The sequence below is a fragment of the Equus asinus genome, chromosome 24 (assembly GCF_041296235.1).
Source record: "Equus asinus isolate D_3611 breed Donkey chromosome 24, EquAss-T2T_v2, whole genome shotgun sequence".
In the NCBI taxonomy this organism is placed as follows: Eukaryota; Metazoa; Chordata; class Mammalia; order Perissodactyla; family Equidae; genus Equus; species Equus asinus.
Window position 1 is genome coordinate 25,924,868 of NC_091813.1, and position 144,179 is coordinate 26,069,046.

The window sequence follows — 144,179 nt, forward strand, 5'->3', positions numbered from 1 at the left end:
TTCACTAGTGACTAATATGTCTCCAGTGCCCACCCAAGGCCTATCTCCTCCGTGAATCTTGTTTTGTTCCACTCTGAATTTTTCCTTTCTCGGACTCTTAAAACATGTGTTGTGTGGGCTGTACATTAACTTCCTCAAGAGTTCTCTAAGGTGGTCATATGTAACATTCAATAAATATTTGATTGATTCATTGATATTCTTTATAAGTAGATCTAGTCCATTAATTATGGATCTGTTATGTATAGTTTTAAAAAAGAGAGAGGGAGCAGGAGAGAGAGCAAGTTGTGTGTAATTGGACTTCTTCCTAGAAGCCTCTTTATTGGTTCTACCACCCAGAGCATCTTGTCTGATCGGAAGGACTACCTGGCCGAAAGCAGGATGCCAGACACACTCACTCTTGGAGGTCCACATTTATCAGGAGAGTTCATCAACATTATCCCTCTCCCAACCCAGAGTCCTGATTGGAGAGGTGAACACCTCCTGTCAAGGGACCACTTGCTAATACCTAACTATTGTTTTCTTTCTGATGTTCTCTTCCTCTCGTAGTGCAGGATGAAGTTTGTTGTTGTTTTCAATTTGCTGTCAGGTAGAAATGAAGGGAGGTAGGGGCAGAGTGGAACTCACTTATCAAGTATTTTTTCCAATCTTTCTGCTTAATCTTTGGTGCTGGAGATTCAAACTTAAAAAGCAAACAAAAACAGGAAGTTTCTGCTTTGGCTCTCTGCTTCTATTGTCCTTGGGGCAAGGGTGGCCTCACATCCAGCAGCACTGCTGGGGAAATTTAGAGGAACGAAAGAAAACAGAGGGGACTACATCCATTAATATTCTGAAACATCATCCAGCTGCTGATTACGGCAATTTGGTTCAATGCCAAAGGTAGTCTAATAATCAGTGAAGGACTTATTAAACTAACACTTTTGAGAAACAGGATTTAGTAATAAATTTAAATAATTATTTTTAAATGAATCATAAAATTAAGTTTGTCCTAGGTCCCTTCATGTTTCCCCAATTCTCAGCTCAAGCAACAACTCACCCTATCAACAAGTTTTTTCCTATGAAAATCGTTAACAATTTATATCTGTAAAGTGAAATTTTGCTATTTGATTGCTGTGAAAAACAGTGACTTGCTTCAGCAAAGGTAACATTTTGCCCCTAATCACGTAAAAGAATAGATGTGTGAGGAGCTGTTATCTTGGTGTTAAAACATGGAGACTGTGCATCCCTGAAAAAGAATGTATTTGCAACTCATTGATCTCAGGGGAGATTCAGAGGAGGAAGTTAATACATCTTTTTGTTGTTTTTAAATTCTCTATCACCACAACGCTATGAGTTAATTGTAAATAATGCAAAGGTTTGTATGAGTGAAAATTATCTATATACAAAGAGCTATAGGAAAGTAAATTTAGCTGCTGAAGATATACATTATAAGGCTTTTTATTAAGAAGTGGCTAACATTACATTCTCCTCCCAGTATTTTCTATGTCCTTATTACTGTTATTCAACTATGTTACAAGAGGAGTTTATTACATTTATTGCATTCCTATTAATCTTTTTAAAAACTAATATTATACTGCCTTTCATTTTATCATTTCACAGCTACTATTTTTCCACTACACAATGATTTTTACCATAAGGCTGAAATCAATAGAAATTTAACAAGTAATATATAGGTTTACCATCAATCAAACACCCCAAGGACCTAACACAGCCCTTACTAAAATTGAGTTTGAATTCATTCTTGCATTATATTTTGTGAAACCTATTCTAGAGGCTCTGGTTTGTTTTACTGAGAAAATAATGTGATTCTCAATACTAATTGACAGAAGATTTAAGGAAATATAATTCAGAAAAAATTATTTACTGCACATAGCTGAAACGTGAAAATCAGGAACCCTTTCCTCCCACACTCACTCTGCCTCTGATAATACAGTACAGCAGGATATTTTGAGACTACTTTGATTTTGTATAATTTTTACATAGAAAACCTTCACTTAAAAAAGCATTTGGAGGTGAAGTGTTTGCTTTCCAGGAAGGCAAAACCAAACAATTATCTTTAGGAAAAGCTGCATGAAGCTTGACGCTGCCTTTGGTTATCTGATTATACTACTCACCCCCAAGTCAGGAAACTAAAATGGGACAAGCCAAAGACTTAAAGTTCAAATTATTAAAGCGATTGTAGCACTTAAGTTAGAGTATGACCCTAATTAATATTTGGAGAAGGGAGAATACATAGTTAAAATTAAGGAAAGTTGAAAATATGTCTATGGATGGGGCCACATATCAAAAGAATCTAGCTAGCAATCGGAGGTCCTGAGAATGAAAACCAGGCAGCTCCAGGTATAGAAAATACAGAGATGATAGAAATGAGCTTCTCTGCTGGGACCTCAGACTTTTCATTCATCAGTTTCCTTATATAATCCTCCTTAATACAGGAACCTATCCCTTCTCATAGTCCACCACAGTCCAATCTTTGGGTTCTGGCAACCACCTGCAGGTTTCTCCCACCTGCCACGAGGAATTTCATGGTCAAGTGTTTACAAAAGAATAATTCTCACTTATATTAACACGGCATAGCATCAACAGTGCTAGAAGCACTCTCCTTCAATTTAAAGAAACTTGCAGCAATTATTTTTTATATTATCCTCACTAACTTGAACTCAGTATTGTTTGAAATGGAAATGTTGAAATGGAAAGGTTATAAAGGAAATTTCTCAAAGGATGTTTTGATAGTAGAGAAAAGGAAAAGAAAGAAAGAGAATAAACGCTTAGTTCAGCATAAAATTTAACAATTAGAAATAAATCTCTGCAAGAAATTGGGAATTCTGTAAGACTAACTGTGAACTCTCTGGGCTCACAAATCCTTCTGTGGTCATTCTGACCTCTCCAGAAAAGCTCTCAGAAAGCTATCATTCCCCCTTCTTCTGCCGTACGGTTTACAAATTAGAGTCAGAGACAGTTTGTTGAAAAGGACCAACAAGCCAAAAATGGATACGGCCCATTTAAAATTTGCCATTTATGAAAAGTCAGCGCCTCTAGGCAGGGCCAGAGACTTCTTGACTTCTCAACGGCTAACTTTATTTTTGCAAGATATGATACAGATTGAATATATGGTAATCTATAAAATGTTAGAAGCAAAATTGGGGAAATGATCATCACTCCACATTTTAGTTAGTATTCCTTTAGAATGGGGTGATTTTTCAGAACCTTAAATGCTTGCAACTGAAAACAGCTTTTATGAATAAGAATAAGGTAGATACTTACCAGATCAATACCTTGTTTTCAAAGGGCCAGGTTCTCATTCTATGTAACTATGGAAATCAGATTACACAGGCAGGCAATCTTCCCCAGAGGGAACTAGTTACAGGTGAAGTTTCTGACACTGCTAGGGAAATTGAAATTCTAAATCCAGCCATGTTGATTGAATTCAACATGCTCTCATGGGCAAACATAGCATTTTAGTAAGTTTTATTTTAGTAAAGGGAAACAAAGCACAAATAACATGATTGAAAGGCTTGCTTGGCCTCTATGTATATGCCACTGAACAAATGTGTGTCAAGAATCTCTCATCTATTTAATGTAGCATCCTTTAACTACCTCCAGCAGTAACATACTAGCAATTGATTTTGATAAATTATTATCTGAGCCAAATTACTGTTATTTTATTCTAACATCTACTTTAATATGTCTGTTTTAAAGTTTCAAGTTGTTTTCCTAATTATACCAAAATCAACCAGTTTAAAAACTGTCTTCCTTCCTTTTATGACATTAGCACTTGTATTAGTTTCCTATGACTGCTGTAATAAATTATCACAAACTTAGTGGCTTAAAACAATACAGATTTGTTATCTTACAGTTCTGGAGGTCAGAAGTCCTAAGGGGGTCTTCCTGTGCTATAATCAAGATTTTAGCAGAGCTGCATTTCTTCTGGAGGCTCTAGAAGAGAATCCATTTTCTTGCCTTTTCCAGTTTCTAGATGCTGCCGCATTACTTGGCTGGTAGCATCCTTCTATCTTCAAAGCCAGCAAAGCAAACAAGTCTTTCTCATATCAAATCATTCTGACCTCCTCTTCAGCCTCATTCTTCCACATTTAGAGGACACTTGTGATTGCATTGGGCCCACTCTGAGAATAATCACCTTATCTTAAAGTCAGATTAGCAACTAATTCCAGCTGCAACCCTAATTCTCCCTCCATGTAAGCGATCACATTCAGTTTCTGGGGATTAGGACAGAGACGTCTATAGGTGAAGGGCATTATTCTGACCACCACAGCATTCCAATATTTATTATAATTTATCATATCCTCACACACTCATTTTTGGACTGAAATATATTTCAACTTTAAAAGATCTTCGTAGGTCATACTCTGTTATGGGTTGAACTGTGTTCCCCAAAAAGATATGCCAAAGTCCTAACCCCTGGGACCCGTGAATGTGAACTTGTTTGGAAATAGGGTCTTTGCAGATGTAATTGAGTTAAGTCATTAGGGTGGACCCTAATCCAGTAAGACTCGGGTCCTTAAAAGAGAAGGAAAATGCCATCTGACACAGATACACAGACAAAACTCCACATAGACACACAGGGAGAATGCCATGTGGTGACAGAGGGAGACACTGGAGTGATGTAGCTGCAAACCAAGGACTACCAAGGACTGGCGACCACCAACACCAGAAGCTGGGAGGAGACAAGAAAGGATTCTCCCTTACAGGCTTCAGAGTGAGCAGGGCCCTGCCAACGTCTTGATTTTGGACTTCTAGCCTCCAGAACCGTGAGATGATCAATTTCTGTTGTTTTAAGCCATACAGTCTGTGCTTCTTTGTTACAGCAGCCCTAAGAAACCACAGTAATCCATATTCTGTATTCTTATCACTCTCATTGACCTGTATGGATACTTTCTAGTCTATCAGTGTCTTTCTCCAGTGGGCTCCAAAGCACACAAAGCTTTACATAAAACGGAGTTTTAAAAAAGATGAATTGATGTGGCTGGCCCTGTGGCCGAGTGGTTAAGTTCGCACACTCCAATGCAGGCGGCCCAGTGTTTCGTTAGTTCGAATCCTGGGTGAGGACATCGCACTGCTCGTCAAACCAGGCTGAGGCAGTGTCCCACATGCCACAACTAGAAGGACCCACAATGAAGAATATACAACTATGTACCTGGGGGCTTTGGGGAGAAAAAGGAAAAAATAAAAAAAAATCTTAAAAAAAAAAGATGAATTGAGATGACATCCTGCATTTCTTCAAAGTCCCCTTGTTTAGACATGTTCAAGTATGTCCTTCACTTTTTGGCAAAATTTTCTGTTGCATTGTGAGGTCTTGCAACTTCCAATCAAGCCTTTATTAGTCCCTGCAGACTAAGGACATTATAAATTTCCCTTCACTTTTAATATCAGTATTGTTTTCAGCAACCTCACAAAAGAAATTTTCAGATCTTTCTGTATTTATTGAAGGGGTCTATGCAATGCACAGTTGCAGGAACTACAAGAGAGGCCGGCCCCGTAGCCGAGTAGCTAAGTTCGCGTGCTCTGCTTCCTGCAGCCCAGGGTTTCGCTGGTTCGGATCCTGGGCGTGGACAAGGCACCACTTGTCAGGCCATGTTGAGGCCGTGTCCCATGTGCCACAACTAGAAAGATCTAAAAAAAAGGAGAAGATTGGCAACAGTTAGCTCAGGTGCTGATATTAAAAAAAAAAAAAAAAAAAGAACGACAAGAAAAGACAAAGATGATAAAACACTCCTCATGCTCTAGTGACCTGATTTTCTGATACACTAAATATCTTTGAAGCATCTTATCCTGAATGGACTTTCTCTGAGAACTGCCCAGCACACACAGAGTGGGCCCTGGCAGCCAGGTGTGTCTGAGATGACCTGCCCTGCTGCTATGACTGACTGGATTGGAATGATCACTGACCTGATTCTTTTCCCGAGAAATTTGGAATTGGGATGCAGTGTCATTTAATGTGTGTGCAGAACTAAGCGAATGGAAATAACGAGGCATAAATCTGAGAGGTGTGTTGCTGCCGGGTACAAGGAGAACAGAGAAAACCAATGTGAAGGGGGAGAAAATGAAGCCGATGTGCAGAAGGAAGCGCAGCCCATGTGGCCCCAAAATGAAAGTGACTGAGAGAATGTCTTTCATGCTTCTGGAGAGCTTTCTAGTCCCTGGCTAGTCCACAAATGGGAGTTAATAATTTCCCTCCTTTTAATTTAACTTACTGTAAAGAGTGAAGGTCATTTGTAACTAACCGAATGTTCACTAAGACGGGGGAAATTAAATAAATAGCTAGAAGACAAACCAGAAAGTAAGAAACATCTTAGATAAATGATATGTGTATAGAGAACAGTTCAGCCTGCATGGCTGAAAAATAAGTTTATGAAGGTCAGTAAGCAGGATTCAGAGCTAGAAAGGCTGGTTAGAGCTGCACCGTTTGGTAGGTATTATGGCACCACTGTCAGTTTTGAACAGCAAAGTGACATGATAATAACTGTTAAGATTTATTGAGTGCTAATTAAGTGCCAAGGGTAAGCATTTTCTGTGCATTTTTTCATTCAATGCAACAACTATAGGTTGTGGGAATCATTATTATCCACAATCCAATTAAGGAAATAAGGAATGAGGAAAAAAAGGCTTAACCAACTGTCCACACTAAGTGCGCTCCAGATTTGGGATTCAACTCTTCTAGATTGTGTTGCTTTAAAATCAGAGTTGTACGTTAGAAGGACAGCTCTAGCTGGAAGTCCTTAGCACAAAACAGAAGAAGAGGCAGAAGGTAAAGAGATAAATCGGGAAACCTTTCCCTAGGAGAAATTCATGACAGCCTCGGGGGGGTGACACTGGGAGTGGAGAAGAGAAGTGATACAAAGATTTCCTTGGCAAGTCTGAACAGCCGATGGCATACAGGAAAGGGAAAGCAAAAAGTCAAAGCTGAACTCAAGGTCTGGAACCTAAAACTCGGAAGGAGTAATGCCCTGAACAGAAATGGGAAAGTAAGAGAAAGCTTAGCTGCGGTGAGAGCAAGGTGGGAGGAGATCTTCATTAGCTCATTTTGGGATTAAGATGCCTGCAGAACATCTAGGTGGAGCTGTCCAACAACGGGTGTATGACGCTGAAGCTCAGGGAAAGGTTCAGATTGGAGATACTGATTCGGGAGTCAAGACAAAGAAAATATAAATTAAAGCCATGAAAATGGATGAGATTGCCAAAATCGAGGATATAATGAGAAAGTTGATGGGAGGAACTTAGAAAAACTTTGAGCGGCCCGAAGGAGTTTCTAGTGAGATCAAAGATCCAATATAATAGAACCACATTAGATCACTGGAAGCAAAGACAGAGAAAATGATTAATCACTCAATATCTTGAGCAACTAAGACACAGGTTCAGGTATTAAGGATCTTAGAACATATGCCCCCAAAATGGAAACTTAACAGCGGTAAAGGTTCTACAAGGAAGTTATTTTCTAAAATAATTGTACAGAAAATGGTTTTATAAGATCAGAAGTGGAAGTGAAGAGTTTGGGCTCCAATTCATGAAGATATTCACTGCAGATTTTCTGGGCATCCTGCACTACACACTGCAAGGCACGTGAATTAACCTGCAGTTATCTTTAACAGAACGGTGTGCTTCATTTTTGCTTTGAAAGGAAAGCATTTGGAGTAACTCTGAAAATTTAGTGCAAAAAACTAATACAGGAAAGTAATGGTGATCAGTTACCCTCTTAAAAATAGTCTTTGGCTTCCCATATTAAAGAGCTCAGGTATATGAAAGATGCAAAATACTCCAAAAGATTGAGTTTGTCATAAAACTAGTTTTCATAGTTATAGTCTTACAACCTCAGATAAATATGCACAGAGCAGTTTCTGATAATTCTGTGAGGGGCAATACATACTGATCATTTGGAAGTTAAAAAATAATGTTTTGACTTTAATCTTTAAAGTTCATTTGAAGCACATTTGGTTGGTTTTTAAGTTCTGGTTTTATGCGTTTGACAGGAAACGCAAGCAAAAAGAAAACACAAATTTTTCATGGTTTCTCATTTCAGCTTTACACCCCGGCTGTGTTGTGCCAGTCAGTGCTGGGTGAGAAATGATTCTTGCTTTCTAAATGATGCACCAAAGCTGCAGACAGTTGAGTGTTTGTAAGTGTTCTGTTAGTTTCTACACTTGAAATAGGGCAGAGCACCAAAGAAGGAAACCCTACAATGGAATGGAAATGATAGCAAGACTCAGGCATCCTGGGCTAAGGTAAAGGAATTTGCGTCCTCGTTTCACTGCATATTTCATGCATAAAATAAGTAACTCTAACTAGAAATCAAGCCATTTACCTATTGTCACTAATTCAAAAGGGGAGTAATATACCAGGAAGCTATTCTACTGGCAGAAATACTAAATAACAAAGAAAAATTAGCTCCATTTTACTATTCCTCTATTGACTTAAGAGAATAAGTTATCCCCTTAAGGGTATATTTTAACATCTAAGTTAATAAACAATTTCAAACAGTATATTCATAAACTTCTAAGGGTTCCATGAAATAAGTCTATACAGAGTTAACAATTGCTTAAAATAGTGTCTGATTTTAATTGATTATATTCTTCATAAATTAATTGGAGCAATAAACACGTCAAAAGAAGTTGCTCCATTTGATCCAAAATTTAAGAAATGCTCATCAAAATGAGATATTATTTTTAAGCTATGAAATTGTTTTAACAGTTTGACAAAACACAGTTCCACTAAGGATTTCTGGAAAACAGACTCTTTTCTACACTGTGGATGGGACTATAAGTTGGTCCAACATTTCAGAAGGGCAATTTGGCAACATTTGACTAAACTAAATCACATGTTGCTTTTGAGCCAACAATCCCTTGTTTGGGAATTTATCCCATGGATATTTGCTTGCTATATGCACAAGCAAGGTCATTGCAGCATTTTTATAGTAAAAACAAAAGGAAATAACCTAACTGCTTGTCAATGAGATAATTAATTTAATTACCTTCATTTATACCATGGAATACCATATGGCCATTAAAAATAATGCTGATGTGGAAAGAGTTTTAGATGAATTATTAAGGGAAAAAGCAAAGTGGAAAACTGCCCAAATGAGTGGTATGAGTCCATTTGTTTAAGAAAGTGGAGTGGTGATATACACATAAATGCTTATATATGCAGAAGAAAATTCTTCAGGATAAAGATGCTGTTACTGAGTCTACTGACAGGGTGGGACTAGAGGTCAGGAATGGAGGAAGATTTTTATTTTACGTCTTTCTTTACTGCTTGAAATTTTTATCCAAACATGAATTGTGTTTATAATTTTTAAATTAATGGCACCTAATTACCAATTACAGAAACTGTTGGACTCATGGATATTTGAAATTTACAAATCAAATTTTAAATTGCTTTTCTTCCCTCTAACTATACCCTTACTCATATAAAAAGAAAAATGCATTTTATCAGAGTAAATAAATAAAGGCAAAGTTTTGATCTCTGTTCCTCCTATCCCTTCATACACTTTCTGATAGGGCTGTACAGAAGTAATAAAGTTCTTGTCTTCAACAAGTAGCCTTGCTAGAGAATACATGAGGAAGGGGTTGAAAATGCACATTTATTGAGAACACACCTACTATGTTGCCAAGAATTGAACCAGAGTCTTAGAATCCAAATGATTCACAAAACAAAGGCTTTGGAAAATTAAGATGATTAGAACAAATTACGAAGAGTTGGCTATAACTTTTTATAAAGTAGTTTGTGCCCATTGGTGGGTGGAACAAGAAGGATGTTTAGACATTTTTTACAAAATTGATGCAAGGGCCATGAGTTGGAGGGAAGGAAGCGGAGGCAAATAGACGACTATGGATCTAAAACAGTATGATCTGAAGGACCTTGAAGTGCTGGTTAAAAATACAGGTTGCCAGCGCTGGCCCTGTGGCCCAGTGGTTGAGTTCACGTGCTCTGCTTCGCTGGCCTAGGGTTTCGCAGGTGTGGACACAGCACTGCTCATCAGGCCATGCTGAGGCAGTGTCCCACATAGCACAACCAGAAGGACCTACAACTACAATATACAACCATGTACTGGGGGGCTTTGGGAAGAAGAAGAAGAAAAGAAAAAAAGAAGAAGAAGATTGGCAACAGCTGTTAGCTCAGGTGCCAATTTAAAAAATGCAGGTTTCCAGGGCCCAATCCCAGTGTACTGAATCAGACTTTCTAGAGCTGTGGCCTGAGAATCTGCATTTAAGTCAAATTGTCCCAGTGATCTTTATGCACACTAAAGCTTGAGAGGCTCTGCTCTGAGATAATTCAGATCCTGGAGACTAAGTCCTATCTGGAGTCAGAGATAATCTCATATTTGTTTTCTCCTTAGATTTCTAGGAAGGTAGTAGGGGCCCATATTAAGCAGTGCACCAGATGTTAGTGGGTAAATTCATGGTGAAGAAATTGAGAAATGATTAAGTCATGTTAAGAAAACAATTGGAGACCGGCCCCGTGGCTGAGTGGTTGGGTTCATGCGCTCCACTTCGGGGCCCAGGGTTTCGCCAGTTCAGATCCTGGGCGCCGACATGGCACCGCTCATCAGGCCATGCTGAGGCAGCATCTCACATGCCACAACCAGAGGGACCTACAGCTAGAATATACAACTATGTACTGGGGAGTTTGGGGGAGAAGAAGAAGAAGAAGAAGGGAAAAGAAAACAATTGGATGGGAAACTCAGAATTTCTAAAGAAGACAGTAAAAAAAAAAACCAATATTGCAACAATGTGTAAGAGCAAAGACAAAATTAAATTAGACCTAAAGCACAGATTAAGTTTGTGAGAAAGCTAGAGTACACAGTTTTGCAGTTCATCTATTACAGTATAGCAACTGAGCATATATCGTCTTTTGATTTTACTTACTATAACTTTTGATTATAGATAATTTTATTGATAAAACAAAGATCCTCAAAATACTTGAAAGACAGTTGTAAATAAGCTCCTAAAGTGTGGAGAGTGTGTGATCTCCCTGTGGAGTCTAGGATATTTTAGACAATAATGAGGATAAGCATAAATCCATATTTATGATTGCCAAACATAAATTGAATTATATTTACTTCAATGGGCTTTTATTGACTACTTATTGTGTGTATTACCTTGCAATGTACCAAAGCATATTAGAGAAGGGAGGCTGCATATAAGACAGTCTCCCCCCTCAAAGGGCTTAGAGGCTTGTGATGGGGGCTCATCTATAGACTAACTATAATAAAAGTCAAGATGACAGATTCCAAGTCAAAATACAGCAGGTAGTGAATCCAAGCTACAGGAGTTTTAAAGAGTGTTATTTCTGTATCAGAAGTGGGGCTAAGGGAAAGCAGAGCAAATCAGTCAAATCTATTCTGGTGACAGATCTTGTACCCAGACTTCACTCCTCCCAAGCAGACAAAGGCAGGCTTCACAGAAGAGCCCTAGGTAGAGAGGATCTCAGGAAGATGAGGATGTGGGAAGAGGAAGAGTGAGTAGGAGAACATTTTTGTAAAGTTGTGATAGAGGGTAAATGCTTGATGGCACTGATCCTGGTCCACTACATGGACAGAAAACTAAATACTCAAACTGATATTAATTGAATTGTTATTATTGTTGTGATTATATTGAACAATATGTCTATAAGAATAACAGAAATCAGCAAAACTCCTAAGAAGTTGATGTCGTAAAATGGAAAGAGAGCCCTATGCATTTCCAAGTTCAACACACTTTGACAGTCTTATTTTTAAAAATCCAGATGCAACAGAAGTGATATTCTCTGATGGATTTCCAATAAGGCAAATGAGATACAGCGATTAAAATTTAGAAATATAAGAAAAGAAGGGCGCTTTCTACTTCTTTCTTTGCTTCTTTGGACAGATGCTGTGAACCAATTCAAGAATTCTCTGTAGAGATAGTATATACCAATTATGCTTCCAAGATTTTATTTTGCTTTATTTCATGATTACTTTCACCTTGTTGAATTTATGTTTGAATAATTGAGGCTCTATTAAAAGCATTTTCCTTAAACTGTTAGTATTCTTTTTTCATTTGCAATTGGCTTTTTCTTATGTGGATAGAAAAAATATCCAAATGAGCAAAATTATTATACTATATATCACATATAATATATATTATATATCCCTCATTTAATTATCTGTTCGTTTAAATATATATGCTATCTTCTTTCTGGGAAGAACTCAAGGACTTAAATTAATCCTCTTAATTGTAGATCCAACGTTTCCAGTGCCTTTGGAATCACATAGATTATGTGGCACAGCACCTGCCTCACGTTTTCAACATTTCATTTGACTCCCTTAGCTGTTCCTCTCGAGGAAAATGTCTTCCTTGGAAAACTGTCATGTGTTTTTAACCAATTCCAATAGAGCTTCGACCCATGCTCCCTCTTTGTGTCTGTGGGCACAGCAGTGGTTCCCAGACTCTGGGGGACTTTCTACTGAACTGGACCCCAGACAGACTCCGGCTGCGAGATTCAGGAGGCGGCCTATCTGGGGGCCGACCGCCCAGCCCCTTGGAAGAGAGCAGGTTGAGCCTGCGAGAACAGGCAGCAGTGCCCGCGTCGCGGCCTCCGCAGGACGGACTCGAGCATCCTCGCCCGCTCGGTTTCAGGAGGCCCGGAGCCCCGCTGCGCCCTGGAGAGCCTCCAGCGTCTCTCGGCCTGGAGGCCCGGGGCAGCCGCTGCTCCCGCGCCAGGAGCCACAGGCGCTCTGCCGGCTTGAAGCGCAGCGCTGGGTGGAAAAGCGGACGCCGGGGCTGCAGCTGCTGGGCCTGGTTTTCGCTCGCGCGCAGGAGGCGGCAGCCCTGGACCGAGGGCGCGAGCACCCGCCCGGCTGCAGGGCGAGCGCTGTCGGGCCTCGGCCAAGTGGGGCTCTGCAGAGGGGCTTAGCGTAGCAGAGCGGAGCCAGCCTCAGCCCGCTTCCAGCCTTACGGACCTTCTTGGTGGCCAGGGCCCGGGGAGAGAGCCCGAGAAGGGAGGGCTCTCCGCGCCCTCCCTGCGTCGCGCTGATTCCCCGTGTGCTGGGGCCGGGGCCGGGGTCGGAGGGACCTGCTCGGCCTCAGCCCTAAGCGATCCGTCATCTGCAAACGCCGCTCTCGGGGGTCCCTGGCGCCGGCCCCTGGCTCTGGTAGCAGACACAACCCAGCTCTCTTCCTGCCCCCAGGCCCTGCTGTTTCAAGAATTGTAGGGACAAAATGTGCACCAGCGTAATGCGGGCCGGGGCATCCCGGGGAAGTCGCGGAGGAGGCAGGAACGCGCCGCACGGATGCGGGCACGTCTGTCTCCTCCCCTAGGGTCTCCCCAGCTTTACTGATCGCAGGGGTGGGGTAGAGGTCTATTTCAGTCTCCCAGATTTACTCTGAAATCGAGTCTCTTGGGAGTGAAGGTCCATATGATTATATCAAGTCCATAGCAGTCACGCTGTGTCCAAAATGGGCACGGGCACTCACGGCGCAGCCACTGAATTCCCCAGAGACGCAGTCTCTCGGGCCTGGGGCTTATTCTTGTTTTCTCAATGGACCGGGCCTCCGAATTCCCCCAGGAATGTCTCAGTAAGTAGGGGTGTGTGTGTGTGTGTGTAATGATTCCCATGAACAACTGTCAGTTTGGTATTTAAAGAACAAATGGACTTAGTACAATAAGTCATGCGTACTTGTTGATACACCTTTTCTATGGACAAGAATACGATTTCTGAGATCTCCAAGAAGAGATCGACCTGTCGAGGAATGCATTTCCAATTCTTCTCATTTAATTAAAAACCTGCACTGCTGTAGAGATTCAGTAGACGTTCTAGTTAGCAGCTTACTCAGACTACTTTGGTGTTCTGAGTTGAATCTACATGCATTTTACATAATAGGACATGCCATATTGTATGTATTGCCATTGCAGGTCACTTTTCTACAAAACGGTAAGCTTCCTCAAGGCAGGGATAGTTTTTATTCATCTTTGATTTTCCCAAACCAAGCAGTACCTGCACATAAGTACTCAATAAATGATTGTTAAATAATAACCTCACTCATTTCTGTAGGCTCTAAATCAGAGGAATGAAGGAATGGAGAGGTAGGGCTCAAAGATACCAAATAAAGTAAAGGACTTCGTTTCCATGCAGAGGGATATTTGCAAGACAGCAATAGTGCTCAGAATCAACTTGCTAATCAAGTCTCTTTGGTTTTAGGACTATCACAGGTAGGAGATGGGAATGACCTATATTCTGAGGCTATTTATTTTTTAAATTGATGTTTGGATATATTTATCTTTGGATATATTTTCCTTCCTTTTCTCCCTTCTTTTTTTCTTTCTATAGATTAGGTGTGGTGTAAGCTATTATACTTGAAGTAAAAATGTGCCTTACTTACCTTCGATACCTTATCTGTCCTTGGATTTATGGGTACTTTTGGCTAATCTCATATTTCGCGCTCTTTATGTTTTCACTGGCATCCTAAAATAACATAAATTGGAGAAAGCTGGTTTGGATATCTAAAATACTTTACTTGTGCAAATGAGCTGTGAATATGAAAATCCATTAGCTGCCTTGTTGCTTTTTCAGCTCTCAGTGATACTTTTATATCCTGGCTCCTTAGCCTTTGAATGCACTCCCTGGCTTCTTCCATGAGCAAATATTTAACGAAGCTGTCTTGTTAATATATAATATCGCCACACATATGTTGCACTAATATTTTAGATGATACTGTTTTTCATAAGGTGTTCAGTTGTGCCCACTCACCTTATAAAATGGCACTAAAAAACATCACGACCACTGATGCATTACAGAACCTTCATTCTGGACAGCATACTATCTAGAACACTTTCTATTAATACTAGAAATCTCTTGAAGAGGAAGCAGGACACAATAGAAATTCTTTTTATTTTAAATGTACTAGAAAAATATACTTCACTTGGAATATGATAGTAAAAAGACTAGGTGCCTCATCATTGTTTCTGAATTTCTGCAGAAATTCTGCATTCAGTTGTAAGAAAGAAAAGCCTCTTGTCTAATTTTCTACTACTAACAAAATACTCATTTTATTCTGAAATTTAGGGTTAAGCACTTGAATTTTTGTAGTGCCTCTTCTGTTTTGTTCAAGTGCCAAGTATTCACTCCTTCCAGGTTGTAAACAAAACATGGTTCAGAATGCCAGCTCTCTTTGCAGCACTAGGAAAAACGCTGTTGAATTTATAATAATTCTCGATAACCCCGTTCTTTTATTTTAGCATCAATTTCCCCTCCTCCGTTGTGATTTTTAATGGAGTCCTTATTGCTGATTTTTTTTTTTCTTGACCTACTTTCTTTTCAAGAGCTTTCACATATAGCGTGTTTTCAGTGATGGTGATTTCTGTAGCGTGTAGGAGAAAGAGTCTCAAATCACGGCGAAACAGATTGGTTGGCTATCACTGAATGTAGAACGTTTTCGTGGTTTAAAAATTATCTGGTTACAACGTCCACAATTTCATAGTCTGACATCTTTTAAGCTATGCTTTTCAAGAGTTTGCCCCGTCCTCCAGACTGAGGATTTCAACCTCACTCTGCTTTGATCCAATTGTTATTTTTTTTTGTTGCCTCCACCCCCTAGAGATGGTGTTTCCAGGGGAGAGGCGGTCTCGGGGCTGAAGAGGAGGAGAGTCGAGCGGGACTAGATCTGGTACCTCAGGCGCTAGATCCCTCCTCCCCCGCCTGGTGAGAAGTCAGGAACAATTTTGACAGTTCATAGTTTGGCTTTGGCTCTCACGCTTGTGGTCCATGGGTGGGTTTTGCTTTCTCCTTGTTCCCCTGCCTCTGGCCTGCCTGCAGGCCGACCGCAAATGCAGCCATTGCCCCAGCCCCGCCAGCGCTCTCCCCGCTCCGTCCTTTTGGGGAACCCGGGCGGACGTCTGTAGACGACTTCGGGGACTGGGGAAAGTCACGCCGGGATCCGGACGTTCGAGAGGGCAGCCCCTCCCCAGGCTTGTCCCCGCTTGGCGGCGGCCACGTGACCGACCACAGGCCTCCGCCGGCCCGCCCCTCTCGGCCGCGGCTGCCCACTTCCCGCCCGGGGTAAGTAAGCCGCGGTTTTCCGCCCCGCCCGGACCCCGCCCTCCTCCTTTCCCCTGCCCTGCACTTCCCTCGGGCTCCCTCGCGCCACTCGGCCCGCCCCCATCCTCCCCGCCGGCCCTTTGTACGTGCTCGGCGGCGTGCGAGCGCGCCCGGCACGTGACCCCGCCGAACGTGGCATTGTGTTATCACGTGACCCAGGTGCGTACGCGACGGAGCGGGGTGTGAAGATGGCGGACGAAGAGGCCGAGCAGGAGAGGTTGAGTGGCGGCGGAGGCGGCTGCGTCGCGGAGCTGCAGCGCCTGGGCGAGCGGCTCCAGGAGCTGGAGCGCCAGCTGCGGGAGAGCCGGGGACCGGCCGTGGACGCGGCCACGGAGTACTGTCAGCAGCTGTGCCAGGTGAGGGCGCCGCGGGTCCCCTCCCCCTTTCCCCCAGCCGGAGGGGAAGAGGGCGAGCGAGCGCCTGGCGGCCGAGCGGTGGTCGGCGCCGCCTTGGCATCGTCGGCGCCGCCGCCCGGGCGGGAGCGGGGAGGCCGCGGAGGGCGCCTTTGTGTGGCTGCCGCTGTGGCGGTTGTTGTCGGCAGCTCCCGGCTGGGGGAAGGGAGTTGTGGTCTGGGCGGAAAATCCCCCCTCCCCTTCCCTTCCCCGAAGTCGGGACGGCGCGGCCCCCCAGGCGGAGTAGATGCTGACGGCGAGGACGGAGCCCTCTCCGCCGCAGGGAGCGGGTGAGGGGGAATGGAGGCCAGGCCCCCTTCTTCCTCCTCCTCTTATTGTGCACCGGGATTACCGCGCCCCCCGCCTCTGCGCCCGTTTCCCACTCCGACGGGCCTCCGCCCCCACTGGGTTGATTCCTTCGCCTCCCCCTGCTTTCATCCGTCCCGCCCCCGGCCCCGTCCTCGCTGTCTCCGGGCCTTTGTTGTTCGAGTTTCGCCTTAGGACTGAAGGGGCCTTTGTTGATGTTCCGAGGAGCAGTCCCCGCCGACCCCTTCTAGCTGGGCGAGACGTTCCGGAGTTGGGGGCGCCGAGGTTGTCCCTTCCTGCCTTGTTTGCTTGGTGCAGCACTTCGATGGTAAAGGTTGCTCTCCTCGCTGGAGAGGAGCTGCCCTTGTCTGTGTATCCTAGGGTCGAATAGACGGCCCCTTGGGGCGGCTTTTCCAGTCCAGTTCTCTTTTGCTTTCACCCTTCGAGGAGTACGATTTCCTCTGCCTTTCCTCCCCCGTCTCCCTACCCCGTTACTTGGAGCCTTCCCTCTTTGGCCTCCTGGTGGAACGGAGAGGACTGAGCTTCCTGTGGACCTGTGCTCAGGTCAGTTTCAGACCTGTGCTTCCTTTTCTTGCACAAGGACATTGCTTTCTAGTAACTGCGTTCTAACCTGGGTTTGGCATATTAACAATCCCGTTTGCTTGATAGAAGTCGGAGAATTTGGGTCTACATTTGGACTTGATTACAAACCTTCCAGTTACGTTTGAAATTTCAAGGTGCTACTGCTGGCTGTGGTGAAGATTTGGGTTAGATTGTTTTCTTGAGGAGGAAAAAGACACAATTTATACACGTCACATTTAGAGTTACCTTGTATCAATGTAGAGAAGTTGTTTTGGAAACATTGAATTTAAGGTCGAACAATGGTGGACCATTTTAGCATTTGAGAGTAGTTTACATTTTAACTTAATGTTAGCCTCCAAGTTCTGAAATCTTTCCTTTATAAGATCAGGGATACTTGATCCCATACAAGAATTTCTCCATTGCTGTATGCACATTATTGTCACTAATTATTTGGTGGTCCTCCATTATCTTAAAAAAAAAAAAAACCGCTGTGGGATCAAGTGGTGACTTGTCTAGGAGTATACGCAATGTGAAAGATACTCACTTAAGGTAACAGGTCTGTTGAATACCTGTGACAAATTTAGAGATTCTGTCATTCCTTTGAATGCTAGTTTTAAAGAATTGTTGAATTTGCCAGTTTCACTACCCTGGCAGTACACACACAGTCTTAATTGGTCTTTCAGATATAAAGATTTATTTTAGAAATAAAAAAATAGTTCAATAAGATACCGTAAAAGGAAGTCTTTCATTTATAGGTAAAGTCAGCTTTTTAATCAGTGAAAAGTATTAAAGTCTAGCTTTGCTGAAAGACGTTTTTCAGATAACACTGTCCTTTGATGGGTTTAATGCTAATTACTGTAAATACTCTTGGCCAGCAATATTTATAAGCAGGATTAATAATTCTGGAAAAATGGAACCTCATGCAGTTTGGCTTTTTTGAGGCTGTGAAACATCATAAAGTTATCACTTTAAAAATATTTTTAATGGATGAAACAGCATTATTTTTTATCAGTATGAAAGTAATTTCCTGTGTTAGTTTTAAGTGATTAATCTTAGAACACGTAGATTGTTTTCAGTGACCAGTGCTACATGAAACAGTAATAAAACAAATGCTGGGTTTGTGGATTTCAAAAATAATGAAATATTTCATGCACTGAAATCCGACAATAATTTCAGTACATTTAAAAGTGATCTCCGTTATTTGAACAGGTACAGAGTGTCTCTCATGTTTGATCCCCTCTAGAATATTTTCTCTTTTTTAAAAGTAACCTATTTGTTTTAGTGATCTTGTCAAATGGGGGGTAACTTGAAACATAATTGTTTCTTTAAAATTGTATCCTAGCCACTTCCTACTTAACGTTCTGATACGTGTTGAGCAAAGGAGTGGTTAACAATTATACAATTTATTGGAGCAATCTAACAACAGTGCTAGAAATACTAGGAGCTAGAAATTGTCTTGGTTTCTAACCTCGAGATGATTATTTAACTTTTTCTATCTAAGCATTTCCTGTGAACCTGGGATATTCACATGCTTGAAGAAGGCAAAAATGAATAAACATTTCTCAGAGTTAGTGGGCCTCAGAGTTAGTATTCCATAGTGTTGATGCTTAGTGCTTGTGTAATCTTCGTTGTTGCATTTATTTTTACAAATGAATTAGTTTATATTCTGAATTTTTACATCAGCAAAGAGTGAGTCTCTGAAGAATCTAGTGAAACCTACAAAAAAAGAAGTTGCTTAGTCTTCCTAGTTTATAGATTTTCTTTCTTTTTGAATGAGATAGGATAGTAACAGATTTCTTGAGTTCTGAGAAATAAAATAGAAATGAAAGACAGTAAGTTTTTCTTATTGTAAACAGTATTGTTTTGTTTCCTGGAAGCATGCCCCACTTTAACTTATTTGTGTGAACATTTGCTTACAGCTTAAGTGGGAGGAGGGGAAGGTGGTAGAGGATGGGCATATGGGAGTGCCTGTCAAAAATCTTAATTTCCTTACATCTTTACAAGCTAGCTTTAATCTGGATAATGTAGTCAGTTTACTAATTTTCTTAAAATCAATTTAGAATAAGAAAATAGGATTACCAGAAATAATTTCTTGTGTTTGTTTCAAGATCATTACCATATATAAAAAATTGATTATAATTGGAACTTTTTGGACTGTTTATTGTATTAGACTGGGCCAGTATTCACTCACTCATTCAGCATTGTTATTGAATACCTACAGTATGGGCCAGGTGACCATGACCATGGTCCCTGGCTTCAGGGAGCTTACAGTCTCTGGAGGAAGGTAGACAAATAATAGTAGTAAACTGTGGTTTGTGTCTTTTATTTCTGAAGTGAGTGCGGTACAATGGAAGTTATTTATTTGGGAATTTAAACAGAAGTATTCCAACAGAAGAAATGTTCCAAAAGGATTTTAAAATATTCATTCATTTAAAACATTAAGCCACTGTAGTAGTTGGAGAATGATTTGTTGGGGCATGATGTTTGTTGACAGCATTATATGTTGGGCTGGATGACTGGCTGAGTTGGGACTGTTAATGGTCACTTATCTTCTGGTGGCCAGTAATTGTTTATAAAAGTTGGATTGTAGTTTTCGAAATATGTGTGTATATCGTACATATACACACTTGCTTCATACTCTAGTTCATATAAGCCGTACTTCTTAACTGGGCATAGTACTTTCTCCCCCTGCATTTCTCTCTTTGAGGGTATTTGGAAATATGTAGGGTTTGTTGTTTGGTCATTGCAATGACTGAGGATGTGATACCGGCATTTAGTGTCCATAGGCCATCTATGCTAAATTTTCTGAAGTGATCCGGACAGTCCTTACCCCCATTGTTATTTATCCCTCTGCCTAAAGACGCACAGTGCCCTTTTGAGAAGCACTGAACAGAATGAAAAAGAATATATATTTTTTTTAGTGATTATGCTCTTTTCATGTTAAGATAATAGCATTTTAAGAAATGTAGTTAATTTGGAACAGGTCCAGGTAAATGCTCTTCAACCATATTTACATTCACACTGAGCTTGAGAGGTGAAAAAAAATTCTACTTCCTTAGCAGATACTACAAGCAATTCCTAAAACAATTCACTTTTACTAGGTTAAAGAGGGTAGCAAATCCACCATACTTAATTGTCCTGATTAAAGCAGAGATTTGACCTTCTGATGTAATTGAAATTCTGTACTTTTAAGAAAGCATTTAATGCAGGGATTAGGTTTAGATGTTAGCAGGGGTTATAAGATACAGGAGACTCTAGTTGGATATAAACTAATAAGGTAAGCTTTTAAATATCACTTCAGGATGACAGTTGAAGAGATGTCAAAAGACACTATCATTAACAAATTTGCTTTATTTTTTGTTCTCTATTTTTTAAATAGAAAATGTAGTACATTGAAATGGTTTTAAAGAATTCTAACACTGAGAAAGGACGTATAATGAACACTTGATCTTTTTCCCACCCTGACCTCCACTCACCTCCCACAAAGTTCCCTAATAGTTTTTTATGCATCTTTCCAAAAATACTGTTTGCTCTTTTTTTTTTTTAAAAAAGTTAAAGATGAGGACATGTTCTACACTGCATCTTGCTTTTTACACGAAAAAATGAATCTTTAAGATAATTCCATAGCTACCAATGCAAATCTATGGCTTTCTGTTTTAAACTGTATAATAATTCCAGTCTCTGGCTGTCTAATCACTTAATTATTCATGGCCATTTAGGCGAATAAGTTAATCTTATATATAGTAATTTCTATAAAGAGTTCAAAGTAGGTAGTAAGCACTTTCAGGCTGGGTTATCAGACAAAGCTTTACGGAAGAGGTAGGATTTGAGCTAGACATCAGTACTTTTACTAACTATTGTTAGTGCCTGATTGGTATAAGAAACAAAAATCAAATTAAAACTGTTAGGAAAGCTGCTGAGTGTTTAAATTATGTAGTTATAATATTTCTTTGTATATTTTTGTTTCATGTATTTGGTACAGATTGATTTCTTTTGTTTATCTGCATGTTTTGCTTAGCTTTAATTATAGTGGCAAGAATTTTGAAAATGCTTAAACATTTTCCTTAAAAATACTGGACCCTTTTTTAATTATTAGAGGATATCTTAAGTTAATTTGTAGGACACTTCAAATCAGAAGAAAAGATTGCTTGCTTGTTAATTAGTGATAATTACTTTAGGTATTGAGGGAGTAATAAGTCATTTAAACTTTAAAAGTTTAGGTAATGCTCAAGGGAAGTAATTTTTTAAATGTTCATAATTAGTATGATTGCTTGCTGGAGATACTAAATTCCACTTTCCAGAATAAGCTTATACCAATTTAAGCAGAAAAAACTTTACCAAATTTTGCTTGCTTCCTTCTTGGCACTTCTTGGTCTTAAATTAGAATGGGGCAAGAGAAGGTGTATTCTGCAGTTGCCCTTCATAATACTTTATATGACTAACCTGCAAAACCAAGGATTTTTGAAAAATATGTGTTGTTCACTATATGAAACTGCTGCTGTACTTATTTTCCTTGAGATTCTGTCAGAGTTGAGAAATGACCTTATTTTTCCCAACTCCCTCACATAGATCCAGTTCATAAAATTAACTAATCAATATGTGAGTAGCCTCATTTATAAAATGGAAAGTTTGCTTTTCATTAATGTGTTTGTCACATACCTCATGTAACTTTTAATTATGTATTGCCTTCCACGAGGGCCTCTTGATTCATCATTCCTCTTTTGGCATTGAGAGTTGCACAGTGCACCTCAGATGAAAAATGTTACCTTTTTCCCCCTTTATCTTATAAAATTTAATGATCTCTAAGTATATATATTTAGCCAAGATGACTTGTTAAAATTCAATTATGTATATCTTAATTTATTTTAATCAGATATTTAAATTCTTGTGTGAGAGCACTAGGGGGCTATGGAGAATTATGGAATGGATCTCTGCCTTCAAAGAGCTTACAAAATCTGGTTCATATATTAGTAGTGAAGCAGCAATATTTGATAGTAAAGTAATGTAGTGATAAATACAATAAGTGGAGTGTAAACTAAGAGAACTAGAGCATTTTGAAATTATTTAATTTAGCTAACAATTGAGCAAGAAAGGAAAGCACTATTTACATTGGATCTTGAGTGAAATTGGTTAATCAAAGAGAAGTGGGAAGGGTGGGAATAAATGCTCAGAGGAATGGAACAACTATTCAAACTGGCATCTTGGAGAAAAGTGTCATGAGTTGGGATGAAAAATAGAATAGAAAAAGTAGATAGAAGCAGACTAAGGGTTTAGGATCCAAAGCAAGGAATTTTAATTAATTTTGTAAGTGTAGATAGTATATGGTTACACTGACTAAAGACTCACCCTTCCAAGTTTGGGGCATTGAATAAAATTAAGTTTAAAATGTTACAACCTTTGGTTTTGCTTGATGAATCCTGTATCAGTTATTGCTGTGTAACAAAACTACCCCCAAACTTTGTGGCTTTAAAAGAACGGCCATTTTTATTACTGTTCTCAAGTCTGTGGGTCTCTTGGATGGTTCCAGTAGTTGTCTGGTGCTGAATGGTCCCAGATACTCTCACTCATATGTTTTGTGGTTGTCAGGTGGGTTGGTTGAGGGGCTCAGTTAGGTTGGCTCATCTCTGCTCCACTCTTATCCTCTAATAAGGTGGCCTGGATTTTTTTACATGGCAGCAGGAGAGCAAGTCCTGTTGCACAGCTGCTTTTCAAAGTTCCATTTGTGTCACGTTCACCAGTGTCCTGTTGGCTACAGCAAGTAGTCAAACTCAGCCTCTTCGTGGTTACAGGGAGATGTGGTTCTTTAGGGACCGTTTCTGTAGCATTCTACCACATATCCCATTTCCCTTTATTCTCCACTGCAATTCCAGGCACTTTTGTAGGTCAAATTTGTTTGTCCTCTCTATAGCCTTGTCTCTCTGCTTTCTTTTTTGTCACTCTTATTCTGTAATCAAAGGACATCTGAGTGCCCGTTTTCTCGTAGCTTGGCAAAAGGTATTTCCATTCCTGCATTCAAATCTCAGTCTCTAAATGGAAGAAGGGCATCCCACTCCATGACTGTAACTTTGGAAAATCTGTAGAACAACCTCTTTATTTACTGTGGTCTTTTATATGAATATTAAACCTGGTGTGAATTTGATGTTTTGTGCTGTCTCTATCTTATACAGTCTAATAATAGCATCCTAGTTCTTGTCCTAATCTTTATAGCCTTCTTTTTTCTTAACTGATGAACTTGCTTTTAACCTTGCTTTCAATTTGTAAAATTCCCCAGCGTCCAGCTTTTATCCTTCTACCTCAGTGGAGGTCCAATACTTGTAACAGTGTACCTCAAATTTGAGTTAGCAGAAATCCAGGAGAATGAGTTTATAGATCTTTGAGTTATGAGTTTTTGACCTTAGCTCATAGTAAGATGCAACTTTTTTACTTCACTACTTAGTTGTCACACTGAAACAAAATTATCACAAAACAATACTTACGCTTATTGTGTGATGCATTCTATTTTCATTTATTATTATTATTATTATTTATATTTATTTATTTTTTTCGGAGGTAGATTAGACCTGAGCTAACTGCTGCCAATCTGCCTCTTTCTGCCGTAGAAGACTGGTCCTGAGCTAACATCCATGCCCATCTTCCTCTACTTTATATGTGGGATGCCTACCACAGCATGGCTTTTGCCAAGTGGTGCCATGTCTGCATCGGGATCCGAACTGGCGAACCCCGGGCCGTGGAGAAGCGGAATGTGTGAACTTAACCTCTGCGCCACCGGGCCAGCCCCTTTTTATTATTTTTAAAAGCTCCTCTTGATGTTATGGTCCACTAATAAGTCATATACAACAGTTGGAAAAACACTAGTTTTAAGGGATCACTGGGCTCAATTTAGTAGTAAGCACAAAGGCAGACAGTCCTGAGTTATAAGGTGGTGTTCTAGTCTAGTTGATTCAGAATATCCTTACATTTTATTTAGGAGGAGCATCAGAATTAAAATACAGTTTTAAATTTTTTACAGTGAATGCTAGAAACTCAGGATTATGTCCAGCAAACCCAATTTGAGAAATACTGGTGCATAGGATAAAATCCAAGTTTAATCTTGGGCCCAGTGCTCTTCTGCTCTATTGTTTACCTTTTTTCATCCTTTCACTGTTCACCAGGAATTTTCTGCTCCATCTAAATTGGTCTGTTTATTCCTCACAAGTGCACCTGTTCATTTTACTACGTTTGTGACTTTGCTTAGAGGAGCCCTGTTCTGTAGTGGAAAGCCAAATGGCTTTAAGTTCAATTCTGAGCTCCCCTAAATCTGGACAATATAATGTAGCTCATGCTTTCTTGGTCTGAAAAAATAAGGCTGGGGTGAGGGTGAAGCTTGGAGTTAGAGGCTAGATCAGGCAGATTGAAGAGGAAGAGAATTAATGTTCAAAACAGGCGCTGTTAGATGCTTTATAACAATGACTGGTTTAATGTGAAGACCTGTGAGATCATAGGATTAAAAACCATTTAGTCTGTTTAAGTGTCTCAGTTTATCCAAATTGCCTCCTAGGACCTCATCATCACTATATAATACTTGTTCAGTATAACACTGAATCATCAGAAAATGTTAAGTTTTATTAGGCATTTGTTTAGGGAGACTGAGATATATGGTTAAATGGCTAAAATGAAGCAGTTCTTTAAAAAATGAAATTCAAATATCTGGATAACGTATTTATGTGGAACTTTTGACATCCTTATTGATGCCTGACAGATGATTTTATGTATTAGCTTCATGACTACTAGATACAGGTTTTATATTTAGAAAGAGGCAATCTAAATTTAAAAGTAGTAATTAATAATTGACTTGATCCTCATTCCAATCAGTTTTCTAGGGGTGTTAGAAAGCTATCATATGAAATATTTAAATTAGGTCCTGTAGTTGATTTACCAAAGTTAATTGAAGCAGATATTTGCGATTTTTGAGAGAAAATTATTTCCAGTAAATAGGGATGATTTTGCTACTTCTTTTAGATGAGCCATTATCAAAAACAGGCATTTACAATTTTCATTTACTCAAATAGCTTACGTTTTTGTATTTTGTGTATAAACATGTACACGTTCTTGATCTGTCCCTAAGTTTTGCAAATATGATCAATCTCAGGCAACATAAAAAACTTGGAACATCATTATCCATTTAACTCAGAATCATTTACCTTTTTGTCAATTTATATTCTGAAAAATACAAATTATTTTTAATTTTTGAAGAAAACTTTCACAGGATTACATGATTTCAAAAGAAATATGTATTTATAAAGCTTAATAAAATACCTATTAAAATTGATACTTAAGTAGTTTGAATCTGGTGACTTACTGTGACTTACCCAATCCATATTTGTATAACTTTATTTTAAATTTCTATTAGGGAAATTGCCTAAAATGGGATACTGCACATAACATAACAAACATTGATAAAATTTATGTCCTCAAATTGATCATGAAGTTCATCATGATGAAGATATTTTATAGAAAACATTTCTGAATGCTTGTGTGATAACTACTGCTTATGTAGTAATTAAGAATGAACCCAGGCCTGGCCCCATGGCCAAGTGGTTAAGTTCACATGGTCCACTTTGGTGGCCCAAAGTTTCACTGGTTTGCATCCTGGGCGTAGACCTAGCGTCGCTCATCAAGCCATGCTGAGGTGGTGTCCCACATAGCACAACTAGAAGGACTTACAACTAGAATAAACAACTATGTACTGGGGGGTTTTGGGGAGGAGGAAAAAGAAAAAAAGAGGAAGATTGGCAATAGATGTTAGCTCAGGGCCAACCTTTAAAAAAAAAAAAGACTTAATCCTAGTATGTAAAACTGAGTATGTTGGTGAGAAATGAGTGGGACTTAGTATATTTAATATTATGGCCTATTTGTAAACTAGTTCTGAAAAGGTGACCTGATGTTGCAAGTGCAGCCTAAAGAGAAATTATTTTTAACATCAAAAGACCTTTGAGGATTTACGGATCTTGAATGAAAACATTTGTGGTGTTTGATCCACTCACCCCCCCCCCCCCCAAAGAATCTTCTTTTAAAGACACTCTAGATTCTGTCTTTCATATATACTTTGCTTGACAGCCCATTAGATTCTATGAATTAAAGTCTTGGGATTCTAAGGACACTGGTTTTAATTTCCACAACATTGTTTATTGTGACCCTTGGCATGCTACTTAGAACTTTTTTTTTGTTTCTTTATGCTTGAAATGGAGATGATACAGATCTTTGTTGTTGTTATAAGAATCGATCAAAGGCATAACTATTTTAAATGATCTTTGCAATATAAAGTAACATTTTCATTTGTACTTAAAGACTACTTTGGAAACATCTTTGATGTTTTATGTGTATTATAACCTGGCGTAATTTTAGAACATTAATAATGCTATCATTTTCAAGTTACTTATTATCATCACTTCGAAAAATAACATTAGATTACTGATTTACCAGCTTGTTTGAAGCATACATTTTAGAGAAGGCAGGATTAGATTTTTGCAGCGATTTGTAAAAGATCCTTTTGTTTTGGGGGGGGGGGTGTTGTGCAGATTATTTGATGTGTGTGAATGTGCCAGGAGAAGATTACTGGCTTTTCAACTGAAACCCTTCCTTTGTCAAAATTTTCAACCTGGGATTTGAGAGCCTGGGGATGAGAGAAGGTAGTATTACATAGTAACTAAAAGTACAGATTCTGAACTGTGATTTGAATTCCAACTCCATTGCTTGCTGTGGGACTTCTGCCTTGCTTTTGCGTCTGTGTCCTCATCTGTAGACTGGAGGTGGTAATATCTGCCTTAAAGCTGTCATGATTAAGGCATAATGCTTGCCGAGCACTTTGCTTATTATGATTCTGGAAGTACACAGTAAATGTTAGCTATTAATACATTTAAGAGGACGAAATCTGAAATTTTTCCTCATAAAAGAACAATAGTGTTTACATAGTAAAAATGCTCTTGAGTTTCTTGTCATCTAGATAGTGGTTTTCAAACTTAAAAGAAAAATTAGAGGAGCTCCCTTTTTCGCCCAAAGTCTTGCTTGGTGTCTTGATGTCTACAACAGTGAAGTTGCTTTTGCAGAATAGTTGGGCAAGTCTAATCTAGAATATAACAGTACCATTGCCAGAGGGGGTAAAGGCAGTTCAAGCGTAGTTCTCTTCTGGCATTATTTTCTTCTTAAACAGGTGTTTTTCTTCATTCTACTGCTTCCTTCTGTGTAGTCTCCCCAAAATAATGAGTGTTCTTGTCTTAGAGACATAACGAAGCCATCACTGAAGACTTTAACATATTTTATTTAATTTTTAAAGACTTTTAATTGTGCTGCTTATTCTTGTCTTATATACTAAAGGACATTAAATAAACTCATTTTTTGGCACTATGATTTAAAATAAATTTTTCTCTGGAAGTCTGGCACTGACCTGTATATAGTATGAATAGAGGAATTGTACCTCATCAGAGGAACAATAAATAGTTAAATAATAGTGAAACTTAGGCACAAACAGTTCCACACATATACTCAGTACTTAATGTTTAATTTTTCTAGACATTTACTGAGAAGACCTAGGCCATCTTACACATTCCCCCCAAACTTCTTTATCTCATGTTTTCTCTGGATCTTTCATTTTCTTCCTTGGGTTTCCAAAGAAGTGGCAGTTCTCTGGAAAGTAGATTTTTTTTCATCTGTGCACTTGATCCCCACCCTCTCAGAGAACCTTTCCACTTTTCCTGTGTCTTCATTTTTCTTTCCATTATTCCTGTCCTTTAGTTTATAGTTATGTGTCTTTCTCATTTTTTTGCTTCATTGGTCATCTGTCTTCAGTTTTCTCCCTTTTCTGTAACTGCTTTTCTCCACATGAGACTTCTCTTGTCCTGAAAAAGGTTTTCTTTAACTCTTGTTTTCCAATCTTTATTGCCTGACTTCTTGGAAAGGTACCATATTTATTGACTTTATTTCTTACCTTCCACTGTGGTTTGGATTCTGCCCCTGACCACACTAAAGAAAATGTTCTTTTAAAGGTCACTTTCTTGGCATATCTATAATACTTTATTAACTGTAGACCCGAGTACCAATCCAGCAGCTCAGACCGGTTCATGTGCCTGCACATTGTTTTTAAGAAAACTTAATTGTCAGCATTTTAAAAATTGTAAGCTTTCGTCTTGAAATAAGAATGTTTGGCTTCTCTTGGAAAATCAGAGGATCTGGGAGTACTGGACTCATTCATGGCTACAGGCTGAAGTGGCTGCCTGCTCAGCCCCTCTTGGCATTTTAAAATGTTTCTTACCCCATCTTAAGTTCAACTCTTTTCAATTTATTTACACTACTCTCCTGATTCTCCTACCTTTGTGACTGCTCCTTAGTCATCTTCACTGACTCTTCTTTTCTCCTACTGGAAGTGTGCAGTAATTATTAGTTAGTATTAATATAAATAAGAAGTCTAGATCCGAAATTTCAGAGTTTTTTTTGATGGCATTTCCTCAATGTTCTTTTCTGCCTTTCACTCTTCATTAGTGGTCCTCAGCCATTTCCCCTGCCTCATTTCACATCTGAGACAGGACTCTCATCAGAAAGTGTCTCATGATGCCCTGGTTGATAATCCATGCTTTGCATACTGATCGTCAGCAGTCATTCACTGTAGCAGCATCCCCTGTCACACTCTGGGTAGAATTTCCAGGTGTCCATTTTTTCAGACTTGTACCACGCTTCTTAGCTCTTGGCTCCTATTTCTAACCACCTGAAAAACTCTTCCTTATAGATGTCTAGTAGGTACTTCTAACTAAACATGTCTGAAATTGAACTCAACCACTCTCTTTTCCACTCCTCCCCCGAAAGAAAACCTGTTGGTGGCATTCCTCCCTTCCCCTCTAACTTAGGTTTTGAAACTTTGAGTCATTTTTTGCTCCTGCTTCTTTCACTTCCACAGCCCAGCCACCAAGTTCTGTCAATTTTATTCATGCACTGTTTCCTGTATCCTTATCTGGTTAGATCTGATATGTTATTAGTGGCCACTTAGCTTCTTTCCAATGAGAAAATTCAACAAAGATTTTTTATTTGTGATGGTGCTTTTCTGTCCTCCATTCTTTTTTCTTCCAATCAGTCCTCTTCTGTATTGTCATAGAGATTATCAGTTATCTTTTCAAAGCATGGATGTCGTATTCCTCCCTTAAAGGCTTAAAGTACAGTGTTGAGTTGTTCAGATTCTGGGTTGGGCACCATGAGCTGAAATCCTAGCTCTACCATTTACTCTAGCTATGGCTCAGTTTCTTAACCTATTAAATGAGGATGATCATACCTACTTCATAGGGTTGTGGGGATTAAATGAGGCGTCAGCACAGCACCCATTACATTAGTAAGCACCCATTACATTAGTAAGCACCATATAAAAGGCTATTTCATGAAAAATAAAATTCAAGCTCACTAGCCTTACATTCAAGGACTTTCATGACCTGGCTTGCTCCCAGCGTGCCAGCCTGGCTGATTGACAGCCATCTCTCTTAGTTGTTTGTAGCCTTAAAGTTTTATAGTCTGTTCTTATTACTGTGGTTTACATATCCTCCCTCACCTCAGTGCTTTGGCTTTAGCTTTCTCCTTTAGTGTTGCCACCTTTTATCAACCCCATTTCTCCACATTTCTTTCCTTCAATCTGTGATGAGATTATTAGGTATTATTACATTTTTTTGTGGGGCTTTCCTGTACTCCTAAAAGGATTTAATAACATATTCTCTATCCTTTTTATTGGACTGTGTATGCTTTTCTGGATTTTATCAGTTTCTTTGTACTATGATTGTGTGCCCCCCCCCCCCCCCCCCCCCGCTCCTGTCGGAGCTCCTTAAAAGCAGGGGCCATGTCTTATTTTACTGAATCATAAGTATAGTCATCCCCTGGTATCTCCGTATCTCCAGTGGATTGGTTCCTGGACCTCCCCTCAGATCCCAGAATCCGAGGATGCTCAAGTTCCTTCTATAAAATGGTGTAATACAATGAATACAGTTGGCCCTCTGTATATGTGCGGATTGAGTTCAGTTTGGTGATACCTGCAAAATTTGGATCCGCAGGTGGTTGAATTCATGGATGTGAAACCTGTGGATAGTAAGGGCCGACTGTAATTAAATCTTGTTGAATGCTAGTGTCCTTGAATAGGTGGTTCTAATTGTTGAAGGGGGGAGTGAATTTTGTGCTCATAAGAGGCAGTTACATACTGAAATTAGGTTTCTTCTGACCACTCCTGTTTCTTCTCAGTGCTGACCTTGGGTATTTATGGTTACAGCAAGGACTCAGTTTGATCAAATATGTGTAGTTCTTATAAAGCAAACGTATGCATGTATGCTAAGTAGTAGTCCTCTTAATAGCTTACATTTGTTAAATGCTGGATGTGTCCCAGGAACTTTCAGGTTTGTGTGTGCGCGTGTTTGAGAGAGAGAGATGAACTCACTTAATCCTCAACAACCCTCTGAAATAGGTAGAGTTACTATCCCTGTTTTGTAATATCTGAGACAGCGGAGGCACAGAGAAGTAAAATAACTTGCCCAAGTCAAGTGACTAGGATTTAATTTTAAAAAAACAGGAAAAGCAAAACTCAAACTAAGTAAAGCTTTCTCTCTCTCTCTCTTTTTTTCTGGAGGAATATGTAGCTGATGCTTGTTGAAATCTGTTTTAGGGTTACAAAGGGAATTTATAATAGTAAACTTAATCATTTGAAACTAAACTTCAGGAAAGCAGAACAGTGAATGTAAGCATTTCACTATTTTAGTGGAGTTTGAGTAATAGCCTTATTTAAGAATGTGCTAATTACGGTTCTTTGTTTAGTGGCAGTGGGAGTTTTATTAGTTTTGAATTTATTTGAGCAATGAATGAGTCTTTTAAGGGTAGTCAGTACATATTTATGAATTACAGTGAGAGCAACTTGTTGAAGAAATTGGTCTCTAATCTCCAAATATAGCTAAGATCAATTCTTTATTTTATTGCTTTAAGAAAAAACAAATCTGCATTTGTGATGTGTTTGGCCTCTTTATATGGTGCAAAGAAGTCCCTGGGGAAAAGTAGGGTCCTTGTCAACAGCGGTGGTCTTTAAGCTGCTTTTAATTGGATATCCTACCAGTAAACATTTGGATACGAAACCCCGATTTAGGAATGTCTACTTACAAATCGTATATATGTACACATACGTGTACTATTTTAACTTTTCTAGTTATTTGAGTCTGTTTATTAAATAATAAAGTTTGTTTTAGATAAATTTAATAGAAAAAGAAGTTGTTTTCCCCTTCTGTGCTTCATTGTCTACTCTCCTTTTGGAAACCGCTAGTTTATAGTGCTCTGAGTAGCTGAGGTTTCGGAGATATATTATTAAATAACTGACTTATTTTCCCTATTTTTAGAGTATACTGGAGAAGTGGCAGTAGTAACCCAAATTGTTTTTTTCCATTCTTTTAGTCAGATTTAATGTAATGTGTATTTCCCATTTATTGTTTCTGTCATGATTTTTCCCTTTTTGAAGACCCCTGAGTATTGAGTGTGCCCCCTATCAGATTTCCTCTTGGCTCAGAATCAGCTCTTTATTACTTGCTCTGCAGTGTTGGAGCCATGACCCTTTAAGCATGTCTCCTTTGCATGATGTTAAGCTTTGTCAGTAGAGGATGCTGAAGGGACATTACACAGGGAAGGGGCTTCTGTTTTTGTTTCTTGCTCCTACTGAATGGCTGCACGGATTTGGGGACATCCAGTGGTCCTCTGCCCCAGGTGAGTGCTCAGAGTGGACAGACTCTTGGCGAGCTTGCAGCCTGAGCCCCAGCTAGGTGAGCACCCCAGCACAGTTCTCCTGACTTGGACATTGCACACTCCAGACCTTATGTGGCCTTGCTGGAGAGCCAGCAGCCAACACTCCAACTCCCCCTGCACATCTGCATGCAGAGGGTTGTTTCCTGTGGCCCTCCATATGCAGGTGCTGCTGGCAGTCAGGTTCTCAGTGTCCCGACTCACCTTATGTGCTTACTCACCAGCCTCTTAGGCCCAGGCAGCCCAACCTGGAGAGCTTCTTTGCCTTCTAGTAGGCTGCAGCCGTACCTTCTCCAGCAAGGTCCAAACCCTAGCTCTTGGGAAGGGCCTTCTTCCAAGTTTGTATCTTCCTTGGGTACTCTCACTCAGCTCTTAGGTATTCTTTAGAGTTCTCTTTACATGTTTATAAATAAGTTACTCCCCTGTTATAAAATTAATAATTCTTTATGTGAAACTTTTCCTGTTCAAATTACTTTGTGGTTCCCACTTCTTGGTTGGACCCCATCTGATGCTGTGGGCTAAAATGAGATAAATTACACGCTACTTAAGCATAAAAACTGTAGATTAGTACCAGTACTTTTTCCACATGGCATATTGTTGTACACATGGCATATTTGGGTTATCTGCTAGCCCATGGAAACTAGCTTCGGTGTTAAAAAACCATGCTTGTAAATTCAGTTAATTATTGCAGTGAGGTTAGAAGCATATGGAGTAGTCCTTAAAAGTCATTTGTCCCAAAAATTGTTGAGATGATGGAATGGAATAATTGTGTAAGTGTATTTTCATAGGTAAACATCTATCATACTTTAAACAATCAGGAAACATCAAGTGAGAACTTCTCAATCCTATTATTAGCATATTTGCTAGCTCAGAAATTTCCAACTGGTCATTTCTTTTTGAATAAATTAGCAAATGACAATCATGTGAATTATCTTTTAAAAATTTCCCCAGGTAGGAGGTTGGGTTAAAAGAAGAGTACACCCACACTCCTAGAGGATGTGGGGCTGGTGAGGCATGGAGACAAAGAAGAAGTACTATTGTGGCTAATTTATTACTAGTGCTACCTTAAGTGGTCTATTTGTAGACATCTAAATTGGATTCTGTTTATCCTTTTCACGTTTGAGTTTTCTTGTGAATATTTAAAATCGTTAGCTTTGCTAATTTTAAGATATCTTTCTTTAGTAACACTTACCACGTCTGCAGTGTTCTGTTAGTACTACCTTCATTCCCAGGAATTTTTTTCAGTTCACTAGTTACTGGATTTCTGACTTCTACTTTGGTTTTTATACACCCTAGTTCTAGCTTTTTCTTTGAAGCTGTGGTATATATTTAAAATGGGTGATGATAATTCCAGAAATTGAAGGAGAAAAGAATAAGAGTAAACTAATGATCAGTTATTGATTCTGTCAGAATTTGTTAAATTTGCTATATCCAGTACCCTTTACAGTGATACATAGGTAATGAATCTGTATTCTGTGTTAAATAAATTAAATTATCTTAAAAGTATCAATAAAACAGTAGGACACCAGAATCTTAATTGAGGGGATTTCCTACTTCCTGATTCTACTTCTTTAACTTCACTATTTGTGATAACTTGGATTTCAGATATTGGTAAAGATAAAACTGATGGTCCTGACTCTGTAGAGGATGATTTTCCCAATGGAACATTTATCCAGTTAGTATTTAAGTGAATTTTTTTAAACAAATGATGTTTTCTATTGAGGAGCCAGTTTTTCTAAACTTAGGTAATAAATACTATGTATACAGTGAATGTTTTTGGAAAAGAAAATAATGCTTTTCCGTAAAGTTACAAGTATGAGTTTTCTCCCCTGCGGTGGGAAAACATAGGACTTTACATCTTTGACATGTGAGATTCAGTCAGGGTGTGACACACTAGAAAAAGATTTTAATTACAGTGAAATGAATCTCATCATCTTAAAGGAAACAGAATTCTTTTTTACATTAAAAGTAATAGGAAAATAATTTATTATATATGTTACTGTCAAATACATTTTTTCTTGCGGGCTGGCCCCTGCAAGAAAATATAACATGAAACTCCAGTATATTGTATGTATTATATCTTAGTAAGAAGTTATTGGGTGGTTTTTTTTTTAGACTCCTTCAGTTGACACAGTGTGGCAGTTTAACACACACATTAATACTATGTAACACTAAGAATGTGGTGGTGGTGTACTATTTGTATTCTTTTAGAATTTCAGGCATACATTTTTGTGGAGGTAGAATTCTAGGCTAATCACAAAAGTCTGGGTTTTTTTGTGGTTCTTTTTTTTTTTTTTTTTTTTGGTGAGGAAGATTGACCCTAAGCTAATATCTGTTGCCAATCTTCCTCTTTTTGCTTGAGGAAGATTGTCACTGAGCTAACATCTGTGCCAGTCTTCCTCTGTTTTGTATGTGCGATGCCACCACAGCGTGGCATAATGGGCAGTGTGTAGGTCCATACCTGGGATCCAGACCTGTGAACCCTGGGCCTCCGAAGCAGAACACGTAACCTCAACCACTACACCACCAGGGTGGCCCCACAAAAGTCTTCTTTTACTCAGAGTGTATGCTTTAATTTTATTTTGTATTTTAGGAACAGGATGCTATGCAGGAAAGAAGGCTTTGCTACCATTTTTCTGAATATTAGGCAAGCTTACTGTCCAATTTAGAAGTAATAGTTGTGTGTGTGTGTGTGTGTGTGTGTATGCATGTGTGTGTTGGCATTGTTTATCACTTCATTTTCATTTCCTCTTCCCCTGCCCTCTTTTCTGAATAGCCACTCTTCTCATACTTCTGTGAGCCCCACTTTGCATCCTCACTGAAACCTCCTATTTCATCAGTATAGGAAAGTTTAGCTAGCTTTATGGAGCATCTAGACTGATTTATGATAATATGTGGATTTGTCTTAAGTAGTTAATGAAAATGGGAAAATGTGGCTAATTTGGGGAAGGATAATTTGGAATAGAAGGGTTCCCCAAGAGACAAGCCACCCTCTTGCTGCTGAGTTGTCTCTTTTTAGAGTTGTTCCTATACTCCTGAACTCATAGTTTCTATAAACTTGAATTCAGAACGTCTTCCTAACTATCCCCATTACATTAGCAGCAGGGGTTCATGGGGAGGATGAACAGGGTGAGACTGGAGCCTTCGGTGTGTATAGTTTTGTAAATTCAGGATTCCAATTGTGCCGTCATCACTCTAGTCTTTTCCAGTTATTACATGAGTGAATAAATTACTGTTTTTTTCACTTGTGACGTTGTATAGAATTGCTAATCCTTATATAAATAATAATCCAAATTTTTAGGGAAAGAAGTACTTAAGTAAATATAACAAGTTGCCACTTCTCTCTAACTTAAATACGTAAAAAATACTGTTAATTATGAATCCAGCTCAATCATGATAAATATCAGTGAACTTTTTTTTTAAAATCATCTTGTTCAATAACTCACTTGACTAAATTTCCAGATTCCAAGGCCTGGTCAGTTAGTACTGGAAAACAGACATATCCATAGCCAGATCTTTAACTGAAGGGCTGTTAGGTGAACCTTTTGTGGACAAATGTTTAATATTTGCTGATGACAATGTAGTTTGATGCTCCTAGATTAAAAACTGCTTTCAGGGGGCTGGCCTGGTGGTGTAGTGGTTAAGTTTGCAGACTCCACTTCGGCAGCCCAGGGTTCGCAGGTTCGGATCCTGGGCGCAGACCTAGTACCACTCATCAGCCATGCTGTGGAGGTGTCCCACATAAAGCAGAGGAAATTGGGCACAGATGTTCACTTGGGGCCAATTTTCCTCACCAAAAGAAAAAAAGGAAACCTGCTTTCACTACTTAACTGTTTGCGTGTGCCAGCAGTGACAGCGTTACATGCCTGTAAACCTCAGGAATATCAATTAACTGGGTGTCTTGGGTAGGGAAAGAGCAGCAAAGAACCAGAAAGCTTCCACCCCAATTCACCAACTGCTGCCTACCTGCTTACTCCTGCTATGTGGGAATTCTGGCTCAGTGTTGTTAGATCTTCTGATTTTTCAAGAAGAGCTAGAAATCCAGATTCTTACGTGTAATGTCCCAATTTTGAAATGTTGGCAACGAATTCAAAATGTCTGGGGGAAAAAAATGAAAACACTGTGAGCCAAACACAACATATCTGGGGAATTTATTCCTGGATATTTTGAGCACTCCATAGTTTGCCAGAAACAGTACATGGAAAACAACTCCTCCCCCAGAGTGAGTTCTGATTTTTATGATTCCTTCACAGTCCAGGTGCTTCTCTCCTCTGTTTGCATCCCTGGAGGTTATAGTCTCCTGAATGCATCTGCAAAGAGGGGTATACAAGTGGCCGAGATGGTAAGGGAAGGGAAACAACTCAGATTGCTTTGGAGCCTTCTTTAGAATAGAGAGATCTCTAAGATAAAGATTCCCTTTGGCGGAGAGGTAGAAATCTCCTGCCGTCTTCCTGGTCTTGTATTTCTGCTCTAGGAATCCATGCTTTGTTTAATTTATCCTAAGGCCTGACAGATTTTTAACGAGTTTTCTAAGTTTCCAGAACTATTTAAATATTGTATATATCCAAGGATGATTTTGTGAGTATTTCACTGGTAGAGGGGAGCAACTCAGATAACACAAGCTTGCAACCATGTTAACTTGAAACTTAGGTGATTACTTAAAGTTTTAAAAATATATTTGTTAAAATTAGTGTTTAGAATGTCAATATTCTTGCTTATATTTTCTGCGTTATCTAAGAAAAATTCTTCAGTTTCGATTAATACGTGGCCAGCTGTATTATCTTTTGATTATTTTAGAAAGTTCAGTTCACTGTTGTCTTTCAGGTAAAAATAGCCCAATATCAAGTTTGAAAATGAACATAATAATGAAGGATTTTAAAAAAACAAATCTTTTTTTCAAATAAATTGTTTTAGTAGAATGGGTTTAGCTTTACAGAAGCATTATGAAGACAGTACAGTGGATTCCCATATATCCCGCAGCCAGTTTCCCATGGTAGTCACAGCTTGCATTTGTCACAATTAGTGAACCAAAATCGATACATTATTATTAACTAAAGTCCATATTTTATTCACAGTTCCTTAGTTCTTATGTTAATGTTTTTTCTGTTCTAGAATTCTATCCAGGTTGACACAATACATTTAGCTGTCATCTCTCTTTAGGCTCCTCTGAGCTGTGATGATTTCTCAGACTTTCCTGTTTTTTATGACCTTAAGTTTTGGGAAGTACTAGTCAGGTATTGTATAGAATATCCCTCTATTGGAAGTTGTCTACTGTTTCTCTCTTGTTTAGACTGGGGTTATGGTTTTTTGGCGGGAACATCATGCAGGTAAAGTGCCATTGTCATCACAATCATATTAAAGATACATATTATCAACATGACCTAACACTGTGGATCTTAACCTTGATCATCTGGCTCAGTATAAGTGTTTGTCAGGTTTCTCCACTGTGAAGTTACTCTTTTTCCACCCTTTCCATGCTGTATTCTTTGGAAGGAAGTCTCTACTTTATGTAGAGCCCACACTAAAGAGGTGGGAAGTTATGTTCCAACTACTTGAAGGTGGACTCTAGGTATACTATTTAGAATTCTTCTGCATGGGAGATTTGTCTCTTCTGCATTTATTTATTTGTTTAGTCATGTACATCAGTATGGCCTTGTGGATATTTATTTTATATTTTGGGTTATAATGCAGTACTACTATATTTGGTTGTGCAGATTGTTCCAGTTTTGGCCATATATTCAGTTTATTCTTGTGTTCCTTTGGTATATGTCCTCAAGTCTGTGTGTGTGTGTGTTTTAGAAGAGTAAGTCTTTTGATCCAGAAGAAAAATTTTAAAATAGAGGTAAAGTTTTATATACAGATAGCCCTTCCATTTTTACATCCTTGCTACCCTAAAGCCCCATAACTAATAAAATTTTACTATTATGGTTATGCCCTATTCTCAGCATTCTCTATTCAAGTACTTTCAGAGGCATTGGCAAACAGTGTCTTGAAAGTGAATGTTGTCAAGACAGAAGATCCTAGAAGATTTTGAAGTTCTTGAAGCAATGGAAAATGCCCATGCTTGCCATGGGGTAATTTACCAAGAAGTGGAGTTCTTAGGCCAGTGAATAGACTAAAAAACAATTCCTTCAAAGGAATATTTAAATAGCTAATAAATATTTTTGAAGTGTATGTTTGTTTTACTTTTGATCAACTTTAATATTTTTTGGTGATATAAAATTCATTCCCAGAAATTGGTCTCTAATATATAATCTGGCCTGTAGCATTTGATTTACTAGGAGCCAGTGAATTCATTGGTTGAAGTGAGGTCACTAGGGTTAATATATCCCTAGAAATGTGATTTAGTCATTAGCATCTTTTGAAAGTCAGTTTTAATAGTTTTCTAGATAGTGAAAGCATCTTTTAAGTCACATAGATATAATCCTTTATATGTGATCAGTTTATGTTAACTCTCCAGTACATAGTATAGTACGTGGTCTCTTTCCATTTTTTTCTTTACTATTTCCTTTTTTTCTCTTTTTTCATATGAGTTCATAATAGTTTACATCATTGTGCAATTTCAGTTGTCCATTATTTCTTGTTTGTCACCATGTAAGTGCTCCCTTCACCACGTGTCCACCCCGCACCCCCCTTCCCCTGATAACCACTGAACTGTTTTCTTTGTCTATGTGTTTGTTCATATTCCACATATGAATGAAATCATCTGGTATTTGTCTTTCTCGGTCTGGCTTCTTTTGCTTAGGATAATTCCCTCCAGGTCCATCCATGTTGTTGCAAATGGGATGATTTTGTCTTTTTTTATGGCTAAGTAGTATTCCATTATATATATGTATCACTTCCTCTTTATGTAATCATCAGTAGATGGGCGTTTGGATTGTTTTCATGTCTTGGCTATTGTGAATAGTGCTGCAATGAACATAGGGGTACATATGTGACTTTGGATTGTTGATTCAAGTTGTTTGGGTAGATACCCAGTAGTGGGATAGCTGGGTCATATGGTAGTTCTATTTTTAGTTTTTTGAGGAATCTCCATACTGTTTTCCATAGTGGCTGCACTAGTTTGCATTCCCACCAGCCGTGTATGAGGGTTCCCTTTTCTCCACAACCTCTCCAACATTTGTTATTTTTAGTCTTAGTGATTATGGCCATTTTAACAGGCGTAAGGTGGTATCTTAGTGTAGTTTTGATTTGCCTTTCCCTGGTAATTAGTGATGTTGAACATCTTTTCATGTGTTTATTGGCCATCTGTATATCTTCTTTGGAAAAACGTCTGTTCATGTCCTCTGCCCATTTTTTGATCGGGCTGTTTGGTTTTTTTGTACTTCACTTGTGCCATTTCCTTATATATTATGGAGATTAACCCCTCATCAGATATATGATTTGCAGATATTTTCTCCCAATTGGTGGGTTGTCTTTTTGTTTTGATCCTAGTTTCTTTTGCCTTGCAGGAGCTCTTTAGTCTGATAAAGTCCCACTTGTTTATTTTTTTTGTTTCCCTTGTCTGAGAAGACATGGTATTTGAAAAGATCCTTTTAAGTTTGATGTCAAAGAGTATACTATCTATATTATCTTCCAGGAGTTTTATGGTTTCAGGACTTATCTGCAAGTCTTTGATCCATTTTGAGTTTATTTTTGTGTATGGCATGAGATAATGATCTATTTTCATTCTTTTGCATGTGACTGTCCAGTTTCCCCAACACCATTTATTGAAGAGACTGTCTTTTCTCCGTTGTATGTTTTTGGCACCTTTGTTGAAGGTTAGCTGTCTGTGTATGTGCAGTTTTATTTCTGGGCTTTGAGTTCTGTTCCATTGATCTGTGCATCTGTTTTTGTACCAGTACCATGCTGTTTTGATCACTATGGCTTTGTAGTCCATTTTGAAGTCAGGGATTGTGATGCCCCCAGCTTTGCTCTTTGTTCTCAGTATTGCTTTAGCAATTCAGGGTCTTTGGTTGCCCCATATGAATTTTAGGATTCTTTGTTCTCTGTCTGTGAAGAATGTCATTGGGATCCTGATTGGGATTGCATTGAGTCTGTAGATTGCTTTGGGTAGTATGGACATTTTAACTATGTTTATTCTTCCAATCCATGTGCATGGAATCTTTTTCCATCTCTTTATGTCATTATCTAGTTCTTTCAATAATATCTTAGAGTTTCCATTGTATAAGTCCTTCCCCTCCTTAGTTAAACTTATTCCTAGGTACTTTATTTATTTTTTTTGTGATTATAAATGGAATTGCATTTTTGAGTTCTCTTTCTGTAAGTTCATTGTTAGAGTACAGGAATGCAACTGATTTTATGAGTTAATTTTATACCCCGCAACTTTACTGTAGTTGTTAATTATTTCTAATAGTTTTCCGATGGATTCTTTAGGCTTTGTAGATATAAGATCATGTCATCTGCAAGCAGTGAGAGTTTCACTTTTTCACTCCCTGTTTGGATTCCCTTTATTCCTAGCTCTTGCCGAATTGCTCTGGCCAAAACCTCCACTATGTTGAATAAGAGGTGATTAGTGGGCATCCTTGTCTTGTTCCATTTTTTCCCATTGAGTATGCTGTTAGCTGTGGGTTTATCATATATGACCTTTATTATGTTGAGGTAATTTCCTTCTATCTCCATTTTCTTAAGAGTTTTTATCATAAATGGCTGTTGGATCTTCTCAGATGCTTTCTCTGCATCTATTGAGATAATCATGTGGTTTTTATTCCTCATTTTGTTCATCTGGTGTATCACATTGATTGATTTGCGGATGTTGAACCATCCCTGTGTCCCTGGTATAAATCCCACTTGATCATAGTGTATGATCTTTCTGATATATTGCTGTATTTGGATTGCCAATATTTTGTTGAGTATTTTTACATCTTATGTTCATCAGCAATATTGGCCGGTAGTTTCCCTTTTTTGTTTTGTCCTTGTCAGGCTTTGGTATTAGGGTGATGTTGACTTCAGAGAATGTGTTAGGAAGTGTTCCATCTTCCCTAAGTTTTTGGGATAGCTTGAGATGGGTAGGTATTAAATCCTCTCTGAAAGTTTGGTAGAATTCCCCAGGGAACCCATCTGGTCCTGGGCTTTTATTCTTTAGGATGCTTTTGATTACTGTCTCAATCTCTACTTGTGGTTGGTCTATTCAGATTGTCTATTTCTTCTTGATTCAGCTTTGGGAGGTTGTAAGAGTCTAAGAATTTATCCTTTTCCTCTAGGTTGTCCATTTGGTTGGCATATAGTTTTTCGTAGTAGTCTCTTATAATCCATTGTATTTCTTTGGTATCCTTTGTTATTTCTCCTTTTTCATTTCTAATTTTATTTATCTGAGCTTTCTCTCTTCTTTTCGTTATAAGTCTGGCTAGGGGTTAGTCAATTTTATTTATCTTCTCAAAGAACCAGTACTTATTGGTCCTTTCTGCTGCCTTTTTTGTTTCAGTAGCATTTATTTCTGCTCTCATTTTTATTATTTCTTTCATTATGCTCACTTTGGGCTTTGTTCTTCTTTTTCTAATTCAATTAGGTGTAGTTTGAGATTGCTTATTTGGGATTTTTCTTGTTTGTTAAGGTTGAACCTGTATTGCAATGAATTTCCCTCTTAATATGGCTTTTGTTGCATCCCAAATGAGTTGGTATGGTATGTTTTCATCTTCATTTGTCCCCAGATATTTCTTGATTTCTCCTTTAATTTCTTCAGTGATCCATTGTTTGTTCAGTAGCATGTTGTTTAGTCTCCACATCTTTGTCCCTTTCTCAGCTTTTTTTCTTGTAATTAATTTCTAACTTTATAGGCTTGTGATCGGAAAAGATGCTTGTTATTATTTCAATCTTCTTCTTTTTTCTTTTTTTAAGGAAGATTAGCACTGAGCTAATATCTGCCAATCCTCCTCTTTTTGCTGAGGAAGACTGGCCCTGAGCTAACATCCGTGCCCATCTTCCTCTATTTTATGTGGGACACCTGCCACAGCATGGACTGCCAAGCAGTGCATAGATCCATTCCCAGGATCTGAACCAGCAAACCCCGGGCCACTGAAGCAGAACATGTGAACTTAACTGCTGTGCCACCGGGCTGGCCCCTATTTCAGTCTTCTTAAATTTTTTGAAGTTTGGCTTGTTTTCTAACATATGGTCTATCTTCGAGAATGTTCTCTGCACACTTGAGAAGAATGTGTATTCTTCTCTTTTTGGATGGAGTCTTCTATATATGTTTATTAAGTCCAACTGGTCTAGCTTTTCATTTAATTCCACTGTTTCCATGTTGATTTTCTGTCTGGATGATCTATACATTGATGATCTATTGAGGTCCCCTACTATTGTTGTGTTGTTATTAATATCTTCTTTTAGGTTTGTTAGTAGTTGCTTTATGTACTTTGGTGCTCCTGTGTTGGGTTGCATAGATATTTACAGTGTTATTTCTTCTTGATGGAATGTCCCTTTGATCATTATATACTGCCCCTCTTGTCTCTCTTTACCTCTCTTATCTTGAAGTCTACTTTGTCTGATATAAGTATTTCAACACATGCTTTCTGTTGTTTGCTATTATCTTGGAGTATCATCTTCCATCCCTTCACTCTGAGCCTGCGTTTGTCATTGGAGCTGAGATGTGTTTCCTGGAGGCAGCATATCGTTGAGTCTTGTTCTTTAATCCATTTTGCCATTCTGTGTTTTTTTATTGGAGAATTCAGTCCATTCACGTTTAGGGTGATTATCGATATATGAGGGCTTAATGCTGCCATTTTATCACTCAGTTCTCCTGCATTTCCTTTGTTTCTCATCCTATGTATTTTGGTCTACCAATCAAGTTATGTAGTTTTTATGCTGTGTTTCTTTGTTTTCTCCTTATTTATTATTTGTGTCTCTGTTCTGCTTTTTTGTTTAGTGGTTACCATGAGGCTTGTATTCAAAATCTCATGGATAAGATAGTCCCTTTTCTGATGGCCTCTTATTTTCTTAGACTAAACTGATTCAATCTCTTTCCTCTTCCCCTCCTAAGTTGTTTTTCTTGCATCTTATTCCGTCTTGTGTTATGAGTTTGTGGTTAAAATGACAAGATTATCTTTGTTTTTGTTGTTTTCCTTTCCTTTGTCTTTAATGCTATACTTGAGTGATTGCTATCCTGCTCTGATTGTGTCTACCTCGTTATCTGCTTACTCCATGCCTTGTAACTCCTTTCTCCATTTTCGTTTCTTTTTTTTTTCAAGTATGAGGGCCTTCTCAAGGAGTTCTTCTATCTAGGGAGTGTTTCATGGCTACGAACTCCCTTAGCTTATGCTTGTCTGGGAAAGTTTTTGTTTCTCGATCGTATCTGAAGTATATTTTTACTGGGTAGAGTATTCTTGGCTGAAAATTTTTGTCCTTCAAAGATTTGAATATGTCACTCCAGTCTCTCTTAGCCTGTAAGGTTTCTGCAGAGAAATCCGCTGAAAGCCTGTTAGGGGTTCCTTTGTAGGTTATTTTCTTCTGCCTTGCTGCCCTTAGTATTCTTTCTTTGTCATTCACTTTTGATAGTTGCACTGCTATATGCCTTGGAGTAGGTCTTTTTACATTGACACATTTAGGTGATTTGGTAGTGTCTTCCACATGGATTTCCATCTTCTTCCCTAGGTTTAGGAAGTTCTCTGCTATTATTTGTTTGAACAAGCTTTCTGTTCCATTCTCCTTCTGGAATACCTATAATTCTTTTTTTTTTTTTTTTTTTTTTAAAGATTGGCACCTGAGCTAACAGCTGTTGCCAATCTTCTTTTTCTTTTTTCTTCTTTTTCTCCCCAAATGTCTCCAGTATATAGTTTTATATTTTAGTTGTGGGTCCCTCTACTTGTGGCACATGAGATGCCACCTCAGCGTGACCTGATGAGTAGTGCCATGTCCGTGCCCAGGATCCAAACCAGTGAAACCGTGGGCTGCCTCAGTGGAGCATGCGAACTTAGCCACTTGGCCATGGGGCTGGCCCCTGGAATACCTATAATTCTTATGTTGCATTTCCCAATTGAGTTGGATATTTCTCAGACTTTTTTTATTTCTTTTTAGTCTTAATTCTCTCTCCTCCTCTATCTGGAGCATTTCAGCGTGTCTATTTTCGATTATGCTGATATGCTCTATGATGTCTGCTCAAGCATTCAGGGAATCCATATTTTGTTTTATTTCTTCCATTGTGTCTTTCATCTCTAACATTTCTGATTGACTCTTCTTTATTGTTTCAATCTCATTTGTGAAGTAGCTCCTAAACTCGTTGAATTGTTTCTCTGTGTTATCTTTTAACTCGTTGAGTTTTTTGATGGTAACTGTTTTGAATTCTTTGTCATTTAGATTACATATTTTTGTGTCCTCAGGACTGTTTTCTGGGTACTTGTCATTTTCTCTCTGGTCTGGAGATCTAATATAATGTTTGATAGTGCTAGAGGGAGTTGCTCTGTTTTTTCGCATCCTGGTGTTATTTGGTTGCCGTTACTGCCTATCACCACTGGGTGGGGGGTCTAGAGCCGCATATTGTGAGCCCTCTGCCTTCAGCAGAGATCCCAGCTGCTGGAGTTGGGTTGGGTGGGTGGGGGGATGTGTCCTTTCTCCTGCGTGCTCTTGGGGTTTTCTCACTCTCCTCTTGCTAGCTGCTCTTCTAGGGTGTTGGCTTGATAAGGTCACTCCTCTCCCCCATCCCGTCCCGTCCCCCCATCTCCTGGCGAAAGCTTTCACCCTGGTACAGGACTTCCCTTTAGGCTGCAAGGGCCCTCCAGGGATTCTTGATGTTCCCATGAACGAACATCCTCATCCCTGTTCCTTCCCTCTCAGAGGCCTCCCATGGTCCAGATCACAGTCTTTTGGGGAAGGAGTGAAGTTTTCTCTTACCTCTTACTCCTCTGACGGGGACTCCAGCCTCTCCGCTGTCCATTGTATGGCTGCTTGGGTCTCTCTGACTTTTTTATGTTGTGTTTGGATGTCCTTTTCATTGTATGTTGGATGGAAGGGATTACTGGGGAAACTCACTTCCCCGTAATGCTGACGTCACTCAGATTTCGTTTTTTAAGTTATAAAAATAACGTTTTTGTTATTTAAAAATCCAAGCACTACAAAGGTGTTGTCTTTCCCATCTGGATGTTCCACTCTTCATTCCAGAGGCAACTAGTTACAAAATTATCCTTCTAGACATTTTCCTATGCATTCACATAAATGTAATTCACTTATATTTATGTGTTCATGCTTAAATAGTGGGATCATATAATACATATTGTTCTGTGCTGTACATTTTTGTTTTCACCTGATAACACATCCTATCCGTCATTCCATGTCAGTGAATTCAAAACTACTGTATTCTTTTTAAATAAAACATTTCATAGTATGGATATACCATAATTTAGTAAACAATATTCTATTAGTGACATTTAGATTGTTTCCAATGTTTTGGGTTACAAAAAGTGTCAGATTACCTTTACATCAATATCTTTGCACGTACGTGGCAGTATTTAATTAGGGTTCTTTTGTGGAACCAGAATTTTTGGTTCAGCAGTATGACCATATAAAATGTTTGTATGTCCAATTGACCTCCAAAAAACTGTACTGATCAACATTCTGCAACACTGGTGGTTTTTAAAGTTTTACAAGTTTTTCCATTTTGTAGAGTGAAATTGTGTCTCCTTGTTGGTTTTAATCATTATATTCCTGACAATTGGGGAAGTTTGAGAATTTCTTTTTCATAGGCATGTGCTTTGTGATGGAGAAGTTTTCAGAAGTTACTATTTTCCATCTCTGATTTTGGGTTATGAGGGTGCTGCAGTTAAAGTCATTTTCAGATAATTTCTATTTTTGGAGTATTTTTAAAACCTTTATGGCAGGTACTTCTGAATTGTCATTAATATTTTCTGAAAAAAGTAATATGATTTTGAACCATTAATGTTTTAACAATGTTTAATATATATTGATTGGTATTTTCTTTTTCATTAGTTTCAAATTGATTTTATAAATTTGATGAGTTAAATCAGAGAGAAAATTCAGACAGCCAGGGATCTATGTCTTAAATGACATTAATTTACTTAAAATTTTAATCCTAGAATAACCAAGTTACTATTACATGTTACATATTAACTATGTACTTCATGTGCTGTCATTTAAAAAATATTAAAAGAACAACTAATTTTTAGTTGGGAAACAGATGATACTTAATATCGGTTATTGTAAGATATAAAATACTTAAATGTGTCAGATGGCCTTGGGAAAGTTATTAATTCTCTATGAATTCTACAATCTTTATCTGAAACCATTGAGGGTAGATGTGATTCAGAATTTTATGGCTTTCAGAAAAGTAATGTGGTGCGTATACTGCGTATTATACAGTACCTTCAGAGGGGCTTTGGGTTGCATCCCATAAACACACAGCAGAACATATGGATATTCTCACTGAAAGGGATAAAAGCTGTGAAGTATTTCATTCCTTTTTATTGTTGAATAATTTTCAGCCATAGGGATATATTGCATTTTATTTATCCATCCACACCATTTGATGGACATTTGGCTTGTTTCCAGTTAGTGTTGCTATGAACATTCATATCCATTTCTTTTTGTCAGCATATTCATATTCATTTTGGGTGCATTGCTTGGAGTTGAATTGCCAGTTTGGATTGTGAATTAATGTCTTACTTTTTAAAAACTGCCGGATTATTTTTCCAAAGTGGCTGTATGTACCATTTTACATTCCTCCTAGCAATCCATGGAGTGTTCCGGTTTCTCTATATCCTCACCAAAACTTGCTAGTCTGTCTTGTTAATAACAGCCATTTTAATGGATGTGTGGTAGTATCTTGTGGTTTAATTTGCGTTTCCCTAATGACTAATGATATTGAGCATCTTTTCATGTGCTTTTTTAAACATTTATCATCTTTGGTGAGCTGTCCATTTAAAACTTTTGCCCATTTTGGGAGGTGGGGGGAGTCGTCGTCTTTTTGTTATAAAGTTATAATAGTTGTTGATATATTCTGCATACAAGTCCTTTGTCAGATATATCCTTTGCAAACATTTTATCTCAGCCTATACTTTTTTTCATTTTACCCTTTTTTTAAATGAGAAATGCTTTTTATTTTTTCTCCAGCTTTCTTGAGTTATAATTGACAAATAAAATTATATATATTTAAGGTGTACAAGATAATGATATGATATAAATATGCGTTATGAAATGATTACAATCAAGTTAATTAACACATCTCTCACCTTACATAGTTACTATTTTATGTGTGTGTGGTAAGAACATTTAAGATATACTCTCCTAGCAAATTTGAAATATACAGTACAGCATTATCTCTAGTTACCAAGCTGTGTGTCAGATCCCCAGAACCTATTCATCTTATGACTGAAAGTTTATACCCTTTGGCCAATATCTCTCCATTTTTCCTCTGCCCCTCAGTTCCTGGCACCCACCATTCTACTCTTTGTTTCTGTTTCTATAGTTTGACTGTTTGCTTGTTTTTTTAAGATTCCACATATGAGTGAGATCATACTGTATTTGTCTTTCTCGGTCTGACTTATTTCACTTAGCATGATGTCCTTCAGGTTCATCCATGTTGCAGCAAATAGGAGGATTTTTTTTTATGGCTGAATAATATGCTGTTGTGTATATATACCACATTTTCTTTATCCATTCATTTCTCACTGGACAGAGAGGCCATTTCCGTATCTTGACTATTGTGAGTAATGCTGCAGTTAACATGGGAGTGCAGATATCTCTTCAAGATACTGATTATTTCCTTTGGATATATACCCAGAAGTGGGATTCCTGGATCATATAGTAGTCCCATCTTTAATGTTTTGAGGAACCTCCGTACTGTTTTCCATAGTGGCTGTACCAATTTATATTCCTGCCAGCAGAGTACCTGGGTTCCTTCTCCATACCCTTGCTAACACTTACCTCTTGTCTCTTTGATAATAGCCATCCTAAGAGGTGTGAGGTGATACCTCATTTTTTTAATTTGTGTTTCCCTGATGATTAGTGATGTTGAGCACCTTTTCATAAGCCTGTTGGCCATTTGCATGTCTTTGGAAAAATGTCTGTCCAGGTCCTTTGCCCATTTTTTAATCAGATTTTTTTTTCTTTTGGCTGAGTTGTGAGTTCCTTACATATTTCAGATATTAACACCTTATCAGATATATGGTTTATAAATATTTTCTTTTACTTTATATGTCCACGATGGACATACAGTAGACTATGGTACCCTTTTCTGGCTGAACCCCAGCAAGCAGAGATTGAAACTCATGCTATTATTGCTGTTATTATTTGTGGCAGCTTCACTCTGCTTCTTTGAATGTGATTATCCCCATATACTAGGCTTGTAGGTCCCTGGAGATACTAGGGTCACATTTTGTTTAGAGGTTTCCTCTCTAGGATTTTGGACCTCCCTCGTAGTATTTATTATATTGGGATAAAATCATGTCTCTAGACTTGAGCCATGTTACCTTCACTATGATTACTTGACTATTGTCACAATATTAAGGTGCAGGTGAACCAGACATATACTGTCATGGTTCTTGGAATATAAGTACAAAGTTAGAAATATTGTGGAGACTAAATTGAAGTCAGATTTGTCATTTTTAGAGTGTCCTGTATGGAGAAACAATTATATAGTGTTAGGAGAATTAGTTCAATGGATGCAGTCTAAAAACATTCTTTCTCTATGTTATGTATTAGACATTGTTTTGTTAATCTCTACTTCCTTACATCAGGTTTCTTGGGAAATTAGAGTCACTTGTGGGCATTGCAAACAGGTTAACGTCAAACATGTTCATATTAGTCCAAGGTTGAGAGTCTCTACACTAAGAAACTGATCTAGTTGCTTCTTTAAGCCTTAGCAAAGGATATACTCTATAAGAACTAGAGAAATTAATGGACCACACCATGTTAGGATAGAGAATAGGAAATTTTGAGGTCATGATGTTCATGTCTCCAAGATGCTACAAACTTAAGTCGGTCTGGGAGTATGAGAAATCTGGAGAGTGTTTATAGCATCCATATTGGAGATCATTTAGCATTTAAAGATATCAGAAGCTCACTTTCTGAATGATTACCTTATACCCTAGAATGACTCTATGGGAGTGTGAATTATATCAAATTCATAATTGATTTTCTTTGAAAATGCTAAAGTGCTACTGAAACAGTGGGCCATTTGTCAAGGACAGTAGATTAAGGTGTGAAGAAACAAGTATCTGGACCAGAATAGTGTGGAAATAAGATTATGAAATAACCTTGGATTGTATCACAAGTAAGGTACTCTCCTGATTTCTCACTGTTTAGAAGATAGATGATATAAAAGCAGCACCCCCCAACCCCAGAAGAAATATGGTGATGGACAAGCTCAAACCTGAAATGCTGAGGCAGACTTGGGTGTTGCAAATGATGCAGATGAACACCAGTTCTTTGAAGTCAGACTTCTGACAAGCTTGGTAGTTGGGAATAACCACCTTCACTGATTCTAGTCAGAGGAACCCTTTACCCCAAAGTCAGCCTGGAATTTTAGTTGATCACAGGATTTTATCTATATACTAGATTCACCATTTAGCTACTTGTTTCTATCCTTGGCCCATTTCTGTTGGATTGTTTGTGAGGTGTTTTTTTTTACTAATTTGTAAGAGTTTCATATTATGAATATGTTAATATATATTCTTTGGGAATATGGGTTGCAAATATTCCCAGTTTGTAGCTTTTCATTTGATTTTATGTGGGGTTTGGGCAAACAAAAGTTTTAAATTCGAATGTAGCTTCAGTTATCATTGTCTTCCTTTGAGGTTTGGTGTTTTGTTTCTTGTTTGAGGTCCTTCATTGCCCCTTGAGACATTCTGAAGATCTTGAGATACTCTCCTCCTATGTTTTTCCTTAAAGTTTTAAAGTATTGCTTTTCACATTTAGGTATTTAATCCATATAGGATGTAATTTTGTTGTATGCTGAGAATATAGTTGTATTTTTTCCCCCGTATAGCCGGTTGTTTCAGCGTTGTTTATGGAGTAGTCTGTACTTTCCTCCCTGATTTCTAATGGTACATCTGTTGTATACCAAGCTCTCATATATATGCAGCTCTGTTTAAAGCTCTCTCGAATTCTTTTCTATCATCCATGGCTGTACCAATAGCACATTCTCTTAATTTCTCTCTGTTTTTTTTGTTTGCTGAGGAAGATTCACCCTGAGCTAACATCTGTGCCAATCCTCCTCTGTTTTGTATATGGGTCACTGCCACAGCATAGCCGCGCACGAGTGGTGTAGGTCCCCACTCTGGAACCGAACCCAGGCCATGGAAGTACATGCCAGACTTAACCACTAGGCCATGGGGCTGGCCCTTAATTTCTCTTTCTTTAAGATAAGTCTTGCTATCTGATTAGGGCAGATACTCACACCTGGCTCTGCAAAATTGGTTTGACCTGTGTGAATTTTAGAATCAACTTGTCAAGTTAGATGAAAATCCTTTGGGGAATTTCGTTGGCATTGCTTTGATTTTATAGATTAAATTTGGGTCATCTTACCACTTTTAAATTTTGTCTATCAACGTTCATAAATGTGGCATTTCCATTTATGCAGACCTTCTTTTATGTCTTTAAGTGAAGTTTCATAATTTTTTTCTGGAAAGATCTTAAAAATATTTTGTTGGATTTATTCCTAGGCCACCTCGTGGGTTTAGTTATTGTCAAGGATTTCTTTTTAACAGTTATATTTTCTACTTATTTGCTTGTGAATAGAATTGATATTTTGTATTATTAAGTATATATTTGATATCCTGTAACTATACTGAATTCTCTTGGACTTCTTATGTATGCATTGTCTGCAATAATATTTTTTATATTTCCTTTCCAGCCTTATTGTTTTCATTTCTTTTTCTAATTGCACTGATTATTAGCCCTGTAGCATTGAATAGAAACAGTGATAGCAGGCATTTTTGTTTCGTTTCTGACTTTAAAGGGAAATGCTTTTAGCATTTCACCCCTAAGTATGAGATTTGCTATGGATTTTTCTGAATGCTCTCCATCAAGTTAAGGAGCTTTCCTTCTATTTATTGTTGCAAAAAGGTTTTTTTCTTTACCTTGAATAAGTTGTATTTTTATTATGTCCTTTTTTGGTAATTATTGAGATAATCATATAGTTTTCTTTTAAACCTGTTACTGTGGTTAATTAGTAAATAGATTTTTCTAATTTTAAACTATCCTCATATTGCTAGGATAAATCCTCCTGGGTCCAAAATACATCGTAGCCCTTCCTCTTCTCTTCCTTAATAATTCAGTCCTTAAACCTATTATGTAAGGTGGAGCAAAGTAGGTATCTTGGGGTAGGAGCAGGGATGTGGCATTGGCCCAGACTGGGCGATGACAGTATCCCCACAGAGTGGTAGCTGTGGAGCAGGAATCAGAGACCAGTTAGGGTGAGGAGGGCTCTGTTGGGAGGTGGCTGGGGTGGCTATGTGTGGGGATTTACAGCCTCAGTGAGATGAGTAGGGCATCCGTGGAGGAGGGGAGGGAGCAGCCTGGTGTGGGGCTTCTGAGCCAGAGCAGGGTGAGGGGGACATTTCTGCAGATGCGTAGCCTGGTATAAGATGTCAGCGAGTAAGCAGAGGGAGAAGGGGGAACTGCCTAGATCACCAGCCAGTTCCAGCGTGCTGAGTCAGAGCCCAAGTAGAGTAAGGAGAGCAGACCTTTACTTTAATCAGCTGATCAAAATGAAATCATTCATAAATGGGACAAACTGAAATCCTGCACCACTTGATTAGGATACAGTGAGAAGAAATGATCTTCACTTCTGTGGTATTCCTGCCAAAGTGTATAACATGAATATAATCATGAGAAAATAGCAAACTCTAATCGAGGGACAGTCTACAAAATAACTGGCCTGTAATCTTTGATAATATCAAGGTCCTAAATGAGATTTAGGACTTAAAGAGACTGAAGGGACATGACAGCTAAAAGCAGTGCATGGGGCTGGACTGTATCCTTAGAAAAGACACCATTGGGATAATTGGCACACTTGAATGGTGTCTGAGGATTAGATGGTAGTAATGTATCAGTATTTATTTCCTGATTCTCATAGTCATAATCTGGTTATGTAGGAGGTGCTTGGTTGTAGGAAATACACACTAAAATATTTGGTGGCAATGGGGCATCAGGTTGGCAATTAACTCCCTAATGGTTCAAGAAAAAATTTTCTCTGTATTGTATTTCCAACTTTTCTGTAACTTTGTGATTGTTTCAAAGTATTTTTTAAATATGTAAAAGTTTGTTTCAGGACTTGGTTTGGTAATACATAGGATTTTAAAATCTCTTTATAAGTGAGATTGGCCAATGATTTTCCTTTCTCATACCAAAAATACCCAGTTTTCAAGTTTATAGTAACCTCAAACAATAAATTGGGGAACTTTCCCTCCTTTTCTTTTTTCCCTTCTTTTCTTCCAAAAGTTTCTAATAAAGAGATCATCTGTTTCCTAGAGGATTGTTTGCTGTATTCTCCTGTAAAACCATCTGGTGATTTTCTTTTTAATTGGATTCAGTTTTTTTAGTGGGTAAAACATTAATTTTTTTTCTATTTCTTGAGATAGTTTTAGTAACTTTTTCTAAAACCTTCCGATACGTTCAGATTTTTAAGCTGTTTCCTTAAAAAGTAAATAGGAAAAAAATAGGTTTTTAAGCTGTTTCAAATAAGGAATAAAGTTATTCTATGTGTTATGATTTTTAAAAAAACAATCTATATAGCCTCTGTAGTTGTGGTTCCTCTCTCATTCCTCATTCTGTTTATTTCTGCCTTCTCTTTTTTTCTTGATCAGTTTTGTCCAAGGATTTTTTTTTTTTTTGGTCTTTTCAAATGACTGTTTGTTTTTGTTGATCTGCTCCATTGTATCTTTATTTTCTATTTCATTTATTTCTGTTCTTATTTTTACTGTTTTTAAAGTTTTGTATTTTCTTTGAGGTTGTTCTGTTCTTTGTCTAACTCAAGTTGGCCTCTTAACTCAGTTTTCACAAAATGCTGCATAATAACCACAAAAACCTTAGTGATATAGACAGTAAGCATGTCTTGCTCTCTCATCTGAGGTCAGGGGATGGTTGGCTAGGCATCTTCCGGTCTTGGCTGGGGTCATGCACAGGTTTGAATTGGCTGGTTGTTGACTGACCTAGGTTGGCCTCAACTAGAGCAACAGAGATAACATCTACTTCTCCTCCTCCTAGGAACAGCAGGCTAGTCTGGACATAACATTTTGATAGTAGAAGCATAAGAGGGAGGGAGATCCTTATACTTTTAGCTGGCCTACCGCACTTCTGCTCCATTCTTTTGGTCAAAACAAGTCACAGTCATGGAGTAGGAAAGTATTCTCTATCATTATGAGAAGTACTCCAGTCATGTTAAAAAGGTCCTGGGTACAAGGAGGAGTGAAGACTTCAATCTACTACACTTGCCATTTCCAATATTTTTCTTTTCCAAGCTTTTTATTATAGAAAAGTTAGAATAGTACGGTGAATACCCATATACCTTTCACAAGATTCACTAGTTGTTAACATTTTGCTGTATTTGCCTTCTCATTAATTCTTTTCTTTTTACTGAAGTCTTTAGAGTTAGCAGACATCATGACATTGCCCCCCTTGCATTTATTTCTTAAGGCCAAAACACACTCATCACACTAAGGAAAATTTAGCATTTATACAATATTGTCGTCTAATTACAAAATAAATTCAGATTTCTCTGTTTGTCCCAGTAATATCCTCCATGACCATTTCTCATTTTCTCATTTCTAATGCAGCCAGTTTTGCTTTATTGCAACATATGTCTTCCTAGCAGTCACCTTGGGTTTCACAATTGCACAACAAAAATCACAGGGCTTTGGGGGAAAGTGGAATTAGAGGCACAACACTCAAAAGCTTCATCAGTCCCCCCCCCCCAACACACACACAAGCGGAACCTAACTCTTACAATTTTACACCCATTTGGTGGTTAAGATGTACATAAGGACTAAAATAAATGTGGTACTTTACCTTGAAAAAGAACTTCAGTTTGCTTGTGGAAGTGGGTGTCAGAAGGGATGCAGCTTGTGAGTTGTTGAGACGTGGTAGAAGCAGATTTCTCTGAAATTGGACAGAAAGTTGTAACACAGTGCATGGATGGGTGTGCTTCATAAGACACGTGGTGAGCTGAGGTGCCTGCTACATGTTTGAATTGTGTGCATGTTGTGTATTCCTACATAGCTCAGTTCAGCTGGGTACAGTTAGCCGCTTTCACCTGTTTCTTACCAAAAAAATCACACATAAGCAAATGGTATATTCATGTTTTACTCATACTGTGTTGGAACAAATTTGTGGTGGTTTTTTTGTTTTAAAAAAAGCTGTAGCAGAACTTAGAGTATAAACATTTGCATCTATAAATATTCCTCTTCAGATTAGCTGCATCCTACAAATTTTGATATGTTCTGTTTTTGCTGTAATTTAGGTCTAAGTATTCTCTGATTTCTATTATGATTTCTTCCACACATGATATAGAAGTACATTTAAAAAATTTTAAGTTTGTAGTTTTCTTTATAGTGGTAGTCTTTTGTTAATAGTTTCTGACTTTATTGCAGTGTGTTCAAAGAATGTAAAATGTATGATATTAATTCTTTGTTATTTCTTGTGATTGTCTATGTGGCCTAATTTGTGGTCAGTTTTCGTAAATGTTTTATGAATGTTTGTAGAGAATGTGCATTCTCTAATTGTTGAGTGAAGGTTTCTGTACATTTAAATGATCTTACTTCCTTAGCTGAATCTTTCTATGTAAACATCACTAATTCAATCCAGGCGCTCCCTCAGTTGTGTAAGTCTTCTCTCAGCTGATTCAGGCACAGTAGGTAGTCTATCAGGGTTGTCTTGAAGAAGTTTCTTCTGGAGCCACCTGATATGCTTGGGTCATTCTGTAGGCCCACTACACAGCTGTCTCCTTGGGATCTTTCTTCATCATTTCGATCGTGTTAAAGTCCCTTTTTATTAGTTATCATTCTCACTCCTTTCCTGGTTTATTCCCTGATTTTGGTGAAATTCCCCATTCAGTAGCATCCTGAAAAAATGTGCCTAGAAGGTGAAATTTTTGGGAACTTGCATGTCTGAAAATGACTTTTCTGTCTTAATACTTATGATGGTTGGATGTGAAATAATTTTCCTTCAGTTTTTAATGCAGTGCCTCGTTTTCCTTTGAGTCTAGTGTTGCTGTTGAGAAGTCTGCTCCCGCCCCCCCCACCACGCCCCAAACTTCTTTTGATTCTCTCTTTGTCCTTGAGCTCAGAGATTTTATGAAAAAGTCCCTTGGTACAGGTCTATTCTCAGTAAGTGTGGTGAGCTCTCAGTGTGTCTTTCCATTCTTAAAATTGATGTCCTTAGGTTCTAGAAAATTAACTTGAATTAGTTCTTTGATTTCTTCCGCTCCATTTCTCTGTTTTGACTTCCTGGAATTCCTATTGATTATGGGACCTCTAGCACTGTTCTCCAAGTTTTTGTAATTTTTCTTTTTTTATCCCTTTTACTTTATTTTCTGGGGAAGTTTCCTCAGTTTATCTTCCAACTCTTTAATTCAGGTTTTCAATTCTGCTATTATAGTTTTAATTTAAATCTTTTCTATAAATATTCCTTTATGATATGGTGCTTTTGTTTATAGGTCTAGCACATTTTGTCACCTCTGAGGATACTAATGATAGTTTCTAGGGTCTTCTCCCTGCATAGTCTCTGCTCACTCCAAGTTTCTTTCTTTCTTTTCTTTTCTTTTTTTTTTTTTTTTACTGTTTGTTTTGATCTCTCACCTATTAGAGGCTTTCCTCAAATGTCTAGTGGTCCTTGGTTGTCTATATTTAAATGTATACTACTGAAAACTGATTGAGAGCGCTAAGCCCATGAGTGGGGTTTGTTGTGGTCTTCTCCATAAGGGAATCTAGCCAGTTTCTTTTTCTGGGGAAGGCTTGGTGTCAGAATCTTTGGGTCTCTTCTCTTGAGTCCTCAGAGAAGGACTCAGCTAAGGACTCTTGAGGTTCTGGCAATGATTTGGGACCCAAGAAGGGGGCTGTCTCTGTAGTCAGTATGTGAAGTTGACTTCATGCTCTGTTTAAAGTAAGATACCTCCCCTCAACTGTGTACAGACACCTTTTTAAAACACTTTTCTACAGAATGAACTTCTCCTGGGGACAGAGAGGAGCAGTGCTTAGCTTGGGTCACCCAGCTGTGGAGAGGGACGGCAGATGAGGGAGGCTTAGCTGTTGAGACAGATTTCAGCCAGTGCTCTCATTCGTAGCCCCACCGACACCACATTTTCCGAGGCGCCTAGTGCTCCCAGTTCTTGGGCCCTTTGGTGATTCTGCAGAACTAGCGTCTTTATGTAAAGCCTACTTAGGAGACACTTTTCTTAGAGGGCCAATCTTCCATATGCCTTCCAGTGTTTAAAATTTTGTTTCTCTTTCCTCCATTATTTTCCTAGCCCTTGTGGGTTTATGCCACTTTGAAAAGATTACTGTTTTAGTGAGCTTTGGAGGAAGCAAGGTGCAAATATATTTGTCCAATCCAGCATTTTTACACAAAACCTTAAAGTAAATTTTAATAACTTTGAAATTTTAAAGAGTATTACACATTCACCAAAGGCCCAGGGGGTCCAAAAGGTCAAAACTCTAAGATGTATGTGTCCTCTTTGACTCATGTACAGTGGAGTTTTCCAGAGGTTGCATGATGTATGCTATTGCAACCGATTAAATGCAGAAATAGAGAACCCTGCTCTTTTCTGTTAAGTCAAATGTTGAAGAGATTTGAAAAATGTAAAACAATGCCACTCTTCTCAATTTTTTTGAAAACTATTTTTTAATTAAAAATACCTTATTGTGGGGCTGGCCCCGTGGCCAAGTGGTTAAGTTCGTGCGCTCCACTGCAGGTGACCCAGTGTTTTGTTGGTTTGAATCCTGGGCGTGGACATGGCACTGTTCATCAAACCATCCTGAGGCAGTGTCCCACATGCCACAACTAGAAGGACCCACAACGAAGAATATACAACTATGTACTGGGGGGCTTTGGGGAGAAAAAGGAAAAAAATAAAATCTTTAAAAAAAAAATACCTTACTGTAACATGATGGGTTTATTATTTTAAATCCATTCACAAATATGTAATTTAAAGAACTCAGTTTTCTTTTTGAAAATGGTGAATATCAATAGTTGTAACCCACTTAAACAAAAACTCTTTGGAATCCTCAGTAATTTTAAAAGAGTAGAGTCATGAGATCAAAACTTTTGGGGGGGCTGGCCCTGTGGCTGAGTGGTTAAGTTCCCATGCTCTGCTTGGGCGGCCTAGGGTTTCACAGGTTCGGATCCTGGGTGAGGACCAAGCACCGCTCATCAAGCCATGCTGAGGTGGCGTCCCACATAGCAGAACTAGAAGGACCTAGAAGGACTGGAAGGACTAGAAGGAACTAGAACATACAACTATGTACTGGAGGGCTTTGGGGAGAAGAATAAAAAAAAAGGAAAAGAAAATTGGCAACAGATGTTAGCTCAAGTGCCAATCTTATAAAAAAAAAAACTTTTGAGAACTTCTGCTCTAGAGTATCCTAGATATAAATTAGAACTGGAACAAGAGTATAACAGTATAAACCTATCCAACACTCCACTAGTCTTATCTTTACATAGAACAGTAATGTAATTTAAACCTCACGTTCATTAAATTTAATACCCCTGTGGTTTTATACTTGTTTTGTTTTGTCTCCTGATAATCCTTAGAGAAACCAAAGGAAGCTGCTGGAAACTAATCTATACTGTCTTTCTCCCTAGAGTATATACATTCTAGTCTCTTCTGGTTTAGATAATGGGAAACCAACTTAGAGCCAAAATGTTAAAGTGTGCACTTTCGTTCCCAAGGGAATGAAGGTTGGCTCTTAGGGATCAAAAAATATCTTAGTTATTACAATAGTTTGTAGCCCATAAACAGGTATACAGTACCTCTGTGGTATTCAGATTTCATTGCGGAAGGGGAGTGGTTAGGAAGAAAAGTCAAAAGTCTCCTTAGAAGGGGATGATAATGGAAAAGAGGTTGAGAAACACTGAGTTAGAGATCCTGCTAGAGCATGATCCTTTTACCTTTCTTTTGTTTGTGTTTCTTTCTGCCATCCCAGGCCTGCTCCGTAATACACACTGTAGACCAGAGGCTGTGACTACTACCTTGTAGGGATCCAGTAGGTCCCTTAAGGAGGGAGGCCGCGAGGTGAGGCTTGTATCAACCGGAGAGCCCGTGCCTCGTCTCATGGAAGAACTGGGTTCATCACTCAGCTCCAGCCAGTTGTTGCCATGCTGAAATATGGGCCCAAGGTTGCCAAATTTTCACAAGCTTTTAAAAAAAAAGCCAGAAATCTGAGTCTTATGTAAAACTTAGGATTTTTAAATATTAGGAACTAATTAAAATAATTTTGAAACAATAAGCACACTCATCAAAACCTCTGTGAGCCACTAGTGTAGTCTCTTCTGGCGTCATGGAATGTGTCCCCAAAGTCTGACTGCTCCTTAGCATCCTGAACTCAGAGTCACCTTCCTCCTGCTGGAATAACTTCAGTGTTAAGTCCTCCTGTCCCGGGAGGCCAACCTGTTCTATTTTTGATGACCTCTAAATGTTTGGTGGTTCTGCTTCCTAGGAAGCAAGAATGTTGTCTCCTTCAGACTTTAATCTAGTGGTCCTGGTTTGTCCTGTGAGACCACTCAGAATAAGACTAACTCTTCTCTTAGATGAGAAGTTTTCAGATTTGTGAATTTGGCTGAGTGTCAGATTTTCATTTCTCCAGAAATGTAGAGCATAGTAATTAAGAACCAAACTCTGAAGTCAGACTACCAGCAATTCTGACCGTTGAGACCTCAGGAGAAATCTGATGGGGGCTGGATTTGGGGTTTCCGGGAAAGGTTTCCTTGTTCCTAAAAGACATGCACATGAGGAGATGTTCTCATCTTTTCGTCTATTGCTGAGTCTGGATAAAAAGCCTGTTTCACTCTTTTGAGACCTAGGGATTGGGTTGGGGTACCACCTGAGGATGGCAGAGTTGAAGACATACGTGGGTCCTTCATTGGTGAACCACTAGACTAACCAATCCTGGAACCTGCGCTTCCTCTTAATTTCCTCTTATGTGAGAAACTTTTCTTTTTTTTTTTCAATAAATTGGTCAATGCAAATTTAATACCAGAGAAAATAATAGAACAATCATTAAATTACTTTTCATCACTCAGAGGAGTCCTACATGTTGGGCAACAATTCAAGCTGGATTTCTGAACAAACAAATAATGTCAGTGTCAGACCAATTTTCTTTTCTTTGTTTGAAGACTATTAGACCATGTATGTAAGACGAAAGTAAAAGATTGAATATGGCTGAACTAGCTTGACTTTCCGTGTGTCTCCATGAAATTTCTGTCACTAGGTTGAAGAAATTGGTTACAGCAGCATGTCCCCAAAAAAGTGTTTTTTTTTTTATTGTGGTCATAATAGTTTATAACCTAGTGAGATTTCAGTTGTACGTTATTGTTTGTCATATACCACATAAGTATGCCACTTCACCCCTTGTGCCCACCCTCCATCCCCCTTCCCCCTGTAACCACTAATTTATTCTCTTTGTCTGAAAGTTTATTTATAGTCCACATATGAGGAGAAACCTTTCTTAATGTTTATGCTACTTTGAGTTGGATTTTCTTACTTTCAGCTAAAATAAGCTTAACCGTTAAGAAGTCAGGTTATTCCACTGTGGCTGGCAGATTGGATAAATACTACTTATTCTCACAAAATTATGAGGAATAATTGAAGTAATGTAGGTAAAAAGTACTTTGGAATTAGCAAGTAACTCCATGATTTTATAGTTCTGCTATATTACCACAAACAGCATGTGGGCAGAATGTTTCACAGAGTAAGGCTGCCTGGCTTTGCTAATTACCGATTGTGTTAATATTGTGCAGGTCAGTGGACCCTTTAATTACTACTATGTAAAACAATTAAATGATGTTTAAGGTCTTTTCTGATTTCTCTGAAAAGAATATGAGTCTGATCATTCTAGGATTCCCACCTGAAAGCCCATATATGGATTAAGGCAGTAGATATGAGTAAGTAACTTTCTTAATCGAAGAAAGCACAGTATATTAACCAGTCATGTTGAGGATGCTTCCAGTTTCACAGTGGTTCTACTGATCTTAGTGTCTTGAGAAACAAGGGAAGCTCTATCAATATACTTACTGGCTATGAATATTAACTCATAGATTTGTACAGATAGATATTTGTTTTCTAACCCAACTTTTTAACTTATTCTCCTGTGTGTAATTAATATGAGCATGTCATCATATTTTTTTCATGCCGTCTCTCATCTGCTGTCATCCTTTTCTTCTACCCTCTCCCTAGTTGACATTCCCAGACTATTAAATAACTACCTAAATGGTCTCCTTTTCACCAGAATCAGCATCTGTAAAATGAGGTGAAAGGAGATAATTTTTAAGATGCTTTCTGGTTCTAACATTCAGTGATTTGTCAATTATTTTTCTCATCAATTCAGACCCTTTTACACCCCAAAGAACTCATCTTTGGTTACATATTTGAATTAAGTTTAAAAACTTCTTTCATCTGAGGACAGAGGAACTCAATTACATAAAGGAAAGAAGTAATATATATTGAGTACCTTTTGCAGAGCTAAACATATCAAGAAATGTAGGCCTTTGGCAAAACGTAGATATATGACTTTTTTTAGTTTTTTTTTTTTTTTTTTTTGAGGCTTGGGAGACAGAAAAGGAGGAAGCTTATGATTTTAAAGCTGTGAAGAAATCTGTATCATGTAGTTTCTTTTCTCTCCCACCAGAAGTTAAACGGTCAGCCCCAGTGGCGTAGTGGTTAAGTTCGGTGTGCTCCGTGTCGGCGGCCTGGGTTCAGTTCCCAAGTGTGGTCCTACACCACTTGTCTGTTAGTGGCCATGCCATGACAGTGGCCCACATACAAAATAAGAGGAAGATTGGCATGGGATGTTAGCTCAGGCAAATCTTCCTCAGCACAAACACACACACACAAAAAGTTAAAACTATTATGGCAATTGTTTCATTACTGCAAGAGGACTAATAGGGGAAACCCAAGTGTTTAATGTCACCCCTGTTAAATTGAGAACATTTGCCAGGCTTGAAATTCCCTAGACATCTAAACTTGTTTTTCCAGGAAAATTATTTATTTAATTATTAAATTTAATAACTTGTGTAAAAACACACATGTAACAAACTAAGAATGGTATGCATAGTTGATGTTAATTTTGAAATCCTTGAAGATGTGAGTAAGGTCACCCTCTCTGTCATATCACCATAAACCGCCCAAGGAAAACGTTAAAACCAACCATGCCAACTTTGCAGTGCAACATTTATTAAACACATAATATCATACTCAGTTTTATTCCTAGAAATAGAAGGATAATCACAAAAGAATCTCCGAATGCAGATTTTTCCATTTAATTGGTAGGTTTTGTTTGGGTTTTTGTAAGTCCTGTTGAGAGATTTTTTTTTACTGCTAACACTAAATATATGGTGTCTTTTCCAATACCACTTCTTCAACTCTCCAACACCAAATAGGTGTTAGCATCAGACTGCACAGGTTAAAGGGCTCAACCCAACAGGAGTGCCTTCACTTCAGGTGCCAGATGCAAGTACTTGGGCTCCAGATTTCCTGCACTGTCTCCAACTTGGAGAGGTCAGGGTCTGTGAATATATGACTACTCAAAAAGTGAGGTGTTATGTTGCTCTTTAATTTATCACATTACCTTTTCTTTTCTTACTGTCTTCCTTCCTTATTCTCCCTGATCAGTTAAGTACTTCTACTAGTTGGAGCTTAGTAGAGAGGAGAAAGCAGTATTTTCTTTTGAGTATTTGAGAGTAGAATATAGTTCCTTCCTTCCTTCATACCCACCTACCTATCTACCTGCCTTTCTGTCTACACATTGTTTTAAAGCTGCTTCTGTATGCCAGAGGATACAAGCCCTCACGGAATTTTCCGTCAAGAAACCCTCTCTTCCAGGAAATGACACCTGAATTTCCACATGGAAATGATGAGATGAATCTTAAATTTTGAAGTGTGAAAGAAGACCAATTATGGCTGTCTTCTATATTTTAGGGACATTTAATTAGTCTTACTCCATTTAGCATAATTGTAGAACCTTTTAGATAGTTCTTAGTAACTCACTATTTTAATAGTTGTAGAGTCTTATCATGTGGGTATCTGTTTAACTACTGTTGCCAGTTTCTTCCATATCTTCATTCTTTGGGATAAACAGCATTTTTTTCCCTTGGAATAAACCTGATGTGGTGAATTTGAAATATTTGCTTCATTAAGAGATGAGGAGTGTTTTTTAATTTAAAAAATAAGTGCTTCATTATAAAAATTACTTGACCTTATAATCATTCTTTAATATCTTTACTATTGATTTTATGTATGTTGAAGGTCTTTAGATTATTTTTTAAGTGATACAGCTTGTTATAAAAGACGGTAATATGTTATATACTATTTTTTTAATTAAGTGAAAAATTACATTTATTTTCTGAACATGTGTGATTCATCTATTGTTAGGTGTTGAATTTTTATGCTCCTTATATGAAAAGTAGAAAAGATAAATGTTCTTTTAAATTATTCACTGCATGCCTGATCAAGTATTACTTGCCCAGGTGTCTTTTTTTTAAAATAACTTTTAAATCTTAGAAATTTTGGGGTGAAAGGTGGTATTTTCACTAGGAAAGAGAGGAAATAATGCTTGCACTGTTTAAAACCAGCCTTCATGAAATGATGTTGATGTTGGATGAGTTAACACTAATCTTTTCTCCTACAGAGAGCTGCTGGAAATAAAACTATGAAGCTATTACTTTTAATATTTTAATTAGTATAAACTTTTTGTTTTTATAAATAAAAAACGTTATTTTTCAAAATTTCTCAGGGAAGAAAGAAAAACAGTTGATTAGTCAGTGTGCATTTTCGTTTACATTGAATACTTTTTATTCTTCCTTCCAAAACAGACACTCCTTGAATATGCAGAGAAATGGAAAACTTCCGAAGATCCTTTACCTTTGCTGGAGGTATACACAGTGGCTATCCAAAGTTATGTTAAAGCCCGGCCATATCTTACCTCTGAATGTGAAAACGTAGCATTGGTTCTGGAACGTTTGGCATTGTGAGTAGACCTTTGAGTAAATAAAAACTTAGATTTAGCTTTTTTGTTTTAATTTTGTACCTCAGGTCCTAAGATAGTTTAATTTTAAATAGATTAGTTATGAGGATTCTACTGGTGATGTTAGAATTGTTCATTTTATTTTAGTTTTAATTTTAATAATTATTTGTATCTTTACCAACTTTTTGTTTTTTAGAAGCTGTGTTGAACTTTTACTGTGTCTGCCTGTGGAGTTATCAGATAAACAGTGGGAACAATTTCAGGCACTGGTGCAGGTGAGAATATTTATCTATTAGATTTAATATAGGTATATCTTATGTCACTTTTCTTTATTCTTAAAAAATTATTTGATTAAGCTTTAAAATATCTAAGTAATGACAAACATTAATTGCTGCTCTTATCAACACTAGTGTCTTAACATATAGTAGATGCTCAGTAAACGTTTGCTAAATGAGTATATACATTTAGATAGATTGGTTGAATGTTGCATGGTTCTTTAAGATCAGATACTTAAGGACTTTGCCAGGGCAGTAAGGGAACACAAAAGAAAACGCCCTCGTTTGTATTTAGAAACAGTTTAATTAGTTGCTGAGAATCTGTGATATGCTAGTAAGTATTTGTCATATCTCATTTAATCCTTATGAAAACTTTGGGGGGTAAGGTATATTTTTCCCATTTTAAAGGTGAGGAAACTGAGGCTCATACTCTAAAATATTTATCTGCCCAAATTTATACAGCTAATATCACAGAGTAGTTATTTAAACCAAGGTTCTTTATTCCAAAGCCCATGCTTTATTCTCCTGTGTCTGAAAACTCATGCTGTACCTCTTTGTCTACTTATATAAATCCCACACAATCTGGCGCTTGTTGTTTTGGAGTATTTTCAAGAACGTTAAATTTTGTTTCAAGCACTAGATTGTGCTGGATATATTATAGCTTCAAGTAAATTTTGATTAATTGATTAGTTAAAAAGAATGTTCTTGCCAGTTAGTTTCAGAAAGTATGGTTTTCTCTTTCTCTAGCCAGTGTTCTTAAAATATCTTTTGGCCTTATGTTTTTCAGTAAGAAGTATATTAAAGAAGATTAGTCTCAACTTTTAGAAGCATGTGAAATAAACTGTAGTTAGGCAGAGAAATCAACATTCCTATTTTAATATTAAACATTAAAATCGACATAAAGTGCAAAATTCTTGAAGATAGGATTAATATCTTAATACCTTAGGGTTCCATATAGTGTCTTACACGTAATAGATACTTAATAACTGTTTGTTGAAATGAAGGTGTCTTGTCCTGTTTGTCACATTGCACCTAACTTTTTGATCATACAATCTCTATTTCAGCATATCAGTAACTTGTATCTTAGGTTTTTTTCTCTAGCAAGTGTTAATTTTTAGGCAATAATTATGTCTGAACTTTTTATTGTGTGGCATTCATATACATTCTACTACAGACCTAATTAAATAAGTTGTTTATATACAGATATAATACTGAATTCCTCATACTACTTATTTTGTTTGTCAACATAAGGTAAACTTTTAAACTTTCCTTTTTGAAACAATAGCACTAGTTGATACTTTTTCATATGGGTTAATGAGAAGGAAGTAACTCTTTAAATCCCTCTGTGGTAGCTTTTTGCTCAAAGAAAATTTCTTAAAGCACTTGAACTTGATGCAATGGGAAGATTTTTATGGTTTTGAGGAATAGACTTTTGCATAAACATAGCATGCAGCTTTAAGAATTTCCGTGACACTTTGCTCTCATTTCAGAGCTTCCTCAGTTATTTTATATCTGCTTAATAGCATTTGTCTCATTTTACCTGTGTTTTAACTGTTTAACATTTCTTTACCTCTCTAGAGGATAAGCCCCATAAATGCAGGGACTAGTTGCTCTCTTTCCTGGTACTTTGCCCATAGAAGTTCTCAATAAACATTTTCTAAATTGAATAAAAACTATTACCCTTTTGTGGCCTGAAGAATATGCCGATTGCATGAGCACTTGGAAACTAATAAGCAGGATTCAGTGTCAGCTTTAATAGGATAGTGCCAAGGCTATGTAATGAATAAATGAAAAAGCATGCATTTAGTTGTTTTCTTTTCATAAGTCCCTTTTATTGGAACATGTGTAAGCTGTCACTTAGGCCTTGATGCATTTATTAATGGTAGAAGTTTTGGGCAGAATTTTTTTACTAACACAGAGGATATAAAATGTGTAAGATCTTTTATGCTATGGATATTTTGATAGCTTCCTCAAGAAATAACTTTGCTCTTGCTTTAGATTTTGGGAGGAAAAAATAATATGGACTTATTTCTAGAAATCCATTGTATTTGTTTAAAATTTATAATTGATATAATTCTTACCCTTGAGATTTGTCTTTAAAAATCAGAAGTAAAGGAATTCAGCACTTTGTAATGTGATGTGAAATTTTTAAGATAAAAAGTCTTATTTTTCAAAAGTTTAGTGTTATATTTAAAGCCTGATAAGCTTGCTTTTAAAAATCTGTTGTAATTCTTTGGATGTTTATTTAATATTTATAGGTAGCTCATGAAAAGCTGATGGAGAATGGCAGCTGTGAATTGCATTTTTTAGCTACTCTAGCTCAAGAGACTGGGGTGTGGAAAAACCCGGTACTGTGCACTATTCTTTCCCAGGAACCATTGGATAAGGATAAAGGTAAATTTTCTAGAGAGAGAGAGACAGAAAAAAAAAAGAATCTTTAGACTAGAAAAAATAAGTACTTAAGATTGTTTTGATATAATTCATCTCAAGATATCCCGAAGAAGGACCATTTAATTAAATTTCACCTAAGGTTCTTGAGGCCCTTCACCTTTATTTTATTTGGGGGAAGATGTATTTATAGGGTTATACAGTCTTAGAGTAACAGAGAAACTAATGTCTTTTCAACAGAGGAGGCATTCCCTCTGCAACATCCTGACTGGTGGCAATCTAGCTTATATTTGATAACTAACTTCTTTGACAGATGGAAAAGCAGAAATAGGATAGTTAAATGATTTTCCTCAAAATAGAATAAGAAATTAATGCTAGAACTCTCAAGTCTTTTGTCTCTAAGATTAGTACTCTTTCTCAAACAGTTTATTGCTCAATTTTATTTTATCCTACTTTGTTGTTATTGGATGAGCTCGGGCAATAAAGATCCCAGTTAGACTCAAACTGGCAGATATGCTATTGGAAAAGTAGATGGCTAAATCACTAATACGTATAATAGTTAATGTTCAGAGTTCAAAAATTGTGTATACTACAAAGAGCACAGTCGTTGTCTTTGGTACTTTTCTTGAGATTATTTAGGAAAGAGCCCAGATTTCAACCTAACCTTTCCCAAGGTATTTAAAGAAGTAAATAAGCTTCTTCCATCATTTATTGCTCCTTTTCCTGTTGATTGATGGCAAACTCTAGATATTTTGCTATGTGATAGCAAATTTGAAGGTTCCAAGAAGGGAGTGTTGTTAAGCCCATTGCTTGTAAACTCTTCTGGTACTTCGATATTTACCAAAAGCCTTCCCAGCCAATCTCCAAACTTCTTTTCAACCTGCTTGTTGCTTCCTGACTCCCTTCTTAACATTTCTCCCTGCTTTCCTGATAGTTGAAGCAGTGTTATCTGTTTCTTAGTTTTCAGAAGAAGTTTATTTTTAGTACCTCATTCCTTTGTGGAGATCCACAGATTAGCTACCGGCTTCTCAAGACTTTAGAGAAAGGGAGAGTAGACCCTCAGTATTTAAAATAATACTAAAAGGAAGAACATTTAAAAGTTGAGAATCTTAGATTTTTTTGCCTTTGGTATATTAGTTTTATTCCCAATATATTAATAGCATTATGTTGTTATTCCTGTAATCAAATTATACTTTCTAATTTTCCTGGGTTTTGGCAATATTGGATGTAATACATTAATGATAATATCAAGTTACATTGTATAGTTCCTAACAGTTTGAAATGTTCTTTTATATATGGTTTCATTTAACCTTATAATGATTCAGTGAAAAAAGTAGGATCTTTATTGTCCCTATTTTACAGATGAGAAAATGGAGGCTCAGAAAAATTAGTTCCTTTCTATATCATGTTGCCAGTGATGTGAGGCAGAGCCAGAAATTGAAGTCAGATCCTCAACCCCTCTCCTTTGTATATTATGCCCTGTTGTACCTAGCCTAATAAAATAAAATCACACCTAGCTTAAATAAAGAATTAACTCCTTTTTTCTGTTGTCAGTTTCTGAAAAGTTTTTGCCAAACTCACACGTTATGCTATAGCAGGAAAATGGAACCTTTACCTTAGCAGAGATTTAAAATTTACTTAAAAAGAAAATGTGCTCAGTTTCTTTACTTGTTTAAATGTGCCTAACATTGTTTCTGTTAACAAATGTCTCTGCCCATCTCTGTGCTGCTTTATTTCTTGATCTTCACCTGACATAACCACTAGAATAATTTGGACTATGCAGCCAAGAGGAGTTTCTACAATAGTAGATGGATTGTACGTAGCCAGCCTTTAATACAACTCATGAAGCAACCAGACAAATGTTATATAATGAGATTTTGCGGCCATAATTTTTACTTACTCCTCTGTTATTTAGAATGCTTTTTTGATGGGAGTTATTTTATGAATAACATAAGTTAGAAGTTGATTAGAAGTTTATTTCTTCCTTTTAAAAAGTTGAAGGAATTAATATTTTATACATGCATACTAATTTACTTACATTTTCAAATATGATGGTTTAAAGGATGGGGAACTTTTAGCTTTTTATATTAAATATCCAGCCCCTTGGCTTAACTGAATCTAGCCTATAGTGCATTTGAAGAGAAGAGCTAGAGCTCAGGGAATAATGAGTACACCTTGGTAGGCTGCTCTGCTCGTTAATTTGTTTGTAGTGAAGCCTTTGAAGGTTTGGTGTAGTATTTGAACAGTAGATAGTCCACTTAATCTTAAATTATTTCCTTTTTTGTTTTAGTTGACTAATTTTGGACCTACTAAAACCCAGCTAAACCAAAAAATCCCCTTTGATTTTGGAGGATTGAGGGGGGGCGGGACTCAAAATTAAAAATGCTGGTTTCACTATAAGGTTTTAGCATCCTAGAATAAGGTTAAGTAAACCAACGTAATTCAAGTAGATGGCCTTTGAATATCACAGGAACTTGAGGCTTATATATTGCCTGTGCCAATTTCTTTAGTCATAATCTCGGGATTGGAAAGGCAGTAAATGCTCATTTATTTTTTACCCAATTTTAACTCCCTTCTAAAAACATCACTGTTAAATAAATCAATCTTTGCTTCAGCACTTCCAGCGAATGATAACTGTTAGTTCAGTCCATTCTTAGCCTGCTATTAGAAAATCTTCATTGTGAAAATTGTGAAAACTGCATTCTTTGAGTTTACTACCTTTTGGATCTATAGTGCTACCCCTAAAGCCATACCACACAAAGCATAAATCCTCTTTCACGTCATAGCAATTGTGATTTTTAAAGCTCACCATCATGTCCACACCCTGTCATCTTTTCTTCTGTAGACTAAAAGCCTTCCTGTTGTGGCATGATTTTAAATCTATAATCATGATTCCTGATTTTTGAGTGTGTTTTGTTTGTTGTTCTCTTTAATGTGTAATTTTCAGAACTTAGTGTGTGCCCCAAATATGGTCTGACCAGCTTTGAGGTCATTGGTACTGTCATCCTCTTCCTCCTGACAATTTATACTTAAGTTAGTGTGACCTAAGATGACATTACCTTTTTGGGTAGCCATATCATCCTGACAACTCAGTGAGCTTCCTAAAATCACACAGAAAATTTTAAATAAATGATACTCTTAAATGATCTTCATTTTTATACTTGGTCTTTTGGCACACAGGTATTATATTTTTTTTTTTCTGTTTAAGTTCACTGTGTTGGATCCTTTGCAACTTGTTGATAATTTCGGTTTCCTCTCAGTAGCAGACCTTATTAATATACACTCTGTTGGCATCCAGGTCCTTGATAATTACCATAAAATGATCATGTCCCAAAACCTAGCCACTGGTCTACTGGTCTCAGTCTTCCTGCTTGCCTTCAGTCCTTTAGTCAGTACCCTTTGGTTATGATTGTTTCATCAAATACACCTATTTGTCCTTATGTCTGGTCCATGGTTCTCTGTTTTGTCTGTTAGGGTGTGATGAAAGACCATGACAGGTATTTGGCTAGAGTTCTATTAAGTAAGATTGTTTAATATTGAAGTTAGTCTGACCTAATTTATTACTTTTTAAATGAACTTTTTATTTTAGAATAGTTTCAGATTTACAAAAAATTTGTAAAGACTTCCCATATTTCCCACAACTCATTTTCTCTATTAATATCTTACATTAGTATGTTATATACATTTGTCACAGTTAATAAACCAATATTGATACTTTGTTATTAATTAAAGTCCATACTTTATTCAGATTTCCTTAGTTTTTACCTAATGTCCTTTTTCTGTTCCAGGATCCCATCCAGGACACCACATTACATTTAGTCGTCATGTCTCCTTAGGCTCCTCTTGGCTGTGACAGTTTTTCAGACTTTCCTTGTTTTTGATGACCTTGACAGTTTTGAGGAGTACTGGTCAGGTATTTTGTAGAATGTCCCTCAATTGGGATTTGTCTGATGTTGCTCTCATGATTAGAACTGGGATTACGGGTTTGGGGGAGGAAGATCACAGAGGTAAAGTGCCATTGTCATCAAATTATTTCAAGGGTGCATACTGTCAACGTGACTTCTCACTGTTGATGTTGACCCTGATCACCTGGCTGACGTGGTGTGTTTGTCAGGTTTCTCCACTGTAAAGTTACTCTTTTCTCCCTTTCGATGCTCTGCTCTTTGGAGGGAAGTTACTATATGCAGCTCACACTTAAGAGGTGGAGAGTTAAGCTTCACCTCCTTGAGGCATTATCTACCTAGATTATTTGAAATTCTACACAGGAGGTTTGTCTTTTCTTTCTCCTTTATTTACTTATTTAGCGATTTTAATATCAGTGTGGACTAATTAGATATTTATCTTATACTTTGGTCATAATTCAATACTACTTATTTATTGTGTTGCTCAAATTATTCCAGCTTTGGCTGAAGGGAACTCTCTGAGTTAACTTCTGTGTCACTTTGACATACCCCCATCATTGTGGGTTGTATTTTTTGTCTGAGTAGTTCCTTGCTTCTGGCACAATAAGGTGCTCCAGGTTTACCTTGCGTATTTCCTGCCCCAGTTCTAGAATCAGCTGTTTCTCCAAGGAGCCCTGGCTCCTTTTATAGGAGACCAATATTAGAAACCAAGACATGGTAACTAGGTGTGCTTGTTGCTGCTAGGGTGTCACTGCTTCTAGGATCTCTCAGTGGACAAGCAAGAAAATATATGTTGGTATACTAATCTGTGTGCATACACATATCTCTAAATATTTCTATATGTAACCAGCTGTATCTATGTTACATTAAATATCAGAGTTCATCCTGATGTCTCCAACTCTAATCCATACCACCTGGATCATTCTAGCCTCTTCCTATTGCTTATCTATAACCTCTCACTTCAACAGAATGTCGTATAATTGGGATCATACAGTATGTAACCTTTTCAGACTGGCTTCTCCCACCATTGGCCATCCATATACTTAATCAGCCCTAGTGTACCTGTATAGTAGTTTCAGAATTGATAACCTGTACCCCTGTGGAAAGCAACTTTATCAAGTCCAATGCTGTGTACAGTTTCTCTTGCCATTATTCTTAGAGACTCCACTCATCCAAAGTTAGGTCGGCACCTTATTCCCCCACCTCTTTCAGTGAAGTTCTTGCATAACGTTTGTGATATAGTTAAATTATTTTGCTATATTCTCCATTCCATCCTGCGTTCCCCCACCCTCCTAAATAATTTTTTTAAATTTGCATACCTTAAGATTCCCTCTTTGTGCTGTAATGGATCATGCTTTTGGTGTTTTCTAAAAACTCGTTTACAAACCCAAGGTCATATAGATGTTTCTCTTGTTTTCTCCTACACGTTTTATAGTTTTGCGTTTTAACATTTGGGTCTATGATACATTTTGAGATAACTTTTGTGAAAAGCGTAACCTAATTTATGTTTAGTGACTCTGTCTTGGCTTTTAACAGTCACACTTCTTTTTCTGAACAATCACAAGTCATGTTTTTAATGTAATTAATTTTGAGACTCTTAACTCAGGATTATATCTATTCCTCTAGCCTACAGTTTTGCAAAATTTACCATCAGCTCCATTTTGAAAATTACATTTCCCCATTTATTTCTCTTTGCCTCACTGTTCTACCCTTTTCAATCTAAAGTTTATTATCAGAACCGTCATAAGACTAGAGGAATTTTCCTTTTCTCTGTCATCATAAATAATACATAATCAAACCCAAGCATCAGGCTTTTCTCAAGAGGTTACCCACCTCCACTAATTTGATCGTTCTCAGCATTTTTGGTGAGCTAGGGGTCATCTTAGGTTTTAGCTTTAATAACATTTTGCATAGGTTGGTACCAGATCTCAGATACTCATGGTGCATCCTTGGTCCTGAGCCTGCTTTTCCTTCTTGTACATGTGTCATTGTAAAATCTAAACTCAGAGAGAGCTCCCTATTACAGTCGCACTGAATTCCTTCAGCCCTTCCCCTTCTACTTCTATATTGGGTTAATTTGCAATTGCATATTTGCGTTTTTATCAGCTTGCCAGTCCTTTCTTGAATTTAAGCCCTACAGTTCTCTCTCTCTTTTTTTTTCCAGAAACCCTTGGTTTTCAAAGGAAATTTCTAAAAGCTGAAGCTTTTCCGTAGTACTTATAAATCCTTCAGAGTTTTATGAGGAAATAAGTCTTTATTTCAGTAATAAACTGCATTTTGCAGTGAACATGGGAAAAATGCTGCGTGGTTTACCAGACATTAGTACACGTAAGATGCAGTAGTGTTTTAAAGGGAGAGGAGATGGGAGGAAAGAACAAATGATAACTAATATTTTCCAGGTAAATAGGATGAGGCCAGATCTGACTAAATGCAGCTGCTGCATTTGCTTTCAGATAGTAAATCTCAGTTCTTTCACTGACACTTTTGGTATATTGTTTGTGTTTATATATTTCTGTCTTTACCTGTCTGTATAGAGAATGCCAAAGGGGTGACTCTGAGACCTAGCCTTAAATCTATTGACAGTTTTTTTATATTAGGACATTTGTTATAGAAGGTCACTAAAAAGAGCACCTTATAGACTGACTATATAGTAAGTACTCCCAGAAATATAATTTTCCTAACTTGTTTCTCTTTGTCTTCTATTTATTTCCTTTGTTTTCTTCCCTCTCCTTTGTCTTTACGTGACCTTGGTATTAAAAAAATAGTAAATGGAACATTTTAGATTTTATTTTTAAAAATCACTACTAAATTAGATTGCCTTCTGCTTGTGTAAAACTAGATCCTTGAGGATCAGTGACTCTGGATAGAATTAAGCTGATAGAACTTCACCACAATAAGCTTATAAAAGTATTCACTCTCCCATTTCAGGCTGAGGACATATTTTATATTAATTTTGTTAACGTTAATTATAGTGTAACTATATAATTAAATATAGTGACCCCAAAATTTTCGTTTTTACTAAAAATGATTTTAAAACACATACTCAGTGGCTCCTTGAAACATCTTAGAAAAATACGTTATTTCTGTTTTAGTAAATGTATTTGTTAATGTCAGTTTAATTAAAAGTAATACCAATAAATCTTATTTCACAAAAAAATGTTAGTGTTGCATATTAATTAGGTTCATCTGTGACATGGAATTTTTTAAATCTGTTTTATATCAATCATGTCAAAAAATCAGTTATGACCATAAAATTTCAGACTTAATGAAAAAGCAAGCAGCATGATTTAAGAAGTTCTGAGATCTTAAAGTGAAAATTCTCTTTCTTATAAATGTAACTTGTTCCCTCAGGAAAGGGTGAGGGGTGGGGTAAAGATTAAGACTATCCCTAATTGATAATTCGGATGCTGAAATACGGTTACCTAGAGACGTGGTTGTCAGTCCTGGCTGTGCTTAAATCACCTGGAGAGTTTTTAGACGCACCAGTGCCGGAGGCCTGCCTCAGACCAATCAAATTAGGGTTTCTGGATGTGAGCCCCAGGCATTAGTACTTTTTAGAAGTTCAATTGTACAGCTAGGGTGAAGAACCAGTGAAGAGGTGGAAGTGTTATGTTTTTATTAAATTTCTGAATTTAGATTTTTTTCGCTAAGGATGCTGAATTTATTTCTAAGGCATTTTTTTTATTGTGGTAAAACACATAAAATGTACCATTTAATCATTTTTAAGTGTATAGTTTAGTAGTGTTAAGTATATTCATATTGTTGTGAAAAAGATCTCTAGAACTTTTTCATCTTGCAAAACTAAAATTCTGACAAATAACACTCTCATTTCCCCCCACCCTCCGTTCCCAGCCTCTAGTTAACCAGCATTCTACTTTTTGTTTCTATGACTTTGACCACTTCAGATAGCTCATATAAGTGGAGTCATACCATATTTATCCTTTTGTGACTGGCTTATTTTACTTAGCATAATGTCCTCAAGGTTCATATTATAGCATGTGACAGGATTGCCTTCCTTTTAAAAGATGAATAGGATTCCATTATGTGTGTGTGTGTATATATATATATATACATTTTGTTTATTCATTCATCAGTTGATGGACATTTGGATTGCTGCCACCTCTTGGCTGTTGTGAGTATAGTCACGTGCCACATAAGGGCAATTTGGTCAGTAATGGATGTGACAGATTGCATATATGACGGTGGTCTCATAAGATTAGTACCATATAGCCTAGGTATGTAGTAGGCTATGCCATCTAGATTTTTGTAAGTAGGTTCTGTGATGTTTGCATAGTGACGAAATAGCCTAGCGATGCAGTTCTCAGAACATGTCTCCATCGTTAAGCATCACATGACTGTAGTGCTGCTGTGAACATGGGAGTGCAAATATCTGTTCAAGACCTTCCTTTCAATTCTGTTTCATATATACCCAGAAGTGGAATAGCACGATGATATGATAATTCTATTTTTAATTTTTTTAGGAGCTTCCAGATTGTTTTGTATAGAGTTTGCACCATTTTATAGTCCCGTATCAACAGTGCACAAAGGTTCCGAGTACTGCACAACCTTCACCAACACTTATTTCTGTTTCTTGGATAGTACCCATTCTAATGGGTATGAGGTGCTGTTTCGTTGTGGTTTTGATTTACATTTCTCTGATGATCAGTGATATTCAGTATCTTCATGTGCTTGTTGGTCATTTGTATATCATCTTTGGAGAAATGTCTATTCAAGTCCTTTGCCCACTTTTTAATAGGACTATTTGTTTTTTCATTGTTGAGTTGTAGGAGTTCTTTATATGTTCTGGATATTAACCCCTTATCAGATTTGTGATTTGCAAATATTTTCTCCCATTCTGTTTAGATAGCTTTTGCACTCTGTTGATTCTGTCTTTTGCTGCACAAAATGTCAAGTTTGATGGTAGTCCCTTTTGTCTATTTTTGTTTTTGTTGCCTGACTTAGTGTCATATCCAATAAGTCAATGCCAGGTCCAGTGTCTTGAAACTTTTTCTCTTTGTTTTTTTTCTGGTAGTTTTATAGTTTTGGATCTTATGTTTAGGTCTTTAATCCATTTGAAGTTAATTTTTTTATATGGTGTAAGATAAGGGTCCAACTTCATTCTTTTGCATGTGGGTATCCAGATTTCTCAGCACCATTTATTGAAAAGACTGTCCTTTTCCCATTGAGTGGTTTTGGCACTCTTGTCAAAGCTCTTTTGACCATGTGTGTGAGGGTTTATTTCTGGGCTTTTTATTCTACTGCATTGCTTATATGTCTTGTCTTTATGCCAGTATCACACTATTTTGATTACTGTAGCTTTGTAATATATTTTGAAGTGGTGGAAGTTCTTTTTCAACTTTACTTGTTGAAAAATATTCCAGCTTTGTTCTTTTTCAAAATTATTTGGTTATTTGGGGTCCCTTGAGATTCCCTGTGAATTTTAGGATAAATTTTTCTAGCTCTGCAAAAAATGCCATTGCGATTTTTATGGGGATTGCATTGAATCTGTAGATTGCTTTGGGAACTTGGACATCTTAACAGTGTTAAGTCTTGCAATCCGTGAGCACAGAGATCTTTCCATTGACTTTAATAGTCTTTAATTTCTTTCAGCAATGTTTTTGTAGGTTTCAGTGTACAAGTCTTTCACCTTCTTGGTTAGATTTATTCCTAAGTATTTTGTTCTTTTTGTTGCTGTTGTAAATGGAGTTGTTTTCTTAGTTTCCTTTTCAGATTATCCATTGTTTGTGTATAGAAATGCCACTTACTTTTGTTCTGATGTTTGTATCCTACAACGTTGCTAAATTTATTAGTTCTAATCGGTTTTTTTGTGGAGTCTTTAGGGTTTTCTACATATAACATCATGCCATCTGCAGTCAGATGATTTTACTTTTTCCTTTCCAGTTTGGATGGCTTTTATTTCTTGTTCTTGCCCAAATGCTGAATTGACTTTTAAGAGGAAATACAAATTGTATTTTTTAGAAAGGAATAGGTGGTGCAGATTGATGTGGGCCATGATGAGAATTTTGGAATTTTACCCTTTGAAGGCAAAGGGAAACCACTGGTGGGGTTTAAATTGGGAGAAGACAATCAAGTGTGTGCTTAAAAAAAAGCACTCTGGGTCTTAGTGGAGATGTGATGGAGAGAGTAAGAGTGGATGCAAAAGACTAGCAGAGTGCTGCAGAGTGGTCTGATAGCTTAATGATTTGAGTTGGGAGGAGAGGGCAAATGGTAAGAATAGGGATGGAGAAATTTAATGGGATTGAGGATGCAGGAGTTAGAAGTGACAGAATTAGATGGTGGATTGGATATATGTGTGAGAAGGAGGCAGGAGAGAGGATTTTAAGGCCAACTCTTAGGTTTCTGGCTTGAGCACAACTGAGTGGATTGAGATAACACATACTGTGGTAGACAGTTTCTGTATGCAGAGTTTGAGATGCTTGTGAAACACCTAGTAGGAGGTGTTGAGAAGAAAATTGTGTATGAATCTGGGTGTAGAAATATGCACCCAGTAAATAAGTTGGCTGCACTTTGGGAGGAATCTAAGACCTAGTTTAAGTTTTGGTGCATAGTATGCACTCAGTTAATATTTATGTAATGATTTATCACAAAAATTCAACCTACATATTGTAATATTTTTAAAGTTAATTACCTTTAATGTAGGAACTAATATTTTCCTTTTTGATACTATGTAAGTGGCATTTTATGAGAAGGCCATTATTGCTTTCTTAATTGAACTGGCTGGATATTATTCATTTACATTGCTATTTTATGTCATCCAGCTCTCTTGATAGGCTTGAATGTGATAAAACCTGCTTTTCTGTTCGAGTCCATAAATACAGAAAATAGGTTAAAAAGCTACACACAACTAAACTTCAAGGTATTTTAACTTTTCTGGGGGGAGAGTGGCAAAAGCAGGGTAGAGTATGAAATTTCCTGTGACTAGTTGCTCAAGGATAAAGATCGTAAAACTTTTTTCCTAAGTCTAGCAAGCACTAAAACAGGTAGTCGTTGATGTGATAACTCATAAGGAAAAGCATGTCCTGGATTGGAGAGAAGTAGAGAAAGATACAGAGGAATTGGAAAATGGAAAGCAGCAAAAGAGAAATGAAGGAGGGGGAGCAGTAAGCTTTCGATAGGTTCTGAATTGAGTGTTAAGAGTGTAATCTACTCTTGATCCACTTGAATCATGAGCTTCAGAATACGTTACTTACTTTCCCTTAAAAGCTAATGCTACTTCACAGCTCTTTGCTGCTATAAAGTGCCATTCTAATTGGAAGTAGACACACTCATCAAATGAGAATTTTTTCTCCTCGTCTCACCACTGTATAAAGCTGGAAGTCAGAAGATTCCATTATTCTGGTCCTGGTTCTGTCATTAACTGGCTTTTTGACCCTAGGAAGTCACTTGCCTTCTGTGAGCCTCAGTTTACTCATCTGCCAAATGATGGAGCTGGACAAAATGATCTGTAAAGTCCCTTTGGCTCTAATAGTCTGTATTTCTTTGAAATCAGTTTTGTTCTAAGTGTGGCAGTAGTTTCTCATTTAAAAAAAGAAATCCACACAACTATGTTTTTGAAATTTATAATTTAACGTATATTCTCCTATACATGGAGTTAGCACAGAAATTATTTTGCAAAATTTGTTATTCTAACTTACATGCTGCTATTTGAGATTTTAGGGACTATTTGAGATTCTCCTATTAAGACTATCTTCAGTTTTGTTAAATCCTTGCCACCTTTAATAATTTCTTTGCCGTAATCTTCAGAGTTTGTTGATTATGAGTTTTTGTGGGAGTATTTGAAGTAATTCTGACTTTGTATTGTTAGAGTTTCCTTTTGAGAGAATTATTGTGTTAGGAAACTAAAGCTGTTTTTTAGAGTCTGTGACTGATTTATAACTGGAATAACTTTTATCTTAACTTGATTTTTCTTAAAATTTTCAGTTAAAATCTTTACAGATTTTGCTTTGGCAGAACTGAACAGTGAAAAGACATTTGTAATATAATTATCCTAATAGCATCAGGTGATATTTAAAAAAGGAAAGTAATGCCCTGTATATGTAAGACATATAGTCAGAGGCACCAGAAAGTTATACATTTAGTTTTATTTATCTCTGTTCAGTATGTATACTTTTTGGTTCACATTCATGTAAAGAATGAGAGTAGCAGGTACAAAGGTTTAGACTAAGGAAAGGATGAAACTTGGAATTCTGTGTAAAATTTCTTAGATGCTCATGGTTTTAATACTGAGGAACCATGATCATACTATCTTACAGAGTAATCTTTTCATAGGGGAGTAGAGTACAGTTAGATCTAAAAAATAAAGGTACTAGCAAAGGATATTTAAAGAAGGGAAGAACATCTCTCAGTCTCCATCTTCTAACCCATAAATTACTTACTAGACATGTCTTCCAGTCTGTTCACAAGTAGAGAAATTGTGTGTTTTATTTATAGGATATTAAAGATTTTATTACTAAAAGCCTTCCAAAGGTTTCAGGCTAGCCATCCCCAAGTAAATTTTTAAACGTGATTTTCATCCTGGTAGAGAAGACTTAGGGAAAAGTTTAAATTTGCAGTTGTTAAAATTTAAATTCTTCTCCACAAATACAAAAAATAAAAGTTAAATTCTTCTTTGTAGTCGAACAGACCAAGTACTAGGAAATGCAAAGATTTGAACAGAATAGAAATTTATTATGTGTCAGTCTTAAGCAAATGTTGAGGTTTATCAACTGATGTTTTAAAAATAACACAGACCCACAGAAGTTTGAGCAGACTCCCCTCATCCCCTTATTTATTTTTCTTTAGCTATTTTAACTCATTCTAAAGCACCTATTTAGCAAGATACATTTCTCTTTGGTAAAATGAAAAATAAATCGTCACTATTGAACACAATATTAGTTGAATCTCATCCTCTGGAATATCCAAACATCCTTTCATGGTTGCCCATATGAGTGTGTAATGCCCTAGCACTGCAGATTTCTAGAGATGCTAACCCCTGGTATTCAAGAATAAATGCTGTGGGAAAAAGAATTTAGTATAATTTTAATAACACTGACTCTTAGATTAATGCAAAGTTATTTTTATCAAAAGGAAGTTAATTCACCTCATTCTAAATGGTACTTTCAGGGACACAAATATTTAATGCATCTTTAAACAATTAGCAATATAATCTTTTGCTTATAAAGTCAAGTATTTTGTGATAGCCTGACAGTAATAGAAAATTGCAAAAATAAAAATAAAGTTCCTGTGCTTTTAAGAAAATATTCCTTATAAGTATTTGTATTGCAAATGAATTATTATCAAATGTTAATAATCTATTATGTCTTGTTTTTTAAAGTGAATGAATTTTTAGCTTTTGAGGGTCCCATCTTGTTGGATATGAGAATTAAACATCTAATCAAAACAAATCAGTTAAGTCAAGCAACTGCTCTAGCAAAGCTGTGTTCTGACCATCCAGAGATTGGTACAAAAGGTAGTTTTAAGCAAACTTACCTTGTCTGTCTTTGTACATCATCACCAAATGAAAAGTTAATCGAAGAGGTGAGTATGTTTTTTTGTTGTTAGTAATTATTTTTTGAAGTGAAGAAATTAATTTTTAATTAAATTAGAATGTCTTTGACTTCCCTTTCTCTTAGATAGTGAGGGATCATTGTCGATCTTAAATTTTTGGTATGCTCTTGTGTAGTGACTCTAAGCATCTTTCAGAATGATATGTGAACTGATTTCACGTAGCTTCTATTTTAAATAATTTGGGTCTTTTAACTGCTTTGGCTAAATTATGGGAAAGATGGTGGTGGCTTCATAGTTTAGTAGAATGTTTCTATTTGTCAGCATTTGGGCCTTTACTTCAGCTTTACCTGTCTTCAAGATACTTGCAAATCGTTTTAACTGGCTAATTTAAGTAACTATAGAATTTATATGACTTCTCCATAGGAATAGTTTCTCTGTTTTTTATAGAGAGATAGGTACATAAGATATATCTATCTATCTAATATCTATATATGTATTAAGCAGAGAAAACATTCCTGTGGGGAAGTCATAGATAGATAGATCTAGATATCTAGATCTGTATCTCTATATATTAAGATAAATTTTTATTTGCATATTTAATGTAAAACTTTATTTTCTTCGAGAGTCCAGAAGAAGAATCACCTTAGACAGAAAGCTAAATGCCCACGTGAGGTTAGAAGTTGTAATTATAATGGTGATTGTGTGATTTTTCTTGAGAATAGAAAGTGAAGAGGAAGATGATAGGCTTGGACAAAGATTAGAAATAAACCTGTTGTGTGTGGTGAGGATAATGAGGATACTGGGAAGAGTGATGTCTTGCAGTCTCCTGGCTGGATGGAGTAGGGAGCCAAGGGCTCTAGCCTAGGAAATATGTCATTAGTTTGGACATTGGCTAATCTGTACATTTTTTTCTTTACTATTTCGCTTTTATCTCAGGTAATTGGCTTTTTAATCACTGTATATCAGAACAAAATAGAAAATTGAAGTTTTCTTATTAGTTCAGAATAACTATATAGATAAGTTAATCGGCAGATGTATAAAGTTTCTTGAGATAGCCTTTGAAATGTAACGTTTTAAAAAAATCCTTAAATAAATTTATTGTGCTGCTACATCTTAGATATTTTTTAGCTCTGCTAAAGCTTTCATTATCACTTCAGTCCCAGCCCTTAAGTCAGTCTGTCCAACCATCCATCCTTCCTTCAGCCAATTTTTATTAAGTTCGTGTGCAGTCTAAGCACTTGAAGGGAGGGGGGATAAAGGTGAAGAAGCCATAGGCCCTGCCCTAAAGAAGTATACCTTCTAGTAGTAGGGTTGTTGGGTTAGCTTTGAAGTCCTATTTAAAGTCTGTGAATTTGTAATCTCCAGGAATAGCTGTATTTCTAGCTCTCTTGAATAATCAAAAGATCTTACAATACTAAACCTTAATTCCGTTTTGGTTTAATTATCCAGAGTTGAGTAGCAGCAGCCCAGCCTGCTCTGGGAGATCCTCAGGAAAATTCTCTATGAGCACCCTGGGTATCTCTGGGGTCCTATGAAATGGGGTTTTTCCTTCTCATGTTAAGCAGTAGAATTAAGGATTCCATGTTCTTAAGCAAAGTTCACTAAAATCTCTGTACCTACCCCAGAAACGAAACTGGATCACATAGTGCAGAACAGGGCAGGATACATTTGTCTATACATTCCTTGTTAAAAGTCTCTTTTTACTTAGAGATTGTTTGGTTACTCTTTTATTTTTCTATTACAAACATCTAGAAACTTGTTCTTCATTGTTCCATGTGAAGTAAGTTTTCTTATTATTTCTGATCCAAGGGAAGGTAGTCCCTTTGGAATAGTTGCCCAAAGACATTACCCCTTCAGAAGAGATACGCTGTCTCTTTCGCTCACTCGCTCGCGTGCGTGCGCGCTCTCTTTCTCTCTCTCTCACATGACCCTCTTCATTCCTTTCCTTTACCTGTTTGGTTCTAGTAAGCATTTGAGTTTTTTACCTATTCCTTAGAATATGGTGGGAATACATGTTGGAAAGAGTCAACTATGGCCTGGATCTTTGGTCCTTTTGAGGAAGTCCTTGTCCAAGTGAGCCAGTAGGCAAGGGATTGATTATTTCCCAGGATCCTTTCAATATGATAGAAATAGCAGCTAGCCCTGATAGATGGCACAGGAATGGGGCTGAGAGAGATGGCCTCTGGAAGGAGCTTTGGCCTGGATTCTTGGTATAGGTATAAAAATGAAGTTAGCAGTGTTACTTTAGATCCAGTATTTCTATTGGTTTTGTCATTAAACATAGAAGTTTAAAAAGTAAAGTCTTCTATCTTGTGTCTCTCTAACCATCATTTCCCCCAATTAATACTCCCTTTAGTAATTATTCAGTTTGAAATTTGATAGATAACTTTTCTGACAATTTTCTGCACATATATATTTTTATATACTTAAAACATACATACCCCCTGGCTGCTAGTCACTTTTCCCCCTTATTTTAGATGTCTTTGCATATCATTATGTATAGATCAACCTCATTCTTTCCAATGGTCGCATAATTATGTAGCATGGATTTATAATACCTTTAGCCAGGCTGGGAGACATTGAAATTGTAGCCTTGTACATCCATCCTTTCATTCTCATTGGGAGTGTACTGGTAGAATAGATTTCTAGAAGTGGAATTGCTGGATTGAACAATCTACACATTTTGAATTAATAGATAGGACACTACTACCATCCAAAAAAGATTATGCCAGTTTATACTGCCATAAACAGCATATGAAATTTCTTTCCTGACACTAGAGATTATTCGTCTTTTAAATCTTTGCTAGCATGAGAGTTAAAAATAATAGCTCATTATTTGATTTTCCATTTTCTTAGTATGACAGGTTTACTATTTAAGTTCTCTTCTTATTGGAAAGCAGTTTTATTTTGATAAGCAAAAGACTGTTCTTGAAATGTGATTAGAGTTAATACATTTGAAAAGAACACTTGGTAAATGTACATAAAATATTGATGAAGTGTTTTATATTTTTTGAATACCTACCTGGCATGAACAGCCATATTAAAACATAAAAATCATTCACATTTTTGAAATGATTTCTCTGCTTTACAAAGGGATTTAGCATAGTATGTCTTTAAAAAACATTTAAAACTTTAAATATTTAATTCAGATTTTTAACTTTCTGGTATTTAAATTTTACTCATTTTTCAAGGCCACGGAGAATAGATATCCATAATATGTAAGTAGTCCCTATATCACTAATATATTGATAATCCCTACCTTATGCTACCTTGGATTTTAAAAATTATTCTTGTTCATTGATGGCTATAGTTGACCTGTATCTCAGTTTCACAATTTCACTTCAGCCATTCGTTAGTTTAAGTATGGTTTCATTTTCCCTGTCATTCTCTTTAGTGTCATATTTTTTTCGAGAGGGCCATCTAGTGGCAAATCAGGGAAATGAAGGCTATCAAGTGCACAGTAAAAATTGTTTCCTTAGTATACCTGTAAAAAGTGAGATGTTCTGTATTACTGAATATAGCAAATGTTTCAGTTGGTATATGTATATATGTGAATAAATATATAGAGGCTGCTTTACATACAGTATTTTTAAAAAATTATTAAATATAAGCTAATATAGGTAATATTATTGGGAAAATAAATTTCCATATGCATAATGTACACATTTTGCATCATTTGAGCATTCAAGAAGAATGACTAGGTTTTAGAAGAAGAAAAAGAAATGATCAGATTCAAAATAAATCAGAGTTTCAAGAAACAAGAATTTTTGTTAAATCTGAAACACGTAAAAGTCAATATTTAGAAATAAAAGGCCACAATATTCTTGTGCATGTGGAGTTTGGGAAGGAGCACAGACTTTGAAGCTAGACCTGGATTAAGTCTTAACGCTGCCACTAACCAGGCATGTGACTTTGAGCAGGTAACTTAACCTCTCTGAGCCTTATCTCTAAAAGAAGTGCCCTCTACCAGCAAGCTGTTGTGTGCCTAGCAATGCTGTTTCTGAAGAAGCACTGACAAATAGTAGTTGCTGTTACTGTTACTGTTAACATCTTATGAAACAGTAAACAGAACTCGTGGATTGACTTCCTCTTTGTCGGCATGGGCGTCCCAGGGTAATTGTTTAAAGTTAACACAACTTTTCCTAAAAGATTCTGTGATGAAATGGAAAGAGAATAGGTCTTCGGTGTCAGTCAGACAATTGAATTTGTGGCTCTACCACTTAACTAACTGTTGTAACTTGGGTAAATTACATAATTTCTCTGAACCCCATATTCATTATGTGTAAAATGTTAATGATAATACCTACCTAGTAGAATAGTTATGATTAAATAATAATATATGTAATGTCCTACAATGCGTTTAGCGTATTGTAGATATTTGAAAATATTTATAACTGTATTGTTCACCCTTTTTTTAAAATTATTTGTTTAAATGGGGTCACTTATAGAAAAGATTTGTAAGAAAGAGGCAGACAGGGGAGTAGCAGAAAGAACACTGCACCAGGGAACCAGGGAGTGCCAAGATTTAGGTTTCAGTCGTAACTCTGCTACTAACTTCATGCTTCCTGTAAGAAATCCTTGTTGTTAAACACACAGATTCAGAGTTGAGTCTTTTCTTGTCTTAGTGTTTTCTAGCCCAATTTAATGTATAAAATGGAATCTCTGAGTCTATGCAGTCTTTATCCTCATTATCAGAGATGGACCTCATGATTACTCATATCTTCATTTAGACACTTGTTCAATCCTAAACACATTACATTTTACACACACACACTCACTTTTCCTACACTCAAAAATTGATGAGGAGAGATAAAAGATCAACCAAGAGGGCATGGTTTCCTCTGTGGTATGTGGGTGTTAATGGTTTGTATTGGTCTTCAAGTCTTCTTTTTGCCATTTGTCAGTTGTACCACGTTGAAATTAATCTTTCTATTCTGTGGAACTCCAGTGATTTGTGATTGTGTGTGATTTGTCACACCCTTGTCTTACAGCAAATGCTTGTAGAGATCATAGGTAAATTCTGTTTTATGTAGTAAATCATTGTAATGAGATAGTAAATTTTAATTTAAAAAAAGCAATAGATGTAAGTGCATGAAGTGAAGCAAGTTGACTTCATCTAGGTTATACGTAATGCATGCATGACTGTTGATAAGCTTTGAGAATTTATATGAATTTATATTTATATGAAAGGAAAAATAATGGAGATTTATAGAAAACTGAGGTAAGCTTAATTTAAAAGTGGTATAGCTACATAAAATGTTTCACATTATACTTTTTTCCCTGAGATGAATAGACATTTTATTAGCCTATATCCAGTAGACCTCTCTGTGTCTTTCTGCTGATTCTAATGCTTTTTAAATACTAGATAAAGGGGGGAAAATATAACTACTGAAGCTTTTCTTTTTCAGAATTATAGACCTGATTTAATGGGTAATGGGAGCTTGTAATTAGCATTAGTTATGTACATGTAAATGAATGCTTGTAAAGTTCTTGAATAGAGTTGGTTCTCTGACTTGAAGAAAGATAATTTCTTTAAACTGCAGCCCAGTAATGACAAATTATGAACTCACAGTGTATGAGTTGATGAGGTTTTACTGATAAATATGATCTATAAATATCTAATGAAAGATTTAAAGTATATTACTATATATCCTAATATAAAACCATTTTATGGCATATTTCTATATCCTTTTTCTGTAGATTTCAGAAGTTGATTGCAAAGATGCACTAGAAATGATCTGTAACTTAGAATCTGAGGGTGATGAAAAAAATGCTCTTGTCTTGTGTACAGCATTTTTATCACGTCAGCTCCAGCAAGGAGATATGTACTGTGCCTGGTGAGTTGATTTTCTTTTGTGAAGAAAAGTTTATTAAATAAGAATACAAGATAGGTTGTGAGAATTCAGATAGCTTAAGAACATGTTTTTTAAAATCTTTTTAAGTCTCATCAGGACAGAAAGCTTATTTTCAGGTATTACATGCTGTCAAACTGGTTGTCAAGTAGTTTATAACTTTAAAAACTCTTTGTATTAAGGACTACACAACTCCTTAGTATACTAATAATGATCATATAATGATCAGGAAATTTTTAAATGTTGGAAGATGAAAGAAAGGTTTGTTTTGTCTATTGCCACAATAAAAATTTTTTCAGATATGTAAGTAACCTGTTTTCCTCTGCATATAACTAGCTGCTAGTCATTTATGTATGGAAATATAGTTCATTTTTCATTTATGAAATATCATTCTACTTCACTAACTTCTTCAATGCACTTTTTTCTTTCTTTATATGGTACATTTCCAGGTATGCAAAGCCTGTTATTATTATATAATCCTTTGGGAGGATACAACTAACAGGTGTTGACTTTAGTTAACGCAAACACTTAGCATCAGCTGTCTTAAATTAGTGTTAGCTAAAACTGGCAATTTATCTGGTCAGTCAGCAGCATTATTAGTTTTCAGTGTTGTGTTGGTGTTATGGAAACACAAAAGAAAAATTTAGGTTTCGGCATTCTGACATTTAAGAATATTTACCAAGTGACATATGGTATACAAATGAATATAGAACAGGCAATCTAAGTAAGTGCTTGTGTAATCAAAGAAGAGTAAAATTCATAATTATAAAGGTTTTCTGAGCAGTTGACCTTTGTTATGAAGGAAAAATTGTATATGCAATACAGAGAGGATTGATACAAAAGGCAGGAGGAAAGCTTCTGAAGGGGAGAATAAATAACATGTATTTATTGAGGACAGGTAGATTTCCTATATAACATAAATATCAGTGATAACTAAGAAATGAATGTGTTACACTCATTTAAAAAAGGCATCAGGGGCCAGCCTGGTGGCAGAGTGGTTAATTTTGTACTCTGCTTCAGCAGCCCAGGGTTCGTAGGTTTGGATCCCGGGCATGGACCTAACACTGCTCGTCAAGCCATGCTCTGCCAGCGTCCCGCATAAAATAGAGGAGGGTTGGCACAGATGTTAGCTCAGCGACAGTCTTCCTCAAGCAAAAAGAGGAAGATTAGCAACAGATGTTAGGTCAGGGCCAATCTTCCTCTCTCTCTCTCTCACACACACACACACACACACACACACACACACACACACACACACAAAAAACCCTATAAAAAAACCCATCAAAGTCTGAATTTTATATGGCAAGCAAAAGCAGTCTATTATAAGCCCTCAAGTAGGAGGAGGATGAAATAGAAGTTTATGTTTAAGAAAAACCGTTTAAGCCAAGAAGTTGAGAATGGATTGGGGCTGAATGATGAGGGCAGAGTTGGGGGAGGACGTGGCAGTACAGCAAGTTGGGTTGAGATAGGAAACTCAACTAGAAAGCCAGTAAATAGTCTACCTGGGAAGTTATGAAGGGTTCCTTATGGATGTGGAATGTGGTGAAAGAACTGTTGAGGATGACAGTAGGATAATAAAATGCAGAGGCTGATAAGGTCAGTGATAACGAGGCATTAAATTAGAAAGATGGTGACCAGGAAAGAATGTTGATCATCTTCTTTCATACGTTAGGGTTCAGGTTTCAGAAATCAAAGTGGAGCAGTCTTATAAAAACTAGAGAGGTGAAAGTGAGGAGACAGATTTTGAAGTCTTCAGTATATAGGTTAAAATCCAGTAAATAAGCTAGTGATTCAAGCGGGTAGTGAAAAGGGCAGAGTTCCTTGGAGTGGAAACTGAGGAAATACTAATAGGAAAGGCTTTTATTGTGGAGAAGACTTGGTGAAAAAGTTGAAGCAAGGAAGAAGATTTTTGTGGAGGTTAGCTATAGAGGACAGAGGAGAAATAGGACAGTAGGTTAAAGGGAAGAAAATTCATCATTTCAGTAGGATTGTTTTCTATGAAAAATACATTGTAATTGCATTTGAAGTAAATGTCAAAGTTCATTTTTCAAAATTTCTTTTATGGTTTCACTGCTGTGGCACAGATTGAGATTAGTTAATTCTTGATTCTGTGTCATTGATTCTTAATATTTATCTAATAATAACCAATTGAAATTTAATTGACCAGTTAAGTTGGTTAATTTTAAATTTGTTAGAAGATAAAAATTAAATGCTTTTTAAAAACCATTTTGCCATTGATGCATTTTATGTATTCACACACATTTTGCACTTTCTTATTAAAGTTCAGGTGTGACTCAAAGTTACCATTTGTACAACTTGTTTAAATGTCAGCTGCTTTCTTAATAAAAGGTAGTGCTTCTCTGTCTGAGATTGAAAAATATTAATAAAATGATAACTTATGTATCCTGATTTTATTTAGTCTTTAGAAAATTGAGATCTGTTTTCTTGCTTTTGAACTTAATTCCGCATGTGGAATTGGAATCTAAAACCAGTTTTAATTTCAAATATAATGACTGGACTGACATAGTCCCTGATTATTACATTACTGCTCCAACTTACTTTTTATACTTTTTTTATTTTTCAGGGAACTCACTCTCTTTTGGAGTAAATTACAGCAAAGAGTAGAACCATCTATACAGGTGTACCTAGAAAGATGTCGTCAACTTTCTTTGTTAACCAAGACGGTATATCACATTTTCTTCCTGATTAAAGTTATTAATTCAGAGGTAAGAATAATCAAGGTATCTTTTCTTAATTTAAAATATATAAATTACCTTTAGTAAAAAACTTTAACTGTATTATTTTGGCACCTTTTCCAGTGATTTTTGTTTATTTCATTTAGTGCTTTCAACATTAAATTTCCTATTGGTTAAAGACATTTGTTATAGAAAAACCTAAAAATGCAGATGAGAGCCAGGGCTAGCTCTTAGCCTGAAGAAAAGTAATATACATAATACTTGTGTTTTATCATTCTATAGTTTTTATTCCTAGAGGTTATATTATTTTGATAATTTGGCTCTATAGAACTTTAGAGTGTAAAGAGAAATATAGAGATAGCTTCCTTTGCTAGCAGTCTGGCAGATTACATTATCTGAAAATCCTTCTTCTACAAAACACCCAGAAATACTTGATAAAATAAAATGAATGTCTTTTTTAATGTATAGCACCTGAGATTGTGAGAATATCAGGGAAATCTCTAAGCTCAAAATGAAGAGGAACCTAAAAACTGGAGCATAAAGCTTGAGCTGATGCTGGGCCTTTCCTAGCCTGATGGGCATTGGGATATGTTACTAGTTACAGTAATCAAAGGATTTAAGTTTTAATATCTCCACAGGGACAGTAGATAGCTGTATGGGGTTAGGAAATAAGATCTTGGGCCCTCTCAAATTGGGGCGTTAGAACTGAGCTCTATGTCCCCCTTCTCCCTCCCTGAATCGGTGAAGTTCTGTAATGTTTTAAAAAGCAGACTAGAAAAATATTGCTCACACAGATGGATGATAGGGAACTTTGTGCATGTCTGACTGGGTTGTGGGTCAGAGGAGAAAATGTTTGCTCTAAGAAGTTGTAACCTTAGGTCTGCCCTCACACAGATTTAGGGTCCAAATTTACTCTGCCTGTATAGTCCAGGAATCCCCATGCCGAGTAAGGAATGTTTAAGAAGGTAAGGATGGAGTCCTAGCCTGGTATATATATGGGGTACCTAGCAGAAGCAGATACACAACTGCTTTGGAGGGACGTACCCTCAATGCAGGATTCTCGTATAAAGCCCTACTTAAGTGAGTTCATGATCAAGATTTACAAAACATGAAACAGTTGGCCATGAGGGAATTTTAGCAGAGAGAAGTAACAGTAGAATTAGACATGCCAGGACAAAAACTATAAATTACATATATTTAAGACAGAATAAGGAATTAAAGCATGAGAAAGAAAGATACTATGAAAATGACCAAGCAGATTTTAAAAAGTCGAAAGAACTTTTAATTAAAAAAACCTAGTCATTGAAATAGAAACACTTTACAGATGGAACAGTAGATTAACAGAGTAAACAGTAGATTAGACACAACTGAAGAGGGAAGGGACGAGCAGAGGTATGTGTTCCCATTTATTTGTTAACTAAATCATAAGCCAGCTTTTACAAAATTAATTTATTTTCTTACAGTAACCCTGTAAGAATGCACTTGGTTTCCATTTTCATTGTACACAGAAGATAGTTTCCAAGGGTGTTAGCATTGCATAGAATGAAATGCCAGACAGTTTTTAGGAATCCTTGAAAACTGGGATGCAGCGTGACAAGAAGCATTTTTAAGTTAATGTATAATTTTTTGTGAAAGGAAAGACCACAAGACACTCTCCTATCCCCCTTTAAAAATACCTTTTAAAATCTGTAGTCAATAAATCTTATATGTATCTTCATTTTTCTCTCCTGAAATAATTTAATTTTCAAGAGTAAAGAACAGGAATTAATCCTTCTGCTTTCCAGTTTTTCTCTATCAACCCTGTTAACTCATCCTGATTTTTCATCTTATATATTGTGGTGCAGCAATTTTTTTAAAAAACTTAAGGTTTTCTTTTTTCTTGGTGAGGATATTGGCTTTGAGCTAAGATCTGTGCCAATCTTCTTCTATATTGTATGTGGGATGCCGCCACAGCATGGCTGGATGAGTGGTTTGTAGGTCTGCACCTAGTATCCAAAGCCACAGACCCTGGGCCAGGGAAGCAAAGCACATGAGCTTACCCACTATGCCACCAGGGCCAGCCCCTAAAAAAACTTAAAACAGTTGTAAGTTTCTTAGGAAATTACTATGCTATTTTAAAACAGGTTGTGCCACTGCTTTATATCTAACTTAAAGAGCAGCATGGCACAGTAGAAGGGACTTGAAACTCGAAACCTGACAAACTAGGTATAAATCTTGACTTGCTGTTGACCACCTAGTAACCTTAACCACTTTGGTTAATCAGATGAATCGACGAGGTTACAAAAAATGGCTCTCCCTCAACCTTACACGCCACTCATAAGGAAGCCGTCTTGGAGAGGGGAGAACACTTGGACAAGAGCTACACTGTCCATTATGGAAGCCATTATCCACTTACAGCTGTTTAATTTAAATTAAGTAAAATTTGAAATTCCATTCTTCAGTCACAATTGCCACATTTTAGGTGCTCGGTAGCCCCATGTAGCTAGTGACTATCGTATTGAAGAGCACAGGATAAAGAATATTTCCATCGTTGAAGGCAGTTCTGTTGAGTAGTACTTTTCTACTTTGAGTTTGAGTTCAGAGGTAAAGCACATAGAAAGGCAGTTAAAAGCTTGGGGAGGTTGGCCGGGGGAGACTTATTGAGGAGGATAATGTGTAACATGGTAATTGCTCCCTCCCCGGAATCTTGTTTCTCATTGCATAAAATTTTTCTCCTTTGTTTTTTACTTTCTGAAATCTAATCAAGCAGAGAGGGCTTTTATCTTAAAACTAGAGTCATAGTTATTCTTGTTTTAGGACAGAAAGAGGCCTTAAAGTTATGCTGTAGTGACTGGGTTCTAGTGTAACTCCTCATTTTTCACATGATGAAATTTAGCCTCAAGGTTAAGTGATTTTGGTTAACTGGTAGCCCTCTTTTTTTCAAAACTCCAGGACTTGTTGAAGACTATTGTCCAGTTACATATTAACTTAAAATAATTGTGTCCTTCTTAAACTCTAATTGACATCTGCAAAGGAAATGGAGCAGAAGCTGGGTCCGGCTTTTTATTCATGCTTTTTCCTAGACCCCTGATGTCAAAAGAATTGAAAAATATAGCCCTGCCCTAAAGGATTTCATAGTCTGTTGATCGAGACCCACAAACAGTTGCAATGTAGTATAGATCTTTCTATCACAGTGGAATGTTAAGACTCACACGTTACTTAGCACAGTACCTGGTATAAAGTAGGTGCTGAATGATTAAAAGAAGTGGGCCATCTAACCCACTTGTCTGTTTGACTCTCAGTGATGGCCAGACAAAGTGGGAGGGGAGAGTGTTCTAGTTAACAGAAAAAGCTTGTGAAGTGGTATAAAGAAAAAACTGTTTTCTCCTCCATTCACTACTCACTAAATACTTCTGGTCACCAAATTTGTGGGGATTTTTTTCCATACCAAGCAGTTCTCTGATTCTCCAGACACCAGCTGGGTGTTCTGCAGTTTAACTCAATTCTGATACTTAGATACCTGGAGATAGCATCAGATCTCACAGGTTAAGGGCTCAGTCCCAGAAGACTACCCCCTCCCCCCACTGCAGATACCAGTTGCAAGTCCAGGTTGTCACCTGCGTTTCTGACCAACTGGCTCTAAATCAGAGGTTCCCATGCCCCCTTTTTGAATTCGATTAATTTGCTGGAGTGGCTCACAGAACTCAGGAAGACAGTTTATGTGCCAGATTACCCATTTATTATGAAAAGATACAACTCAGGAAGAGCCAGATGGAAGAGATGCATAGGGAAAGGTAGGGGGAAGGGGTAAGCTACCCTCCCCAGTCTTCATGTATTTACCAACCCAGAAGTTTCCTGAACCCAGTTCTTTTGGGGTTTTGATGGAGGCTTCATTATGTAGGCATGATTGATTAAGTCATTGGTAATTGGTGATTGATGCAACCTCCAGCCTCTCTGCCTTCCTTGGGGGTGGAGGGCTGAAAGTTCCAACCACTAATCACACGTCGATTCCCCTGGCAACCTAGATAACTCCTGCCACAGTTATGTAGGGGCTTTCCAAAAGTCACCTCATTAAAATAAACTCTGGTGTGAGTGAAAGGGCCTTATTATGAATAACAAAAAACACCCCTTTCATCTATAAGGCAGGAGCTATTTCAGGAGCTGGGAACAGAAGATGCCCCTGTAGCTCTTATCACTTAGAAAATTACAAAGGTTTTAGGAGCTATCTGCTAGGAACTGTGGTTGAAGACCAAAATATATATTTCTTATTGTATTACAATATCACAAGTGGTATCAAGGCATGGGAGAGAATGGCGTATTTGGGAAAATAAAGTTAGCCCGGTTTGCTTGGAATATAGGCTATTTAGGTAGGGGGAAAGATAAAAGATGAGGCTAGACCAGATGAAATGTAGGTCAGATTGTGAAGGCCCTTTTATATTCCATGCTAAGAAGGTTATATTTAATTCCGAAATACATAGGTAACTATTTAAGAAGTTTAAAGCAAGGTAAGACATGATGCTATAGGTGGATGGGGAAGGGCTGGGTGGGATGGACATGAGGAACTAATATCAGTGTGTAAGCCTTGCTTAGCTTTGGGTCAGGGTTACTAGGCAGCCAGAGGGAAGGAGCAGAAAAGTAGGTACCAAAGATAAAAGCTTGCCTGTTTTCAGAAGCTTGCCTGGTGCTGTACCAGTTCCAGAAAGGGGGATAAGTCTCTATCCCTCCCCTGAATGACATCACTTAGCTTTCTGCTCCTTGTGACTCGTAAGTTCTAGCTAGTGCTATCAGTACTTTCATTAACTGATGTTATTAAGTAGATTTTTATTGGCTAGTTACTTGTTTAATCACATTGTTTTTATAGGAAATTGTGATTTCAAACTCATCTTTAAAAACACACTTGTTACATAAACCAGTTTATGATTTAAATATTGTCTGTAAACCTAATTTTCAGTCACACACTCAAAGATGAAAACTCAGAAGAATAAAAATCTTGATATTGTTTATTTTATTGGTATTATTTGTTGAGCTTTTAAATTTATTTACAACATTGAGATGTTTTTAAGCAAATTTATTCAAAGCTGTTTGCCCTGAATGCGTTAAAATGAACCATGGTATCCAGTAGCAGACTGTATTAGAATAGAAATGTCAGTTGAGTTCCTCTCTGAAATAATTTTAGTTGTATTTTCTAAGCAATAAGTAGAATTTTTTTTTTTTTTTTGAGGAAGATTAGCCCTGAGCTAACCACTGCCAATCCTCCTATTTTTGCTGAGGAAGACTCGCCCTGAGCTAACAGCCGTGCCCATCTTCCTCTACTTTATATGTGGGACGCCTACCACAGCATGGCTTGTCATGCGGCCCCATGTCCACACCCAGGATCCGAACCAGCAAACCCTGGGCCGCCGAGAAGCGGAATGTGCACACTTAACTGCTGTGTCACCGGGCCAGCCCCTAAGTAGAATTTTTGAATCAGCTTTTGTCATTTCTGGAGAAAGGACTCAACATTCATAGGACAGAAAATAGTTAGAGTTACCTTCCTCAAGGCAGATATCCTTCATCTACAAATCCTCTGTTCTCTGAGTCATTTCTTAAAGACATTCTTTCTCCATCATTTCCTGAATTTTCTAAATAAGTACAGCGTTTTCCAGAATTCTTTCGCTCTATGTATTTACCAGTCTTTCTGACATAGGCTTTCATTATCACTTCAGATCATCTTTATGGTTGACTTGACCTTTGATTCCTCCAAAACTTCTTTCTTCAAGTCCTCCTCTCTCTCATATGTGGCTTCACTGACCATGTCTTTTTCTTTCATATTATAACAGAGGAGTGGCCTAATTGTCCGCTATTATCAATAGCCCCTAAGGCTGTTAGGGGCAAATGTTTTTTGTAGAAGTTTTCTGGCTCAGATCTCTCTCAAAATTATATAAAATAACTATATAAGTTTATGTAAGAGCTGGAGACAACCATATGGTCCCTCCTCTTTCCCAGTTGGCCTTTCTTCACTGTCACTTTTAAAAAATAGGTCTCATATCTATTCTTGTCCATTTTCTTCTTGGTCTTTGTGCCTTTGCTTTTCCTAAAGTCAGGACCCGTTCAGTGTCCGAGCCTTCTTCCCTCACTCTCCTTTTGGCCTACAAATCTAAGCTTCTGTTGTAGTGTAAAATATTTTATTTCCTTCTTTATCTATGAAAATACCCTATCACCTTTTTTGACTTCTTTCTTGCCTTTTGATCTTATATCACACATATTCCATACCTATGAATGTAGCCACATCTTGTGGCTGGCTTATTTCTCACATATTTATGTTCCCTTTTAGCCTTTTAAAACCCAGTATCTTTCAAATGACTCTTAACTTTCATTACTGCTATCTTATAATAGTTCAAGATGCTCAGTCAAAAGGAAAAAAGTTTATTGTGTCTCCTCCTGCTCCTAATTCTTAATCTGGTTCAACCATGAGGTAAGTGATTTGGCATTCAATTTTCTGATTGAACTAGAATCCCCACTATTAAGGATCGAGTAACTTTATACTCTGTTAAAAGTGAAAATCTCCTTACATTACTAAGTTAGGAAATATGGAGACATTCTCAGTTTTGTAATTGGGTTGAGAGGATTTGTTTCCAGAGGATTACAAATACAAACTTAGGAAGTGAGATTTGCGATAAAGTTAATGACATTTATTGATCGCTTACTGTGTGCCAAGCATTATACTAAACTGTGCCAGGTACTTGAGATACATAATATCCATTAATGCTCACAGCAATTTTATGAAGTTTAAATGCTGTTTTAATCTCTGTTTTATAAATGGAATATGAAAGGTCAGAGAAGTTAAATAACTTCCAAGTTTGCCTAGCTGGTAGATGATTTTCTCCCCAGGTCTTATGTTAGCTCCCAATGCTTGTGTTTTTTCTGCTGTTCTATACAGTTCATTTTATACACACACACACACACACACAGTCACTCGCTCACCATGCTAAGCTGCAGTGCTTTCGAAGGAGCATCTTTTTCTATGTTGGATGTTGCAAAATTTGAGAGAAGCAAGCCTCAGTTTTAAAATTACTAAATCCACAAATCTGTTTTGATTAGTGTGGGTTAACATTTCCTATTTGCTTTTTCACAGACTGAAGGGGCTGGTCTTGCCACCTGTATAGAACTGTGCGTAAAAGCTCTTCGCCTGGAATCTACAGAAAATACTGAAGTGAAAATATCTATTTGCAAGACCATTTCATGCTTGTTGCCTGATGATCTGGAAGTTAAACGTGCTTGTCAACTGAGTGAATTTCTCATTGAGCCTACAGTAGATGCGTATTATGCTGTGGAAATGTTGTATAACCAGCCAGACCAGAAATACGATGAAGAGAATCTTCCAATACCAAATTCTCTACGCTGTGAGCTCTTGCTTGTATTGAAAACTCAGTGGCCCTTTGATCCAGAATTTTGGGATTGGAAAACCTTAAAACGACAATGTCTTGCATTAATGGGGGAAGAAGCATCCATTGTATCTTCAATAGATGAACTAAATGACAGTGAAGTTTATGAAAAAGTAGTAGACTACCAAGAAGAGATTAAAGACACTTCTGTGAATGGACTTTCTGGTGGAGTTGGTGCTAATTCTGGCCTTCTTAAAGACATTTGTGATGAAAAGCAGAAGAAGAGAGAGATAAAACAATTAAGAGAGAGAGGATTTATATCTGCTAGATTTAGGAATTGGCAAGCCTACATGCAATATTGTGTGCTATGTGACAAAGAATTCCTTGGTCATAGAATAGTACGACATGCTCAGAAACATTACAAAGATGGGATTTACAGTTGCCCCATATGTGCAAAGAACTTTAATTCTAAAGAAACTTTTGTCCCTCATGTCACTTTGCATGTTAAACAATCTAGTAAAGAGAGACTAGCAGCTATGAAACCGTTAAGAAGATTGGGAAGGCCTCCTAAGATCACAACTACCAATGAGAATCAGAAGACTAATGCTGTGGCCAAACAGGAACAGCGGCCTATAAAAAAGAATAGTCTCTATTCGACAGACTTCATCGTGTTTAATGACAATGATGGTTCAGATGATGAGAATGATGATAAAGATAAATCTTATGAGCCGGAAGTGATGCCAGTCCAGAAACCAGTACCTGTTAATGAATTTAATTGCCCTGTAACTTTTTGTAAAAAGGGCTTTAAGTACTTTAAAAATTTAATCGCTCATGTAAAGGGGCATAAAGATAATGAAGATGCCAAGCGCTTTCTTGAAATGCAAAGCAAAAAAGTTATTTGCCAGTACTGTAGACGGCATTTTGTAAGTGTTACTCATCTCAATGATCACTTACAAATGCACTGTGGCAGTAAACCATATATCTGTATACAGATGAAATGTAAGGCTGGTTTTAATAGTTATGCAGAGCTCTTAACCCACCGAAAGGAGCATCAAGTCTTTAGAGCAAAGTGTATGTTTCCTAAATGTGGCAGAATTTTTTCAGAAGCTTATTTACTATATGATCATGAAGCACAGCATTATAATACTTATACTTGTAAGTTCACAGGTTGTGGTAAAGTTTATCGGTCTCAGAGTGAGCTAGAAAAGCATCTGGATGATCACAGTACTCCTGAAAAAGTGATGCCTCCCGAAGACCAACTTAATTCACCCGGAGCTTCCGTTCAGCCTTCTAAAGTGAATCAGAACACAGAAGGGAATACTGAGAAAGAGAGTGCTATGCTTCCTTCAGAAAATAACATTGAAAACACCTTACCAGCAGATACAAGTGAAGCTTGGGATAAAAGCAAGGCAGAATCAGCTGTCACCAAACAAGACCAGATTTCTGCTTCCGAGCTCAGGCAAGCTGATGGACCACTGTCAAATGGTTTGGAAAATCCTGCTACTACTCTGCTGCAGGCCGGTGAAGTAGCTGTATCTATTAAGGTGTCCCTCAATCAGGGAATTGAGGAAAACTTTGGAAAGCAAGAAAGCTCGACTGTAGAAGGCACTGGTGAATCGCTGGTCACAAACTTAAATGCACCAGTTGAGGATACTTGTAATGATTTGTCTCATCCAGATATCCAAGAGAGAAAAGAACAGGATTGCTTTAATGAAGTGCAGATTACTCATAATTCTTTAGTAAATTCAGAAACCCTCAAAATAGGTGACCTTACCCCACAAAACTTAGAAAGACAAGTGAACAACCTGATGACCTTCTCTCTGCAAAGTCAGGCAGGATTTCAAAACGGTTTGTCAACTTCCAAGTTTGAATGTGGAGGTAGTGTTAAAACGTCGTCCAGTCTTTACAGCTTACCTCTTAAGACATTAGAAAGTATCACATTTGTTCCACCACAGCCCAACCTAAGTAGTTCTTTAGGAACTCCATCAGTGCCTCCAAAAGCACCAGTTCAGAAATTCAGTTGCCAGGTTGAGGGATGTACTCGCACCTATAATTCTTCACAGAGTATTGGGAAACACATGAAGACAGCACACCCTGACCAGTATGCTGCATTTAAAATGCAGCGCAAAAATAAAAAAGGTCAGAAATCTAACAACTTGAATACACCAAATAATGGAAAGTTTGTTTATTTTTTGCCATCGCAGGTGAACAGCTCTAATAATGCATTTTTTACACCACAGACCAAAGCCAGTGGGAATCCTGCTTGTTCAGATCAGTTGCAACATGTGTCACCTTCCATTTTTCCAGCTCATTTGACAAGTGTGTCCACTCCACTGTTGCCCTCAGTGGAAAGTGTCATAAATCCAAATATACCTTCTCAGGATAAAAGTGAACATGGTAGTGGTATGTTATGTTCCCAAATGGAAAATATATCTAACACTGCCTTGCCAGCACAAATGGAAGATCTAACCAAAACAGTTTTGCCTTTGAACATTGACAGTGGCTCAGATCCTTTCCTTCCTTTACCTGCAGAAAGTAGTTCAATGTCTCTCTTCCCTTCACCAGCAGATAGTGGGACTAATTCTGTTTTTTCTCAACTGGAAAATAATACAAATCATTTCTCCTCACAGATTGAAGGAAACACTAATTCTCCTTTTCTCAAGGGAGGTAATGGTGAAAATGCGGTTTTTCCTTCACCAGTGAATGTTGCAAATGGTTTCAGTAGCACCGGTCCCCAACAGTCTGCACCTGAAAAAGTTAAAAAAGACCGTGGGCGGGGCCCAAATGGGAAGGAAAGAAAACCCAAGCACAACAAAAGGGCTAAATGGCCTGCAATTATCAGAGATGGGAAATTTATCTGTAGCAGGTGTTACAGGGCTTTTACTAATCCCAGATCTCTGGGCGGACACTTGTCTAAGCGATCTTACTGTAAACCACTGGATGGGGCAGAAATTGCTCAAGAACTGCTGCAGAATAATGGACAGCCTTCTCTTCTCGCCAGCATGATTCTCTCCACAAATGCAGTAAATTTGCAGCAGCCACAGCAGTCTGCCTTCAATCCAGAAGCATGTTTTAAAGATCCATCATTCCTGCAACTTCTTGCTGCTGAAAATCGCTCATCAACATTTTTACCAAGTACGTTTCCTCGGACTGGTGTGGCTAACTTCAGTACGAGTGTTAGTCAAGAAGGCAGTGAAATTATTAAACAGGCTTTGGAAACTGCTGGCATTCCCAGCACATTTGAGGGTGCCGAAATGCTTTCTCATGTTCCAACAGGTTGTGTCTCAGATGCAGCACAAGTAAACGCAACAGTGATGTCAAATCCCACTGTGTCAACCCTGTTGCAGGCTGTGTGCCACCCAAACCCCCTGCTGACAAACCAGAATAGGACACCAAACGCCAGAACTTCCTCCATTGAGGAATGCAGCAGTTTGCCTGTGTTTCCAACGAACGACTTACTACTGAAGACTGTTGAAAATGGTTTGTGCTCTGATTCGTTCCCTCATTCTAGTGGCCCATCACAAAATTTTACCAGTAACGGTTCACGTGTTTCAGTTATAAGTGGTCCTCAGAACACAAGGGCAAGTCATTTCAATAAAAAGGGAAACAGTGCTTCTAAGAGAAGAAAGAAAGTTGCTCCTCCACTAATTGCGCCTAATGCTTCCCCAAATTTGGGAACAAGTGACTTAACAGCAATGGGACTTATAGCAAAGAGTATTGAGATACCAACTACTAACCTTCATTCAAACATAATTTCAAATTGTGAGCCTCAGAGTTTGGTGGAAAATCTAACACAGAAATTAAATAGTGTTGACAATCAGTTATTTATGACTGATGTGAAAGAAAACTTCAAAACCAATCTTGAGTCCCATACAGTGTTAGCTCCTTTAACATTAAAAACTGAAAATGGTGATTCTCAAATGATGGCTTTGAATTCATGCACAGCTTCAATAAATTCTGATTTACAGATTTCTGAAGACAATGTTATACAAAACTTTGAAAAGACTCTTGAAATTATTAAAAGTGCTATGAATTCTCAAATACTTGAGGTAAAAAGTGGGTCTCAGGGTGTTGGTGAAACATCACAGAATGCACAAATAAATTATAGCATTCAGCTTCCTTCAGTAAACACTGTGCAGAATAACAAATTACCTGATTCTTCTCAGTTTTCCTCCTTCACTGGTGTCATGCCGACAAAAAGTAACATTCCTCAGTCTGAAGTATTACATAAGGAGGATCAAATACAGGAAATTTTAGAAGGCTTACAGAAATTAAAATTAGAAAATGACCTGTCCATTCCAGCATCTCAGTGTGTACTAGTAAATACGTCAGTGACACTGACTGCCACCCCTGTTAAATCAGTTCCAAATGTCACAGTTGTTCAGCCAGTTTCTGAAATAATAAACAACATTCAGTTTAGTGACAAAGTTAATAAACCATTTGTGTGTCAAAACCAAGGCTGTAATTACAGTGCTATGACCAAGGATGCACTGTTTAAGCATTATGGTAAAATTCATCAATACACTCCAGAGATGATTCTTGAAATTAAGAAGAATCAGTTGAAATTTGCTCCATTTAAATGTGTAGTGCCGACATGTACAAAAACATTTACAAGAAATTCTAATCTTCGGGCACACTGTCAGTTGGTACATCATTTTACAACAGAAGAAATGGTGAAGTTAAAAATAAAACGGCCTTATGGAAGAAAATCTCAGAGTGAAAATTTGTCAGCCCCACGAATTACGCAAGTAAAAAGACAGCTAGCTATGACAGAGGAAAATAAAAGGGAATTCCAGCCTGCTTTAGAATTGGGAGCAATGAAGGAAAATGCCCTCAATAATGTAGCAGTGATCCCAGAAAAACAACTTATAGAAAAAAAAAGTCCTGAAAAAACAGAGAGTTCTTCACAAGTGATTACAGTTACTTCTGAACAATGTAATATAAATTCTCTCACAAACATACAAACCAAAGGACGGAAAGTCAGGAGACATAAAAAAGAAAAGGAGGAGAAAAAACACAAGAAGCCAGTTTCCCACTCCCTTGAGTTTCCAACAAGATACAGTCCCTACAGACCTTATCGCTGTGTTCACCAGGGTTGTTTTGCTGCCTTTACAATACAGCAGAACTTGATTCTGCATTACCAGGCTGTACACAAATCAGATCTACCTGCGTTTTCTGCAGAGGTTGAAGAGGAAAGTGAAGCTGGTAAAGAAAGTGAAGAAATTGAAACCAAACAAACTGTGAAAGAATTTCGATGTCAGGTGAGTGACTGTTCTCGAATTTTCCAAGCAATTACTGGCTTAATACAGCACTACATGAAACTTCATGAAATGACTCCTGAGGAAATTGAAAGTATGACTGCTTCTGTGGATGTTGGGAAGTTTCCATGTGACCAGTTAGAGTGTAAATCTTCATTTACCACATATTTGAACTATGTTGTTCATCTTGAGGCAGACCATGGGATTGGGATAAGGGGGAGTAAAACTGAAGAAGACGGCATATACAAGTGTGACTGTGAAGGCTGTGACCGTATATATGCGACTCGGTCTAATCTCCTCCGACACATTTTTAATAAGCATAATGACAAACATAAAGCTCATTTGATTCGGCCAAGAAGATTAACACCTGGTCAGGAAAATATATCAAGCAAGGCAAACCAAGAAAAGACAAAGTCTAAATATCGGGGCACAAAACACAGGTCTGGAAAGGAAGGGGTCAAAATGCCTAAGACCAAAAGAAAGAAAAAAAATAACTTAGAAAACAAGAATGCAAAGATTGTGCAGATTGAAGAAAATAAGCCTTATTCTCTGAAACGTGGGAAGCATGTATATTCTATAAAGGCTAGAAATGATGCTTTATCTGAGTGTACAAGCAGATTTGTAACCCAGTATCCATGTATGATAAAGGGGTGTACATCAGTTGTTACAAGTGAAAGCAATATAATTAGACATTATAAATGCCACAAATTATCTAAGGCATTTACATCACAACACCGCAATCTTCTTATTGTCTTCAAACGGTGTTGCAGCTCAGAGTTAAAGGAAACTTCTGAGCAAGAAGTTGATAAGAATGATGTGAAAGACTCTGACACATGTGTGTCAAAGAGCAACGATAACTCAAGAACAGCTACCGTTCCACAGAATGAAGTTGAAAAAAATGAAAAGGATGAAATGGATGAGCTCACAGAATTATTTATTACAAAGTTAATAAATGAAGACAACACCACCAGTGTGGAGACTCAAGCTCATACATCTTCAAATGTAAATAATGATTTTCAGGAAAATAACCCCTGCCAGTCAGAAAAACAAAAAGCAAGTAATTTGAAGAGAGTTAATAAAGAAAAAAATGTCTCTCAAATTAAAAAGAGGAAAGTTGAAAAAGCTGAAGCAGCATCGGCAGTTGAGTTAAGTAGCGTGCATAAAGAAGAAGAGACTGCTGTTGCGATTCAGACCACTGAGGAGCATCCTGCGTCTTTTGACTGGAGCTCATTTAAACCAATGGGATTTGAAGTATCGTTTCTGAAGTTTCTTGAGGAGTCTGCAGTGAAGCAGAAGAAAAATACTGACAAGGACCATCCAAATAGTGGAAATAAAAAAGGATCACATTCAAATTCAAGAAAAAATATTGACAAGACTGCTGTGAGTAGTGGAAATCATGTATGTTCTTGTAAAGAAAGTGAAACTTTTGTACAGTTTGCCAATCCATCACAGCTTCAGTGCAGTGATAATGTAAAAATTGTTTTAGACAAGACTCTCAAAGATTGCACTGAGCTTGTCTTAAAGCAGCTTCAGGAAATGAAACCTACCGTCAGTCTGAAAAAACTTGAAGTACATTCATATGATCCAGATGTGTCTATTATGAAAGAAATCAGTATAGGTAAAGCCACAGGGAGAGGGCAGTACTGATAACAAATGTACTATACATTATTTACAGTTTTATTTTAAATAGGAAGCCATCAAGCATGCTAGAATTGTGAAACTTTTTCATTATTTTTTTGTTGTTGTTGACATGAATTAGCCTGGCCAAAAAAAGAAAAAAAACATGACATTTGTCATGTAAAACTTTTTTTATCCCTATGGGACTTGAGGAACAGAATCAATACTTCAGTTATTGTAAATAATTGAGCTAAACCTCGAATTTCTATCAGCCAGTTGCCCTTTCCATGAACTAAACTGAGTATTCTGTGATTGACATGTCTCACCAGGTCACTGCTCATGTACAACAGTGCTCTTTGTTTGTAGATACCTTTTTTGTATATATTTATTATTGTAAATCATTTGCTGCCACCAGCAGTGTGTAAGTCTAAACTATTAAATGACACATTTATATTTGGAATTTTAATTTTTAACTAAGTGATCAAGTTTTTTAAATTGTTCTTTTATTGTTTTAAATTAAGAATTTTTTGAACTAAAGCTAGAAACTCTACCGTAGTTCATTGATTTTTACATAAAACATTTATTTACAAGATGATCTCAAAATTACTTTTCACAAAGTAGGCACATTATATCAACACCTTGCTCTGCTTTGTAAATTTTCCATCCAGGAGTTTTGGGTGGTATTCCTATACCGTTTTTTTTTTTTCAGTGCTTCTAATTGGATATAGTTAATATGATTACATGAAATATAATGGAAATGTGAATAAAGAATTTACTACATCAAAGATTTTAAATATTTGGTATTTAAAAAAAAACCCTTTGTGAATGTGATAGAAACTAGTAGTGTGGAGCAGTGTAAATATTTGAGGTGGTGATTTGTGAAGTAGCCCAGTATTGCCTTAAATAAAATCACATTTCATTTCTGTTTTATACATGTGATCTTATAAAGATTTTTTTTTTTTCCATTTTCTGAGATTTATAGATTGGTGTATAGCTTTAAACTGTATAAACTTTTGTGGAAAGATTTTTTTAAACATTTTTATAAATCTTAAAATTGGTATCATTAAAGTGAGCCCATCTTGTGTTTATAAAATGCAAGAGTCCTTAACATTTATAATTACATAGATGAAACACTTTCTATAAGGAAGTTGGATGTTTTGATTTTACTGTTTATAGATGTTAGATTGTACAGATTTGTCTGTATATTTCCCACCATATCTAATGATACTTTTTTCATTAGATTGGTCTTCCAGAGCAGTATTAGTTGTTATAATTGATTATTTTGGTTATTTGGTATATAGTTAGCTCTTATAGTTTAGCTCTATTCACCATATTTATACTGTGGATTCAAGGCCAGAGATAGAGGTTATTTCAGGAGAGTTTATGACCTTCATTTGAAGTCCAAGTAAAATTAGTTCTGGAAACAAAAGAAAACATCCTTTTAAGGTTACTTTTGTTTCTGTTTGCCATAAATAGTAGCATTGATTTTTGACTTTGTGTTTGTTATAAACCAGTTGCATTCACAATATTAGTTTGCGATATTGATGATATTGTGATGATATGAAAATGTGTATATTCCCTGTGCAACATCAGATTTGCAGGAAAAATGAAGCACTTAACATTAACTGAAATTGCTGGTACTCTGAATAAATAAGCATGGTCAAGGAGTGAATTATTTTCTTTTGGAAAATATTTTTTTAAATTTTATTATTAAAGTATTATAGTATTATTTTTAGGGCCTAATGGGTTATATTGAATAGTTGGTTTCACCTCCTTAAGGTTTATTACCAGTATACATAAAACTTGACACATTAAAATCCCTACCGTTTGGTACGCCCACTGTTATTTATTAAAATAAAAGTTGTTCTTATGGGTGATTAATACATGGTTTTTTTCCTAAATTAACAATAACTTAACTTTGAGTAATTTTAATATTAAATTTTGTTAACAATTGAATGTTTCTGTACAGTTTTCTTAGAAGTTGACCTAGCTCATAAAGGTAGGCATTTGGCAAAACTGCCCTATATATATAGTGCAGGATAAAGTAGGTTTATTTCTGATGAATGTAGTGATGAGCCGCTGTTAAGTGAAAATGCCGATGTATTGGGGCTTTTATTTTGCTCATTAGCGTAAGAAAATTGACCACTAGACATTTCTGTAATTGTTCTCCTACATGTCAAGGGAATGAGTTTGCCAACATTGAGTTAAATTTTTTATATTCCAGGTACTGTATGCTGAAAGTAATTATGGAAGAGTGGGCTTTTTAGCATGGAACAGAAAAATAAAATTATGGTATAAAATAAATATGAATTTATAGAACAGCATGTTGGTAAAATTTGATATAGAATGTAATGCCTAAGTATTAAAAAAGAATCATAAAGTATTTTTCATGGTATATATACTTTCCCTCAATCTATTGTCTTGAGATATTTTCTTCCTTACAGCCTAAATTTGTCTAAGATTTCATCCTTACTTAAATAGATTTTTCCCCCTCTTCTAAACCCAAAGAATTTGAATCTTACGGATCAGAACACATTATTCAAAATACATCATTGTGTTAAGTGAAATGTAACAGTTTGGGAAATTTGCAGCCAGCAGTGTTAAATTCAGCATAGTTAAATTATTGTTTTAAAGGTCTAGACGGAGAAGTTTAACAAGGCTAATTTTGATCATCAGGTAAGCAAACACAGTTGCTACAGCTGTTAAAGTGAAAGTACATAAATACTACAGCTAGAGACATCAAAGAGGAAATGCTCTACTTTTCAGGGAAAAGGAGGTAGGTGGTTCTGAAAGTCTTTGTAGAAAAGATGAGTCTTAAAAGATGAATGAGTAGTCGTCGCATGGTCAGAGGGGAAAGGAAGTCTAGGCATGGACGTATGAAGCCACATAGTGCACTTGCAGTATCGCATGTGGTCCATTGGAAAGATTAGAGAGTTGGAGAGGCTGAAGCTGAAGAGGCAAATGGGCCAGATCATGAAGGTTCTTGTATGCTGTGTTTAGTCTTTATCTTTGTTTTTCGGTTTGTTGTTTTAAGTGGTTACTGAATGCATTTAAGTTGAACGATTTGATCAGGTACCAGTTTTAGAAAGATAATTCACACTGTATAGAGGATAGATTGGATAAGTTGGAGACTAAAATTAGAGAGACTGAAGTAGTCCAGGCAAAAAGTTATTGGAGCCAAAAGAAAGAGAATGTTAATGGAGTTGCGAAGGAGACTAATGGATATGAGAGGTGTTAAAAAGTAGAGCAGTAAGGCAGCTATTTTCAAAATGTTTTTTGTAGTGAGATACCAGTGGGTTGGAAGGTGAGGTCTATAATCAAGTTTTCTAAGCTGCAGCTACAGTTCCCTCTTAAAGAATCCACTGCTCTTTAGCACATTAAAGACTGAAACGTTCTGCTGTATGGAAAATGTGTGAACTGTTAAAGTGGGAAGTTTCCAGACTAAATGACCATGAGAACGTTTTTCTTTTTTTAATGTTAATAGGTGTATCCCACTGAATTACTGTTTTAAGGAAGACACTTTGGGAAACACTGGTCTAAAATGGCATTCTTGTAGCCAGGGCTGGTAATCAGGTGTGCAGCAGTGCTCCTGCATCAGCTGTTTACAAATGGTGATTATTCTGATTGGTCAGTTTATCCACGCAAATTGATAGACTGTTGGTTGTTAATGTTTTGAGTGTCACTTCTACTTTCAAATAATATTTATTTGACTGTCAGCTAAGTGCACTTTGGTTAAAATCCAGTCTCCTTGCTAAAGCCCCTGCCAACTTCCCCAAACACTCTTATCCTACTGGCCATTTCCTGGTGTGTCCATCTCCTTGGACATAGATTAAGCTTTTCCCCCACCTCCAGGCCTTTACACATCCTGTCTCCTCTGTCTGCAGTGCTTATTCCTGTATTTGTATGGCTGACTCCTTATCCATCAGTTCTCAGCTTTTTCTGTGCTTCCCAACTCTACCACTCTGAACAAGATGATATCTGTTTGATTTCCCAGTGAGCTTGATCATTGAAGTCCCTCTCATTTCAGTGATCTGCTCCCCATGAATGAGAGCCGTACATGTTGCTGTAATCAAAATCTCTATTACTTCCAAGTCTTGAATTCAGATTCCCTGTCTCCCACCACAAACTTCTTCCAGCTCACCTGACTGAGATATCTCCGCTAAAAAATATTTCTCCCTTATCACAACTAATTAGTTAATCCGACCTCTTGCTCACTATTCATCTGCTCACTTCAGCCCTAAAATTTTCTGGCTTAGAGACTGGATTCTACTATTACACATAGTCCTTTGCAAATATCCTCAGACTATCTATCTGTGTCGTGATGTGGAAAAACCTCAGAATTTCCTGTCTACTCTTGAGCAGTTGAATGGGAGAAAATTGTTGGAACAAGCAGGTTTATAATCTCAAAACTGGCAATTTTTCTGCAGTTTTAACAACCTTCTTCCATGAACTTAAATGATTTCTATTCTTTTTTCTCAATTTTCCTACTCCCCTCATCTGATGATCTTTTAATCACCTTTTGCTGAGAAAATACAAAAATATGACAGGAGCTTTCTCAGCTTTTCACCACCAAATTTACAAACCCATTTATATATGCACTCCTCTACTTAGCAAAAACTGATCCCTTCTCAGACAATTCCATCCCCCCACACCTTCTCAAAATCTTTTAATTAATGTCTTGTTTCATCAACTTTTCCTTTACTTTGTCCTTTCCAACAGCTTATAGATATGCCCTAGTGGCTACTGTTCTTGAAAGAAAGAGGGAGAGGGTGCTCCCTTGATGCCATTCAACTATAACCCTTTTTATTTGGTCCCCATCACAATTAGTGACCTGCCTACTCATAAAACACTCTATTTCATCATTTCCCATTTGCTACCACTTTATAAGTCCTGACAACTCTCTTGCAATTACTTTTGTCAGGATCACCAGTCTCTTCCCATGCTGCCATATATGTTCTTTTTCTACCTGCCTTCACTGCCTCAGGAGCATTCAATACGGTTGATGACTTCCTCTTTGAAATAGTCTCTCTTAGTTTTCTTGACATTTTCTCTTGGTTTTCTCCTTATCCTTTTTGGCTGCTCCATCACTGACTCCAACACTAGTCCTCTCCTAGTAACTGAACTTTGGCTCATTAGGTGTGTCTCTATACTGTGGATGATTTAGTTGATTCTGTGGAGTTTAGTATTATCAATGTACCTGTCACACCCAAATTTATACCTCTAATACCAAACTTCTCATAGTTCCAGGCTTGTACATTAAACTGCCTAATAGTTTACCTAATATTACCTAATAGTTAAATATGTCATGTCTAAATCATTTCCTTCCCCACCCCACCTCCCATGTATTCCTCTCAGTATTCCTTATCTGGATAAGTGAAGTCACTACATAGATTTCTCAAGCTAAGTTCTTTGACATTGTCACAATAACCAACTGACGCCCTTTCCCTATATTCACAATTATAGTCATTTTTAACTCCTAAGTAGAAAGGAACCCTTCCACTTCTCATGTCTCATCCAAGCAACTATCGTTTCTTGTCTAGACCACTATAACATTCTCTTTATGGTCTTTCTCCCAGAATATTACCCACCAAGCCACTGTGGTGATTTTTTAACATAATTTTTTGGGGCTGGGCAGGGAGGAGCAGAGGGACTCAATATTCATTATCTTCACCCTGCCCTTTGAATAAAATAAGGCTTTATTTGTTTCTTTTTGCTATGATTCCTGCTGATCTCTCTAATCACATGTTGTTATTCTCCTTTGTCCATTGTGTTCTAGCCACATTGGTTTCCGTGAGTTCCTCAAACCAGCCAAGCTCTTTCACATCTTAAGGCCCTTGCACAAGCTTTTCTTTTTGCTTGGAATCTGTTTTTCACTGTGTTCTAATTTACTTATTCTTCAGGTCTTAGGCTACTAGTCCCATAACTGATTACTTCATGATAGTACTCATTTTCCTTGATAGGATTCGTCACAAATTGTAATTGCTTTTTTTCTCCTTTACACCCCACTGCCCACCCCCATGAACCATAGGCTGCACAAGGGTAGAATCCTTTCTGGTTAGGTCACTTACCACTATGCCATGCGCCTTGTCCAGTACCTTGAACATGGTAGATACTTAGCAGTAGTAAAAACTTATTGAATGTTTAAGTGGGAGATGAAGAGAACATGATTCTGACTCTCATGGAGCTCAGATTCTACACGATAACTAGAATTAGTAGTGCTAAGGGTATTATAAGAATATATAATAGAGTGAGAAGATGATACTGTGTGGTCTATGATGAGGGAAGGCAGTTAATAAAGACTTCCCTAAAGAAAGAAATAGTAGGGGAGGGAAGGTAGAGAAAACTCCAGACTAAGGGGGAAAACCTGTAAAAAGTTCTGATAGGATAGCTTGTGAGGAAATGGTAAAAAGCTAGTAAAGAGAGAGTATAAAGTGAACAAGGAAATGTAAGCAAGGGCCAGATCACATGGTGTTAGAAAGACTTAGTTGTATTGGACTTTATCCTAAGGAATGGGTTCATATTTGGGTTTTAAGCAAAAGAATGAGATTCTTAGATTTGCTGTTTTAACAGTTCACTCTGGTGAGGGAGCGTTCCAGGACGACCAGTTAAGAAGGCTGTCCAAGTCATCCAGGGAAGAGAGGATACTGTCTTGGTGTAGAGTGGTGATGGCCGAGGGAGAAAAGTGGACAGATTTGAGAGAGCTAGAATGTTTGACAGGACTTGATCATTATGGATTATAGGAAAGGAGGAAGAGGGGAGAAGTCGAGAAAATTTCCAGGTTTTCGGTATGAATCAGTGGTTGAAGAAATGCCATTTATTCATATAGGTGAGACTGGAAGAGGATATAGAAAAGGGCTCAGGGCTTAACTCTGAGGAACTCAATATTTAAAAGTAGATTAGGGACCGGCCTCATGGCTGAGTGGTTAAGTTCGCGCATTCAGCTTTGGTCAGGGCCCAGGGTTTCGCCGGTGTGGATCCTAGGCATGGACCTAGCATGCTCATCAGGCCCTGTTGAGGTGGCGTCCCACATAGCACAGCTAGAAGGACCTACAACTAGAGAGTGCAACTATGTACTTGGGGGCTTTGGGGAGAAGAAGAAAAAGAAAGATTGGCAAGGGATGTTGGCTCTGGTGCCAATCTTTAAAAAAAGATTAAAACAGAAATAGGAAAAATCATGAGACTAGTAGGATGGAAGTATTTCAAGGAGGTGTGTACAGTTGTCACATTCTGCTGAGATAAAGGTTATAAAGTGTACTTGGGATCTAGTGGTAAAAAAGTAATCAAACACCTTTGTGATTACTTAATTTTAATGGAAGCTAGTTTGAGCAGTGTAGAGAGCAAGGATAAACACTTATTCTTGGAAAGTTTGGTTGTGATGGAGAGGAGAAGATAGAATGGTAGCTGGAGGGTGTCATGGAGTCTAGTTTTTAAAATTATAGACAAATAGAACATGTTCAGGTGCCAATGAGAAGGATTTGGTAGAGAGGGGTTCAGATGTGAGAAATAGGATATATTGTAAAATTCTTTCTGGCTTGGGTGTTTGTAAATGGTGATGCTGTTTACCAAGATAATATAGAAGGAATAGAGTTAGAGAAGAGATTAATGTTGAGTTTGAGTTTTTTGTAGGTCATCAAGGCAGAGAGTGATAGTGATCATTTCTTTATAGGGGTCTGAAACTGCAGTTCTGGACAGTCCCTTGAGGACAAGTATCCTGTCTTTTTCTATCTCCTGGGCATTTAGCCTAGAATCTGAGATACAGTAAGCACTTAACACATTTTGCTGTAACAGAAAGAAGAAGCGAGCATGTAGGAAAAGATAGATCACCAAGGAGAGAACCTTGAGGAACACCAACACTTAGTGGGCAGAAGAAAAGAAACCAGCAAAGAAGGCTTAGGTAAGAACCAGGAAAGGAGGTAAGGGTATGGAGTGTTATGAAGCCAGAGGAGAGACAATGATAAGAGATAGATAGATGGTCATGCCAAATGCCACTGGGAAATCAATTAAGAGTTAAGAATAAAGAGGCTACTAGAATTAACCGTTGGTGATCGTTGAACTTTAGAGAAGTTTTAGAGGATACTAAATAATGTTTATTGTCCAGTACGATTGAATGGTGAACGAGCTAACTAAGGAAGTGATGGCAATGAATTATTTAAGTATCTTGCTCTAAAGAAAAGGAAATTGCTCAATACTGGACCTTATTTGAAGGCTTTTAAGATGAGTTTTGAATATTTGTGGATTCTGGAGAGGTATCCATTAAAGAGGTTGAAGTTGAAGTAGAGTAGTAGGTGGAACCTGGTCTCAAGAACACAGGTGGAAGTATTAGTATTACAAAATAGCAAGGACATCTCTTAGACTAAGTCTGTTGAGTAGTAATGTTGAATGTTCTTTGTCATGAAGAAAGGAAACAAGGTTCCTGCCCAGCAGCAAGCCCTGGAAAAGTGGGAAATCGGAGTATGTATGGTGAAGGCTTGAGATAAAGAATGGGAGAAGGAGCTAAGTATGAAATATAAAAGGATTACTGGTCAGCATTGAGTTAGGAGAGCATAATCTGTGGCACTGCATGATTATGTAATATTTCCAGTAGTATTCCTCAGTTTGAATGGGGGAGGAAGAGGGAAGAAGCTGCATAGTCCTGGTAGGAGTAACGCATCAATGAATTGAGCCTGGTTAGAGCAGGAAGCAAAGCTAAGAAGGAAAGAGTGGTCAAGAGACTGGAGGTCTTAATGGTGTCAAAGAGCAGGGATGGTGGAAATAAAGCTGAGAATTAGGTATGAAAGACTAGGACATTGAACTGTAAGATTTTAGGAGTAGTGCAGCTTGCAGTGTCTGCAAATGGCCATAGAAGTAGATTACTGAATTAAAAGGTGGATGAATGTTATTGAAGTTGAGAAATTTAAAGAAAGTTTGGTCTGATATATTGGATGGACTATACACAGATGATGCCCTTAGTATCAACTGGTTTAAGAAGACTGAGTCAAGTGCTGAAGTCCTAAATTAAGAGGTTTGGCAGGGAGAGTGCTTCTAAGCTATGTGGTACATGTAAGGAGTCTAAGAAAGTAGCTTCTTCAGAGTATCGTCTTGGCCAAAAAGTCTTAGATTCAGGTTCAGTTGAGATAAAGTTGCAGAGGGGCCGGCCCCATGGTGGAGTGGTTAAGTTCGCGCACTCCATTTCGGTGGCCCAGGGTTTCTCTGGTTCATATCCTGGGCGCGGACATGATACTGCTCATTAGGCCACGTTGAAGCAGTGTCCCACATACCACAACTAGAAGGACCCACAACTAAAATATACAATTATGTGCTGGGGGATTTGGGAACAAAAAAAAGAAGATGAAGTTGCAGAATATAACTGAAGCAGTGAAGAACAGTTCTAGGGGGAACCCTTTACAAGGAGGCTGCTGAACAGGATTGGATTAGAAGGCTTAAGTAGAGTAAGTCAGATAGAGGAATTAGAATAGTAAGAATGAAAGTGTAGGTAGTAGATGGGCATCTTTTTTTTTTTTTTTTTGAGGAAGATTAGCCCTGAGCTAACTGCTGCTGCCAATCCTCTTTTTGCCCAGGAAGACTGGCCCTGAGTTAACATCCGTGCCAATCTTCCTCTACTTGATATCTGGGACGCCTACCACAGCATGGCTTGCCAAGTGGTGCCATGTTCGCACCCGGGATCCGAACTGGCGAACCCCGGGCCACGGAAGCAGAATGTGCACACTTAACCGCTGCGCCACCAGCGGGCCCTGTAGATGGGCATCTTTAGCAACCAGGAGGAAAGATAAGCTCTGAGTACTTTGTTCAAGACCATGTCTAGGGGCCAGCCCCATGGCTGAGTATTTAAGTTCGCACACTTCGCTTCAGCAGCCCAGGGTTTTGCTGGTTTGGATCCTAGGCGCAGACCTAGCACCGCTCATCAAGCCATGCTGAGGCGGCATGCCACACAGCAGAACTCAAAGGACCTACAGCTACAATATACAGCTATGTACTGGGGGACTTTGGGGAGAAGAAGGGGAAAAAAAAAAGAGGAAGATTGGCAACAGATCTTAGCTCAAGGCCAATCTTTAAAAAGAAAAAAGTCTATAGTCTAACTGGAATCTGCTGTATCTAGCTTTCCCAGGCCTAGTTATTGTCTGCTAATGATAGTAAGAGTTAATATTTATTGGCTGCTACCATGTGCTAGACACTGTGCTAAGAACTTTCCTTGTGTTGCCATTTATTGTTACACCAACTCCAAGAGTTATGTGTTCTTATCCTCATTTTAAGATGAGGAAATTAAGTAAGATGAGGAAAAACGAGGTGTCTTTCCTAAGGCTTTACACAGCTAATATGTGGCAGAGCTGAGAGTTGAAACCAGGCAAACTGACTCCACAGCTTGCACAGCTGTGATTGAAGAATATAGGCAGCCCAGTGAGCTACCAGTTGCTCAGTGTCTTCAGCTGGAATGATGCTGTAAAAATTGTCCTGGTAGCTGAAGAGTATTCTCCCCAGGTGATTAGGAAACAATATTAGGAGATGATTTGTAAGTGATATTATTTTTTAATACATTTATTTCATATTTTTTTGTTTACAATTTAATTAATATTTCAAAGGAAAAAAAATTGAACTTCTGGAGCCACGAAGGAGGTGGCTGTATTGATGAAGGTAGGGAACACGGAAGAACAAAGGGCTCACGACTAGAGATCTTCGCTGCAGTTGTGTAGTTGTGCACTCTTAAACCCAAGATGGCTGAGAGAGAAGGACATGAGAAAAAACTCAAGAGATTGAATGGATAGCTCTGCTCCCTCTAGTCTGTGTGTCTTGGGAGCCTTAAAATTGAAACTTGTAGTGAGAGATTTGGTTGCTGCCATCTTAGCTACCAGATTTCTTGTGTTCCACAAGATAGCTATGGGCATGGAAAAAGAATGTTCACTATGGAGCTGCCCTGACACAGGCCTTAGTGCTACCACCCTTAGATCCTCTAAATGCCCCTGGCCCATGGAGTAGGGTGGAGGAGAGGAACGGCGTCAGGATGATGACAGTAGTCCTAACGCAAGGCCCCTCTATAGCAGTGAGGTGTTCAAGAGGTCACTCGGCTTTTGAGGACACAAGTGGGTTTCAAACTATTCAGGAGCAGATCACACCAGGAAATTCTTCATTGGAAACAAGTACCTAGGAGCCATCCTCCTAAGGAGAGTGCCCCCCGTCTTGCCAAGCCAAAGGAGTCCTTTTTGTGTGGAAGCTTCGAGATGTTGACACCTAGACACTTCAGGATGGGAAGGGGGATGGGTTGCTCAGAGAATCAATCTCCTGTAGTTCCAGTACACTTTTGCAATCGATACGATCCACTTGTTCAAACAACTAAGTCATTTTGGTAATCCTTGTTTGCTACCTCCAACCCTAGAAACAATTAGCTGGTAAAGTTATTACATTTACTTATGGGAAGATTTCAAAACCATCTTTAATGTATTTACTAAGCCTATTTAATGGCTACTTAAAACTGGAGCATTACAAAATTTTCCCTCAAGTAGATATGCCCTCAAAGGAAATTTTCTAATCTTATGATGGCAATTGGGTGTTCTTCAGACCTTATTTATGCAGTTTAAAATGTAGTTCTCAACCCCTATCCCATGAGAAGAACAGGAGAATTAGCAAACCCGTGTTGTAGATGAAGACAGTGACATGGAGAAAATTTAATGACTTGTAACAGCAAACCTGCAACAGGTCTCCTGATCACTGGTTCGAAATGCTTTCTCTGCTGTCCTGCTAGCTGAAGGTATTGCCGTTTCAAAGCAGAAGGATGAAGGCAGAGTGTCAGGATTATGTAGGGAAAGTTTTCACTGCAAATACGGGGAGCAGTGCAATCTACTTATTTCAGTATATAAGGCAAAATTATAAGTTCTGTCACATGGCATGGCATACATTGATGTCTTTTACTTTAAAAATAGTTTTTAAAAAATGTAGTCTGCATGTTACCAGTATAAAATGAGAAGCTGAAGCAATTCCACTTTTTTCTAGCAAAATCTTGATCCCACACCAGCTCCCCAAAGTAGATGAGCCAGAAATATGAAAGGCAACAGCTGCTCTGCCAGAAGTGAAAAGACCAGAAACATCCAGAATGTTCTATGTGATAAAGGTGTGGGCCTTTCCAATACAAAATAGTGGTTAGTTCTATGTAGTTTTTGAGCTTTTAGCTGTGTATTATTGGTTTCATTTTCTAAGTTGATATCCTTGACAGTGAAAGAGAATCAATTTTTGTTTTAAAACTATAGACTGATACCCAGCATTCCTATGGCTTGGCTACGTTGTTTTTCTTCTTTTTCTTATCAATGACCAAGTTACAACATCTGTGTAGGCAGCGTTCGCTCAAGTACAACGTTGAAGGGAAGAGCAGACATGCTCCAGCAGAGCCTTCGATTCTTTGATACATTGAACTGGGTACTCAGTGGAGCAGCAGTTAAAAAGTACTGAGCTCAAGGATCTTGGAAGGGAGGCTTGGGAAGCCCAAGACTGGAATCTGGCTCTGTCTAGTAAGGACAATAGGTAGTATTTCATAAACAACCATGTGCCTGACACTGCTCTGAGCTCCTTACATGTCAACTCAATCACAACCATAGGAAGGATGTAGCTGGCATTGGTGGTAATTGTCAAGAGTTTTTGTTCACGTCACCACCCTGTTCCAAGAGATCGTGTTTTCTCATTGAGTCAGGTTAACAATCCTAGAATACTGCTTGAAGGAAAATTTCTGTAGTAGTCAGTAGTATATGTGAGCGTGTACACACACACAACGTATGTATACCTTCAGTGGAGAAAGCAGACATTGTAGATTTTATAATCCTGTGAGAGTGGGAGGAAAGACCAGGTCACCATTTGGATTTGGTAAAAATCTACATTTAAATCCTGTTATTACCTTCACATCTTTGTCAGAGGCTAGGTTCATATTGGCTTCACAAAGAAAATTGCATACACTCCTTTTCAGCAAACATGTATGCGTGTTCTATTCAGTGAATGTTCAGACTTTTTTGAGTATTTGTCTCTCAGAGCATATTTTTTTAATTAGGTGATTTGCTTCACTTGTAGCTGCCAGCATCTCTTTCTGACTTAAGGTTGGTCAGCCTTTGCTGAAATGAAGTTGGTCTGGGAGTGAAATTGGAGGTTTGATTAACTTACATGCTGCATATAAAGTAAGTTTAAAAGTGGATGTGTGTGTGTGATAAAGTTTATCAGTTTCATAGGCCTTACCGTGTGTGGCAGTCAGATACTGAGTTGCCCAGGAGCAAGAGGCCACAAGATGGCAAGCTAACACTGGAAATGTGTGTATAGCTAAAGTCTGGAAATTGAATGAGAAATTACCTTTCCATCATTTTTTACTTATACTTTAATCATGGACAAGGGCTAATATGTGGTAATTATTTGTATTTTTGAAAACTTATGATAAGTTGAACAATTATTGAAGTACAATTTTAAAAATTGGGAGATGACTATGATGTATTAGCCGTTGGTCCGTTTTAGTATGACTAGACCACTGTTTATAATGTAAAGAGGCTAGAGCCACTTTTCATGGATTATACATATTTTTAACTTTTTAGAAAGCACCAGTCAAAAAATCTTGTTTTGACCAGAAGGTAGTCACACTGCTACCTCTACATGCAAAGGAGACTTGGAAATGTGCTTTTTTAGCTGGGCACATTGCCATCCCCAACAAAATCAGAATTTAGTTGTCTAATAAAGTTAAAAAAAAAAACTAACATAGTTGGTCTTTACATGGAATACCAATATTCCAAAGATCTTTGAAACAATTTTGTACAGGAAATTTCTGGAAGACTAGATTTGGAGTTTTAAAAAACTGAATTTTTCCTCTATCACTTCATGTAAGTTAAGGCAAGTCACCTTATCATTCTGAATTTTAGTCTCATTTGTAAATATTTTTAAGATTTCTTCCAATTCCAGAATACTATGATTTTTATAGTTCATACAACATAGGTATGCTGAAAGTTTCATAAATATGTTCATCGTTGCTGAGCCACTACTGTGGGCTAAGCCCTGAAGGTACAGTGATGAAAGACATATCTCTTGCCTACATTCAAGATGCTTATAGTTTAGAGGGGGGTACAAATGCATAAGCAAATAATACATGGAAAAGTGATAAAATAAAGCCACCTATTGTCGATTACAATATCTAACATTTTTTAAAAGAACCTCTATGTGCCAGTGATTTGCGTGGATCATCTCATCTAATCTGTTCAACAACCCTGTGAGATGGGTATTATTTATCCCCGTTTTACATTAAAAATTTGTTCTCTTGTAGAAATATTTGATCCAAGCTTTGAAATGAAATCAATTTTTCAAGGTGGAGAAAAGAATGAAATCATACAAGATATTATTAAGTACCTTACTTGTCACTATAATGCCAGGATTTTAAAGAAGATAAATCTTTTTATAATCAGTTCTATGGAATTTCCTAAATTTTTTATTGCAGTGAGATGTCATTGTTTCTACATGAAATTTGTTTTTTAAAGATGGTTCTCAATCAATCAGAGGTCTTTCTGTGGTATCAAGTCTATATAGTGATAGAGCCAATACAAGGTCTCATTTTCCCAGTACCCGATATATATACATATATGTTCCAGGAACAAGAACAATAGGATCTTAGTGAGGTGAGTTAAAAGGAAATTTGGAGATTATCTAGCTATACCTCCCATACAATCCAGGGGTATTCTTGATAATCTCTTTTGGTGTCAGAGATCTCACTACTTTATCAGGCAATCATTTCATTCTGAGGCAATTCAAATTAATAGAGTGTTTCTATATTAGGTAAAATCTTTATCTCTTTGATTTTCACCCATTGGTCCTGGTTCTGAAACCTTGGAACACGAAACAAGCTATTTGCCTTTCAAGCTCTTGGAAAATTATTCCCTTCTACTAACAGGGTTAAATTAACTTTTTTTTCCAATAGTCTCATACTATGCTTTGCTCATATTAAGGTGATGCACAGGTAAAACTCCAAGGACTTTATGTGGTGAACGAATATCAATTAGTTCTGATAATAAAATTTTGACTCAATGCAGAAAGATTACTTGTTTCATTTCACCTGATTTGTTCTAAACAAAATTTGAGGTTTTTAATCCTGTTTTATTTCTGACATTCAACATACTGGTCATTTCTTTTGTCTTCATTCTTCAGTAGATGTAAACATGCCTTCTGTGTCTTCATCCTAATCACTAACACGAATATAGTCAGGAACTGTTTTTGGCTCTAAGGAAAAGAGACTAACAAGGCAGTCACTTACATCAGGTAGGAGTTAAACTGTGTCTCACATAACAACAGAAACCAAAGCATGGAGATAGGCCGTTCTGGACTGATAGGCAGTTGCATAGTGCTATCAGTGTCCCAGGAGCTATCTTTCTGCTCCTTTGTCCATAAGGTCTTGTTCTATCCTCAAAATCACCTCATGGTAGAAAGATGTTCACTGCAGCTCTAGCTGTGATGACTCAGGCAGAAAGAGGGAGAGCGAAAAGATGCATGCAAGCTAGGTCAACCCCACTTTTTAACTTTTCCCAAAGCACCCGTTAAAAAATATTGTTTTGACAAGAAGGTAGTCACACTGCTACCTTTACATCCAAAGGAGACTTGGAAATGTGCTTTTTGTAGCTGGGCACATTGCCACCCCCAGCAAAGTGAGACTTCTTTTAGGTGGACGTGAATAAATATTAGTAGATGAAAGATGGAAGAGGCAAGAAGAAACGTAAAGACTTTTCCGAGAAATATTGAGCTCCTAAGTATCAGGGACCTAAGCTATAGGGATAAAAAGATGAAGAAATGAATCAGACAGATCCTTGACCTTAGCCACAGTCGGCAGTTTTTTATGTCATCACCAATTTAATGTAATTAAGAACAATCTTCTCTAAGAAGATTGGTTTATCAGGTTTGCTGATCTTCCACAGGAAGTCACATCTCAAGTTACTGCACTTACTCTCCTTTGAGATAAGTGCTTTATAAATGAAAGCACTTAGGTAACCTAGTGATAATACTACTTTTAGTAATGGGATTGATAATTTAACTAATGACATTTTTATTGCAAGAATGTGGAAATTGTATTGCTTAATATTTGTCTGCTCTGGCCCCAATCTACTGCACACAGTTGAACCTTTTCCTAAAGGATGGGAATCTGAGTCCACTTCTTCAACTTCCTATTATTCTGCACAGACAAATAGATTCAACCCCAATTCTATACCACAGCCATTCTAACCATCTCTACTCTAACAGGAGGCGTTAATGTCTGAAAAAAATCTAAGATAAAAAATTAAATTACATATATTACTTTTCTCTGAACATTTTTCCTTCTCTTTTATAGAAAATTAAATCTTCATAGCTGGGGAAGGGTCTAATACTTCACCTTAAATAGATGGGAGTGTTGACCTGTGTGGGTAACATCCAGAACTCATTCACTTTGCTTTCAAGCAGGATGTATGAGTCGTTATAGTATTTTAAAAGATAATCATTTTCTTAGAGAAGTTTATTAGACTCTGTGACATGGTGGAAACAATATAGGTCTGTGAAAAATTCTCAAAATGACCTAATTTAATGTTAAGGAAACAGCTGCTGGCAGGTCTCTCCCAGGACACCTCCCTTGGGCTTTTGTCATAAAAATTCAATTGAATGCTGACGTATGTTGCCTCCAGGTGCTCCACCACTCCTGCTTTCTTTCCACGTCAATTTTTACAGAGCTGTGAAATACCTTTTCTTCTGTGCTCTGTGTAGTAGTAAATATACAAACAAAAAGTGTGAACTAGGAGTAAATTGGCTTCAATAATTAAGGAAAGTGTTATATGCATGGGTTGGGATGTGAGCTAGAAAAAGAGACGGTCCACTTTGGGCTTTATAATTATTTATTAAAATTGTAAGAACAAAAGTAACAAACAATGAGAAGATTTATAAAGAAAAAGTTCATCTTTTATTGTAACCAATGTTGACATCCTTCCGCATTTTCCCGATTTTTCGATTTACACAAACATTCTATTTGTACACACGTAAAAGTTAGGATGCTCAATCCCTAGGAAGGAAAGGCTAAGAGAAATATCCTACCTCTTTTTTCTGTTATACAGGAAAAGGTTTATGAAAAACATGGTTTTATTAGGACCCTTTCCGTTGCAAGACACAGAAACCCAGTTTAAGCAAAAATGGGGAATTTATCCATGTAACTAAACAGCAGAAAGGGTAGGGGTGGAGCCAGTGTTGGGGACAGCAGGGTTGAAGAATTCAGACATCCTCAGATCTTTGCCTTTTTCGTCTCTCCTGCCATTTTTGCAGTCTGTCTGTCTGAAGGAAATTGGCTTAGTTTCCTTGGGAAGACTGGAATCGTAGCCACTTGCAGCTCTAGGCATTCTTTCGTACAAGCACTTGAAAAAAATTTACCTCCAGCTCCAATTAGAAGAAACCCTATGGCCAGGGGTAAGGTCCGTAACCTTGGGGACCTTGGACTAGGGGATCAGGTGCTGGGGAAAAGTGCTAGGGAGTCAGATAACCAAGGCAGGAATGGCTTGAATGGAACTAGGAAGCTGTCTGGTTAGTGATTTGAGAAGCCTGGTGTAGTGAGCAGGTGGTTTAAGCAAGACCTATGGTTGATTGTAAAGTCTGCTTTCTCTAAATGTATGTCCCTGAAAAAACTGCCTTTTGGCCTCTCGATTTCTTCATCTTTAAGGTTACTGTCTGCTTCCTGAGCGCCAGAAGGTGGTAGGGAGGTGGCCATGTAAATGGAGGAGACAGGTGTAAGTCACTCCGCCCCATCTTCACCTCCATGCTCCTTAATGAATGTGGACATTCTCTGGAGGCAGGAATTAGATCTCTGAAGGTGCATAGAACAGTGTCTTGCTTCTGTTGATCATTGCTCAATAAATATTAATTTATATATAAGAGAAACAATAAAGATGGCAAAATTTAACTGCCAATTTCTCTCAGACAAATGCTTTAGGTTTTCACTGACACCAAGACAGCCTCCAGGATGTCCTTATAGGAAACTTATTTTGTAAATTAAGCTTAAAGGAGGGAAAAAACCGTTCACCTTCCTATCTAAACAACTTGGTTTTCACAGCCCTTGCTCCCATTGCTTTTCAATCTCCTCTCTACACAAAGGGGAAAAGCAAAGAATGTACATAACCAAGCGATCCTTTTCTCTTGAGTAGAGCTGCTTGTCATAACCGAGGTGAAGAGGCTGAGCTCCCCAAAAACATTTTTGGTAGCAAACGTCCTCAGGCTGAAAACTTCCCTCTTCTCCACTCTAGTTCCTTGCACTAAACTCTGCTTTCTAGATTCCATGCCATGATCAGGGCCTCAAAAACCTTAAACCTCTTTAATCACCCACCACTGTTAAAAGAGAATTATTCCTGTAAGTCCTTACATGGTCACCTGCAATTGTGTAGCTAGGTGTTCTCCTGTGATGTAAAAAGTCTAGATGTAAGCTCCTGAGTCCAGCAGTGATCTGTGGTGCAAATTGAAGGAAGGGGAAAGCCAGAAATTCTTCTTGCCCTCTGCTGTCCAGGATACAGTCTTTATCACAGATTATGACCACTATTGGCAACGTGGTCTGTCAACTACATAATGACACAAGTAACTTCCATTATGCATGAATCATAATGAGACATTTTATGCCACAGAGGGCAGGCCATGGAAGACATGACATAATTGGTTTTAGTTAAAATTACATTTTTAGGCACTGACTTTGTTAAAAAATTCCCAGCAGAGAAAAATGATTTCTGAGCTATCTTTACCAAGCAGGGCTGCAAATCCTGTTCTAAAATTGTCAGAACCAAGTTTTATTTCCCTGAATAATCTACCCAGTGCAGCCAGGCAATGATATCAATGACAGTCAAATCACATTTCATTTTTATTTTGGAGAAATGCATATATGTTAGAGTATTAAATCCAAAGAGAATATATCTTTTTTTTTAAATAGGAAAATAAAAGAGCTATAGTCTTCAAATCAAGTTATAAAAAACTTTTTATACTTTTTGCATCAGTGTAAAAGCATAGTGCACATTTTATTATCTATCCTAGAGAGAGAGAGACTAGTAGATTGTAGGCAAACTGTGGCGTATTGTGTGATACGTTGTGAATTCCTGATTATAAAAAGGTCCAACAACATGGAAATTTATGAAGTATTTCAATGTTCTGTGGTTAAAGAGAAATGCTAAATAATCAAGTGGGCATTTTCTGCATCCTCTCCAGCTCCCCATCGAGGTGCTGCTTTCTGTGGGACGTGCCTTCCCTCATCACTCGAGAGGGACTTTTTCAGATGTCTGCTAGTTCAGGCTTAAGTGGCATATCTCCCAGTAATACTTGTAGACTCGGAGACCACTGGATGATGGCTTTCTTCCCTCTCCTCTAGTCCACTTATACCCGGGGACACCTAACCTGCAGACTGCTGGGCTCTGTGGTCTTTCCCCTGGCCAGGCCTTCCCACAGAGGATTAGCTGCTCCCCCACCCTCACTGTGTCTTTCTCTCAAAGACTGAGTAGGGCTGAGGGGGTGGAGCCTTGGCTGCCACTGTGGAGAGACCGCCAGTGCCTCAGTTGCAGCTTGGGGGCCCTCACCTTTATCAGAAGCATCACTTTTTGTGTTTTCCAGTTGACGTATCTAAGCAGCTAAAAGAATTCTGTTAGTTGCGTTTCTTCAGACTAATCTGCAATTAAGTATTCAAACACAACTCATGTGCCACACGAACCCTACAACCAAACAATGAGACCTCTGTCTAGTGTACACAGCTGAGCGCATATTGAAAAATTTAAGAATTCCTCCCTGATGACTTTAAGGCTGACATCCTTTGTTTTCCGACCCAGCCTAGGTCTTGCTTGGGAGGGATGTAGGTTTTCTTTGTTTAGCTCTTGTGTGTGTCACAAAGTAGTTTTGTTTCACCTCGCTGGGGTGTGCTTATGGCCAAGTCTGAATGGTGATTCTGGAGTAGGGGAGGGACCCCTGTCTCACCACATTCAATATATCTGGGGTGGTGGCACTCACACACTGAGGACTTGAGGCTTTTAGGGTATTTTTGGAGACAGCACTTAATAAGACACTTAAGAACCAAAAAGCTCAGTTCCATGAAATTCAATATAACGCACAGGCACGAGGTACTGACCAAGAAGAGGATGAAGATCGTTTTCTCGGTGGGTTTGGAGATGAAGCAATCCACCGTGTTGGGACAGGGCTTCAAATCACACTTCACAAGATAAGGAACGCTAAAGCCATCGTACAGCTTGTAAAATAAAACCAGGAAGCCAATTTCAAAACCAGTTTTAACAATGAGGCTGATAAGGTAAGTGTACCACAGGCCCCCATCCATCGTACCTGGGCTGACATAGAGTTTCTTTCTGTGCCTTTTCTCTCTACCCTCACAATAGGCTACATGTAGAACCACCAAAAGTGAAGGAGTGGAGACCATGATCAGTTGTAAGGCCCAAAGTCTGACCTGGGAGACGGGGAAGTAGTAGTCAAAACACACATTTTCACAGCCAGGCTGTCTAATGTTGCACTCAAACTCTTTCTGCTCATCTTTCCACACATGCTCTGCTGCCACCATGTAGACCAGCAACCGGAAGATGAACACAACAGCCAGCCAAATCCGCCCAATCCCGGTTGAGTATTTATTTACTCCACTTAGGAGGTCTCTGAGGAACATCCAGCTCATGACAGGCTCAAAAGAAGGCAAGATTCTGCAAAAGAAAACAATTTCATCATGATTCATTATTTTTATTCCATTGGCTGTCTTACTTGATCATGGGGTTATGGAAGATAAACTCGAATTTCTGCATTATTACAACTATGGATGTTGTGAGCTAAGAATCCCGTAGGATATACTCACTTTCATACAGGGAGATCACACAGTTGGTTCGCAAATGTGATTGATCCCTTGCCAAGTTTAATGTGGAACTTAGTTGATCATCCCACGCACACTACCCCATTTTCAAACAAATCCTTCTAGTTATTTCTTCCCTCTCAGGATGAATTGATTCTGTTGCTGATCTAGAAAGAATTAAATGTGAATCCCAAGGTGAACTTGGTACATTGAGATATCCCTCACATGCCAGCTTCTTAAAGTTGTAGTCTCTTCTCATTTTCTCTAGTTTGTCAATGCCCCTCCTCGATCCTTAAAGGTTATTCCTTGCCCCTGCCTCCTCTTATGTCCCATATCCCATACCAGCAGCTGAGCCTGCCTACAATTTGATAGTGAAAAGGGAGACTCTCCAACATGAACTTCCTCAAACTCGTGCTCCCTCATCCCTCCAGATGCCCATCCCTCATCCAGGCCTAAGTTACCTTCTTACCCGGTTTGGAGGGAGAGAGCAGTCTCCTCTTGCCTCAAAGTGATCATTCCAGCTCTACATCCTGTTCTTGATCCATCCATTTGCCCTGTTCTGTATTCTGTATCTTCAACCTCCACTGTCCCCTTCCTCTTAGCATGTAAATGTACTTAAGTGTCCATTTTTAGTGGGGTAAATCTTCATAGCTTATCTTTCTGACAGTCCGTCTTCCTTGATCCCTTATTTCTACTTCCTCAACTGTTATTTACTTTTCAACTTTCTGAGTTTGGTTTTTTCTGCTCACCATTACACTTAATTTTTTGTGCTAAAGTTAGCATGACCACTCAACTACCAAGTCTGCACACTTCAGATCGCATTTAATTTTTCTGTGACGTTTAATATTGTTGCCTGCACTTGCAGTCTTAAAATCCTTTCAGCCTCGGTATCCATACTACTCTACCTCCTCTTTCCGTTGTTCTGATGCTCTTGATTGTGCCATCTTAGTTTTCTTTGTCCAGATTTTAAAAGCTCTGTCCTCTGCTCTTTTCTCACTCTATATGCTTTCCCTGGAAAATCTCATTCATTCCCATGGAGTCAAGTACTGCTTTCAAGTTCTTGACTGTCAAATCTTTGGCTCTTCCCCGGACTTCCATATTTCACAGCCTCCTTATTATCATCTAAATAACCCACAGGCATCTCCAACTTGATATGTCTACGCTTGAGTTTACTATCTGCCCTGCCCTATGATTTCCTTGTCTTGTTGAATGGCATCACCAACACCCAACTACCCAAGCTGGAAATCCCTTATTCATCCTGAACTCCTCTCTCATTACTTATTTTTAATTGCTCACCAGATTCTTCTGATTCCCCCTAAATGTCTCTCAAGTTCATTCCAAGTGACTGCTGAAATTTCCCTCACCTATACAGCCCTCCAAATGCTTTCTGTTTCCAGTTTCATCATCTCTGCCCCTTCCCTTCTAGTACATCCTCAATGTCGCTTGATTCTCTGGCACCTCTCTCCATCTCTTTTGCTCTTTTCTCTATAAAAGCTGATAAGAAACTGGGGGCCTTCGATTTTCATTTCAGTGACATTGTCTTTCTGGCACTCTGCTTCCATCTTATAATCGAACTGCATGGCCTGGGCGCTGATTTTTGTTTGTTGGGCTGATCATATGCTCAGCACCCTCTGTTCAGTGCTTTTGAGTTGATCTCTCACAGTCACCCTGGAAAGTGGGCTTTTGCTGTTTGTTTGTTTATGGTGGTGGTGGTTTTGTTCTTTCAGATGAGAAAGCAGTCTCTGAAAAATTAAGCCACTTTCCTAAGGTCTCAAAGTAAGCTGCAGAACAAGGTTCAAGTCCAATTTCCATTACTCTAAAACAGAGTTTCTCAGCAGTGGCATCATTGACACTGTGGGCTGGATAATGCTTTGTTGCAGCAACTGTCCTGTGCATTGTGGGATGTTGAACAGCATCCCTGGCCTCTACCAGTGGATGCCAGTAGCATCACCTCCCACCCCAATTTGTGACAACCAAAAATGTCTCCAGACATTTCCAAATGTACCCTAGGAAGATGAGGAAAAATCTTTCTAGTTGAAACCACTGCTCTTAACTTTCTGCTATAATCAGAAGAGGTGGACTGGAGCTCCAGGTCTACCACTCATAAATTTTGCAATTTCTTGGGTGAAGACCTTGCCATTTCAGGTCCTGTTTCCTATTACAAAAAAATAATTACTTCTTGCTTACCCCATAGACTCAGCCAAAAGAGTATCTATCATGGAAATGATGACGTGAGGGGAACCAGAGGGTTAAGAAAATTGGGATAGCATTATAACAGCACACCTGTTGGAGCACATCACATTCTGACATCGGAAATATTGAAAATTTTACTTTCTGAAAGTATTTGATTAACTGAATTTTCCAAACTAAATTCCTAGGTAGTTAACTATTACTTCTTAAGAGGAAGTCATAGGAGAAGTAGAAACTCTTTAAAAATTGGGAGTAATTCTTGGTGACTTAAGAAAAGGGATAAATTAAAGACCCTTATTAAAAATAAGGAGACAATCCAAATTATTATTGAGAGAAAAATGTTGAGCTAATGACTTTCATATGGAGACTCCTATTATCCACCCTCACAGGAACAGAGCTAGAGAAAAGATATCCCAAAACTTTTCACTCTTTTCATCTGCACTGCCTCCATCCTAACCCAAGCCACTCCCATCTGCCTGGTACACCTAATAGCTTCTTCTCTGTCCCCCCTTTTCTCATTCTTGGCCATTCTCCATTCCATAACCAGATTAATGTTTAAAATGAAGATTGTGTCGCCTTATTTCTCTGCTCAAAACCCTAATGTGGCTTCCTATTGCATTTAGGGTAGAAAAAAAGGCTAAATACTTTCCTGGATGACAAAGCCTTGCTCAGTGGTGCCCTGGCCTGTTCCTCCAGCCTCATCTTGCACGTCTCTGAGGTACCCTGAGTTCCAGGCACTCTCCTCTTCTTTCACCTCCTGCTTTAGGCCCCACATCCATTTTCTTCCTCCTACCTGGGATGCTCTTGTCTTCTGCACTTGAACCAGAGAGGCTTTCTCTGACCCAGCAATCAAAATTAGGTCTTCCTTGGTATTCTTGTTCATAATATTGGCCTCTTTTCCTTCATACCACTTATAACTTATAGTCATATACTTACTTATATGATTAATATTTGTATAGACTGTGTGTTCTATAAGAGAAGGGACTAGGGTTGCCAGATTGAGTGAATAAAAATAGAGAACACCCAATTAAATTTGAATTTCAGATAAACAATGTGTAATTTTATTGTATAATTGTGCCATTGAATATTTGGGGTTATTTATACTAAAAACATATTCATTGTTTATCTGAAATTCAGATTTAACTGGGCAATCTATATTTTATCTGGCAACCTAAGCAAGTATCTTAATTGTCCACTATTGCCAGTACCTAAATAACAGTGTAAAATTCAGTAACAAATGGGAATGCTGCCTCTCTCGATCTTAGAATCTTCCCCCAGAAACACTTGGAAATCTCAACCATTCTTCCCCTTGTACCTGCTCTCTCTATCCCACCAGAATTAAATGTAACTCCATTTTTCATTGAACTCAGCATCTCTGTTCTGAGGTCTCCACTTCTTCTAACTCCTGGCTGGAGCTGAGATCCAAACCACCCTGCCTCGTTTCTGCAGGGAAAGCAAGTGGGAGATGTCTCCAGAATCCCTCCTAAAACCCATTCTGTGCTCGACTGCCAGATTAAAACACTGTTTTCGTCCTGTGAGTCCTCTGCTTGAGAATGCACTAGAGCTTTCAGAATACTTTTGGAATAAGTTCCTAATTCTCACCTTACGTTTAAGGTCCTGCATGATCTTACACTCTTGTGTCTACCACCATTCACCAATGCCCACTTTGGTCAGATGGTTCACCCTCCCCACCCACCCCGCATGTCTCCCCATTCAAGCCCACACATCATTTGCATCTCCAGCCTCTTGCTCACTCAGCTCCGCCCTTCTCTCTTCCCTACCTCCTCCTCATAGCCTTCCAAGTTCTGATTTTTCTCTCTTCAGATTCTATAACCCCTAAGCCGTAGCACATACGTTACCACTTACGATATAACATCTTAACTAGTCTCATACAGGTTGTTTCTCCCCAAAGAACCTTATTTGTTGCTCAGAGTCAAAGACCATGTTTTTCACTTGTTTCATATCCTCCAAAGTGCTTAGCATAACATAGCTGTTTAGTAAATAGTTATTAACTACATTTAGCTAAAGAGACAGCATAGTTGACTCTCAGGTGAAATAGTCAGTCTCAGATGTCTTTGCTCTTTGCCACACAGTAAATCACCCACACAGTCTTCAGGGGCCTTAACTCTTCCCTATGACCACACTAAGAGAATTCAGCCAAAAGGTGAGAAGTTAAAATAATTTCTATATCATTTTGCTGTCATATCTAATGTTCATATTGATAGGAAATATCCATTAGTTCCTATTTACTCAATTCAAATGTTGAACTTATAGCAAGGGTAGTGTTCATTACTGGCATCAATGTTGATTCAGCTATTTCATAATTTTATGTAAAAACTCATATGGAATGTTTCTGGGAAATGGAGACAGACCATGTGGGTGCACGTGTGCTCTCACACACAATGGGGCTGAGAAGTTAGGATCCTCGAGTAGTGATGACTGGCTAATTGTTTTAATCCTCCTCTTCCCAGCAGAAACCTATCTAATCCTCAAAGTGGGGACTTTGGAAGAGAATTGTGTAAATGTAAGATTTAAAATAACTATTCCCTGTGTGCTGCATATCCAGGAGTCACAACCAAATGGTACATAGAGGAAATAGATCTGCACATGTCAAACTCGACTCTCCTAGAATGAACTTGCCTTGGTAAAGCTAGGAGTAAATAGATATAAATGAGGAAGTTCATTTGAAGGTCTTAGGATAGCTCCTGGTGCATAATAAATATCAATTTAAATATCATCATTATCGTCAAACCAGTAAAATTTGAAGGACCCTCAAAACTCAGGTGAAAATCTCCCAACAGCTAGTTTAAGGTTATACTAACTGATCAAAAGAAATCAAGAATATAATCACAGGCCTCCATAAAAACATGACAGCCTGGAGGGAGAGTACAGTCAGGCTAAATTGAGTAACTCAGAATTTGGAGACAAACACCTCATTTGAGTGTGAAATGAGTAAAAACCATCATGGGGAAGGATTAGCCATTTTTAGAAGAAACCCATCCCAAAGAGATCATCTGTCCTATATTCCCAGGATAACCCAGAAAATACTAGAATGTTGGTAGCTATAAGGGAGTAAGATTATGCAAGACCTTGAACATCAAGGTGAGAACTGGAAACTTATTTTTCAATCCTAGCAACCAGAGGGTACCTGAGTAAAGTGGGATAGTAAGTGAAGAAACAGGTAGAAGCTAATCAAGCGTGTGGTCCTGTGACGGACATAATGACATGGCAGCAAAGGTCAACAGAAGAGTAGAGCTCTGCATGAAAGATGGGTGCTCAGAAACGACACGGGCCTTCTCAGTGCCTGCGGAGTTCTAGACAGAGGGAAAACACAGCAGCGTGCAGAGTGAAATATTCTGTCACTCCTTCTGCAACCAAGGAGCCTGGCTTTTCTGGGACAAATCTATTGCAAACATGCTAAGCTGTTGTCAGAGCTAGTGAGGATGTGTGCAAGTCTTTAGGTTCAGAAAATGAGTCGCAGTAACCATATAGTAGGGGAGGATCGTTAATACATCTGGCTTTCCTACACCCTGGATTAACCATCTGTTACAATCACTTGATTTTCATTGCTCCAACTTACTAAGCAGCCTTCTGAGTAATAATTTTCTTGCCGAGATTCCTTTAGCTGTGCGAGGCAGTTCTCCTGAGATCAGATACAAGAGTTCCAGTCCCGGGAGATGGGCTTTATGAATCAGGCTCCGCTGGGCTTGATCAACGTGGATGAGTCCTTTAGAGCTGACTCAACTCGGGCTCAACTCCACACCTGAGCTTCTGAGCCTTCGGGACTGAGCACCCGCCTGCCCTTCCTTATCTTATTGCATGATGAGCCATTCCCACGCCAGCAACTTCTCCCCACACAGGAGGCTTCCCTTCTCATGGGGTCCAGGCATTGGCGAGTGCCTCTCTGTGCTGTGAATGTGCACAAACACTGTGTCCAAGGAGCCCTGGCACTGCCAGGAGCCAGAGACCTGCTCTGTAATTACCGAAAGTGCTGTTTCGAAACTTGTGTTTGAAAAGCACTGGATTTCCAATTGCCTTGCAGAGCACCAGTGACAAGGCGTGAAAAAGCCATCAGTCTCCATACCTCTCCTTGGATAGTGCTCGACTGTTTCCGAGGCGTTTCACAGCATCTCATCTAAGCCTCACCTCTGTCCTCTGTAGTAAGCAAGGTGTGTGGTATGACCCCCAATGCAGCGACGAAGAGACAGAAACTCAGAAAGGGAGGTCGCTGGTACAAGACTCCCAATAACCAGTAGAAAATCCTGCAGCAGAACTCAGGTCCTGCATGACTGGTCTCCCACTCCCCCCGGAGAGCCGGCTTTTCTGGCTCATTAATAACTCTGCCCTACCTTGCTCACAAATCATTTAACCCCTGAAGAAAAGGATTTCCTCTGTGGTCCTCTTTCCACCTCTGAGGCGCGTTGTGTCTGTGACACTAGCAGTTCTTTAACCCCGGGGCATTTGCATTTTTAGAGATGGCCTATCCTATTTCCTATTAGGAAAATCCCTAAAGCAGAGTGTTTCTCAACCAAGGATCTGTGGCCTCTCAGAGTCTGTTATGCTCTCAAGCATCTATGAGAAGTTTATGTGTGTGTGTGTTTTGTTTTTAGGATCTTAAACAAACAACGCCGGATGACTAGCTCATAACCAAAGACTGCCACAGGATTTCAGCTCATATTTACCAGCGTTTGGCAAACTACACAGCCTTCAGGCCAAATCCAGCCCCCCCACCTGTTTCTTAAATGAAGTTTGGGGGGACATAACCATGCCAGTTGGTTTCTTGTTGTCTATGGCTGCTTTCCTGCTAAAGCCACAGAGCTGAGTAGTTGCAACAGAGAGAGTATGACCCTCAAAGCCTAAAGTATTTACTATCTGGCCCTTTGAAGATAACGTTTGCTGACCTCTGATATTTATGTCGTATTTGAAATCATATTGGGACAGAGTTGAACTTTAATTATCTAGGTCTACGAGAAACAACACATGATGGGTTGTGCTCAACAGAAAGCCAAACAAAGCCATGTTGAGAGCACAGCGTGAAAGAAGGCTGCTAGTAGTTTGAATGGAAGAACAAGCTATTATCTGGCTCATAGTGGGACAGGCAGGTAGGTCCACCTGCTAAGAATCTGGGCTTCTGAAGCCAGTATCTTATTCTCTCAATGAGTAGTGATTTAATTGCAGCAAAACAACCTCTTCTGTCCACTAAGATTTAACTAATTTTAATTTTATTAGTTTTGTGGTTTTTTTTTTTTTTTTGAGGAAGATTAGCCCTGAGCTAACATCCACCGCCAATCCTCTTCTTTTTGCTGAGGAAGGCTGGCCCTGAGCTAACATCCGTGCCCATCTTCCCCTACTTTATACATGGGACGCCTATCACAGCATGGCGTGCCAAGCGGTGCCATGTCTGCACCCGGGATCCAAACAGGTGAACCCCGGGCCACTGAAGCAGAACGTGCGAACTTAACCACTGTGCCACTGGGCCGGCCCCTTGGTTTTATGATGTTTGACTTGTTTTTTGGTAAATATAGCTGCATAAGAGCTAAAGTCTAAGGATTAGCTTGTAGATGTAAAATTATTTTACATTTCATTTTATGTTTTATACATATAAATAACAGCATATTAAAAAATTAATTGTCGGGGCTGGCCCCGTGGCCGAGTGGTTAAGTTCGCGCGCTCCGCTGCAGGAGGCCCAGTGTTTCGTTAGTTCGAATCCTGGGCGCGGACATGGCACTGCTCATCAGACCACGCTGAGGCAGCGTCCCACATGCCACAACTAGAAGAACCCACAACGAAGAATACACAACTATGTACCGGGGGGCTTTGGGGAGAAAAAGGAAAAAATAAAAATCTTTAAAAAAAAAAAAAAAATTAATTGTCCACACTGAGAGCCCATGAGCAATGCTGAGCAGAAGAGTACCCACACAAGCGACACACATGCATAGATACCACTTGCCTAGTATTTCAATTTCCTGTGTGAATAAAGGCATTCTCAGTTTTAGAGGATCCTTTCTTAGGAATAGGGCAAAGGTTGTCCTCAAGCCACACAGAAAGGGTCACTGGAAGGTCCTGGGCTGTTCCTCTGTGCCCTCACTGTCCCACTCATTCTCATCGGCCTGTACTGCGCTCAGACCAGGTGTGACTGGCTGACTTGGCCCCCGCCTCCAGAAGCCCTCAAGTCAATCACACATTCCTAATGGGCCACTTTCCTCAGAGGAGGCTTATCCAGAAAGGGCGTCTGTGATGCGGCACTGAGCCCAACAGCAGTATGTCTAGACTTGTAATAATCAGGATTCCTTCCCTCACCGAAACTTTTTAGAAAGAGGTAATAACTACCCAATCATAAAAGATGTCATTTTCCCATTGAATAAACAAATCCTATCAAAACAGAAATAAGCCAGCTTACCTCTTGACACAGATGTGGAGATTAAGAAGAAATCCAGTCGGTTGCTCATTAGATTGAAAAAAACCTGAGTTGATTATATTATCTCCCTGGGAGGGGACTACTGCTTTAAGCTCAGGAAAATGGAGTCTAGTGGTTTCCAAGGTAGTGTAAGCCAAACAGGTGTAACCTGATCGTTTGTTTTGGCTCATAACTTAGATGAGAATTCTTGTGTCTCTGCTGTCTGCAATATACATTAAAAGAGAACTGAAACTGGAGAAATGAATTCAAAGCCGCATACACACAGTTTATTGAACATCTTTTTTTATAAAACCTTGTCATCATCTACACAAAGAAACTGGAACAATGAGAGAGTGTTTCATCTCTTTAAATGATTTTCTGAGGTTATTAAAATCTATCTACAAAAAAACAATAGGCAAAAAGCAATTTAAGTCAATCTACCTTTAATGAGCTTATTTTAACTTCACTTCATATGTCCTATTCTTAGAAATCCAGAAAGTAAAAAGGCATAGTAAAAATTGCTTTCCCAAACCCAGGAAGCGTTGATGACAGCTGCTTTTTATTTATACGACAAACACATGAGAGAGAGAAAGAGATAAAGTATTTTATCTTTTTATGAAACCATTTCTAGGCATGAGTTTGGCTAAAATTGAAGATATGGAGAAATGAAAATGAAATCATTTCTCTCTTGGAATAAGCATAGCTTAGAAACAGTATTTTACAGCTGAAAATAATATTAGATGTCATGAAATTTAATGCCTTCATTTTAGAGGTGAGAAAACAACCACAGAGAGCAGCGTGCCTCAACTCCCAGAGCTGGTACAGAAAGTTCAGGGAGCTGGGAACGAAACCCAAGGTTCAGGGCTCTGTCCTTCCCACTGTGACAGCCACACCTGCAGACCAGGGGAATTTCAGTGCAGGGTCTCACTTACCCCTCTTAGTGTTCACGACTTTTAAAATTATTCTGAATATTCATATATTCAATCCAAAATTCAAAGAAGAGCGCAGTTTACTGAAAAATCATATTTACATTACTAATTATATTACTGGATAACTAATGGATAAACCTTCTCCATGCCCAATAAAGCAAGTCTTGTATTGTTTAGTTATGTTTTTACAGAGATCCCAGGATCCCAGAATGTTGATTCAGGTCCCAAAGGGTTATGATCACAATAAGGTCCCAAAGCCTTGTCTCTGGAATCAGTCAGCCCTTTCAGTTTCCATTCCTTTGTTCATAATTAGAACTTACCACACTTTATCCGTGGTCTTAACACACTTCCCGTTCACGTTGAGACACCTTCAGCCAGTAATGGTGGGAGTGAGGTAGTTTGTCGTCTGGGCAACCTGGTGCATCCTTCAGGGTGGCCTTACTGAATCCCCGGGCGCCAATGATTCAGAGGATCCCAGCCTTCTGATAATGTCAGCACTAACCCAAACAAAGGTAGCATTCGATGACCCAGTATGGCAGAGGTGTAATTTTCTAGACAAAGGTCCCATCCTCAAGGATCTTCAGTACCTTGCACAGAATCTAGGGCAGGGAGAAACTGCCAGGGGCAGGGGCGACCGGGGAGGCTCTGAAGAAGAGGCAGGATATGGGTTGGTTTTTATGGAGCGAGAGGCAGGAACATGAGAGTGTTCTGGACACAGTGCCTCTGCTGAGCCCTACACCTTCTCAGTTATGCCCAGAAAGAGATTTAATTCTTCCACCTCCATTTTTTATTTGGAAGAAGCAAACATAATAAAGACCACAAAAAGAGTGGCATATTGGATTAGAAATAACATCATCTTTTTTTATTTTTATTTTTTTATTTTTTTCCTTTTTCTCCCCAAAGCCCCCCAGTACATAGCTGTATATTCTTCGTTGTGGGTCCTTCTAGTTGTGGCATGTAGGATGCCGCCCCAGCGTGGTCTGACGAGCAGTGCCATGTCCGCGCCCAGGATCCGAACCAACGAAACACTGGGCCGCCTGCAGCGGAGCGCGCGAACCCAACCACTCGGCCATGGGGCCAGCCCCAGAAATAACATCATCTTGAAGTCAGAAAGCTAAGGGAGAAATAAGAGAAGACGGAACTAGAAAAAGAGTGGAGTGACTACTGTAAACCTCGTTCTCCTTTGACCTTTTAAGATTTGGATTTTGATAGCTTTCTCTTCAGTGTGAGATTGTGGCCCTGCAGAATGTCAGCAAGAGCAGGGCCCAGGGCAGACGGAGGCAGTATAAGCCAGAGCCTTCAAATGTCTGATGTGTCCCCCAGCTGAACTGCACAAGGGTAGGGGCTGCAGGAAGACCCATCTTGGTGATCACCTTGTTAAGAAAGACCACCGAGTTGTGTTGAATGCAGACGTCATATGAGAAGAACATGACCGAGCTTCTAAGGGTTAACATCACAGCTGGCTGCCGTGATGTAGGTGTAGGCATTACTACGCCCTGGGAACCATCACACACACAGCCTTGTGCTCCGAACTTGACCTTTACTATTTCTCAGCATAATGTCTCTTTCAAGGGAGGTTAGGAGTCTTTTCTGAGTTGAGGGATATCCTGTGGAAAAAAGGCACCAGGAATGAGAGAAGTATGCATAGCCCTGAAAAACAAACAAACAAAATGACCTTTTGTGCCGGGCAGCAAAGCAGATATGGGGAGTATTTGCCTCCGCATCTCAGAATAATTGCTTTTCAGTACAATTTGTAAACACAAGATACCTACATGAAGAAGGAAGTACCCATCTCTTTCTAACTCTAACACAGCAATTCTCAGCTACCCCCAGAGCCTGTAGGAGATTTGCAGCATCTAGAACAACTCCAGGAACACAAGAAATATTACTTAATAATGATTGATGTTTGTGACATCAAGTGCTTCTGAGGTTTCATGTTCTGGTAAGGATGGGTTGAAGGTCTCTGTGCCTTGAGTTGTTGCCTCTTGTTCTGGAGTCAAAGGTGATTCATCCATCTTCTGACTGAGTCAGGAAAGCAATGAGGAAAAATGGTCTGTGAGTACAGAATGTCTGAGGGGTGTAGGAAAGGTCACATTATAGCACCATCTCTAAATCTAAAATGAATTTGCAATATTTTTCAAATTAAAATGTGAACATTATTGCCTTGATTTGAACCACTCTTTAAATCAGCTCTTTCTGGACCTGGTAGTGTGACAGGGCTTGTCCCCACAGCTACTGTCCACACAACCACAGCTCCCAGCCCCATACTGACACCAAGTCTCCTCTCAGGTCATGGAAAGGGCTCACATTTTCAATATTTGCCCTTAAAGCATCAAATATTTTCTAAGCATTTCCCATGTCCAATAAATGTTTGTGATATTGTTTTTCCTAAGAAAAAGGATCTCACATATTGCTTAGCATCAGTTTAGCCACCACTCTCTGAAACCTTTCAGAGTCTGACCAAGCTCTGAGTTGGTAGATGCATGTTCCTCTAGCTCTAGTTGGTTTTTCCTGTTGACTCAACAAATAAAAGGCTGTATTTTACTCGTCAGCATGTCGTGCACCTTTACTTAAGAAAACAAATCAGAAAACCTTTAGATCTGACTGTTATGTTCACAGTATACACAGTGCAACAGTTATTACACTTGTGTGATAGATAAGCCTGGATTTTTATCTCTCTCCCCTTATTATTTGAATTTGCTAAAAGAAAAAAATAAGCAATAATATGAGTGGCTTTGTGTGCCTAAAGATGTTAACAAAGATATTGGAGAGCAAACAACAAATTTATCTCTTCTCCACCAACTTTTGCCAAATACTGCAAATAGCTCTCCCCCCAAAAGAATATTATTTTGATATTTGCCCTTCAATTTTAGGTGGAGACATAAACACAGGCAACAAAATTCCATTTCATACAGAAAATTTACATAAATCTGTAAATGTAACCTGGAGATTAATAGTGTGAAACATAAATAAATACAGACATGAGTAAAGACCTCCCACTCTAGGATGGTTGGAATGACTCATTGCAACTATAACTTTATTCTGTGCTCGGGAACTATTAGCTCTAATTATCTGGCAGTAATGTGAAAGCATTGGGTTACAATGTCTGACATAAATGTTAGCTTGATTTAAAGTTGAAAAGCTAAGAAATGGATAATAGTTGATGAAGCAATTCGAAATACCCTATGAAAGGGGATCTCAGTATGTTAAAAGTAGGAGCATTATTTTTTCAGGCCATTGATTATTCCATTGGGATTGATGGGCAAAAATATTAATCCATACCTACATATTTATAGAAGATGAAATAACTAGGTCAAATACTTCCTCTTGTGCTTGACTAAACTAAAAAAAAACACCAAACAGATAAAAAAGTACCTTAGATATCTCTTTTTGTGGTTCAAATGAGAAGCCCACACTTCAGACCCAGTGCAGGGCTTAAGGTCTGTGGATTGCGCCACTCCATATGTTGCCATAACAGCTCAGCAGATGGTGTTCTGTATAGTAAACACAGACATAAAATAGCTATTCGTTCTTCTATGTTTTGATGCCCAAGTATGCTTACATTTTGCTCCTTGTGGTATAATAAACACGGTTAACTTTGCACACAGCCTGCATATGGTTGTACATAGAATTAAGACCATGGCAGCTGGAGCCAACGCTTCATAGCCACACCCTGAATCCCGGAGACTGTTTATCATTTTTAGCCTATTGGAGAAGCTGAGAAGTAAACCCAGCGTGTACAATGGCCTTCTTTCAGGCATTTGAGAGAGAGAAGAATGATTAAGAACTCTTCTAGTGGGTTTTGGGAGGCAATAGGGAGTGGAGGGAGGCAAGACTTTATTCGCTCCAGCCTTCCATAAAGATACTGTATTTCAGAATACTCTCACCATTTCTTGTCCTCTTAGAACTTTGAGAGTGAGAAGGGAGGGAGCTAGGGCCAGGATATTTGACTGAAGACTTGGAAATAGAGAAGGAATTTGGGGAACAATTATTGCTTTTACCCCTCCTCTCAGGAAGCCCTATGAAATGAGACTGTCAGGGAACAGGGTTTGATGTGGTTCTGAATCTCTCCAAGACCATGTGTGTGAATTGGTATGAAGGGCAAGGGCTGAGCTCTTCTTTCTTGGTAGGATTATTCCAGAGCCCATGTTCTAAATAAGATAACTCTTTGCCGGGGCAGGGTCTTTCATAATATTTAAATACAAGGCAGCTTTACCCGGAAGCTAATGAAGCTTAAGCTTCAAGGCCCCTCACCTGCACAACCCCCTCCAAGGCCCTGGAAGAGGCCCTAGCAGTGTGTTCGCGTAGTCATATGCTTCTATAAAATTTGCAAATACAAGATATTTTAACTGATAAGATAATCAATTGAGACTACTGTCTCTATCTACTCCGATTTCTCCTCCATGGCATTTCCCCTCCTGTCAGAGAGTTGGAGTGACATGGGCATTTTGAGGATCCAGCTAAGTGAAAGTTGTTTTAGCTTTAGTCTTGGTTTAGTGTGATATATTTGTGTGGTTCACATTCACTTTTGTTTAGAGTTACATTATTGCAAGGTGTTCTGGTGTGGTGATGGCTTCCACGAATCATCCTCCTGCCCACGTGCCCACTCACCCACAGTCGAACCAAAGGTGCAGAGACTGAGGTCTCATTGCAATTTGAATGTGTCCAGTGAAATTCAGCACCAGAAGGATGCGAATTATAGAGGAGAAATGAGGTTTGAAATATAGGAAGATTTTAGTCTGGAAAATTCTTCTAAATATGAAGAAACTCAGTGGAACCTTTCCCCAAATTGACAATAATCTCCAATTTATGTGCTATTACTAGAATGTTATCAGAAAAATATTATTCTAAATTATTAATAATAACAAGCAAGTTTTGAACAACTATACTAGAGAAATGATTGGAAATGAATTTCTCTATAGAAAATTTAACAAAGTTATTGTCATATGAAGAGGCAACAGAAGAGCATGCAGACAGGAAAGGTCCCTTAAGGAGCTCCATCTAGTGGGAGATAGAGACACCTCCAGGCTTGCACACATGACGACAGTGTAATGAGGCAGAGGGTTCTAGAGGGAGGAGCACTAAGTCAGTGGTGTTCCTCGCTCTTAATAGACAGGCAGGGTGAAAGGCTTACGGATTTTGTTACGACAGTTCAATCGACTCTCAAATGCAGCACCATTTTTTCTGTTTATTTTTCTTATGAAGATCATCCAGTGAAGGGGTGGCCACGGACAAGGGGAGAAGATAAAAAGGTGTCTGTACAACTTTGTCACCAGAATTAAAGGTTCTAATCAATTCAAAGCAGGGGAAAGTGTTCTGGTCCTTGAAAGCAGGTACTGGCTGGAGCCAAAGACAGAATCAAAAGGAATGGAAAGGGACTCCTCTTTTTCATGATGGCAGATTGACTTCTAGCAAATCTAGCTGAGAACGGCTAAAAAAGCTGAATATAATACAAAAACAAAACAAAATTGTTTGAAGGCATCAGAGAGTCACCAATGTAACCAGGACTTAAGGAGGCAAGATCCCTGAGAGAAAGGAAACTTGCTGAGGTAAGCCGATACTGGACTTCTCTGTTCCGCTTAGGTATTCACTGATACGGAAGCAGCACTGGCCAAGAGGAAGAGAACCAAGAGGAAAGCAGATACTATCAGACTGAGAGCCTAAGTAGAGTTATGGGCATCTTCTGCTGCTAGGGAGTTAAAACTGGTCTTCAGAGTCTGCCAAGGTAAAGAGGTCCTGGTATATCCCCTAGACTTTCAGTGAGTAAACAAGAGAGTAAGCAAACAGATAGGCCAGGCTTTAAGAAGGCTGAAACACACCTCTGACTCAGATCAATTCTTCACTAGATGAGATGATATGATCCTACCCTGTGTCTCAGAAGCTAAAAAAAATGTATCTCTGGAGGAAAAGAGCATTATCTAGAACTTATGCAGTGTCCAGTACACAAGCATTCAGGCATTTCATCAAAAATTACTAGGCATACCAAAAGATTCAACTGAGAAAAAACAGATCATAAAAACAGACACACAGATATCTGGACACTGATGTTAGGAAATACAGACTTTAAAATAGCTACAATTAACATGTTCAAAAAAATAGATGACAAGATGGAGAATTTCTTCAGAGCACTAAAATATATCAAAAAATCAATTAGAAATTCAACTTAATATCCAATATCTAAAATTAAGAATGGAATGGATGGCATTAGCAACAGGTTAGCTGAAGAGAAATTTAGCAATCTGGAAAACAAGTTAGTAGAAAATATCCAGATTGAAATGCAGAGAGAAAATTGGAAATGAAAAAAAAAAGAAAAGAATAAGAGATATTTGGAACACAAAGAAAAGCTTTAACATGTGAGTTATTAGAGTCCCAAAAGGAGAGGAGAGAGAAAATGGGAAGAAATAATATTTTAATTACTGGCTAAGAATTTTCTAAGCCATATGAAAGTTATCAAGACACAAATTCAAGAAGTTTTATGAATCCCAAGTGAGATTAAATACAAATAAAAACATACTTAGAGATATCACAGTAAGACTACTGAAACCCAAAGACAGAGAGAAGACCTTAGGAACAACAAAATAAAAAGATGCATTACTCTCAAAGGATGTAACAAGACTGATTGCTGATCAGTTAACATTAATGGTAGGTAAGGGTGGGTAACAAGGGAGGTATTTGGGATGTTTGGAAGGCAGAAGGGAAGCAGCAAATATTGTAGCAGATGCGAGCTGTTGCTGATCTGCTGATTCACCTTGCGGCTTCCCGCAGCTGGACCTGCAATCACTCTACGTTCTCCAGCTTCCTCCTTCACCTTCCCAGGGCAGGTGTGTGTTTAGCTCTATGCCGGAGGGCCTAGGCTTCTGCAAGATACCCCCATCACCATCACCATACCCCCATCACCAAGGTCAGAGGCAACAAGAACAAAGTTCTGTTGCTTTGTGAGTTCCAGCCTGCTTCATGATCTTCCCTTCCTCACTGCCTGCCCTGCGGACTTCGAGCTCCAGCATCAGACAAGGAGAGGGCAGCCTCACAGAGCCTGCTTAAGCAGCTCCAGCAATTACATAAGCCAGTTCCCTGGAAGTCCAGAGACAGACTCACACACATGCAGTCCTTAATTTTTTACAACGGTGGTACTGCAGTGCAATGGGGAAAGGACGGTCTTTTCAATAAACAGTGCCTGTCAACTGGAAATCCATATGGAAAAAAAGTGATCTTAATTCCTATCTCACACAACACACAAAATATAACTCTAGAAGGATTATAGATCTAGGCAAGAAAGAGAAAACAATAAAGATTCTAGGATTTTAGAAGATCATAAAGGAGAATATTTTCATGACCTTGATGTTGGAAAAGATTTCTTAAACATGATACAAAAGCCACTAATCATAAGGGTTAGTAAAGTAAATTTCAATTTGTCAAGGAATTGATGAATTGAATTTCATTAAAATTAAGAACTTCTATTCATCAGAAGATACCATTAAGAGAATGAAAAGGTGATCACAGGATGGAAGAAGATATTTGCATTACATCAGAAAAGAGGCTCATATCCAGTATCTTTATAGAACTCCTGCAAATTAGTAAGAACAAATTAGAAAACGCAAGAGAAAAACAGGCGAAAGAATAGGTATTTTTCCAAAAAAGCATTCCAAATAAAAAACAAGCATATGAATGGGCAGCAATAGACAAAACAAGACAAAACAAAACAGACCCTCAACCTAAACCTTGCACTTTCTCCGAAAATTGACTCAAAATGGATGATAGAGTTAAATGTAGAACACATTACTGTAAAACTCTTAGAGGGGAATACAGGAGAAACTCTTCACAAACGAGGGCGAGGCAAAGAGTTCTTAGAAATGACACCAAAATCACAAGCCAAAAAAGAAAGAAAAGTGGATAAATTGGACTTCATGAAAATTAAAAACTTTTGCTTTGCAAAAGCCATGGACTTAGAGAAAATATTTACATGTTGACAAAGGACTTATATCCAGAACAAATAAAGAACTCTCTAAACAGTAAGAAAACAATCCAATTAGAAAATGGGAAATGACACGAATAAAACACTTTATCAAAGAAGATATGTGGATGACAAACACACAAAAAGTGTTCAACATTGCTAGGGAAATGAAATTAAAACCACAGTGAGACATCACTATAGACCTGTTTGAATGGCTAAAATATAAAACATAGATAATACCAAATGCTGATGAGGACGTGAAGATACTGGATCTTTCATTCATTGATGGTGGGAACGTAAAATGGTACAGCCACTCTGAAAATCAATCTGGTGCTTTCTTTAAAAATTAAACATACACTTACGATATGACCCAGCAATTACACTCCTGAACATTTATCCCAGAAAAAAAATGAGCTTTTATGTTCATACAAAAACCCGTGCATGAATGTTTTTAGCAGCTTTATTTGTAATAGCCAAAAACTGGAAGTAACAATGTAGGTGGATCTTAAGGGCATTATGCTTAGTGAAAAAAGGCCAGTTTCAAAGGATTACATACTGTATGATTCCATTTATATGACATTCTTGAAATAACAAAATTATAGAGATGGAGACCAGATAAATGGTTGCCAGGGGTTAGGGAAGCAGAGGGAGGGTGTGACTATAAAGGACAGCACAGTGAGTCCCTTTGTGGTGTTAGAAGAGTTTTGTGTCTCGATTGTTACAGGAACCTATACACATAACAAAATGTCAGAGAATTATACACAATGACATACAAAAAAATGAATGCACGCAAATACTGGTGAAATATGAGTAAGATCTGTAGTCTAGTTAATTGAATTGTGCTAATCATCTCCTGGTTTTTAGAATACACTCTAGTTACGTAAGATATGTGGAATAAAATGAAATTAAAAAGACCCCTGAGAACAAGATGGACTCTGTGTGGCTAACTGAGACCTAAAAAGATGAAATGGAGTCAAGCATCCGTGACCAGACTGGAATGCAGTCACCTAGTCTGCTCTCAGAAAAAAAAAAATCACAAAGTGCACTCTTAAGCTTTTGACTCTGCCCAAGTTCCTGATTTCACAAAAGTCCCTAACAGCCACCTAGAGCTGAGCAATAAAACTGTGACCTGTACCAACCAGTCAGGACTAAGCAGGCTTGCATTTCCGTCAGTGGACTTGAGTAGGAACCTGGGCAGAAAGTTTTATGTCTTAAACGACAGCCCCCTTACTTTGCTCTCCCCGAGAGTACTTTCGGTTTGCTGCCAAAGGCTGCCTCTCCCCAGTTTGCACGCTGTATGAGCAATAAAGCTTTCCTAACTAAATTCTTGCAGTCCATTTTGTTGACATATGTCATCACTGTTGGGGGAAGCTGGGTGATGGATATGTGGGATCTCTCTGTATTATTCTTGCAACTTCGTGTGAGTCATTTTTTTTAAGTTTAAAAATTGGCATATGACAAGGGAATAATATCAAGGATATATAAATTAAATCACAATGAGCTACCACTACACATCTACCAGAATAGCTAATATTAAAAAGACTGACAATAGTAAGTATTGGTGGGTGTGTGTAGCAACCGAAACTCTCATACATTGCTAGTAAGAGTATAAATTGGTGCAATCACTCTGGGAAACTATTAAATCTATTCAAATTGAACATATACCTACTGATGACTCAGCAATTTCAATCCTAGGTGTATACATCTGTGCATCAAAATACAATCATGTTCATAACAGACTAGTCATAATAGTCTCAATCTGGAAACACACAAATGCCCATCAACACAAGAATGGGTAAATAAATTGTGATATATTCGTATTGTCAACCTCCTCACAAGACCACAAGAAAAACCTGTTGATCAAGCAAAGTATACAGAGTCATAGCAGTGTCTCTACAAGAGGAAATTAGGGAGGAGTATTTATAGGGTTTGGGAGTCTGGACTCAAGAGGTTGATGGCAGGTCTTCTGAGGTAGGAACCGGTTGGGACTGGCTGAAGGTCATGACACAATATTTCAGGATTGGCGGTTGTAGCAAGGTGACGGTCTGGAGAGGAATTTTATGAACAGCAAACTTTGTCCTAATAAGTGAGTTGTTTACCCAGATAAGAAAGCTGCTTGCCTATAGAAATTGGTGTGCAAAATTTTCCTCATGCAAACAGTAAAGCACTTAATTAATCTGCTATTGCATCTTCCTTGGCAAGAATTTTCTGGGGAATAAAAGCTGTCAAATTGACACAGATGGTCTCAGCAATCGGTCCCATCAGTTAAGTAATCTCAGTTCTCAATACAATGGGATGCTTTACAGCAATGGAAATGAATAACTGACGATAAATGCATCAATATAAATAAATTTTAAAACATAAAGTTAAAAAAAAACAATATATGGTGGTAGAAGTCAAAATAGCAGTTACCAGGGGAGGGGATGGGTGGTGACTGGGAGGAAGTATGATGGGGTTCTGGGATGCTGGTGATAGTCCGGTTGCTATCCTGGGTGGTGGTCACTTAGGCGTGTTCACTTTGTGAAACTCCATCAAGCTGTACACTTAGGATTTGTATCCTTTTCTGTTCATGTTATGCTTCAATTAAGCAAAAGGATTACTTTAAAAATGGAGGTGGGCAAAGGAAAGGCCTAAATTCTAGCACTAGTTTGCATCTTAAATAATTGTTATTGAAAACAAGTGCAACAATATCAAAGAAAATTTGAACAAAAGAAAATAATTTCTCTATCTTGTCTGCCTTGATTCACCCGCTTCCCATTATTCTGTGCCTGTGCCACTTTCCCTTACTCCATCGTCAGACACTCATGGACTAATGGCAGAGCATTCTTTCCCTGCCTGCCGTTCAAATTGTGTTGATCAAAGCTCTCTTTCTGCAAAAAAAAAAAAAAAAAAAAAAACCCACAACACATAAAGTATGTTTATAAGCCGTGGCTGGAAGAGAGACAAGACCTTCTTAGTGGCTTGGAGTAAGTGGTAGAGGTTTATTAATCTAAAACAGAACTAGAGTGAGCATCTTGTTCAGATTAGGAAAAAATCCCAGCGCTGTCAATATGTGAGACTGTCCTGGAGATTTCAGTTTTTTACTGCGGCTTTTTAACAACTGCTATCACTAATCAAGAAAAGCTCTGAGCTCGTTGTCAGATTACCTTAATTCAGCACATTCACAGCTTTACTGTGAATAAAAGCGCTTTTTACTGTACTCTAAAAATAAACCAGCCTCGTATGTCATCTGTTGTATAACAACTTCCAAATGACTTGAGGAAAAACTCCAAGTGTTTTCAAATGAAAGAAGGAACAGGAGAAGAAAAAAGAGAGAGAGAGAGAAAGCCAAAGAAAATAGAAAATAAGGGAATCTTTATTACTTGTTTGAACGTAAAGAGACTTTTCATTTTTGTTTAAGGCATTACAGGACATCCTTTTAGGACTATTACGGTGAAAGACTTTATTATATTTTATGCATCTAAGTAATTCAATTATTTGTTTTATTTCCTAAAAGGGTTGAGTTAAAAATAATTAGAATAGAGTTTCTAATCTTCTTAAAAATCTCTGTATTTTTGTTTTTTTTAAAGATTGGCACCTGGGCTAACAACTGTTGCCAATCTTTTTTTTTTTTTCTGCTTTATCTCCCCAAACCCCCCGTACACGGTTGTATATCTTAGTTGCAGGTCCTTCCAGTTGTGGGATGTGGGACGCCGCCTCCACGTGGCCTGACGAGCGGTGCTATGTCTGCGCCCAGGATTCGAACCCTGGGCCGCCACAGCGGAGCGCGCAAACTTAACCACTTGGCCACGGAGCCGGCCCCAAATCTCTGTATTTTTTGAGTCTT

At 38.0% G+C, this 144,179-nt stretch overlaps 2 protein-coding genes across 7 annotated transcripts; one reads left to right on the forward strand and one right to left on the reverse strand.

The window, feature by feature from the left end:
• Positions 1-13,014: 13,014 nt before the first annotated feature.
• Positions 13,015-104,378, forward strand: ZNF292 (zinc finger protein 292). Of its 4 annotated transcripts, XM_070496626.1 has the most exons (11): positions 13,015-13,544; positions 15,564-15,667; positions 15,782-16,024; positions 16,223-16,419; positions 63,085-63,239; positions 63,433-63,511; positions 65,770-65,905; positions 79,136-79,338; positions 85,009-85,145; positions 87,745-87,886; positions 94,950-104,378. In XM_070496626.1, exons 4-11 carry the CDS (start codon positions 16,252-16,254, stop codon positions 102,102-102,104), a joined length of 8,175 nt encoding a protein of 2,724 aa, XP_070352727.1. In that variant the 5' UTR covers positions 13,015-13,544; positions 15,564-15,667; positions 15,782-16,024; positions 16,223-16,251; the 3' UTR covers positions 102,105-104,378. The 4 variants fall into 4 exon arrangements, with proteins under 4 accessions (XP_070352727.1, XP_070352728.1, XP_070352730.1 ...); XM_070496627.1 differs by lacking the exons at positions 13,015-13,544; positions 15,564-15,667; positions 15,782-16,024; positions 65,770-65,905 and having other exon boundaries at positions 16,225-16,419; XM_070496629.1 differs by lacking the exons at positions 13,015-13,544; positions 15,564-15,667; positions 15,782-16,024; positions 79,136-79,338 and having other exon boundaries at positions 16,236-16,419.
• A 14,534-nt stretch (positions 104,379-118,912) lies between these two features.
• Positions 118,913-132,860, reverse strand: GJB7 (gap junction protein beta 7). Of its 3 annotated transcripts, XM_070496630.1 has the most exons (3): positions 132,723-132,860; positions 131,477-131,696; positions 118,913-122,743 (listed from the first exon to the last, which is right to left on the reverse strand). In XM_070496630.1, exons 2-3 carry the CDS (start codon positions 131,662-131,664, stop codon positions 121,912-121,914), a joined length of 1,020 nt encoding a protein of 339 aa, XP_070352731.1. In that variant the 5' UTR covers positions 131,665-131,696; positions 132,723-132,860; the 3' UTR covers positions 118,913-121,911. The 3 variants fall into 3 exon arrangements, with proteins under 3 accessions (XP_070352731.1, XP_070352733.1, XP_070352732.1); XM_070496632.1 differs by lacking the exons at positions 131,477-131,696; positions 132,723-132,860 and adding an exon at positions 128,657-128,796 and having other exon boundaries at positions 118,920-122,743; XM_070496631.1 differs by lacking the exons at positions 131,477-131,696; positions 132,723-132,860 and adding an exon at positions 122,893-123,026 and having other exon boundaries at positions 118,920-122,743.
• Between the last annotated feature and the right edge of the window lie 11,319 nt (positions 132,861-144,179).

Coding starts and splice junctions, on each gene's coding strand:
- ZNF292 (XM_070496626.1), top strand. CDS start 16,252: ATGGCGGACGAAGAGGCCGAGCAGGAGAGGTTGAGTGGCGGCGGAGGC. Junction 65,906..79,135: donor ACCATTGGATAAGGATAAAG/GTAAATTTTCTA, acceptor TGTTTTTTAAAG/TGAATGAATTTTTAGCTTTT. Junction 85,146..87,744: donor GGAGATATGTACTGTGCCTG/GTGAGTTGATTT, acceptor TTTATTTTTCAG/GGAACTCACTCTCTTTTGGA.
- GJB7 (XM_070496630.1), bottom strand. CDS start 131,664: ATGAGCCAAAACAAACGATCAGGTTACACCTGTTTGGCTTACACTACC. Junction 122,744..131,476: donor CTCCACATCTGTGTCAAGAG/GTAAGCTGGCTT, acceptor TTTCTTTTGCAG/AATCTTGCCTTCTTTTGAGC.